The sequence below is a fragment of the Lutra lutra genome, chromosome 7, assembly GCF_902655055.1.
Source record: "Lutra lutra chromosome 7, mLutLut1.2, whole genome shotgun sequence".
In the NCBI taxonomy this organism is placed as follows: Eukaryota; Metazoa; Chordata; class Mammalia; order Carnivora; family Mustelidae; genus Lutra; species Lutra lutra.
The window spans coordinates 115,299,247-115,403,250 of record NC_062284.1 but is presented as its reverse complement, the minus strand read 5'-3'; the positions used below and the strand labels follow the sequence as shown (position 1 = coordinate 115,403,250).

Here is a 104,004-nt window from a genome sequence, read left to right as displayed (position 1 = left end):
TTTACTGAATGGCTGTAGGAAGGGAGAACTGAACGGGGGGGCGGTGGGGTGGGATGCGGGGAATATTAAAACATTTACTTGGTAGGGGAGGGACGGGTGCACTCACAAAACCCCTAAGCGGCCTTACCCCGTGTCCAGCCCTAACTCCAGGTTCCCTTTCCTTGGACTGGGCTCGGGGGGAGTGGGGGAGGATGAGACGAACCCCGGGCGGTCCTCCACCCCTCCGCCACCCCCGGGCTGCATTCTCCCCACCGAAAAAAAGAGGAGCGGGGAGCCGACCTCGCCCCGACGCCAGGCCCGCGGGTGGGGAAGGAGCGCCGGCGGCCGGGGGAGGAAGGCGAGCCCGCAGCCCGGCTACCGCTCTGATTGTTACGCGCCCTCAACTTCACAGAGTGCGGCACTCAGGGGGCGCAGCGCTGGGAGGAGCTGCGGCGGGAAAGCCGCGCCGCCGCCCGCGGTCTCCAGGCCAGCCGCCCGCGTTCTTCCGGCCAGCAGCCCGCGGCGGGGGAGGGGCAGCCGCCGCCCGCGTTCCCCGGCACCGGCGGCCGGCGGAAGGGCCGCGCGTCGCGGAAGCGCGGCCGCAGCTGAAGATCAGCTGCTGGAGGAGGCGGAGGAGAGGGAGGAGCCTAAGGGGGGAAAGGGAGGGGTGGGACCCTCAGGAAGCCGCGAACGCCACCGAGTGTCTGCACACCTCGCTCCGTCTGCCATGGCTGGTTAAAGAACCATCCGGATCGCAGCGCGGGGGGAGGGTTGGGTGGGGGGAGAGCGGCGGCCGCGCGTGAGGCCAAGGGAGGGGCGGCGGCGCGAGCGGCGGCGGCGGCGGTTCCAGCATGAAGAGGAGAGCTGGCCTGGGGGGCAGCATGAGGTCAGTGGTGGGCTTCTTGTCCCAGCGGGGCTTGCATGGGGACCCCCTGCTCACTCAGGACTTTCAGAGGAGACGCCTGCGAGGCTGCAGAAACCTCTACAAGAAGGACCTCCTCGGCCACTTCGGCTGTGTCAATGCCATTGAATTCTCCAACAATGGAGGCCAGTGGCTGGTCTCAGGTAAATCAACCCCCTTCCCCGCCCCGCGCCTCCCGGCCCCCTTCCAACCTCCCCTTTCGCTCTCCCTCGCCACCCTCCTTCTCCCCTCTGCCCCCACCCCCTCCCTCCTCAACCCCTCTTCTGCGGTGGGAAGGTTTGGTGTCAAATTCAAACCCTTGCAGGGGAGGGAGGGGAAGGAGAGGATGTCTTCTGTTTAAAAAAAAAAAAAAAAAAAGACCTAAAATGGTTGACAGGTCCTTAATTCGCTTTATCCCAAGTGCAAAGTGATCTCTCCTGATGACTGCCCTGGAAGTGTGGGTCGGGGATGGGGGGGGGGGGGGGGCGAGATTACCGCCTGACAAAGTTTGATGGGAAACTCTTGCTCGGTGTACTTTAAAAGGTGCGGGGGGCATTTTGGGGATTCGGAGGGGGAGGAGGCCGAGGCGCGCCGGAGGCCAGGGGGAGCTCGAGTCCCTGGCGCCGGCGTCCGGGAGAAGGGGCCTTGGGGCTGGGGGCCGGGCGGTGACAGGGCTGGCCGCCGAGGGGTCGGGGGCCGCGACTCGGGGGGCTGGCTGGGTGAGCGAGGAGAGGAGCCGGGCGGGTAGCTGTTGGCCGCCCCCCGGTCGGCGCCCTGAGGGGCCCGGCTCCATCTCCCCTTTGCTGTAGTGGCCTCTTCCGCGTCGTGTTTTTCTTACGGTGTGGGCAGTGCTGGGGGCTCTGGAGGCCACGGGACACCGGCCAGAACTTGAACGCGTAACTTGTGAGGCGGGGGGTGGTGGGTGGGCGACCCCCAGAGACTTGTTGGCTGCAGCCCCCCGCCCGCACCCCCCTTGCCGGCCGCTGCCGTTGCAGGTGGTCTCCGCGCCTCCTCCCTCCCGCCCAGCTGGGCTCGGCTGCCCCCGGGCTCCCCCTCTGGTGTGGGGAAAGTGGCGAAATCGAGGCCGGGGCTCCGGCCCGGCGGTGTAGGCCTCGCTCTCCCGGGGCTCCTAGCGACAGGCAGCTGAATCGATAGCCTATTGCGCCCGGGGAGGCCCGGGCCGGGCGGGCCGCGGCGACAGCTGCCCCGGGGGAGGTGCGCCTGCTGCCCGCGGGGGCGCTCGCCGCCGCCGCCCTCCTCCCGGGGGGTCTCGGGCCCCAGGTGGGCGACTGGGGATGGGGTCCGCCGGGCGACTCCCCGAAAGCGGTTGAAGGGGAGGAGGGCGAAGACGGCTCGCCTTCTACCCTGCTCTGTCCCTTCTCCTGCGTTGAGAGGGAGGAAGCGGGAGCCCAGCGCTGGACGTGGCGCTTCGCTTCACCCAGGCCAGTCCCCGAATGGTTTTCTAATTTACGTCAGTGGGCAGCTGGCCAGAAACTTCTGCGATCATGGCAAAGCATCCGTCTTCATCGCCAGTAACAGTCGGAAGTGGCACGGGCGTACAGTCCAATTTAGGGGTAGCAGAGATAAGACTTGTGTGATCTTTTCACGATAAACCTTCTGGGGTTTCTCCAGAACTCACTTGACTTTTCCACCCTAGATCGTTTTCTCTTTGACTAGGTAGATGTTGGCCCTAGATCATCCGCTGAAGAAACCTGATATTCTACTTCAAGGCATACCCCAAACAAAAGCTTCCTTCCCCAACACTGCCAAAAATTCCGAGGGCAGAAATGGGGAAGATCTCTTTAGAGAGCTCACCGTTTTTTGTTTTTTTTTTTTCCTTCTGTATTTATTATACTCTAGTCTCCTTAACAGACTGATGTTTTCCAACAGAGATGTCCCCAGACACAAGGAAATTCTTCTACTTGGTGAGGGAATTTGGGGGGTACTCTTACAGGCTGAACTAATTACGGTACAGTCATACGTTTCCCGGCTTAACACTTTTTAAAAATAACAGATTTATTAAGATATAATTTACATGCCTTCCAACTCACCCAGTTTAACTTAACACTTTTGAAGAAACACTGAAATGTTGTCTCTATTCTCAATAAGTTAACCCTTTTTCAGGACCTTCCCCTGTGTCTCAAATGAACCCCTTTTTCTCTAGTCTTGCCCAGTTAATTTATCTTAATTGTAGTCCTATAGAAGAGGAGAGTCCTTTCCACAGGGCAGGCTCTGGCAAACCTCCTGATTTCAGGCATTTATTTCCTTATTTTTCTAGGCCTGAGTTGCCCATCTCCATCATTACTTTCTGGGTTTCAGTTTTCTTCGCTCCTTCCTTACTCCTCCTCCTTCCCCTCCACACTTCCTCTAGCTCAGTCCTTCCTGTTTCCTTTTTATCTACTTCTGTGCTTGTTCCTAGTCCCTGGAACAGGACCCTGAGCCCCCCCCCCCCCCCCCCCAGCTCCGATACTTAGCTTTTCTTTCTTATTTCCTGAACAAAAACTTTTGGTTAAAAGCCTTTAGCTATTCATCTTCCATTATCAGTACAACTTATGCTAACAAAAATTTCCTCCTGTTTGCTTCAGATAAGGAAGCCCCCTCTGGGATTCATAAATACACCTTAACTTGTTAAAGCTAATTGAATATTGTTCTGGGAAGTCCTTCAATAATCTTCCCCAATTTAAAACTATTTAAAGTGTCAGGTTTACATATTCTCTTATCTGTCATTGTCCTTTAGCGGTTAACACCAGGGGAGAGGCTCTTAGGATTTTGAGGCTAATGCTCTGTATCCCTTATATTTTACAATAATGTGGTGGGAGGCCAGACTCTACGATGGTAATGAAATTACCTTTATGCATTTTGTTGTCCTTGTATCTTGTCTGGATTGGTTAAAGACTTTAGAAAGCTGTGAGTAAAATGATAGTATGTTCATAGTTTGTTCACTGTTTTTATTTCCTAAATGTTTGGGCAGGCTCACATTTCTTGTAACTGACACATAACTATTTGGCAGAATTAACTTCTACCTAGGGCAAAAATATTTGCATGGTTCCTGTGGCCTTGTAAAATGTGGTTTGTTAAGGATACATCATTGCTGTTTTGTTCTAACAGCTGGCCCCTTTGCCAGGGCACAATGAGGCCAGCAGATACTAAGAGTAAGCCAGAGAAAATCAGGAAGGAGAAAAGGTGTTCTGCTGGGCAGTGAGACTGTGACAGCAACAAGTGGGAGGATTTTTTTTTTTTTTAAACATTAAAATACTTTTAACTTAAAAAGTGTTTTTCTTTATTGTTGTTCAGAAAAGGGCATTACTTTGCTATCCTGTAAGGCAGTGGGGGGTATAGCATATACATGGTTGAAATCACTGTTGTGTCATTTAATGTGTGACCTTGTAGTCAAGTTGCTAAGCCTCTCTGGGTCTGCTTCCTGATGTACCAGCACTTACCTGAAGGGCTCTTGTGAGAATTACATTAGGTAAAGTTTAGGTTTGTGAGCTAAAACAGTGTGACCTGTCTCTCAGAGAAAATGCTGAGCTTGTTTTCCTTCCCTTTGGTACTTTTAACCTGTGATGTTATTAGCTGACACTTGTTCTTAACAGTATTGGTAACAGACCTGTGCAAATGGGGCAGACAGAATAGTTTTGTGACTTTTTGATGTGTAATGAAAAGGCACAAGGTACGTTGAAGTACTACTCATAAGAGATCCTACCAACATCAAGGAATTTATGCCAGAACACGTATTTGTGGGATATCCTGGGTTTACCCTTTAAGTCTTTGGTTGCATCTAATAATACTATTTTCCCTGAAATTGATATTTAAGACTAATTGATAATGAGAACCTGTAGAACTAGCAGATTAATAACCCATTAGTATGAAGTTTTAAGTTTCAGTGAGAGATTATGATCTCTTTCTTGATGCTTATGACTAAATGTAGGAAAAGCACCTTCAGAAGTTTTTCCAATAGCATCTGTACCTGTACTGTTTCAGCGTTAGTTAATAGGAGTTGTGCATGGGGAGAAACATTTAACTATATCTACTTGGTCATAATATTTATAAGTGATAAGTTTATAAGTTTAGTTCTATTTCTGTTTCATGTAGGTCTCTGACTTTATTATCATAAGTTAGGTAGCGATTAATAGCATGAATTCTGGAGTCAGGCCACCTGGGGGTGAATATCAGCTATTTGCTAACTGGGTTACCTTTGTTAAGTCACTCACTCTCCGATTCCTCAGCTATATATTAAGAGCAGTAATACCCCACAGGGTTGTGGTGAGGACTGTAGAAATAACACTTGTTAAGTTCTTAGCACCAGAGCCTAGCCCCTGCTTTTGCTCTGGTTGCTGTTGCTGCAAAGCTTTGTATGGTTATTTAGCTTGACCCTCACCAAAAGCTTTTAGGAGATTGACACTTTCAATATCTAACATTTATTTGCGTGTAGGACTTTCAATATCTAACATTTATTTGTGCATAGGACCGTACAATGTGAAAAATTGAGAAAGCTCTCAATGAGATGAACTGTTAAAAATGCTTTATAAGGGGTGCCTGGGTGGCTCAGTGGGTTAAAGCCTCTGCCTTCAGCTCAGGTCATGATCCCAGTGTCCTGGGATTGAATCCCGAATTGGGCTCTCTGCTCAGCGGGGAGCCTGCTTCCCCTCCTCTCTCTGCCTGCCTACTTGTGATCTCTGTCAAGTAAATAAAATCTTAAAAAAAAAAAAATGCTTTGTAAATAAGCTTAACCCCAGTATTCTCATCAAAGCGTATTTTTAAACATCAAATAATAGCTGTGGTAATAACCGTATGCTCGATTTGAACCTATCAATTAATGATCATTCCTGTTTCCCAATCGCTAATTCTGTCAATTTTATGGAATCAGTTTTTTTGTCAGTTCATCTAAGAGCATGTTATCTACAGGTAAAGTGTTTGGCTTTAGCCAGTGGAATAAAGTTTTAGCCTTATTAGAACTTCTCATGTGTTTAGTTGGAATGAATTTGTTGGTCTAGTGGTTAGTTTATCAGGAAAAATATGGCTAGTGGTAGGGCAGATTTGTGACTTGAAAAAGCTTTCATAGTACATACATTTCAATAAGGGGATTAGGGAATCAATTATTGGATTTTCTTCTGGGCCTTTCTATTTACCCATAATCCATTGCTGTGAAGGTGTTAAATTTTATCTTTTGGTCTATCAATTAATTCAACAAATAGTTTTTGAGTGCATAGTTTATAAAGCAGAAGCAATTAGAACAGAAATGATCAATCAGGTATAAACCATGCTCTTAACCTTGCATTTTAGGAACATTTACTTACCATCTGTAAGAGTCCATGGCCCTTTAAAAAATGTTTCCCCTCTGCTTTATGATACTTTAGAGGATACCTGATTTTTCTCTGGTTTGCTGGACTTATTATAGCAAATAATCCTCTTGTTTATGAGTTTTAGCGGGAAAGGAAGGGCTCGTTAGAGATGGCCTTGGAAGACATTGCTATGATGAATTACAGAGATCGTGTCATAAGGATAAGGTAACATGGATATTTATAGATGCACATTATTTTTCCCACTTGTTCTTCAGTCAGCTAATTGATATCTATCAGAGATTGGCAGATTTAGAATTATGCCTAGGTTTGTCACTTCTATTTTAAAATAAGCTAGTGAGGGGGCGCCTGGATGGCTCAGTCATTAAGGGTCTGTCTTTGGCTCAGGTCATGATCCCGGGGCCTTGGATGGAGCCCTGAGCCCTGTATCAGGCTCCCCGCTCAGCGGGAGACCTGCTTCTCCCTCTCCCACTCCTCCTGCTTGTGTTCCTCTCTTGCTGTCTCTCTCTCTGTGTCAAATAAATAAATAAAATCTAAAATAAAATAAGCCAGTGAGGTTGAACTGATGACCCACCAGTTTTATTACACATTATTAGTACAGCAAAAAGTTGTCTTTGTGTTCTGTATTGTTCAAAGGATCATCACTGACTTAACTTAATGCCAGTGTGTTTTTTATTTTACTAAGAGTTTCTAAGAGGAGCAATAGCCCTCAGTTATGTATCCTGGGGACGACACAAGTGCTCATTCACCGATTATTGTTAGATTTGGTTGTAAAGTGCAGTTGGAATCCTTTAGATCAGGGAAGCTTTACTGACCAGTAGAACTTGAAACACAGATAGATGCTGCCTTCTGAATTGTGAGTTAAGAAGTAGTTTCATTTATCTTATGCATTGAGCCAAGTGAAGGTCACTTCTATTTGTTAATAAACAGCACTTAATTTTAATTTTTTTCTTTTTTATGGTTTCAAGAAAGAAATAATTGCTTTTCTTATTGTTTTAGTCTGAATTTAGATACTCAAGGGTAGTATTAAAGCCTTTTAAAATTAAAGGAACTAAAACCCTAATTCAAATGAAGATTGTGTAGCTTAAGAGGGAATCAGTTCTATTTTCAATTTTTGGTAACCCACATAAGTATTGTCTCTTAACAGTTAAAGAACTGAATATTTATCTGTTAAGATTAACCTCAGATTATTGTGAGAATGTGAAATTACATTTCTTTTCTACTTGATTCTCTGTTGTGTTTAAAATTTTGATTTTAAGTTATAAGGGTTAGGTTACTATTTGCCTGTGGATATGTAAGCTGATTTTAAGTGATCTTTGAATAAATAAATGGAAAAGTTAAACAGCATATATAAAATATTTTTAATGAATTTATTGCTTAAGGTGAGGTTAAAATTTTTAAAAGTCAATGTAAAGAAAAATAATGGTGAATGTGTTACATGGATATGGCAGAAATCAAAAGTTGATTGAGATTGACTGAAGCTCGGGAAGTACTGCATTAGGTAGTCTTTTTTGTATCTTCTTTCTTCCTCATTGAATCAGAGAGAAGGAAAGATCTTCATATTATGGAAAGGGGAATGGAAAAGTAGAAAGATGACTTGCCCGGAGCTGCCTTGTTAGTATTTGGCAGTCCGCAGGTCAAGTAGGGCCCATTGCTCTGAGGCATGTGCTGTTTCTGAGTTGCCTTTTTATATTTTTCTTTCCCTTTTCTTATAGGGTAATTTACCTTTTCTGAATCTTTTAAAAATTGAAAACTGAAAAATGAGCAATTTCTGAGCGCATGTGCAACTCTAGTTGCTCCTCTTAGATGATTAATTATATTTCTGTGTTTTGCTGTAAATAAAGTTAACTTGTTCCACACAGGTATCTTATGTTTATGTTTATTTGTTCATTAAAAATATTTAATGGGAATATACTGTGTGTGCCTCTTTAATCTTAATTAGTTTATAATGTATGCCAGGCTCTCTGCTAAGCACTAAATATGTTTTATTTGCCGCTTGGAGAATAGCCAGTATTATCTATGGCCTAGTCATTTGCAGGTTTTGTATTCATTGTCATAGCTAGGTGCTAAAAAAATCAAGACAGGACACCGATCAATGAGTGCTGAGGGTTCTGTAATGCAGAGAACAGGTAGGGCATTGGTGGAAGAATAGATATCGGAATTCATTGTTTCTGGTTAAAATGAAGTGAAATCTAATTCTAGGGATGAAAAAAGGTTATTACCTTGGCCTGTTACCTTGGTCTTTGTAGGAAATTTGGTTCCAGTAGCTGCTTCCGAAGTTTTTGTTTTTTTTCAGCTTTAATACTTATTAGTCACTGCTGCCAACATAAGCCTCCCAGAACTTAACTGTCATGATCACACATCTGCTGCTGATCCCTCAAAAAAATCTACAGTGCTCCCCAGAGTATACCAAATTAAATAGGAATGCCTTACCTGATGTTCATCTGAGACATTGCTGTTCACAAAGATAAATGTTAAACAAAAAATAGCTAATTTTTGATCATGTCGTTCATTTATCACATATTATTTGGGGGTGTTTCCTATGTCAGGCACATTTATGTATGTGACCACATTTAATACTTAACCTTACCAACGGTAGGGTTAGTGCTGTTATCCTTATTTTACATATGAAGAAACTGAGGCACAGGGAAGTTAAGTGACTTCCAAGGCTCATGTAGTTTGTGGTAGAGCTGGATTTGCAGCCGGAGTCTGCTGGAGCAGCTGAGATATGCTGACTATGAAATTTTTAGACTGTTCTGTAGGCTCTGACTTTTCCCCAACATTCTCTTCTCTTGCTATCACACTTTGCTAGCTGCTTTTCCCTCTGCTTTTGTGTAAATGAAGAAAGGGGTATAGCTGTGGGGATAGATCAGTGGGCTTCAAGCCAGTAAGCATAGTTCTAGTCATAGCTACCATATACACCCCTCCATCAGAACTCTCTTAGTGCTAGAAATCACTTCACCTAGACATTGGTCTTGACAGTCATCTAAAGTCTCCTTCTTCCTTATGCTTTGTGTGTTTACACTTGCTTACATAAACCATGTAACTTCACACTGGGTTAAACTTTACCTGCTTTAGCGAAGTGTAATTAGGAGTGGGTTTTTTCTGGTTACCAGTTTGGTTCCTCTTCTCCATTAGCCCAACCAAAAATACAAACAACATACATGACTCATACTGTTTACTGAGCCTGTAATTTGAGTTTGATATCTCCTGAAAGCATACTGGTTGAGTACATTTGCCTGATTTTATCCAAAAGAAATAGGTGTCTCCTCATAAGGACATAGATGAGTAACGATAAAGTGCTTTTTGGAAGAAGTTTAAACAGTGTAATATGGGATAATTTGCCCAGAGAATACTAGTAAGTCATTTGGAAGTACATTGGCACAGACACAATACCAACAAAGGAAGGTATGACTCTTAGACCAAATGATAAGCCTGTTTAATCCTTAGTGAGCTTAACTAGAATGTTTTGCAAATAAAATTTACTTCTGTCACCAGCAACTACACTTTGCTTCTGTGAAAAAGAAGGCATTTCCTTTCCAAGGTTATTCACAGATTACGTTAACAAGGAGGGTTAGAATCCACTTGCTCTTCACATCAGTTATCCTAAGTCAGGAATTCAGGGAAAGACTTGACAACAGCAGTTTGTCACTTTCGTTATCTGCTCTCCCCATACCTTTACAGTCACACTTTCCTTGATACCTTACTCACTCATTGCACTTTGCAGTGTTGATACCCAAGATTCTATCACACACCTCTCAGGATGTAGAATTGACATGCATTGGAGGTCAAGTCCCTGTGCCCTGAGAATTTTTTTCTTATTCTGGCCAATTTTAAAATGGAAGTTACATTCTGGAGGATTGGGGCATGTAAGAATCAATGAGAAAATGGCACCTGAGGAAATTGATAGGTTTATAACAGATCCTAGTAGTGGAGATGTTGGTGGAAAGACTGATTCCCATCTTCCCTTTTGCTTCTGCTTGGCTCCTACCCCTTGATACAGCAAGGTAAAATTACCTTATATAGTTGATAAGGTAACTCTGTAGGTCCCCCGCCTACCTTGCTGTGGTCTGGTCACCTGATAACAAGGTGATCATATATTCTGGTTTACTTGGGACTATCCCAATTTCCCCATTGTGCCAGTACAATTATTAACACTCCTTTCATTCTTAAAAAAAAGTCCTAATTTCAATGGTAAGTTATATTGCTACTAATAATCACCTGAGCTGCCTGGTACTCAAGTAAAACCGAAGCCGTACCCTCTTAGCTCTTCCTGTTCACCATCGAATGCCTCTGTGAGAAAGCCTGCAAGCCTCCATTCTGTTGTCAGGTCTTTCAGCTGCCACTTTTAAGGTATTGTGTTGAGCCTGAGAGGCTGAGTGGTTGGTTAGTCATTTGTTCCTACCTTTCTTATTAGAAAGCAGTAGAGACAGCTAAAACTGTTAAGAAAATGCTACATCCAGAGCCTAGAAGTTACCCCTTCCTTTGTATATATCTCCTCTTAGAGTTATTGTTCTGATGTTCACTTGTACTTCTTCCTTCCCCCCTTTAAAAAAGTCTTCCTGTGAGTTTTTTCTTTTGCAGTTCATTTTAAGGAAAGGTGTTTTGGGGAATGATTCCCTGCTGAGTGGGATTTTTTTTTCTCCTGAGGTGTTTTTATCCAAAATGTTGCGTGATGTTGATGTTAAAACTACGTTAAGGGTGCCTGGGTGGCTCAGTTGGTTAAGCGACTGCCTTCAGGTCAGGTTGTGATCTCGGAATTCCAGGATCGAGTTCCATATCGGGTTCCCAGCTCCATGGGGAGTCTGCTTCTCTCTCTGACCTTCTCAGCTCTCATGCTCTCTCTCTCACTCTCTTTCTCTCTCTCAAATGAATAAATAAAATCTTAAAGAAAAAAAAAGCTATGTTGTTAAAACTCCATGTTATGGAGTATCTGCCCAGCACCAGAATACATTTGGAGTAAAAGTTGGCCCCTCAAATGTATAGATTGGCCCTGGGAAGGATTTTCAGGAATTGTAGCTTTTCAGGTATGTGGCCAGTTGGCTCTAGACTATCTTTCATGTTGTGAAATGACATCTGTAAAGAAGTTTAGGGGCGCCTGGTGGCTTGGTTGTTAAGCGTCTGCCTTCGGCTCAGGTCATGATCCCAGATCCTGGCATGGAGCCCCACATCGGGGTCCCTGCTCAGGAGAAAGCCTGGTTCTCCCTTCTCCCACTCCCTCTGCTTGTGTTCCCTCTCTCGCTCTCTCTGTCTCTCTGTGTCAAATAAATAAATAAATAAAATCTTTAAAAAAGGGTTTAAGAGATCTGGTTTAGAGGCCTAATTTCACCATTGTCACTGTGCTCTTTTACTACTAATGTTCTGTCTCTGTAGAACCATAGAATTTTATTGCTGGAAAAGATGAATGGTCATCTAATTGAAGCTTTTAATTTTACTTATAGGGACACAGAAGAGCAAAGAAGTGATTTGCCCAGTAGTTTGCAACTAGTTAAATAGTACAATCAAGATTAAAAACTGGTCTCTCGGTAGGGAAAGTCACGAGGTTCTGTGTTTCTAAAGGGCTTTACTCAGGTAAAGTGTTAAACTCTTTTGTTGGCTTCCTCTGCCATTACATTCTTTCCTTATTTATTTTTTAAAAAGATTTTATTTATTTATTTATTTGACAGAGAGAGAGAGAGAGATCACAAGTAGGCAGAGAGGCAGGCAGAGAGAGAAGGGGAAGCAGGCTCCCTGCTGAGCAGAGAGCCCGATGTGGGGCTTGATCCCAGGACTCTGAGATCATGACCTGAGCTGAAGGCAGAGGCTTAACCCACTGAGTCACCCAGGCGCCCCACATTCTTTCCTTATTTATTTTTTTAGATTTATTTATTTTAGAGTGTGCATGTGTGAACAGTGGTGGGGGGCAGGAGCAGAGGGAGACGGGGAGAGAGAATCCTTAAGCAGACTCTCTGCTGAGTGCAGAGCCCAACACAGGGCTTAATCCCAGGACCCTGAGATCATGACCGGAACTGAAATCAAGAGTCTGACACCAACCAACTGTGCCACCCCAGTGCCCCACTGCTACTACATTTTATGTGCAGTTTCATTGTCCCCGAACATGGTTGTTTTGAGTAAGTTGACAGTGCCCGTTATTTTAGAGATAAGTCAGTAGAGATTTTCCAGGTTGGAGGCACACTGTCACTGGCTGAGTCTCGAGTTTTAATTTTTTGTCAGCCTATACTTCCCTACTTTGGAAAGTCTGTTTCCTTCCAAGAACATTACTCAGGAGGAGGAATTTTCTGTAAACCTAGGTGCCTGTCAAAATCTTGTTATACAGCTTCTCTCATTCTGAATTTCCATTCAAGTCTTGTATCTAATTTCAGTTGTATCTTTTGTGTTACTACTTAAGGCCAAGTGACTAATTGGAACCTCTGAGGATTGTTTTGTTTTCTTTTTTAGTGGTGTCTTGACCAAGTTTGATGGTTTATACAGATACCACTCACTCTCTGCGATAGATGACTGAAGCATGTGTTTTTGCCTTCCACATACTGGCAAGAAACAATTGAGATTTGTATGTTTGGCAACCAGCTTCAAGCAGCCCTTGACTCTCAGGGTTGACATCTCTGTTTATACCTGCTTGTGGGTGGGTATCGTGTGCCTTCCTCAAAGGACTAAAAAGCATTGGGCTTGCATTGGCTCAACTTTTTTAGAATTGCTCAAGCAGAGAAAAGAAAGCTTTATTATGTTGTTAATGTTGCTTATGCAAGGAATTTTGCAAAAGTTAGGCAGTGTTTTTATTTTTAAAAAGGAAAAAATCAGAAACTATTCAGAATAAATGAAGAGAGTGTCTGTGATATAATCAGGAGACATATTGTCCAGGTTAGTTCTGTATGGAAGAAGAAGTGAGACTGGACATGATCTGTGGTCTGGGAGTACCTTATAGTGCATCATACTATCTTAATAACTTCCTTGTGATTCCTTACTGTTATTGAGACACAAGAATCTGTTTTTAGTGTTCCCCTACCTCTATTTGAGGAGCTTTTGTTCTTTGACATCTCGTTAATTCCTTCCTTTACTATTGAGAATTTCCTGTTGAATCATGCAAGTCAGTAGAATAGGGTACTTAGAAGACAGGCTTCCCATTTATTCATAAGTTTTTAAAAAGATCTATATTAACTGTAGGAAATTCAGAAAATAAAGAGATAAAGGAAGTACATCCACCTACTCAGGATGACCATTTTTGACACAGGTGACATATTTTAGCCTTTTTTGTATGCATATGTACATGTTTTTAAAAATAAAATTGGGGAGCGCCTGGGTGGCTCCATCGGTTAAGTGGACTCTTGATTTCAGCTCAGATCATGATCTCAGGCTCCTGGGATGGAACCCCAGGTTGGGCTCTGTGCTCATCTGGGAGTTTGCTTGAGATCCTCTCTCTCCCTCTTCCTCAGCCCCTCCTTCTGCTTGCGTTCTCATGCTCTCTCCCTCTCTCTCTCAAATAAATAAATCTTTTAAAATTTTTTTTAAAAATTAGAATTAGGGTGTGCCTGGGTGGCTCAGTCAATTAAGCGGCTGTCTTCAGCTCAGGTCATGATCCCGGGGTCCTGGGATCGAGCCCCACATCGGGCTTTCTGCTCAGTGGAGAGCCTGCTTCTCCCTCTCCCTCTGCCTGCTGCTCTGCCTGCCTGTGCTCTCTATCTCTCTAATAAATAAATAAAATCTTAAAAAAAATTAGAATTAGGTCATCTCTGCTGCCTTGTAACTGTTTTCTTAATATTAACATTTTTTGGGTAGGTCATTGAATATTTCTCAAAAGCAGGGTTTCTCAGCCTCAACGGTATTGACATTGGGCTGGGTAATTCTTTGTTATGGGGGGCTGTCCTGTGTGCTGTAGCATGTTTAGCAGCATCCGTGGCCTCTGACCAGTATATGCCAACAGCACCTCCCCTGTTGGGATGACAAAAATGTCTTCAGACGTTGCCAAATGGTTCAGGCGCGAGATCACTCTGGGTGAGAACCACTTTCGAAATAAAAAATTCTTAAACTCTTTGGTCTCAGGACCTCTGAAAAGTCATTGAAGACCTCAAAGAACTTTATGTGGGTCATCTTTATCAGTTTTTACTGTATTAGAATTTAAAGCTGGTAAAGCTTAAAAATTCATTTAAGACAGGAAATAATAAACCTTATATTAACATAATAATATAATAACGAAAAGTAACTATTTTCCAAAATAATAAATAGTGAGAGAAGTAACATTGTCACCTCTTTCCACCTTTTTAATGTCAGACATTATGAAGGCATTTACATTTAATCTGTTGTGGAATATTGGTTTAGCTGACATATGAAGAAAATTCAGCCTTACACAGGTATGTAATTAGAAAAGGGAAGAGTATTTTAATGCCTTATCAGATGACTATGCATATTCTTTGAGATTATATCAAAACTCAACAAGTGGAAGTTTCTTAGATCAGTTGCATTGTAGAATCCGAAACCATACTAGAGAGATTTTCGGTCTGTTATATTAAAATCCTTCAGTCTGTGGGAGCGCCTGGGTGGCTCAACTGGTTAAGTAGCTGGCTCTTGGTTTAGGCTCAGGTCATGATCTCTCAGGGTCATGAGTAGGGCAGTCTTCTTGAGACTCTCCCTTTGACCCTTTGCCCCTCCTCACCCCTGTGTGCACATGCTTTCTAAATAAATAAATAAGCAAATACATACATAAATAGAATCTTTAAGAAAAAAGCCTTCTCCTTAGGTTGCTGGCTTTTCTTGAAAAATTCAAAGATCAGGCAATCTTGAGGCTGCATTCCTCTATGGCTACAACTGGCTGGAGCTCAGTAGCAGCTTGTTCTTTAAAAGGGTTATATGTTCTCCAGTCCGCCCTTCACTCTGACAGGTTTCCCTCATTTGCTTTGTCCTGGCCCCTGTTGTATTTGAGAGGCTGAATTGTATCCTGTAAGGAGTATAGTCTCTGGAGCCAGAGTACCTGGCTGGGATTCAGATCCTCGATCCCACTCTTGATTGCTGTGTACCTTCAGGATAGTTTTTCTGTAGTTTTATCTGGATAATAAGGATAACAACAATACCTCTTTGATAAGATAGTTAAAAGGATTAGATGAGCCACTAAATGTAAAATCTTAGGATAGCCCCTGGCCCAGAGTAAATTTAGCTATGTTAGCTATTGTTGGAGTTCAAATGGCATACAATTGGCTAACATTTCTGTAGCTCACACTGTGTATCAGGCAATGGGCCAAGCCCTCCACACAGATCTATCTCATTAATCCTAACATAACACTATAAAACAGGTGGGGTTATTTTCTCAGTTTTGCAGAGGAGAGGATACAAGTGAGAGAGGTTAAGTTACCTGCCTGAAGGCACTCAGCTAGTAAGTGGTAGTGACATCGAGAGTTGAACCTTTGCACTTGTATGCCAAGCCTGTGGTTTTGAATGCTGTGCTGCCTCATGCTACATCTGCCTCTAAAATAGGTCTAATTACAGAAGTGGCAGGCTTGGGTAAATGGAGATTAGGGCTCTTAATGTTTTTGTAAGTGATTTGAGGAGAGTATGCATATGATTTGAGGAGAGTATGCATATAAATATCTCAGATTTATGTATGACATCATTTCCTTCCAGTAGTGAAGCACCAATGAGGATAAACTGCAGGCAACTTTTTTTGTCCGGATGAAGTGAGAGAGCAGAAGAGTGACTACTCTCTTTTTCTTTCTTTTTTTTCTTTTCTTTTTTTTTGGAAAGCAAGAGCTTGTGAGGGTGGAGACAGAGAGAATCTTAAGTAGGCTCTACACCCAGCAGAGCCAAACCAGGGTTTAGTCTCATGACCCCTGAGCATAACCTGAGCTGAAACCAAGAGTTGGAGCTTAACCGACCAAGCCGTCTAGGTGCCCCTGATTACTACTGACTTTCAGAGTAGGTAAATATAAAATAAAACAATGAAGAAAAATAACAGACTGCATGAGGTGCTTCAAAATATTCAGTAAGGACTTGAGAGTTGTTTTGGTGTATTATTTGAAGGTCAAAAAGGCCAGCAAACATTTCAAACCCATTAGGATAACTGTTACTTAAAAACAACACAAGACCATGGACTCTGGGCAGCCAGGGTCAGTGAAGGATCTCAAGATGGCTGGGCAAAAACTTGCTCTAAAAACTATTGACTGGGTAGCTTTTGGGGAGATCATACCCCAAAACCGGAGGGCCATTGCTAACTCCCTGAAATCTTGGAATGAGACACTTACCTCCAAGTTGGCCACTGTCCCTGAGAAACCCCCTACTATCGACTGGGCTTACTAAAAGGCCAATGTGGCGAAGGCTGGCTTGGTAGATGACTTTGAGAAGAAGTTCAATGCCCTGAAGATTCCTGTGCCAGAGGATAAATACACTGTTCAGGTGGATGCTGAAGAAAAAGATGATGTGAAAAGTTGTGCCAAGTTTTTGTCTCAAAGGCCAAGATTGTGGAATACAAGACACAGCTGGAGAAGCTAAGGAACATAGTTCCCTTTGATCAGATGACCATTGAGGACCTGAATGAAGCCTTCCCAGAAACCAAATTAGACAAGAAGTATCCCTATTGGCCTCACAAGCCAATAAAAAATGTATAAACTTGAGGTGGGGAGAGAGCTCTGGCCCTCGTATTAGGAACGCTGGACATTTAAAAAAAAAATACAAGACCAAAACAAAACAAAATAATAGGTGTTGGTGAGGATGTGGAGAAATTGGAAGTCTAGTGCAGTGTTGGTTGGTGGGAATGTAGGATGGCACAGCCACTGTGGAAAACAATACTCAGAAATAGTTTTCAGTTCCTCAGAAAAGTAAACAGAATTACTATATTAGCCAGGAATTTCATTTTTGGGTATAAACCCCAAAGAATTGAAAGCAGGGAGTTGAGCAGGTAATTTGTACACTCATGTTCATAATAGCATTATTCACTAAGCCAAAGATTGGGAGCATGAATGGACAAAACAAAATGTGGTATATACATAAAATAGAATATTATTCAGCCTTAAAAAGGAAATTCTGACACATGCCACAAAATATGTATTGAACCATGAAGACATTATGATGAAATAAGCTAATCATAAAAGGACAAATATTGTATGAGTCCATTTATATGAGGTACTTAGAGTAGTTGAACTCCTGGAGACAGAAATAGGGTCTCTAGAGTTAGAATCATGGTTGCCAAGGGCAGGGGAGAGGCAGGAATGGAGATTTATTATTTTGTACAGAATTTCAGATTGGGAGGATGAAAAAGTTTTCGAGATGGGTGGTGGTGATACTTGCATAACAATGTGAAAATGTGAATGTATTTAATGCCACAGAACTCTACACTTGAAAATGATTTAAAATGCCAGGCATCTCTAGGAGAAAAATAATGGAGACAAAGTGGAAAATGCTTTTCTTTCCTGTGTAATGTGGTAGGGCAGACTCGCTTAAAATTCACAGTAGTATTTTGGCCTCCCCACTTTGGGGTAAGAGGGACACAAGTTGGTTTTAGGCTCCAGGCCTAGCTCCTTGGATCATTAGCAGGTCATTATGTCTCTCTGATCCTCATCTGGAAAAAGGGTTTATTTAATTTTTACCTCACAAGCAGAGACGTATGTGAATGAATTTCTGTACTGAGAATAATGCTAATTATTTTCATCTTTGGGAAAATAGCAAAACAGACTTCATTTCCCATTCACTGAAGTGGCTGGCTGTGTGGCCCACAGGCTGAGCCTCTGTATTTCCATGCCTGCTCTTAAAACTCAGGAGAGGTATGGGCCACACAAAAAGTTTGGCTTCACAAAGTGGCAATATACACACTACAAAGAAGGAGTAAATAGGCTAAAAAGATGTAAGGCGTGCTGAATAATTTTCCTTTTGTCCCTGTAAGTTAAAAAAAAAACAAACAGCTACAGCAATATAAAAGGGATTTTTTAAAAAAGACTTTATTTATGTGAGAGAGAGTAGGAGCAGGGGGTGTGGCAGAGGTGGGAGGGAGAAGCAGCCTCTCCGCTGAGCAGAGGCTCCAACCCAGGACCCTGGGATCAGGACCCAAGCTGAAGTCAGATACTTAACTGACTGATCCACCCAGATGTCCCTACAATATAAAGGGTTATTAACTAAAATTGCTGTTTCCAAGAGATAACCTCTGTTAAACATTTTGATTCTGCTCTTCCATATACAAATTTGTGTGTGTGTGTGTGTACATACATATATGTTTTATTAAAATGTATCAGGGTGCTGATTGAATCAGTAGAGCATGTGACTCTTGATCTCAGGCTTGTGAGTTCAAGCCCCACACTGGGTGTGGAGATTACTTAAAAATAAAATCTTTTAAAAAATGTATCATGCTCTTCATACTCTTGTGCTACCTAAAACAAGAGTTAGAAACATTAGGACAAATTCATGAATGATATGTACAAGAAACTAGAACATTCTGAGGGTTATGTATACCTAATATATGACACACTGGGTAAGTGTTTTTACATATTTATATCTATACAGACAACGACCCTGTGAGATATTTGGTATTTTCTTCATTTTAGAATCATAAAACTGAGGTTAGAGAAGTAGAGTAACTCACCCAGGGACATATGGATGGTGCATCTAGGCACTTTTCTTCCAGAACTTGTACTTCATGTGCCCTTCTATAGTACCACCTTTTTATTTTTTTTTTAATTTTTTTTTTAAGATTTTTATTTATTTATTTGACAGAGAGAAATCACAAGTAGGCAGAGAGGCAGGCAGAGAGAGAAGGAAGCAGGCTCCCTGCTGAGCAGAAAGCCCGATGTGGGGCTCGAACCCAGGACCTGGGATCATGACCTGAGCCGAAGGCAGCGGCTTAACCCACTGAGCCACCCAGGCGCCCCTATAGTACCACCTTTATTTACTAGGACTGCAAATCCTGGATCTAATCCCATTCTGCCATTTTTAAAAAGAAAATATTGTTTTGAATAGTTAGTACAGTCACAAACACTTTTTGGTCGTAGTGATTATTCCATGTCAGTACAGACAGAAGTGCCTCATGCCTCCCCCCATCATAATACATGGTATATACATGAACAATAAACCTTCTTGTATTTTTATTGTGGTAAAATATACATAACACAAAATTTACCATTTTTACTATTTTTAACTATTCCGTTCAGTTGTATAAAGTACATTTGCATTGTTATCGTTATACAACCATCATCACCATTCATTTCCGGTAATTTTTCATCTTGCAAAGCTGAAACTCTGTTTCCATTAAACAACATCCCCGCCCTCTCTACAGCCACCATCTACTTAATGTCACTATGAATTTGACTACTATAGATGCCTCATATAAGTGGAATTGGACAGTATTTGTCCTTTTGTGTTTGGTATATTTCACTGAACAGTAATTTTAACCCGACTTCTAATGATGGACTTTTAAATGGTTTAGTCTCTTGCTCTTCAGACAATGTGCTGCAGGAGTATTTGAAGGATCAAGTTTTAGAATGCTCTCTTAGTCCTGTCCTCTGCTTGCCTGAATTTCTGAGGAAGCCCAAAACAAATTCTTTTCCTTCTGGGCCTCAGTTTTTCTGGGCTATAAAATAAGAATTTAAATAACTACTTTTGTTACAGTATGCCATGAGGGCTTGTATAGTTTTTGCTTCTATTATACCTCAGAACCCTTTCAAAAGAGTATTTATTTATTTATTTATTTATTTATTTATTTATTTTTAAAGTAAGCTCATGGAGCCCAATTCGGGGCTCGAACTCATGACCCTGAGATCAAGACCTGAGCTGAAATAGAGTAAGATGCTTAAACTGACTGAGCCACCCAGGCACCCTGAAAGAATACTCTTTTTTTTTTTTTTAAAGATTTTATTTATTTATTTGACAGATCACAAGTAGTCAGACAGGCAGGCAGAGAGAGACTGGGGGTAAGCGGGCTCCCCACCGAGCAGAGAGCCCGATGTGGGGCTCCATCCCAGGACCCTGAGACCATGACCTGAGCCGAAGGCAGCGGCTTAACCCACTGAGCCACCCAGGCGCCCCGCCAAGAGTACTCTTTTAAATATAAAGTTTTTTTGTAACTTCAAAACTGTTGCCGTAGTGTGATTATAGTACATTGGGATGAATTGGTGAGTTTAGTGCAGAATTAAATCAACCCCAAATGACCAGCAACAGAGTAGCTTATGTTCCTTCAGAGTTCTCAGGTGAATTAAAGCTAAGCAGTCGTTCATGAGTAAACCAGGCTTAGAAGCCCTGGTCTCTGCTTGTTGCTTGCCTGGTCCTGGTGCCAAGCAGAAAGGCCTTGCCTTCCTATGAGGTCCCTGTGCTCCCCTCTGCCCCCAGAAGCCCTAGAGAGACTGGGGACAACCAACCCTGCAGAAGTACTGAACTGGCCGGCGCTCAGAGCTGGCTTTATGGATTCTGCTCTCCACTTGATTATATGCAGGTCCAACAGTCTCTCTGCGTGGAAGCACACAATACATCTCCGCTCCTTTGAATTTTTCTAGATGATTCACAGAGAGAGGAGAACTACCCAGTTTTTTTCAGGTTCTGAACTGATTTATCCTTGTTCCACTAGCCCTCCTTTGCTTTGTGGGGTCAGAGGTTTGGCCACAGCTGTTATGCTCCCTCTACTGGCTCTAAAGCAGCTCCGCAATTTCAGGTGATGACCTAGTTTGCACCCACTGTGGTTTTTGCCAACACATGGTTGAAAAGTGTTGTCTTTGCACAGAATTCTTAATACCTTGCCTAAGGAAATGTGTGTGTGTGTGGGGGGGGGTGCACCTTATATCTTCTGACACTAAGCTCAAGGGCAAAGTGGAAGAAGCAGGCCCTGCCATAGCCATAATTTCTGACTCAGTGATTCCAATCTCCTATGGACTTGGGCTGTCATCATTGTGTTAGATACTAAGGACACATCATTTTTCTCGAGGCATTCTACAAATAACCACATATTTTAAATTGCTAAGCATTATTTGGCAAAACTAAATCATTTGAATGTCTAGAATGAACACTAACGATAATGCCAGAGAATGGTTATGTCTTTAAGTGCATAGGTGTAGATATTATTTTCTTTTTTATTAAACTTCTTTTTTTTAGCTGCTCCAATTCAGGAGAGGTTGTGCTACCTGGCATTGGTCTGATTGAATAAGTAGAAGTGCCATCAGTTCTATATTTCTTTGCCATGAGTAAACCAGCCCATCCTGGGGAGTCTTGTTTTCATTTTTCTATCATGAACATTTTCTAAAATTTTTATTTAAGTAATCTCTACATCCAATGTGGGGCTCAGACTCACAACCCCAAGATCAAGAGTCACATGCTCTTCTGACTGAGCCAGCCAGCCGCCCCTCTATTGTGAACATTTTAAAAATCCAAAATGTTTTATTTTATGGAAATGTTCAAGCATTCACAACATTATAGTATACCCATCTGTAATAATTACCAACATTTTATTGATCACCTATTCCCCCCTACCTTTTTTTTTCCTCGAATATTTTAAAGGAAATTCCAGGCATATTAGTTCACCTATTTCACTATGCATCCCTAATTGATGAGCACTTTTTATCTCTCTTTAACGGCACTGCAATGCCATTATTATACTTAAGAAACATAACAGTACTAGGGCGCCTGGCTGGTGCAGCTGATAGAGCATGTGATTCTTGATTTTAGGGTTGTGAATTCAAGTCCCAACTTGGGCATGGAGCCTACTTAAAATAAGAGATATGACATAACAGATGAATGGATAAAGAAGATGTAGTATAGACATACAATGGAATACTATGCAGCCATCAAAAGGAAATGAAATCTTGCCATTTGCAACGACGTGGATGGTACTCTTGGAGGGTATTATGCTTAGTGAAATAAGTCAATCAGAGAAAGATAATTATCATATGATCTCTCTGATACGAGGAAATTGAAAGGCAACATAGGGGGTTTGGGGGGTAGGAAAGGAATAAATGAAACAAGATGAGATCAGGAGGGAGACAAACCATAAGAGACACTTAATCTCACAAAACAAACTGAGGGTTTTAGAAGGGGGGGTAGGGAGAGGGTGGTGGGGTTATGGACATTGGGGAGGGTATGTGCTATGGTGAGTGCTATGAAATGTGTAAGTCTGACAATTCACAGACCTGTACCCCTGGGGCAAATAGTCCATTATATGTTAATAAAAAAATTAAAAACTATATTAAAAAATAAGAGATGTAACAATGCTTCCTTAATAACATAAAACAAAAGTAGAGAGATGAGCACTGAGTAATGTATAGAATTGTTGAATTGCTATATTGTACACCTGCAACTAATATAATACTGTATGTTAAATATACTGAAATTTATAAAAATTAAAGAGGCAAAAAAAGTAATTGGGTTTGACAGAATGTTGACAGTTTATTAAATTTGCTTGTAGCCTTTTTTTTTCTTAAGAAACAAAACTTCACAGATACAGTTGAAGTCCCCTTTTACTAGATGTGTTTATCTACAATTTATGGTATTTGTATATTTAAAAATATAAACTTAATGTTATCTTTTACATATCCTTCTGAAACTTTATTACTTACCATTAGGTTTTCAAGATTTACTCATGTTGTTACACATATTTCTAGTTCATTTTAACTGCTGCATGGTGTTCTATTTGGTTTGATTTAATTTGTGTTTGTGTTCTAGTGGAACTTACTAATTTATATATTAGTGAATACTTAGGTTGTCCACAGGTTTGTTTGCTTTTTGCTACTATAAACAGGGATGCAGTGAACATTCTTGTGCATTTCCTTGTGCCACTTTTGTAAGAATGTATTTAAATTATAATATGCATTCCCCTGATTATTTTTTAAAAGATTTTATTTATTTATTTGACAGAGGTCACAAGTAGGCAGAGAGGCAGACAGAGAGAGAGGAGGAAGTAGGCTCCCCACTGAGCAGGGAGCCCAATGTGGGGCTCTATCCCAGGACCCTGGGATCATGACCTGAGCCGAATGCAGACGCTTAACCCACTGAGCCACCCAGGCGCCCCTCCCCTGATCACTTTAGAGGTTGAGATGCTCTGTTACATTTTTTGGCTATATGGATTTTCTCTTCTGTGAATTGTCATATTTGCCTCTTTTCCTAATGGTTTTAAGAATTGATTCGTAGTAATTCTTTGAATAATTTGGCTCCTAAGCCATTGTCAGTTTTGTGTATTGTTAGAATCTTTCAACTCAGGCTGTCTTCTCCTGGTCCCTCCCTGTTCCTGGCCCCTTAGTTTACTCCAGTTTAGTCAGCTTCTATTTTTATTCCTATGCTCCCTTGTTCTATTCTAACCTACACATTTTTGAGTTATGTTACCAAGATGGGGGATCCCTTTAGTTGTCCATTAGATGAACCGCTTTCTCATTTATGGTTTATTTTTGGTTCTGTAAGGTAGGCAACCCAGAATAGTGGTTAAGAATGGAGGCTTTAGGGGTGCCTGGGTGTCTCAGTCAGTTAAGCGTCTGCCTTTGGCTCAGGTCATGATCCCAGGGTCCTGGGATTGATCCCAGCATCACATCGGGCTCCCTGCTCAGCAGAGAGTCTGCTCCTCCTCTCTCTGTGTGCCTCTCTGCCTACTTGTGTTCTCTCTGTCAAATAAATGAGTAAAATCTTAAAAAAGAATGGTGACTGTAGAGTCTTAACTGTTTGCTTTTGAATCTTAGCTCAACCACATTACTTAATGTGTGTGACCATGGTAAGTTACTTAACCCTCTTGTATACTTGGCTTTATAATCTATAAAACCCTTAAGGGTAGAGCTGTTATGATCCCCATTTTATATTTGATGAAACTCAGGCTCAGAGAGATTAGATTAGAAACATGAGTAAGTAGAAGAAACATGTGGGCCTTTTTATCTTTTAATTTTACACTTTTGGTAGAGACATGGGTACAGAGAAATAATTCTGCAATATAGGATACATAGTAGCAAAAGCCATGCCTCAGTGTTGGGGGAAAATAGTAAGAGTAGAACTATGGAGAACTAAAGTGCCCACTGCCTGTTAAGAATCTATTAATAGTTTAAAAAATTCCTTTGTGTCATTATTCATTAAAATAAAACAAAAACACACACTTTTATTTTTATGACTTTAACTTAAAAGAGATATAGAATTTTTCTTAAGTTTTTTTTTTTTTTAAAGTAATCTCTGCACCCAACGTGGGGCTTGAACTCACAACCCTGAAATCAAGAATCGCGTTCTCCACTGACTAAACCAACCAGGCACCTCAAGATACAGAATTTTTAGAAACATCCCAGGCCAGAGAACTCATGGTTGAAACAGGCAAATCATAAATACAGGAACTGAGCCACACTAAAGGGTTCAGTTTGGTAGACAATGAAGGGGGAGGGGGACATAGAACTTGATTTTGACAAAGAAGGAACCGAAGGAGCAAAGGCAACTTCTTTCTAGGGGAGGGAGAATAACTTTGACTTAGCTACTGTATCGTCTTTTTATTATTATTATTATTATTATAAAAGGAAATATGTTTATGACAAAAAGTCAAGTACTACAAGAAGGTATAAAGTAAAAATTAAAATATAAAAGTTTCCCAAAAGAATTAAAAGAATCCCCAAAGAATTAAAAGCAGGGACTTGAATAGATACTTGTATATCCGTGTTGTTAGCAACATTATTCAGAATAGCCGAAAGGTGGAAACAACCCAGATGTCCATCAGCTGATAAATGGATAAACAAAATATGGTGTGTGTAAGTGTGTATAACAGAATATTATTTAGTCTCAAAAAAGAGTGGAATTCTGATACATGCTACAATATGGATGATCTTTGAAGATATTATGCAAAATGAATAAAAAAGACAACTACTGTATGATTCCACTTAAATGAGTTACCTAGAACAGTTAAATTCATAGAGGCAGAAAGGAGAATGGTGGTTACTGGGGATGGGAGAAGTTACTGTTTATTGGGTACAGAGTTTCATTTTGGGATGATGTGAAGATTCTGGGGATGGACAGTGGTGATGGTTGCACAATAGTGCAGATACACTGAATTGTATAATTAAAAATGGTTAGAATGGTAAATTTCACATTATATGTAAATTTTCCACATTAAAAAAGTTTCCCAACTCTAGCCTGGAGGTGGTGTCCATTATAAACAATTTTTATAATAGCCAGATAAGTAGGAGAATATAAGCATATATGTGCAAATATGAACATGTTAGTTCAAAGTCTGCTCTTTGGGGGCACTCAGGTTTAGGGGACTCCACAGTGTACAAAAGTGACAAAGTTCCTTCAGTCACGGAGCTTTTAAAAATTTTGTTTTACACAAAATGGAGTTTGATACACATATTGTTTTATACCTTACATTTCCCCTTAATAAAGACGGACACATTTCCAAGTTAGTTCTTACAGATTTACTGATTTCATGGCTGCACGGTATGCCCTTATATGGATGTGCTATAATTTGTGGCTGTCGGATGGAATGGAGGAGGGAAAGAAGAGGTACAGGGAGCTGTGGTTTGCTGCTCGTGTTTGCCCTTTTTGTAACTTAAATTTTTATTGGGAGAATAGTATAGGCTTGTTGTAAAAAGTCAGTGCCAAATATATCAAATAAAAGGAAAAACCCTCCAATCGGTTTTTTCCCCTCTTTTAATCCTGTTCCCTGAAAATAGTTACCACTGTTAATCATTGTTAACACTTGAAAGTTACTCATCTTTCAGACATTTTTAATGCATCTGCAAATATAAAAAATACATAGAATATACATATTCTCATTCTTTAGAAGCTGGCTCATGCAGTATAATACTGCTCATTTAATTCAGATGATTGTGAGTTATGCAGAGGGAAGAGCTGACCTGGGCTTCATGAGAGCTAGGCTCTGTCTAGATGGTGCTGGGGCCGGCAGTTCCTTAGTTGTCACTTGCATGCTGTCCTGTAGTCAATGAGGTCACATCAAGGAGAGAAAACTAGTATGCTAGAAGTATTACTGTGGAGTTCTTTGGTTGTAAGCATTAGAAACCAGCTCAGCTTCTGTTAGATAAAAAATGGTGGTGGGGGGGTTTGCCTGGGTGGCTCAGTCAGTTAAGCAGCTGCCTTGGGCTCAGGTCATCATCTCAGGTCCTGGGATAGAGTCCCAGGTCAGGCTCTCTGCTCTCCCTCTCCTTCTGCCTGCCACTCTGCCTACTTGTGTTCTCTCTCTCTGTGTCAAATAAATAAATAAAATATATATATTTTTAAAATGGGGGGCATTATAGAAGGATTTTTAGGTAGCAAGTAAAGAAATATTTATTTAAAAAAATTTTAAAGGTGTTATTTATTTATTAGAGAGAAAGAGCACGAGCATGGGGAGCAGCAGAGGGAGAGGGAGAAGCAGGTTTTCCATTGAGCAGGGAGCCCGATGCAGGGCTCTATCCCAGGACCCTGGGATCATGACCTGAGCCAAAGGCAGATGCTTAACCAACTGAGCCACCCAGGTGCCCCAAGTGAAGAAATATTTAAATAACTGAGTCTCTGGAAAGTCAGGAATAGGGTGGCTCTGAGGGTTTCAATATCAGTGTTTATCCCTTTCCATTTCTATATGTCAAGTTTTTCTGGGGAAAAGTGAGTAGCTTAGAGATTGTGTGTCTACTGATGGTTAAGGGGGTAGAGTCCTGGGTTTATGTGCCCCATGAGAATCTTACAGAATTGGGGAGTTGCAGTTTTAGAAAGGATGGGATTCAGGGCTGGCAAAACTGAGTGTCAGCCTTAAGTGTCAGCCATTTTAACCCTAGATTCTTAACTCCCCTCTCAAGGAGGAGATGACCGCCGGGTTCTGCTATGGCACATGGAACAAGCTATCCACTCCAGAGTCAAGCCCATACAGCTGAAAGGAGAGCACCATTCCAACATTTTTTGCCTGGCTTTCAACAGTGGGAACACCAAAGTATTCTCTGGAGGTGAGGAGAAGGGAGATTTCTACTTTGGGCAATTCACCGTGGCTGGGATTTTAGATAAAGGAGTGCTAAAATAACCCCTTATTTTTCTTTATTTCACTGAGCTGTAGAATTACTGGTTTCCCATAGCTTGTCTTTTCTGCATTAACAGCAGTTTAGACAGGTCTATGAGCGCAGTTCCTCCCTCCCTTCCTTCCTCCCCTCCTTCCTTCCTTCCTTCCCTCCTTCCTTCCTTCCTTCTGTTCTTTTGATTCTTCACTGTCATTTTATGTTTTTGGTAGAAAACTTCCTACATTGCAGTCTGGCATGCAGAAACACACACACATATTTAAAATAGTACTTAACCTTACTATGTGTGGTACTTTTTGATTTTTTTAAAAATGCTACTTTATTCTTAAAGAACTTAAAGTTTGTGACTCAAATTGATGTCCTGATCCATGGATGGCTCCTGTTCGAAAAACGTTGTGTTAGGGTACAATTAGAATGGCTTGGGCTCAAGCCAGCCTCTCGGTGGTCCTGTATCAACCACACTCCTTTCTGACCACAACATTTCTAGTTCTGACCTCTCTTCTGCACTGCAGATTTTGCCATGGAATATCTAGCTGTGTTCTAAAAGCAATTTAAGTGCAGCAGATCTAAAGCCAAGAGTATTAGTCTTCCTCCTGTACAAATATTTCCTCTTGTTCCCTGGATTCCTTTTCTCAGTTACCATCAGCATTCACTTAATGATTTAAGCTATTAAATTTAACTTTCAGAAATTGCTAATATTGAAGCACTTTTAACTATAAAAATGACACTTCCACATAGTTCAGCTTAACAGAAATCTTGAAGTCATCCTCAAACCTTCCTTTCTTTCATTTACGTATCTTGTCACTCGCCAACTAGACTTGAAAGCTTCTCATATTCATCCTTTAGTTTCTGTTCTCTTTTTGTACCTACTGCCCTGGTTCAGGTCCTTATCTTTGATCCGGACTGTTGCAGTGGCCTTTGTGATTTCTGCAACCTGTCTGTAACTCTCCTTATTTATTACAAGTTTTCTTTTAAAAATAAAGTTTAACCGTGTCAGCCTCTGACCCTACAGTGTCCTCAGGATGAAGTGTAAACTTCTACTTCTCGAGCCTCATTTCCCTCCCCAGCATCTTGTACTCTAGCCCACTAAACCACTAGCCATCGTAGGTGCCCTTGTGTCATTTGCCCTTGCTCTTCCTTCCCTCATGGATCATGATTAATTATCCAGTCCCCACTAATTCCCCTAAGTCTTCCACTGGTAAGAGTTTTGAGTTATTGGAGTTTCTGTTCAGATATCTTCCCCATAAAAATGTTCTCCTTTTCTGCCATGTACTTTCAAACCCACTCCTGAAGGAAATATTATTTCCTTTTTCTGTGTCCCCATTATAGAGCATATCACTACAACATGATAACTCATTTTGTCATTATTAGTTGTTGCATAGATGGACTGGAAGTTCCTTGAGGGCCGGGCAGAATCTTCCTCTTCCTCTTCTCGTATCCCCAACACCTCAGCTGTGCCTGTTACCTGGGAGGCATTAGTCTGGGTTTGATTTCTTGGTATGCACCCACAATAGAGTTTATAGCCAGAGATCTAGGACGTCCCGGGCCACATCTCTGCTGCTACTGTTACTTTCTATTGAAGTGACTGTTGGTTGTGCTTTCAGTGTAGAATGGGAATTTTTTTACTTTTGTCTTTTCATATTCAGGTTTTTATGTTTGGTTATATAAGCCCTTTGAAGGCAGGACTATACATATTGTGAATGTAGTATTTTTAGATTCCTTGATGGAATAAAGAAAAATGCAATAGAAAGAAGTTGTGGATAAAAATTTTCCCATCACTTATAATCACACAATCATCGTATTTTAATGTTGTGAGATGATAAGGATATGAATAGCAGGAGATATTTATTAGGCGCTTACTAAGTGCTCGGCCCTATTCTGAATGGTTTTGCGAATGTACTCTTACCTTCGCAATGACCCTATGAAGTAGGTACAATTATCCCTATTTTATAGATAAACAAACTGAGGCATAGGTTATCTGTATTCTAAGTCTCACAGTTGTTTTGCTTAAAAAAAAAACAAAAAAAAAACTAGCTTGGATGAATTAATTTGCCCATGATCATTTATTCTTTTATGTTTCTTAATGGCCACAGTTTTTTGTTTTTTTTTAATTTCATATATATATATATATATATATATACTATAATCCATTTAGTAATTCATTTTGGAAAGCACCTAGTTGCTACTAGGCTTTCAAAAATTCTTTTATATCCTTCTGAAATTATTTTTATAAAACTTTTTTTTCTAATGAATACTCCTAATTTATATTAACATTGACTTTGTTCATATGCTTTCTGAAAACTTGAAAATTTCATATTGTGATGTGGACAGGTAGCACTTTGCAGGAATTATCAAATGTCTACTTTTCTCCCTTACAGGAAATGATGAGCAAGTTATCCTCCATGATGTCGAAAGGTAAATAGATTGTTGGTATGTGAAGGTTACTGACTCCGGTTTTCACATGAAGAAAGGCAAATATCTCTTTAGACAGAAGTAGTTGTTTTTTGAAGGAAATAACATGAAGCCAGCTGTCCTTTTCTGAAACAGATTTCTGTAATAATTTTGAAATAAAATTCTGATTAAGGAAAGAATTTGTAAAGTTAGAATGAACTTAAACTATTTAGGTGAAAATTTAAAGGAAGAGGTTGGAAGAGAAGGAAACAACAGCATAATAATAACTAATCTTTATGTGGAGTACTATTCTAAGTGCTTTACATGTGTTCATCAGTTTCACCCTCACAGTGATTCTATAAAGCTGCACTATTCTAGTGTCATTGTGGTTGAGGAAACGGAGGTGTAGAAAATTAGGTAACTTAGGGTCAGGTGGTACTGGGATTTGAACTTGGGCTGCCTGGTCCCAGAGCCATGCTCTTGCTCACATACCAGACAGCCACATCAATCCTCTTCTTCCCCTGCTGATATCAGATCTGACTGCTTTGAAGTTCCCTTGTTTTTGAAAATCAAGCACCACCCCCCAGCTCTGTACAGAAGCAGATACATTCTGCAGGAAGTGAAAACACCAAACTGATCTATTGAATCACTTTTTCAACTGTGCTCATTTAGTGCAAAAAAACAAACCATGAAATCTATAAAAAGCTTTTCTAATGAATTTTTATTTTTTACGTGGAAGTTGGGTACCTACTTTGTAAGGAAATACAATATCCTTTGGGTTTCACTCTATTGACTTTTTACTGGAAATGAGGGAGAGCCCTACGTGAGGGACTTGAGGGCTGGGACTCTGCAGTCTTTGTGTGCATGTGTGTGCCTGTGTGCCTCTTTCTGCTCTCTGTTTCTCAGCAGCGAGACCTTGGATGTGTTTGCTCACGAAGATGCAGTATATGGCTTGTCAGTGAGTCCGGTGAATGACAACATTTTTGCCAGCTCCTCAGATGATGGCCGGGTTCTCATCTGGGACATCCGGGAGTCTCCCCATGGAGGTAGGGTCAAATGGCTGTTGGACTGTGTTGAAGAGTTTGATGTCAGGTTCATTGCAGAGGCAGTTTAATGACTTGAGTAACCTGCGTGGGAGAGTTGGAAAGGGAGAGGCAGCTCTTATGGTGGGGCATAGCTGTGTGTTTGTAGACGTCCCATCATGTGCATGAGCCAGAAGTGAGGCACCTTTCTTAGTCCTTCTCAGCTGCTTGTGAGCCTCCATAAACCCTTGGGCCTGTCGGAAACGCCACCGTATGTTGGTGTTCAGTGGCCTCAAGGAATAGAAGATGCAGGGCTTCCCTGTAGAGGGCAGCTACCAGGGGTCAGCTCCATATGGTGCTGACACACACAGTTCTTGGTTATTCACAGAGAACGGGGGTGTTCTGGTGTTTGCGTATAGAAATGGAAAACGATGGCAGATATACCCCGTTTAAGGGGGATTATCCAGGTGAGTTCCTCCTCTAGGTGTGCTCTTTGGGCTTCTGAAGTATAAAATGAAGAATTGTTTTGTTGAATTTCTCTGAAGTTTTTCAGGAAACGCATCTTTTCAGTTTGTTTCCTGAGAAAAGCGTTCACTCTGTAACTGCCTGTGTTCAAAGACTTTCCTCCAGCATCACCCTCGGTGTCCCCCCTGCCCCCACCTTCAGTGCAGCTTTGTCTTGGTCATACCTGTGTACACAGAATTACTCTCCTGCCTGTCTTGTCTGACAGGATCTGGATCTTTTTATTATTCTGTAGTCAGAGCATTTAACATGCGGGGCTGTGCCTCATCACAGAGACTCGGGCTATAGGAAAAGCTTGTTTCTGGGGTTAGGCAGATAAGGTAGCTGCAAGGAGCAGCTGGGGCTGAGTCACCATGTCCTAGGGAGGAAAGCCTCCTCTGTCTGGACTGCCCAGAGTCTCTGCTGTGTCCCATGTGGAAATCCTAGACTGGGCAGTGCTTTCTCTGTTGCTTCTAAACACTTGCCACACAAAAGTATGTCCTGGGTGGCAGAGTGATTCCTTCCTCGCCTGGAGCCCGCTAATACAGGCAGCGGCCTGCAGGGTTTCTGAGTGAAGTTGATTAGGAGCTGGCTGGATGTAAGAGTTCAGGTGTTAGGTTCCCTTTTTCCGTTCTTTTCTTCTCTTTACTTTTCTTCTTCTTCTTCTTCTTTTTTTTTTTTTGAAATATTCCAATACTGGGAATGAAATAATAGAATTCTAGACTGAGGCTCTTAGATTGTTTAGGGAGCAATTTAGAGAGAACACTGTGCTATTGTTTTTCCTCACCTTCAATTTTCTCATTGTTTTGCTTTGTCTTCATTAAATCTTTGTGTAGTTTTAAAAACTTTTATTTCTAAAACTAATAAATTTGGATTAAGGTACAATAATCCTATCAGTAATCGGTTGTGAGTTTTTTCAGTTCATGTGGAATTCAATCTTACTTACTGTAAAACAGCTTACCTTCCCAGTTCCTGTGACCGTTTCCATTTGTCACAGGATCTGAAAAGGTAGAATACTCAGTGTTTCTGAGTATTATAGCTTCTAGTTTGTTTATATATGATAGAGTTGCTGTTTTCAGACTTAGTGTGTGCAGAGAATGAGCAGGGATGACTGCTGGGGTGATGTACTGCTTTGGGGCTCCAGCTACTAGAATGGTTTCTACAGGGTCACATTCCTGCTTTGACTGCCTCTGGCCCAGAGGCACTGAATGAGCTCTGGGGCTGATTGTCATTTCTCTATTCACAGAGCCCTTCTGCCTGGCAAACTATCCATCAGCTTTTCACAGTGTCATGTTTAACCCTGTGGAGCCCAGGTTATTGGCCACAGCCAATTCAAAGGAAGGAGTGGGACTCTGGGATATTCGAAAACCTCAGAGGTGAGCCCCCTTTATTCATATGGTGTTAAAACTTGCCCCTGCCTCAACTTTCAGGTGATGTGATCAGCAGGGTCGTGAGAACCTGTTTGACCATTGATCTCAGTTGGCCATCTCCTGACATATACTGGTGCCTGTGAAGCCAAGGGAGCCCTGTCCCCAAGAGACAGGCAGTCTGAGAAATCCACACTCCTTGCTGAAGGAGTCATAAATTGTAATCTGACTCTAGACAAGTCAGTTCTAGGCAAATAAATGAGAGCCTCCCTTCAGTACTGCCTTCTGTCTTTAAGCCCAGGGTTCCCCAGATGCCTGGGAACTCTTGCAGTGGGGATGGAGGAGCTGGAGAAGGAGAATTTGTCAAACTCCTGGCTGCTGAACCAGGGATTCTTAGCTCCAGGCAGGAGGGGTTTTCTACATGGCTTTGAGAGAACTGTGAATCCGCCAAATTATGTGGAAATTATATTATGTACCCATCTAAGTGCATTTTTCTGTGAAGGGAGTTTATTTGTTTTTTGTTTTGTTTTATTTTTAGTGTCTCAAAGAAACCAGTGGCTAAGACAATAAAGGTTAAGAGCCACTGCACTATAGTGTTAGGGACCTAATGTGTTTTCCCTTCTGTTTGCATTATTAAATGAGTACACTTAAGACAATCTTCAACCGATGGTATACAAGTCACTAATGGGGAGAATTTTCAGGCATCACAAAGGGAAATGTGTAGGTGGGGGTGAGTAGGAGGCTTTTCCATGTTCCTAAAAGCCCATGGACAACTTTTTACGGCACCTGTACTTAAAGCTAGCTTTGCTTAATAAAAGACTTACATGCATTGTCCGCTCTTCTGGAAATTCTGCATGGAGGTAACTTCCTTCTTTGTAAAGCAGTATTGCAGAAGAATATGGAAAGTAAGCGAGGTTATGATTTATTTCATGGATCTCGATGAAAAAGGCAATTAAGTACAGAGGATTATCTTCCTTGGTGATTTTAAGTTCTAGCTCATTCTCTTCATGGGGCAGTCACAGGGATCTACAGCTATTGCCGCAGATTCGTATGGGCCAGAGACGTGCTGCTGTTGTTGAGCAGGGCTCCCTGAGGCTCTGTAGGGCAGCAGAGGTTTCTCCCGCCCTTTGGTACATACATACTCAGCCCTTGCTTTCCCCCCTACTGAAATGCATATAGGGCGGGACCCCTACTTTCTTCGCACTGTATGCTTGGGGACACTCATTCCCTGCCTGTGTTTCCCTGTGTTCAGCTGTGACAGTCTCTGCCACTTGAGATCTTTGAGACACAGCCAGAGAGGGAACACAAGCAGGGGAAGTGGGAGAGGGAGAAGCAGGGAGCCTGATCCAGAGCTCCATCCCAGGACCCCAGGATCATGACCTGAGCTGAAGGCAGACACCCAACAACTGAGCCACCCAAGCGCCTCAAGAACAGCTCTTCTGCCTTATCCACATTACAAAGGGCAGGAACTGGGTTAACTCTGCCAGCCTTCTCCCAGCTTGCTACCTCCCATACTTAACATTGTAACGAATAGCTGGCTGCTGGCGTGGGGCCCTGAGCTATTCATTTCTAGTGGAAAGCTTGAGCAGTGCATGCTGTAGCAGTGTCTTGAGAGTAGAGGAGAGGTTGAGTGTTTTAATCCTCCTATTACCCCACCCCCAGCAGTTTCCCACTGTGTTTTGTATTTGGGCTCTCCCCCCTTTCTACTTACCTCCTCACTAAACATGGCTTCTTAAAAAAAAAAAAAAAAAAAAGGTGAGATTATTGTTTTATTTTTTTAAATAACATGTATTAAATATAAGGTTTATATCTAGAGAAATATAATGAAAGAAAAAAAAAGAAAAAAATCTCATCTCCAGATTACCTCTCATATTTTCTACATGTTTATACATCAGTATGGTTCTTCTTGTTCTCTAGTCATATTCTCCAAAGATAACTGTAATGAACAGTTTCTTATGTATCAGAACATAATTTAATACATGTACTAGCATGTATATCTATCCTTTAAAAACTTTAGGCTAAAGGAACTATTTTCAACTTCTTTTTTCGATTAATAGTATGTATTGGAGCTTTATTCCTATCAGCACTTACAGATCTAACATGTTTTTTTTTTTTAATATTTCTTTTTTTTTTTTTTAAGATCTTATTCATTTATTTGAGACAGAGAGAGAGCACAAGCTGGGGGGAGCAGCAGGCAGAGGGAGAGGGAGAACACATAAGCACACACAATTTTCCATGCAGTGGGGCTCCATCCCAGGACTCTGGGATCAGGACCTGAGCTGAAAGCAGATGCTCAAACCATCTGAGCCACCCAGGTGCCCCTTAAGATTTCATTTTTAAGTAATCTCTCCACCCAACATGGGGCTCAAACTCTCAACCCTGAGATCAACAGTCCTATGCCCCACCGACTGAGCCAGTCAGGCACCCCCTCTAGCACATTCTTTTAATGGCTGCATGATGTTCCATTTATATGGTGTATCCAACAGCCAGGACTTCTTGTTTCCAGTTTGGGCATTATAAACAGTGCTGCCTTGAGCTTGATTGGCACAGCTATCTTGGCCTCCTTTGCAAAATTATCTATAGGAAATTGCTGTATCAAATGGTGTATGCTTTTATATTTTTTGATAAAAATGGTCACATTGTCTTGTCATCACAAAAGACTGTAGTGATTTACAAACCTACCAACTATGCATGACTACACATTTGTCCAGACCCTTGCCAACACTTACACTGTCTTATGGGGGGAAATATTCTCTTCTTGTTTTGCTTATGTCTTTAATTATGGGTGAGGTTATATGGTTCCCTTGGTAACTTGTAGTTTTCAAAGCCCTTATGGGAGAAAAGTCATCTAATAAGGCTAATTGATACTCTTAACTGATTCCTTTCTTGGAATAAAAAGAAGGAGCACAGTGGACTAGGATGTTTTTACCTGTTTCTTTCAACTCTTCTAAGGTTCTTTGGGGTTCTATGGGAGTGAGGCAGAAAAGGGGCATGAAATATTCTTGGGGTCCTGTTCTTCATCTGCTGGTATTTTGGGACTAAATTACAGATCTTTTCTGTTTGAATTTTCTCAGTATAAATTGGTGTTGGGAAGGAAAAGAGGGTGCTTTGTCATTTCCATGCAGGATTGATTATGCTGAGTTGGCAGTAGATGATTTGTCTCCTGAACACGGCTGCCTAGAAACCTCAACCTAGATCGTGGGGCAATTCCGAATCCCCTGGGACGACAACCCTGGAACAAGGTAGATCTGTTCTAAGGGATACTTAAAGTCTACAGAAATATTTTAGGAAATTTGTGAACCCCTTAAAATTGCAAGTAAAATTGTGTGTGCTTGTGTATTCAACTGAGCACACATGTCCGTTTTTTCTAGGGATTGGGAAAGAGTTTCTACTAGGTTCTCCTAGAGACCTTTGACCCACAAGAAGAAAAAGTTGTTCAGCGTATTAATGGTTCTAGATTTATTTATTTACTTATTATTATAATTTTTTAAAGATTTTACTTATTTATTTGACAGAAAGAGACCCAGTGAGAGAGGGAACACAAGTAGGGAGAAGCAGGATTCCTGCGGAGCAGGGAGCCCAATGTGGGACTTGATCCCAGGACCCTGGGATCATGACCTGAGCCAAAGGCAGATGCTTAGCTGACTGAGCCACCCAGGGACCCCACAATTCTAGATTTAGAACTTACTGTGGTACCTTAGCAGGCTTATAAGCAATTTTCAGCCTATAATAGCTTGGGCATGTGAGTGAATTCTGGGCCTACTTGGGAGGTCTGCTGGTCCCCCAGAAACAAATATAATCTTTACAGATCAGTAAGGGGGCCTTACACGGAACACTTTTTTCTTCCTGGCTTAAGCTATGGATTGTTCCTTGCTGAAATGGCTTCTTGAGCTTACCCTAAGCCTAAGCTGTAGCCCTCTCCTTTAGGTTGGTAGTTTGTAGGAGTGCGAGCAGGGTCTTGTGTGCTCAGCTCCTGCCCTAAAATAAGTTGATTAGAGGGCTAGCTGGTAGAATAAAATGTCAGCTCTAGAGGGGACTTTAGTTATCATCTGATCTGACTTCCTTGTTGTACAACTGAAGAAACCATCCCAGCAAGGTCAGGGGAGGCAGAAGAGCAAGGTGGTTTAGAGCGCAGGATCTCAAGCTGTCATCCTGGCTGCACATCCAGGAAATATACCTTAATAGCCCTGTGACCTTGAGTACGTTACTTCTCCTCTCAGTGCCTCAAAATAATAAATAATAGCTAACATTTATTAAGCATTACTTATAAGAGATAATGATAATTACATGAACAGTTTTCTATTTAGTCCTTATGACAGCCCTATGAAGTAGGTTCTATTATTTGTATTTTAATGATAAGAATATCAGGGCACAGAGAGTTGAAATAGCTTGTGTGTGTATGAGTGTATCATGTCCACCCCCTCTTTTAAAGCAGATCAGGCCTCTATATATTCTAGTTTTCTTTCATCTGTGCCTCCTTGCAGTAGAACTTTGTCGGAATTCCTCTGATTTTTCCAGTACAGATATGTCCAACTCTGAGGTCTTGAGTCCTTTAGACATTCTGCTACTGAGAGTTAAACCCCTTTTCACTGTCTCCTGGCCCAGCCCCTGTCTACATGCTGGCTTTCCAGGTTATTTGCTCTTCTAATCCTGGAAACCTGCACATGGTATTTATTTTGCTGCAAAGCTTTAGAACACAGGTTATAAACTAGCTGCCCATAGGTCAAATTCAACCCACAGAGATATTTTGCTATATCATTAATAGTGTTTGGGAAATTACACAGAAAAAAATCATAATGTCTAGCATCTCTTGAGAAAAAAGCTCTGGTATCATTGGATCTTCTCATATGGCAGTAGTCAGCTAAAGCTATTGTGAGTTCCTCCTCAGATCTTCGAAATGTGTCCCACCACTCCTTGATGTCTTAATCAAGGGGTGCTTCCTTCATTTACATTACTTGCCTGACCCTATAGACATTTGAGTTTTAAAGGTCTGCTTTAGGGATTGGAGTGGTAATGAGTGGGCCATAGGGTGAACGGGGTAAGAGGAAAAACTTCGCATACACGGATAGATAATGCGTGTTTAGATAAGGTGCCTTTCCTTTCATGCAGGTTATTTCTGCTGATGTCTTTTTTTTTTTTTTTTTTTTTTAAGATTTTATTTATTTACTTGACAGAGATCACAAGTAGACAGAGAGGCAGGCCGGCGAGGGGCGTGGGTGGGAAGCAGGCTCCCTGTTGTGCAGAGAGCCCACTGTGGAGCTCGATCCCAAGACCTTGAGATCATGACCTGAGTGGAAGGCAGAGGCCCAACCCACTGAGCCACCCAGGTGCCCCTCTGCTGATGTCTTTTTGCAGCCATCCTGTTCTTTGTCACTGCCAAGATCCCAGTTATGTTTTGCTTGGACTGGTGCAGTGGCTTCTGAATAGGTTTCAGATCTGCCGTCTTCTAACACTGAGGGAGTTCAGAAAAAGTAAAGATTCCCCTGCTGTTACTCAGCTTGTCTCATCCTTTTCATTCCCTGTTTCAGCTGACTGCTCACTCACCACTGCTCTCCCTTCTCATATCTTTAATTTCTGTCACTTGCTGTCAGAAACTGTTAGTTCTGTGACAGGTAATAGTGTCTTGCTTTGACAAGGATAATAAGGAGAGTGATTTTTTCCCACTCAATAATAAAACTAGGGCAAGCCAGGAATTCCTATAAAGACTTACCTTATAAGATAGTGCTTTCACGTGGTGTGTAAATGACATATATGAAATTGGGCAATGAGTGCAAATTCCTACTATTAAAAAAGAAATTGCTCTCAGGACCTCATCTGGCTTTGGGAGACCTCTAGGTTAGATGTCTGTTTTGCAGGGCCTCTGTCAATTCTGCTGCTGTAGAGACCAAATTAAATGTAACTCCTTGCCTTCTGAACAAACCAGACCATCTCTGCCGCATTGCATTTTGAGGGTTGCTTATGCTATAACGGGGCTCAGGGTACAGCTTCAGAGACTGGAGAAGGTGCTCATGCTCTGGTGTTTGTTGAAACTTTAAAGAATGAGCCTGTCCAGACCAGAATGCAAGGCCATTAGGGTAGACAAAGATTTCTTAAACATGACCCAAAAAGCACGCTACATGAAAGAAAAAAAAATGTTAAATTGGATTGCATTCAAATTAAGAACTTCGGTTTGTCAAAGACACTCAAGTGAAAAGATGAGCCAAAAGACAAGCCATGATCTGGGAAAAAAATATTCATCATACATGTATTGAACAAGAATTCCTATCTACAGAATCTATTCTAATAGAACTACAGATCAGCAATAGAACTACAAATCAGTAAAAGAAAATGAAACTTTTAAAATGAGCAGGACTGTTGGATAGGTGCTTCACAAAAGAAGGTAGACCAAATAGCCAATAAACATTTGAAAGGCATTCAGCTTCACTACTCCTGAGGGCAGTGCAAGTTAAAACCACAGTAAGGTATCACTGTACATCCTGGATGGTTCAAATTAGAGAGACTGATAGTACCAAGTGTTGATAAGAGTGTGGAGCAACTGAAAATCTCATACATTTTAGGGGAGGGTAATTTGGTACAACCACTTGGGAAAACTCTTTTTCAATGTCTGCTAAAACTCCACATGTGATTCTATGACCAGCAATCTCACCCTTAGGTATATCTAAGAGAAATGAATACGGACTTCCATCAAAGATGTGTATAATAATATTCACAGATGCTTTATTCATAACAACCGAAAGCTGGGAACAACACAAATGTCCATCGAAGGAGAATGGATAAGTAAACTGCAGAATAGCCATACAGTGGAATACCACATAGACATAAGAATGAACTGTAGGTACCCACTTTGACGTGGGTGAATTTTGAATGAAAGCAGCCAGATAGATACAGAAGTGTATATGGCCTTCAAGAACAGGCAGGTTGTAGAAGTCAGAATAGTGGTGACGTTTGGGAAGGGTATTGACTTAGGGAGGCATGAGGGAAGCTTCCAGGGTTTAATATCTGGGTGGTAGTTTCATGGGTATATACTTCAGTAAAAAAATTACTGAGCTATATACTTAGTATACTTTACTAAAGTATATTTAATGTATTTATTTAAATTATTTTTTTAAATTTACTTGTCAGAGAGCATGAGTAAGGACACACAAGCTGGTGTTTGGCGGGGAGAAGCAGGCTCACCACTGAGCAAGGAGACCAAAGCCGAAGTGGGACTCTATCCCAGGAATCTGGAATCATGACCTGAGCTGATGGCAGATGCTTAACCAACTGAGCCACCCAGACACCCTACTTAATGTATTTAAAGTACATTTAATTCTCATTCTCTCTCTCTCTCTCAAATAAATAAACAAACAAGTCTTTTTGAAAAAGGGGCACCTGGGTGGCTCAGTTGGTTGGGAGACTGCCTTCGACTCAGGTCATGATCCTGGAGTCCCTGGATCAAGTCCCACATCAGGCTCCCTGCTCAGCGGGGAGTCTGCTTTTCCCTCTGACCTCTCGCTCTCATTCTCTCTCTCTCAAATAAATAAATAAAATCTTAAAGTACATTTAAAAAAATCCAATATCACTATTATCTTCACCTGGTTACTTGCCTTCCCTGTGATGCCAGTGGTTATAGCAATATCACCAGCTCTTTAGGAAATGGTTTGAAGGAACAAAAGAGGGAGAGAGGACAGTCAGGAGGACCCAGCAGTTTGGATGGTGTTGTAGAAAACTGCAAGAGAAAAGCTGGGGACCATTGGCGTTTAGTTGTCAGAATGATTAGCTCTAACTGGGGACATGCCTTCTGGTTAGCCACTCCTTTTTTTCTTTCTTTCCCCACTCACCCATCTTTACATATCTATACAATACTCAGGCAGGTGTTCCATCCACCAAAACCTATAATACACACTTGTTTTCTCTCTAGAACTGTTTTCCTTTCTTGTTTCTTTTTATCAATGTCACATCACTCCCCAATCATCCTGGCCCAAAGCCCAGAGTCCTATTTTCCTTTTCTATCTCTCTGTCCCTCTGCCATACCCAGCCTTGCTATGTATTAGTGCCTGGCCACTATTTTCAGGTCTGAAAGCCCTAGCTCCATCTCAGGCCCATAGCACTATTTCCAGAAGGGACTGACTACTGGCTTCTTAACTTGCCTCTTGCTTCTGCCATGTAGTACACTTCCTTAAACATCACTCTTGCCATTCCCTACCCAGGAGTTTTAATGGATTCTTGATATCTTTGTTCATGGCCGTATCCCCAGAACCTATGTGTGGGATGCTCTAAGAAAATGTTTTTTGGAATGAATGTATGACCTGCTTTACTGGATAAAATAAAAACTCCTTCAGTAAGCAGTCTGCTTCTTCTCTGGTGCCATTGTCCTTTCTCTCTCTCCTTGTACTCTCTTCCATATACAAACACACCTAGAGGAGTATGTCTCTGGTTTTTTTGCGCTTTTCTTTGGCCAAATTTTAGTTACTTGTCAGGGTTCACAGTCAAATGGTAACTCATCAGGAAAAGCACCCTCGCTCCTTGTTGCATACTTTTTTTTTTAAGATTTTATTTATTTGAGAGAGAGTGTGAGAGAGAGAGAGCAAGGGAGGGGGTAGAAAGAGAGGGAGAAGCAGACTCCACACTGAGCAGGGAGCCCAACTTAGGGCTCAATCCCAGGACTTTGGGATCATGACCTGAGCCGAAGGCAGACACTTAACCGACTGAGCCACCCAGGTGCCCCCTGTTACATATTCTTAAGCACTGGGTGTTATATGCAACTAATAAATCATTGAATGCTACATCAAAAACTAATGCTGGCTAACTGAACATAATAATACATACATATGTACATGGTACTCTGAAAAGAAAATAAAACGCTTCTTTTACTCACTGTGTCCCCAACACCTAGCACAGTTTGGGTACAGAATATGTGCCAGTGCATGAAGCTTTTTCTTCTGCAGTAAGGGATCTCTATTCAGAGCCTCTGTAAAGTACTTACAGTATGTGGCATGCATGTTGCTTGGCTTAGTGGCTCTGTTGCTGCTTTTGCCATCATTAGTGATCTTTTGATAGGAGTGTTTATCTCCAGCTAGACTAAGAGTATATTTTTTATTTCCTTCCCAGTACCCAGTACCCTTCCCATTGCTTCTCAGAAATGAAGTGCTTGTCCTGAGCTGTACTATTACCTGTCATGTTTTCCTTTATTTTATTTATTTATTTATTTATTTATTTATTTATTTATTTATTTGAGAGAGAGAGAGAGAGACAGACAGAGATAGCGAGAGAGAGCAACAGTGGGGAGGAGAGGGAGAAGCAGACAGACTCCCTGCTGAGCAGGGAACCTGATGTGGGTCTCAATCCAAGGACCCTGGGATCATGACTTGAGCCAAAGGCAGACGCTTCACCGATTGAGCCACCCAGGCGCCTCTGTCACGTTTTCCTATGGATTTTTAAGGACAGGGCCATGTTTCATTTATCTCTGATCATTAGAGCCTAGAACAACACTTAGACTATTGTGTTAAGTAAATACCAAATGAATGCAGTTTTATACTTATACCCAAATAGTCTACATTTTCAGAGTAAGCTTTCTGTAATGTTTTCTGGACCTTTTAATTCCTTCAGTGTAATGGCATGGATCAAAATTTTGTCTCTAAGGAATAAATCCCTAAAGGAGGTTATAAGGGTTCTTAATGGGTTTTGACTGCCTGTCAGAGTTCTGTGGGGAAGCCAGAATTCTGGTGAAGTTGCTGTCTAGTTTTTAGGCCACGAGGTGGAGCTCTAGAATCAGCTTTGTCCATTGGAAGGCACCCGGGCCCCTGGTATTCTCAGACTTTAGAGGGCATCAGAATCACCTGGGAATCTAGTTAAAATGCTCCTTCCTGGAGCACAGATCCAGAGATTGAATTGTTAAGACCTGAGGCAGGACCTGTGAATCTGCCATTTGCAACGACTATTCCAGATGATTAAGCAACTTCTCATTTCCTGCAAGATGGGAGCTATGGTTATTAAAAGGTCCATGTTGAATTTATTTCTGTGTTCATTCTGATCCAGGGTCTTTGGACTTTAGGCCAGAGCTTCCCCATTCCCATTCCTTTGCACAAACACAAATGTGCCTTTTATAAAAGAGACCTCAGAACATCTGGGGAATGGATGGGAGTTCTGGAAGCATGTACCAGTCCATATCCTTCCTTTAATATTCCCGAATATTGCTATTCGGAAGGAGGTGATGTCAAATCCTTAAATCAAGTGGACTTTCTTGTTGTAAAATCAAATCTTTTCTCTTTAAAAAAATTTTTATGGTAAAAAAATTTTTAGATACAAATATTAGTAAAAGGAATACTAATGTACCTATTGCTCGGCTTCAGTAATTAACCCATGGACAGTCTTGCTTCATTTATTCCTCATCTGTGACCTCCCTTCAAAATTATTTTGAATCGATTTCCCTGTAATATGATCTCATTTCTTTGTAAATAATTTACTACGTATCTCTGAAAGTTAATTCTTTTCCTTTTTATTTTTTAAAGATTTTATTTATTTATTTGACAGAGTGGGAGAGCATAGGCAGGGGGAGTGACAGAGGGAGAAGGAGACTCAGGCTGAACAGGGAACCCAGTGTGGGGCTCCATCCCAGGGCCCTGGGATCCTGACCTGAGCATAAGGCAGATGCTTAACCACTGAGCCACCCAGATGCCCCAGGATAATTCTTTTTTAAATTGAGATAAATTCAGGAGCACTTGGGTGGCTCAGTCATTAAGCGTCTGCCTTTAGCTCAGGTCATGGTCCCAGGGTCGTGGGATCAAGCCCCACATCGGGCTCCCTGCTTTTCAGGAAGACTGCTTCTCGATCTTCCACCCCCCTGCTTTGGTTCCCTCTCACTCTGTGTCTCTCTTTGTCAAATAAATAAATAAAATCTTTAAAAATAAATAAATAAATAAATTGAGGTAAAATTCACATAACATAAAATTAACCATTTTAAAGTGAAAAGGTCAATAGCATGTAGCATGTTCACAGTGTTTTATAACCACCACCTCTATCTAGTTCCAAAACATTTTCATTCTCCTAAATTAAAACTCATACCCTTTATGCAGTGACTCCCCAGAATACTTTTCTCTTGGTAGCTTCTGGCTACCATCTATCTGCTTTCTGTTTCTTTGGATTTACCTGTTCCAGCTGTTTCGTACATTATGTGACCTTTGGTCTGGCTACTTATACTTATCATCATGTTTTCAAGACTCATCCACGTGGTAGCATATATCAGTACTTCATTCCTTTTTATGGCTGGATAATATTCTATTGTATGGATATACCACATGTTGTTAATCACCCTTTGATAGGTATTTGAGTTGTTTACACTTCTTGGTACTATGAACGGTGCTACTGTTAACATTCATGAAGAAGTATTTGTTTTGAGTTCTTTCAGGTATATACCTAGCAGTAGAATTACTGGGTCGTATGGTAACCCTATGTTAAAACTTCTTGAGGAACTGCCAAATTACTTTCCATAAAAGATAATTCTTTTAAAAACCATAATCCCAGTATTATCATGCCTAAGAAATAACAATAACTTCTTAATATCATTGCATCTATTTAATTAGTGTTTAAATTTCCTTAATTGTTGGGGCACCTGGCTGGTTCATTTGGTAGAGCATGTAACTCTTGATCTCGGGATTATGAATTCAAGCCCCGCGTTGGGTATGGAGATTACTTAAAATCTTAAAAAAAGAAAATTTCCTTAATTGTCTCATGAATGCTACAAATGATTCAGGATTTAGATAGGGTTCATACAAAGCAATTATTTAATATGGCCTCTGAGTTTCTTAATCTATAACTATTCCCGCCTCTCACATTTTTCCCTTGCAAATCTATTTGTTAAAATAACTGTTATTTATCTTACGGAATTTCTCACATTTTAGATTATAGTGATTGCATTTTACACTGTCGTTTAGCATGTTTCTTCTGACCCATTTTTTCCTGTAAACTGTTTTTAGATTAAGGGGCTTGAAGTGATTCAGGGTTTTGTGGGTGGTTTTATTTTTGGGGGGTTTTTTTGGTTGTTCTTACAAAAATATTTCATAGGTGGCTTTAGATATATCCATAAGGAAGCTAAAAATGTCTAGTTTTGTCTCTACTTTTGTTTTAAAATACATTGACCGACTTCTAATTTGGCTTTTTGAAATACAAGTGGTGCTGCTGAAGTTGTGGAGAAACTGGATTGCTCCTGCATTGCTGGTGGGAATGTACCATCGTATAGCCACTCTGAAACATAGTTTGGTAGTTCCTTTATAGATTAAAAACGAACTTCCCAGGCTCAAAAGATACATACTGCATGATTCCATGTAAACATTCACAAACTAATATATTTGAACAGATGGAGAACCGATAAGTGGTTGCCAGATGTTAGCAATGGGGATAGAGTGGGGATGAATGTGGCCATACAAGGAAGGGTAGCATGAGGGAGTCTTGTGATGATGGTAACATAAGTGTCTTTTTTTTTTTTTTTTTAATATGGAATGCTTCACGAATTTGCGAGTCATCCTTGCGCAGGGGCGATGCTAATCTCTGTATCAGTCTAGTTTTAGTATAGCTGAAGCGAGCACCACAGGTGTTTTAATTGTAGTGGTTACGTGAAGCTGTGCATGTGATCTAATTGCATAGAGCTACAAAGACACACACACACACACACACACACACACACACGAGTGCACGTGTAATCGACAAAATCTGAATAAGTTCTATAGATTGTATCAATGTAAATTTCCTGGTTTTGATATTTTACTATTGTTATGTAGGATGGTAACACAGGGAGAGGGTGGCTAAAGGGTACAAAGGACCTTCTCGTACATGTCTCTGCAACTTCCTCTGAATCTGTACTTGCTTCAGAATTAGAAGTTAAAAAAATATGAATTCTGTCTTAGTAATGTTCTCCTTCTAAAACTTTGAATAAAGCTGAAGTCCATTCTGACTACTACTTCTTCCAGTCCTGGTCCCCTGTCCCCTCCCCTGAGGGTAATGAGTGTTAGGAATTTGTAGTATATGCCTCAGAACTTTTTTTTTTTTTTTTACTTTTATATGCTAACATATGTACCCATAGAAAACATACAGAGTTGTCTCTGTATCCATGTATGTTTTTCACTCATCAGTATGTGTTGGAAATTTACCCATACATTAATATACCTGGATTTATCTCATTTCTTTTGCCAGTTAAGAATTTGAGTCAATTCTCTGACCCTTCCTGTTGAGTCAGCTGAGATTTTTCTTCTAGAAGTCTATTGTAAGCACTCCCACCCCTGTGTCCCCAGTGGAGGGTAGATACTCTTCCTATGTTTCTCACTACACATGTTCCCCTTACTACAACACTATTTGTGTTATAGATAGAAACTTTTGGTTTCCTTATCCCTTATTGGTTCTTGAGGTTGTCTCCTTCATCTTTTTTTTTTTTTCTTTCTTAAGATTTTATTTATTGGGGTGCTTGGGTGGTTCAGTTGTTAAGTGTCTGCCTTCGGCTCAGATCATGATCCCAGGGTCCTGGAATCAAGCCCCGAATCGGGCTCCCTGCTCAGCGGAAGCGTGCTTCTCCCTTTCCCACTCCCTTTGCTTGTGTTCCATCTCTTGCTGTGTATGTGTCTCTCTCTCTCTCAAATAAATAAAATCTTTTTTTTTTTTTAAGTTTTTTGTTTTTTTTGTTTTGTTTTGTTTTTAGATTTTATTTATTTGTCAGAGAGAGAGGAGAGCAAGCGAGCACAGGCAGACAGAATGGCAGGCAGAGGCAGAGGGAGAAGCAGGCTCCCCGCCAAGCAAGGAGCCCGATGCGGGACTCGATCCCAGGACGCTGGGATCATGACCTGAGCCGAAGGCAGCTGCTTAACCAACTGAGCCACCCAGGCGTCCCTAAATAAAATCTTTAAAAAAAAAAAGATTTTATTTATGTATTTGACAGAGACAGTGAGAGAGGGAACACAAGCAGGGGGATAGGGAGAGGGAGAGAAGCAGGTTCCCCGCTGAGTAGGGAGCCTGAGAGGGGCTCCAGTCCCAGGACCTTGGGATCATGACCTGAGCTGAAGGCAGGTGCTTAACAACTGAGCCCACCCAGGTGCCCCATCTCCTTCATCTTATTTCATACTTGAAACTATGGGCCTAGTACAGTATGTAAAATAGTTAGCAGGTATTCAGTAAATGTTTATTCAGTAAATGCATGCATGAACACGTGAGTTAATGAATGACAGGACAGGGTGTGAAGTGAATTACTTAGATAAATCCTCTGGCCCTGATGTCTCCTCATCTGATACTATTTTCTTGGTTAGAATAATCCATCTCCACCATGTATTCTGTGAAATCTTGTTTTTTTGTTTTGCAGTTTATTTGTCTTTGAGAATTATTTATTTGAGAGAGAGGTGGGAGGGACAGAGGGAGAGAGAAACTCAAGCAGACTCCACGCTGAGCATGGAGCCCCACGTGGGGTTCGATCTCACCATCTGGAATCATGACCTGAGGCAAAACCAAGAGTCCAGCGCTTAACCAGCTGTGCTACCAAGGCGCCCCTCTGTGAAATCCTGTTGGGCCAAGAAGCAGAAAAAATTTGCTGGTCCTACGTCTGCTGCTTATCTGTTGTGTGCTCAGGACCAAATCATGTTACTGCTCAGGACCTTGGTTTCCACCAGTGTGAAATGAGAATCCTAGGATCATGGCCTGAGCTGAAGGCAGATGCTTAACTGACTGAGCCACCCAGGTGCCCTGCCTCTTGCAGTTTTTCCAATTTTCTGCTGCTTTGTGGCTTGCCTCTCAGATTGGGTTTCATGTGTAGATAAATGTCAGGACCCATGTGAACTTCAGTGGATCCCATTTTCCTTTTTAATGTACAAAGTCAGAGTTTTTCAAACTGCTGCTCATGATCCATTAAATCATTCATTCAGCAGCTCTTAATTGAATGACGATTATGTGTCTGGCATATATCTCAAGCACTTGAGATATATGGGGAAAACAAACAAAGGCTCACAGTCTAGTGGGAAAAGACAAATAAGAAACAAAATAAATACATAAAAATATATGGTGTATAAGATGGTGATTCATGTACTGCAGAACAATAAAGCAGGCAAGGGAGACAGGGAGTACTGGGGAGCTTGTATTTTTGCACAGGGTGTCAGAAAGGGCCTAGTTGAGGAGGATACTTGAAGAAAGAGGTGAGTGAATGAATCATGGACATCCCTGGAGAGAAGCATTCTGGACTTCAGGATCTGCAAATGCAGACCCTGAAGCAGAAGCATGTTTGACTTGTTCTAGGGTCAGCAAGGAAGCATAATGTGGTTGAAGTAGAGTAAGGTAAGAAGAGTGCTAGAAGGTGGGGTCAGAGATACAGGGATCAGGGAGGTGGTTGTCTAGGGTTTTACTGGTGTCGTAAGGAATTGGTTTTTACTCTGGTGTAAATGGGGAGCCACTGGATGATCTTTAGCAAAGTAATGATGTGTTCTGACTCATGGTTCATCATCCCTCTGGCTGTGTTATTCAAGATAAATGAAGCATGGGCCAAGAGTGGAAGCAAGGAGTCTAAGGTAGGAAGCTCTTTCAATAATTCTGTGGGCCACGACATCAATTTAGATGATCACAAGTATTTATTAAATAAAAAAAAATATAGAATAGAAAATCAGTGCATAGCATTATAGTAGGTGGTAAGTATTGTTTAATGAAGTTATGCTAAAAGATGTGGGTGTACTGGGATGCGGTATAAAATGTACTTTACAGAAGGTTGCTAGAAAAAAGTTTCAAAGCCATTATTCTAAGACAGTTCTGTGACTGCCAGCTAGAAGGGACTTCGGTGTTTGGATACGTTCCCAGTGAGCGGCTCCTGTGAGAAACAGGCTGGCTTCCTGTTTCTTCTCCCGTCACTCAGCACTTTGGCCTGGCCTTCCCTCCCTTTCTTTTGCATCCCTCGCATCTCTTATTTTCAATTGTTTGTGTAGGAGTTCTTCCTAGAAGGTAAGAAATGGAGATTTTGTTTTCAGACCCTCTTCTGCTTAGGATTTTTTCCAGACTTTGCCTCTTTCCTCTTTAACATTCCTCCAGCTTTGTGATCTTGTACCCTAACAGTCATGTACCCACCCCAGTTTCCCCTCCTGCCATCACGGATTGCCTGTTCACCTGCATGTATTCCCACCCCTCCTGCAGCACTGTTACCGTTGATATAGGAGCTGCCATCCCAGTCTCCCTCTTCCCCTGGCTTTTTCCTGCCTCTTGCCACCCACTGTTCATTAAACTCTCCCTTTCCAGTTTTATGTACTGTGAGGTCGGGGCTGATGCTAATGTAAAAATCTGTCAGAAGGTAGGACCAGGAGTAGTTAGTTGTAAGTGAAGATTAAATGGCTGCTTACGAAATCCCTCTCTGTTTTCTGTAGCTTGGGATGAAGGGGGATTCTGAGTAAGCCAGGCCATCTGATGAACTGAGATGACTAAATGTTGAGTCCTTTGTTCTGTGGGAAATTCATGAGTGTCCTAGAACAAATCTTTTGGTTATGGCAGTGCCTCTTACTTTATTTTGAGATCTTGTTTGGTTCTGTGTGGTTTTTGGGATCTCTGGGCCAAATGCAAAAATTTAGGTTCCAGATCACTTCAACTTTGGGTATGTCCCTTTTCTGGAAGATGGTGTGATTAGAAACACTGCAAGCCTGCCATCCACGTTTGCTTCATGGAGGGACTAGAATTGTCATTTGATCATTTAAAGATGTGTCTCTCTTTTTTAAAAGATTTTATTTTTAAGTAATCTCTGTACCCACACCATGGGGCTCAAACCCACAACCATGAGATCAAGAGTTGCATGCTCTATTGACTAAGCTAGCCAGGCGCCCCTATCCAAAGATCTCTTTATCAGAAATTTACCAGGCCCTTCTGCCAACTTCAGTCAAACTCAAATTTCTGGGTATTCAAGAAGGGAAGGAAATCTTATCAGGTACGCTGAACCTGTATCTATATTTCAAGCAGGGGGGGTTGGCAGTGAATCATGCTCTGGGGAAAGTGAGTTTGTTTAGACACAGATCACAGCGTTATCTTTCTCATACTAGTTGTCTAATAGTTCCAGCTTCCTCTAGGGAAGTCTCAATCTTGGAATTGAGGATTGTGTTAGAAAAAACAAAAGAGAAACCCCAGGTTCTCCTGCCAACTCACATAAAATAAATGGCTGAGGGATTATTATGACCCTGAGCATACTTAAATAAGATTGGTGTGGGCTGTGACTCCCTGAACTTGTTTGCTTTCTACTTCTAGTGTTCTCTAGGATTTGTCATATTCTGTGGGTTGTGCGAGTACAAAATGTACTTTACTCCTTGTAGGTTATCCCATCCTAAAGCAGAAACTGGAGGGGAGGAAGGGATTTCCCCCACCTATATAGGATCTTGATTTTGCCACTCTGGTTGTACAATACCAGGTCTGATGTCTGTGATTTGGAATAACAGTGCATTTCATGGGTGTTATTGAAGCTTTCACTTGGAAACTGTAAGGAATTTCATGCTGGTGGGCATTGGTAAATCATGTTGGTACCGGCAGATGAATTAGTTAGTCATGGTTTTATGGAAATCTAGGTCCATAGAATCTAATCTTGGAAAAGTTAGCAGTGCCCTGTCTTGCGTTGAACATGATCACAACGTATCTTTCTCCCAGTTCCTTTCCTTGGAAACAGCCTTAGCCTGTTTCTCTTCTATTCCAAGGCCTTATCCTTGGCCAAGTACTTTTAAAAACGTTCTTTTTACTCCGTAAGAACAATAAAAAAGTCCATTTGAATGCTGGAGGTGGGAGGGAGCAAAAAAGGAAAAATTCAGGAGACCATACTAGTGAGAAATATTTTCCTGTTGTTCTGTGGTTCTCTTGCTTTTCGTCCTGGATCTTTTACATGCTGACCCTTGGATTACCTCCTACCCCATTCTTGTTGCATTTTATGACAAATCATTGGTTGAAGATAGGTTGGGAATAGATTTTTTGCTTTTCTTTTTCTTTTTTTTTTTTTTAAAGATTTTATTTATTTATTTATTTATTTGTCAGAGAGAGAGAGGGAGAGAGAGCAAGCACAGGCAGACAGAATGGCAGGCAGAGGCAGAGGGAGAAGCAGGCTCCCTGATGAGCAAGGAGCCCCATGTGGGACTCGATCCCAGGACGCTGGGATCATGACCTGAGCCGAAGGCAGCTGCTTAACCAACTGAGCCACCCAGGAGTCCCATGCTTTTCTTTTTCTAAATAAGGATATTTTGAGTTGAATACATTTTAATCTGTTGCTTGCCTTTCAAGATACTGCTCCTCTTGTCCGGGTGCATATTGGTGGCCATTTTTCTGAAGAGCGGGGGTAGTGCCATCTCCCTTATCAAGATCAAGAGTTGAGAAAGCAAGTAAAGATTGAGGCAGTCTTCCCTCAGTTCTCCAAGAGGAAATGAGAAACTTCTCCGCTGGGGAATGTATTGATGACAGGAAAAAGACATTTCAGGCACTCTTGGTAGAGAGGAACTCTGGTTTTCAAAAGGAATTAGAGTCCTTTCTGCTAATGGACATGGGGCTGTAAAAAGTGCCATATTGTATAGTTGGGTTTTTTTTGAACCTCTGGTAATCTACCTTCTCTCCACCTTGTTTTCCTTCTGACCCCATTCTCTCTTCTCTTCCTGCTTTCTTTCCACCCAAATGCCAAAAATGAAACCAACCATGTTTCTCAAGGTGGTTTGAAAGTCACATGCATCAGAATTAATTGGGGTTGTTAAATTCAGATTCCTGGGCCCACTTCCCAGATTGAATTAGAATATCTGGGGGTGGATCCAGAGAATCCACATTTTTAAAGAGTCCTAGATGATTTCTCAGGCACTTTACACTTGGAACCTTAAACTACAGATCTTTGACATAATCTTTGTATCTTGACTGTGAGGGCAGACTGCTTCTAAGCTTTTTCTTCCTAATGAACTAGATCATCCTTACCATTCTCACCAGGAAGAGCCAGCTGTAGAGCCCCTGCTGAGAAATCATGGTTAGCATCGTTCACTCTCTGGATTTCAGGTATCATTCTGCCCTCTGGAAGGAGTTGAATTTTGTGCCCAAACACGAAGTATTCTGTTTTAGCAACTGATGCTTTTTAGACAGCACCCGCAGACGCTCTAGGAACGAGTTCTACACCCTTCCCTCTGTGTGAGAGAAAGGAGTTCCCTGCCCAGAAGCACAGGTGAGAGAAGTTAGTGACTCTCCTAGAGCCCACAAACAGACCTCTGTAGGGTGGCTAGAATGCAAAAATCAGTCAAGGAGCTCCGGTGGGGGTGGGGTGGGCCTGATGCCTGTCCTGGGCAGACTTCAACAGGTCTGACTAGAATCAGCAGAGGAAATTCCTGTTAACCGATGCAAAGGGCATTTGCCAGAGTCCCCAGCTTTCCTGTCAGAGGTGCCCAAGCCGATGCAAACTCCTGCTGCTGTTGCTGGTGTGGGGCTGGCCACGTTTCTTGCCGTGGAGTCTTGTTTCCACCCCCAGCTCCTCTTCACTCCTACAGATGGTGGTTTATTTGTACACTCTGTGCTGCTGTGGGATTGAAAGCCTCTCATTGTTTTTGAGCTCAGTGTTTAGATAACACCGCATGCCTGTGGCAGCTAGGGCACCCTGTGAAGGAAATGCCTGGACTCTAACAGCCCCGTCATTCATTCTCTGTACGTGAGTGAGTGTGGCCTCTGTTGAGGACCATTATGAGAACATTTCTCTGCAGAGATTATTACTTGGGACCTGCAGGGCTACCAGCCTTCTTCTTGATGTTGGGAGTGCCAGGCTCTGTTTCCTAAGTCTTCTTTCTCTTTCCAATCCTACAAGGATTAAAGCCTGTTTTGCCCAAGCCTTGTTTCCGCATGGAGCTGCAGTACCAGAGCTTGCCTCCCTCTGGTGAGAAGACTGCTCTGGAAGACAGGGCTGACCCACGCTCGTGTGGGTGTAGATGGTTTGACGACTAGGCCAGGTTGCCAGCTGCCTTTGCACGTGGTTCCAAGGGCTCCTTTTCCTATGGGATATCTCTTTTCCTGTCCCCTTAATCTTACCCTTCACGCTCACAGCAAAAAAAGAAAATGTGTTGTCTTCATTCAATATTAAATCTCTTCTGGTAGTTTATAGCTCTTTAAGTTTTCACTTGGTTAAATGCTATTAAAACTTCTTCCTTAAAAATGTTCAGATAAATCTGCCAGGCTCTAATTTAGGTCTCTCAAGGCCGTTTCCAGCTCTGTGATTCCCTAGAATTTATAAGCTGTTTTTTTCCTAAAACTACTAGGACTCTTTTCTTTCCAGGACAACAACATCTGTGTGAGGCAAAATGAGTTCGTAGTTTTGATGTCACATAAATTTCTGCGTCACTCCCGGTGTATATACTTAACCTCACTTTCCTGCCAGTAATTCAGCGCCCCAAGAATTGAACGCAGAGTACAAAAGAAGTTGGTTATGATATGGTCAGTGAGTAGTTCATCCCTTTGTAATGAAATAGAGTCTGGTTAATCAAGGGCACTAATTACCGGAAGATAAACACACAGATACACACCCTTTGCTATTTAGTATTGTATAATTGTTAATGTTCATGGCCAATCTGGTTCACTGTAAAACTGAAAGTATCTTCTGAGTCATCAAAAGAAATTATTTGGAACCAGACTGTGTGAGTTTGTTTTAATGTTAGGAATATTATGAGACTCCAGAAGAATAGTAGGCGAACCAGAGTGTTTCAGTCTCCCTAGTGAAGCTAGAAAAATATATTAGCCAAAGTACATATAGACTTGTTGGGAATTGTACAGGAAAACAAGTCATCCTGCTTCTCTAATTGTTACAGTACTTACCCTGCATTAAAATTGAAATTTTTTGTTTAATATTTACTCTTTAGTTATGCCATCTAGAACATAAAGTTTCTGTGAACAGATTAAAAATTCAAAAATAAATGCTTAAGTAATAAAATGATTTTTTAGAAGAGTTTTTTATTCATTTTTTATTCATTTATTCACCCCGGGAGCACAGGGGTGGCGGGGGAGAGGGACAAGCAGATGTGCCACCGAGCATGGAGCCTGACAAGGGCTCCACCCTAGGACCCCAGGATCATGACCTGAGCTGACTTAACAGATTGAGCCACCCAGGCGCCCCAGTAATAAAATGATCATTGTTAAAAAAAATATCCAGGAGCACCTGGGTGGCTCAGTTGTTTAAGCAACTTCCTTCAGCTCAGGTCATGATCCTGGAGTCCCCGGATCAAGTCCCACATTAGGCTCCCTGCTCAGCGGGGAGTCTGCTTCTCCCTCTGACCCTCCCTCTTGTCAGGCTCTCTCTCTCATTCTCTCTTTCAAATAAATAAATAAAATCTTTAAGAAATATATCCAAATTAAACAATAAAGTATCTGTTTTTCTTGCTGATGTGCTTTGTATCTCTAATACAAGGATAAATATGTCCGTTAAATGTCATCCATGATTAGCCAGTTAGAATGGACACAACTTATCTCGCAGGGACTTGATGAGTATCTACTTGATTATGTAGTTAGCTCAGGAAAATGAAGTAACTAATCATTTTAATATGTCTTTTCTTTCATGATGCTTTTGTTCTTTATTTCCTTTAAATTAACTGGTAATTCACCTTTTGGAGATTGAAAAGAGGAACTGATAGGTTAAATAACTTGCTCTAATGAAATCAAGGAGCCATTCTTATCCCATTGTTATCGTCTAGCCTACCTCATAGAAATAATTCCAGATGTACAAACCTGGCAGGAGATTCTGGACACATTTTGGGAAGAAGTAAATGTGGTCATTTTGTAGACTCTTGTCCATCCTGCCTCATGCCCAATCCCTCTGCTTCCTGCCTTCCAGTTCTCTCCTGCGCTATGGTGGCAATCTATCCCTCCAGAGTGCCATGAGCGTGCGATTCAACAGCAACGGCACCCAGCTCCTGGCCCTGAGGCGTCGCCTGCCCCCTGTGCTCTATGACATCCACTCCCGCCTGCCTGTGTTCCAGTTTGACAATCAGGGTTACTTCAACTCTTGCACCATGAAAAGTTGCTGCTTTGCAGGGGATCGCGATCAGGTAGGTGCCCTCTGTCCCTGCATCCTCCATTCGTGCTTTCCTCTCAGATTGCTCCTTCTGTGCTGGTCTGTTTCTCTTTAGCATCATATCAGAAACTACTGAGGCACACTGTGTCTCTGGAATTCTAGCATAATATTGAGTTTCTTTATCAGAGCTGCCTCTGAGTAATGCGAGGCACACACCATGAACCAAGGCTGGCCACAGTATAGTTCTGAGCAACCAAGCTTTGCCAGGTTTGTGAACAGACTTTAAGGTTTTAAGAATGTGTCATTTCAAAAGGAAGGAGGGAGTCCCTGGAAAATTAGCCTCCTGAAAAAAGAGAGACTCTGTGTGTGTGTGTGTGTGTGTGTGTGTGTGTGTGTGTGTGTGTGTGTCTATCAGTAAAACACAATGATGAATGAAACACCCTAAGTACCATCCAAGAGACACACATCCTGAATGGCCCCTTGGGATAGCATCTTTTTCGTGGATGAGATGGGCTGAGCGGCTTTGTTTGAGAGAAAGCCAGATGCTGACTCTTACTTTTTATTGCCAGCCTCACAACTGGGAAGGAGAACCCAATCTGCATTTCCAGCCTTTTCAGAGTCTCGCTGGGAATTGAAATACTGATGTTGACTTAGAACTGGCAGTTTAAAAACATGCTTGGCATTCATGCACCTGTCTTGGCCATAGACGTTCTGCAGTGAGTGTCAGTGTGTGGACCAGTTAGACTGGTCTCAGTAATCAAGCTGAGTAAAGACAAATATAAAGAAGCATTGATCAAATAAACAAATTGGGTTTTTTTCCCCCCTTCTCAAGCAGAACAAATCTCATGCTATTTCACATCTAGATTGGAAAGAGAGAGACCTTAGTTTCGTGCTAATGCTTGGTGTTTTCTTTGGGCTCATCATCATCTTTAACATATAATTCTCATATGCTCTACTTGCCTCTTTAGAGTTATTTGCGGGCAAGGGACATAAAAGAAACAGTTCTTGGGGAACCTGTGAAGACCCTGCTCTTTGAAAGCAGAACCTTGTGTTTTTCTTCCCAGACTGAAATTGCTACATGCTCCCCAACATTAGAGTTTAAAGACTAGTATATGCAGTAGGGGCACATGTTGAATTGTGTTAAATGTAGAGAAACTGAAAATGTCTTTTAAGTTGTCTAGACTAGGGACGTCCCTTTTGTAAATAGAGAATATGTATCTAAATTCAGAACTATGTTGAAGTCAAGGGGCCTAGGGCCTACTTAGCTGTGATCCACACTGGAAACCACTAGGTGGCCTCAGTCATATAAGCGATGTCTCCTTGAAGAAGCCAAAATGCCTGAATGACTTAGTTTTTACAGGCTGTGTGTTCCTGGGGGTGGGAATAAGCATTGTTTCTAGACAAGATCAGACTCACAACAGAACAGATCATTATCCACTCTTTCGATTGGTTGATTTCGTTTCACTTAGATGTGGAAATGACAACCAAACCTCTCCCTCCCTTTCTCCCTTCCTTTCTTCCTTCTTGCCTTTCTTGCTTTTAAGTTTATTTTCCATCTTCTGTCACTCTCTTGTGATTCTTATTTCAATGACCAATAAAAAGCAGACACTAAATGTAATGGTTTATTGGGTTTTATTACTAGAAACAGAGGGGCTGAGGGAAAGATGAAAGATACGAAGGAGAATAGATGTTGATTTTCTTTCAGTTCCTATATTAGCAGCCAGAACCTGTCTGCGTGGAGCCCTTAAAAGACCCAGCCAAGGGACGCCTGGGTGGCTCAGTTGGTTAAGCAGCTGCCTTCAGCTCAGGTCATGATCCCAGAGTCCTGGGATCGAGTCCCACATCGGGCTACTTGCTCGCCAGGGAGCCTGCTTCTCCCTCTGCCTCTGCCTGCCATTCTGTCTGCCTGTGCTCGCTCTCTCTCCCTCTCTCTCTCTGACAGATAAATAAATAAAATCTTAAAAAAAAAAAAAAAAGACCCAGCCAATATGAGTCTAGCCAATTATTACTCTAGCCAATTATGTAGAACACCCCGACCACGCTTTCTTAACCTCTGCCATACCAACTTTTTGGTTGAATAATTCTTTGTTTTGTGGGCTTCTCTTGTGCACTTCAGGATAGTTAGTAGCACCCCTGGCCTGTCCCCACTAGATGCCAGTGATGTCTTCCTAGTCATCCCCCAGACAACCAGAAATGTCCCTAGACTTTGCCAAATGTCCCCTGGGGGAAAATTGCCCCAATGGAGAAACTCTGACCTAGATTATAATAACCATTTTGCCCAAATACACTGGGACAGGTATTTCCACAGGCAGAACCAGAGTAAGTGTCGTGATTGTCCTGGTTACATACATTGGCAAGATGTAGTTCTTTTTGACTTTAAGGTTATACATAATGATAAAAACATTGAATAGCTTTTGATTTTTTTCTTTCAGATTTGACCAATTTATTATGTGTGTTTTTAAAAAGAATATTTAATTTCTACACCCCACGTGGGGCTTAAAGTCATGACCTTGAGATCAAGAGTCATATGGTCTTCCAACTGAAGCATTCAGGCACTCCTTATGTGTGATTTTTTTATCCTATGGAAAAAGTCTATGGGTACTGTATCCTCTCTAACACACTAGACTGTTTTTTGGTTGGGATATGTGGTTTTCTGTGAAGGAGGATGCAAAGTCATTGAATCTACCTTTGGAGCCATTTCAGAGGTAGAGTCTTTCAAGTTTGTTCATAGTCCCTGTAGAGATGATCAGAAGTATATAACGTAGGGAATAGGAAGTACAGAGATTTATGTTAGGCTATTTTGTTCACTCTTTGGGGACTAAGAAATGAAGTGTGGCTAATTCATCATTGTCTTGTCTCTAATACCTGGCACACAGTGAAAGCACAATAAATATTTGTTGAAGCAAATCTTTTTTTTTTTTTTTAAAGATTTTTTTTTTATTTATTTGACAGAGATTACAAGTATGTAGAGAGGCAGGCAAAGAAAGAGAGAGGAAGGGAAGCAGGCTCCCCGCTGAGCAGAGAGCCCGATTCGGGGCTTGATCCCAGGACCCTGAGATCATGACCTGAGCCGAAGGCAGAGGCTTTAAACCACTGAGCCACCCAGGCGCCCCTGTTGAAGCAAATCTTGAATACTTTGGTTAACGTGTGGTTTTTAGCTTTTTAGGCCTAAGGCTTCTCTGACTATAAATCAGAATTGATAAGTACCATTTTTTCCTGCTCAACTTCCAGGGGCTTTATGAGGATGAATTAATAGATTTTCAGTCAGACTAATCTACTGAGCTTATACTTTCTAAGTGTTGTGCAGGAGGCCAAACTTACTCTCTCATTGCTAGAACATGTCTCTCAGAGGGGATTTATAGCCTCTGACTTTCCACACTCAGAGCTAAAGCAGCAGCTGTCACGGTTACAGTATGATCTGCAGGACTGGCATTATAGTCTCTGACTAGTCCAGACAGGACTTTTTCTGCTGCTTTCAAATTCCAATGCCTACTCTTTCCTTATATTGGTCTTTATATTTGCTCTTGTTTTTGTATACTTCAAGAACGCCCACAGCTGGAGGCTCTGTGCTCTGGAACTCTTCATTTAGTCATAGGCTGGGTAACCATCCCAGAGAGGAATCTGAGAATTTCCATAATAGGAATGAACGTGGTCAAGAAAGACACTAAGTGATCTGTCTATCTAAGACAGCCTTCTGGCTTTTAATTACAGTGAGATTAGTCTTTCCACACAAATGGACCCAGATATTGTGCCAGAGAGCCTAGCCTTCCTTTCAGACTAACCTAGGTTCACTAGGTATTTCTTCAGTCTCAAAATGAAATTAACATTTCAAGAAATTGGACTCCGGGAATAGAGTGTGAAATAGGCTGAGCCTACTTTGTGTCTCGCCTATGTTCAGCGCTACCATTGTAGATGAATTCTAATTATAGAGCTATTAGAGATCATTTTGTATAATGCTCCTTTTATAGATGAGAAAGAAAATTGAGTCTCAGAGATGTTGGGGACATAAGTTAAGACAAAATACATGTTTGTAGCTGAGCCAGGACTAGAACCCAGATTTTTGAGATCTCAGTAGAGCCCCTTTCTTTTTAAGATTTTATTTTTAGGGGTGCCTGGGTGGCTCAGTTGGTTCGGCAACTGCCTTTCGCTCAGGTCATGATCCTGGAGTCCCGGGATCGGGTCCCGCATCGGGCTCTCCGCTTGGCAGGGAGTCCGCTTCTCCGGCTGACCTCTCTCCTTTCATGCTCTCTCTCTCTCTCAAATAAATAGAATAAAATCTTTAAAATAAAAAATAAAATAAATAAGATTTTATTTGTAAGTAGTCTCTATACCCAACGGGGTGTGGGGCAGGGGCGGGGGGCGCTCAAACTCAACAACCCTGAGGTCAAGAGTCACATTATAGCCCTTTTCACTCTACACCTTGATGCCAGCAGAAGCAAGGCAAGCAGCAAAAATGAGTGATTTGGGTTAGAGGTCATGGGTGGAGGTGGTGGTGACTGTGGCCAATATAGAGATCCCGCCCCATCTAAATATAAATGACTCCCATCTAAATGAAGCTTTGACTCCTCCGTCAGCCCATTGTTGCCATGAGGGTGTCTGGGTTTTTTCAAGGGAAGCCGGAGATCAAGACCTTAGTGTAAAAATCTCCCGATTTTTAAAATATCACAACAAATTAAAACCTTACTGTATGAATAATTTAATCTGTACATCATACCTGTTCTACATTAGGAGCCACCAGTTTGAAACCTCTGGCCTCCAGCAGGATTTTTTTCTCTCATGTTTAGTTTCTTGGTCTGTCCCTAATTCACAGGTGAGTGGAGACAAGTTTCCTTTTCCTGTCTCCTACTGGACCCTTACTTCCTGCCTCCCTCTCCTCCCATCTTTTAAAATAAGAAAGCAGATACTTACTGAGCATCTACTGTATGCCAGAGGCTGTGGTACACACATGACTGCCACTCCCTCCTCTGTGGGGAGTCTTCTTCCCCTCTCTCTCTCCCTCTCCCCCCTGCTCATGCTCTGTCTCTCTCTCTCTCTCTCAAATAAATAAAATCTTAAAAACAAACAAACAAAAACACACGACAGCCCAATAACAACCTCTTTCAAATTTTTTTCTTGTTGTTGTTGTTTTTTTTTAAACTTTATTTAAAGTAATCTCTATACCCAATGTGGGGTTTAAACTCCTGACCCTGATATCAGGAGTTACATGTTCTGACTAGGACAGCCAGGGGCCTCATGATTTTCATTGAAAGCCCTATATACAATCTGTCTTCCCAGCTCTTGGCCAAAAATACATAGTTTGTTTATTTCTCATACAATCTTTTTAATTATTCAGGTTTATAACTTCTGTCATCAGATAAGCTGGTATAAGTGACATCAGATTGGCTGAACATCAACAGAAACAATTAACCCAAATATGGCCTTGGACTTTTTTTTTTTTTTAAACCAGCCCAACTTCTAGTCTTTTTTTAGTTTTTTTTTTTTTTTTTTTAAAGATTTTATTTATTTGTCAGAGAGAGAGAGGGAGAGAGAGCGATCACAGGCAGACAGAATGGCAGGCAGAGGCAGAGGGAGAACCAGGCTCCCCGACGAGCAAGGAGCCCGATGTGGGACTCGATCCCAGGACCCTGGGATCATGACCTGAGCCGAAGGCAGCTGCTCAACCAACTGAGCCACCCAGGTGTCCCCCAACTTCTAGTCTTAAAATATGGTGAGGAATCTTGCAGTTGGGGCACCTTGGTGGCTCAGTTAAGCATCTGTCTTCTGCTCAGGTCATGTTCCAGGGCCCTGGGATCAAGCCCCACATTGGGCTCCCTGCTCTGCGGGGAGTCTGCTTCTCCCTTTCCCTCCGCCTTCCCCCGGCTTGTGCTCTCTTTCTCTGAAATAAATACAATCTTAAAAAAAATAAAAAAGAAAAGAAAAATCTTTCAGTAAAATAGCACTCCTTCCTCTGGAGGCTGCCTAAATCCAAGGGCTCTCCTCCTTGCTATCACCATCGTACTCGGATTTTTTGTTTTTTCTTTTCTCCCTGAATCCTGACTGGGTACATTCTGTCTCCCAAGCTTCACACTCCCCTCTGCATACTCAGTGAGCCACTCTCTTAACAGGGTTAAAAAGAAGGCCAATTTTCCACCTGCTAGCTCTTCTGGCACACATACTTGTAAGGCAGCATTCTGCTTTTGTTCCCTTTCCTTCACAATTCCTTAAATGGTTCTTGCCCTAGATTGTGAAAGTCCACCAGAGCTCAGGCTTCTGGGAAGTCAGTCTTTCAGGCTAATAGGTATATATGTAGTCTGGAAATGGACAGCGTGGTTATTTTTTAAAATTTTTTTAGATTTTATTTATTTCTCAGAGGGAACGCAATAAATAGTGAATGCATAAGCAGGGGGAATGGCAGAGGGAGAGGGAGAAGCAGACTCCCCGCTGAGCAGGGAGCCCAATGTGGGGCTCCATCCCAGGACCTTGGGATCATGACCTGAGCTGAAGGCAGGTTCTTTTTTTTTTTTTTTTTTTTTTTTTTCTTTTTAAAGATTTTATTTATTTATTTGACAGAGAGAGATCACAAGCAGGCAGAGAGGCAGGCAGAGAGAGAGGAGGAAGCAGGCTCCCTGCTGAGCAGAGAGCCCGATGCGGGGCTCGATCCCAGGACTCTCATATCACGACCCGAGCCGAAGGCAGCGGCTTAACCCACTGAGCCACCCAGGCGCCCCTGAAGGCAGGTTCTTAACCCACTGAGCCACCCAGGCGTCCTTGCTTTGGTAATTTTTTCTTTTTAAAGATTTTATTTATTTATTTGACAGACAGAGATCACAAGTAGGCAGAGAGGCAGGCAGAAAGAGAGGGGGAAGCAGGCTCCCCACTGAGCAGAGAGCCCGATGCAGGGCTCGATCCCAGAACCCTGGGATCATGACCTGAGCCGAAGGCAGAGACTTAACCCACTGAGCCAACCAGGCACCCCGCTGTGGTAATTTTTAAATCTTCTTTTGCTTTGGTTTTAACCTAAAGCCTGGACTTACAGTTCTACCTCTTGCTGAATATGGGATGGGGAAGGAAAGGGAAAGTATGATAACATTTTCTTGAAAGGGCTGAACTTTGGAGTTTCTGAGCACTGGAATCACTTACCCAGGGCTTTCTTTTAAACTTGATAGATGGCGGGGCCCCCAAAATCATGAGAATGAAATCATCCTAACTCATCCCCTGGAGAGAAGAGCTGACTTGTTCCCTGTTAGTCCAACAAAATGGCCTTGAATACGTGGCCTGGCCTCAGACATTACATCATCACTCAGCCTTTCTATGTTGACACTATGTGGGTATAGCAGAGGTGCAGGCATTCACCAGTGAGTGTGCTCCAGGCCAGTGAAGCACATAAAGTTTAACTTGATTCTTTCTATAACTCCATGTAGCCCTGATTAATCTTGCTGGGGGTGTGGCATGCCATATGTTCTCCTTTATCTGAAATAAAGGCACCCTCTTGGGGTCTGTCCTTTGACTTGCTTTGTGACTTGAGGCTATTATTTTCTTCTCATCTTCCTTTTCTATCTTGTATATTTTTAGCCCTTTAGCTTCTGAGGCACTTTTCATTTCACGTTGAATCCTCCCAGTGACAGATTTCACCCCAATGCAAAGCTGAGGCCTAGAGTGTTTGAAACAGCAGATGTCATCGGTCACAAGAGGAGGACTGGACTCAGTCTCTTGCTTGCGATCATGCTCTCTACTTTTCCTCATAGACGAGCTGCTACTTGGGTTCTACAGAGGAAGTGTTGGTAACACCTTCCGTGGGCTAAGAGAAATTCCTTGTTGTATATATTATTTAGGTGAATTATTTTAGAGGCTTTTGTAGAGAGAAGGTAGCATGAAAATAATATCAGCCGTGTGTAACTCTTTTTTAATCCTGAACCTTTTCAAAAATCTAAAAGCTACGAACACTTATTCAGGAAAATGTACATATGCACATCATTTTGCATATAAAATTAAAGAGTTCATGAAATTCCGGAAACCTAGCCGTTTCAGGTATTAGCCATCCTGAATTAAGATTTTACCCATGGACTAGATCCCTTAGTTCATTTACTGATGCAGTTTTAGAGCTTTGAATGCTTCAGAGGTTCTGGAGTATAGCAGCCTGTTAGATAATGGTCTGGTTTATAAGTGTTTAGTGGAGAAGGAACACAGGTGAGCTTGATTTCTTCTTAGGAACAAAAGGAATTGATAGGATCTGGTGATACAACATGATAGTTCTCCCTCAATGTATAGTTCTGGCTCGGAGGCTGGACTCTACTAGGAAATTGCTGGTAGATACTCATGAAGGGAACAGAATATTACCTTTCCTACTCTACCTGCCCCATCTCCTGTAGAGATTTGCCTTTCTTTCGGGTGTCTTCAGACTTTGGAGAAAAAGGAAAGTAACGTTTCTTCCTCTGAGTGGTTGGAGACCCTGGCTTGAACAATGAGTATAAATACTCCTATGCAGACCGAAATGAGTGATGCTGTCTCTCCACTGCCCAGGCCCCACATCCAGCAACTGAGGCCCACAGAGGAGAGATTGGTGTCAAAGGCCATTGGGTTGATTGCCCTTCCTCTTGCCCAGCTTTCCAAAAGAGTTTTGCCAAATAAAAATTCATATTTAAGTAATGCAGCCTACTTTGTTACAAGCAGCTATTGGAGACTTAGAGCATTTTTATATTTCTTCCCTACTGATTATTTGACTACTATTGGCTGTCTTTATGGAACATTTCTTTATTAATAGAATTTTCCTACTTGGTTATTTTAATAAACCAAAGAATTCCAGGAACCTAATGGAGTTGAAATGGCAAGTGGAAGCAAGAGTCATGTAACTTGGGCGCCTGGGTGGCTCAGTGGGTTAAGCCTCTGCCTTTGGCTCAGGTCATGATCTCAGGGTCCTGGGATCGAGTCCCACATCGGGCTCTCTGCTCAGCAGGGAGCCTGCTTCCTCCTCTCTCTCTCTACCTGCCTCTCTGCCTACTGTGATCTCTATCTGTCAAATAAATAAATAAAATCTTAAAAAAAAAAAAAGAGTCATGTAACTTTACCTGAGCAAAAAATAGTGGTAGTCTTATGGGTATACACATTTTTATTCTTTTGTTGGGAGCCAAGGGAATTCTGTTTCTCCTACCACAAATAAGATAAAAGGCTTTGGGCATTTCCAAAGCAAAATTGCACTGATTGCTTTAGATGGCATTTGTGGCAGGTACTGGGTGTAAATGATATGAATATTATATACCAGTTGCAAACTTTTTTCTGGAAATAGTCTTTGAAAGAGCACATCGCGAAATTGTTCAATCACATTTTTTTCCCTTTCTGACAAAAGGTCAGAAGTAAGATTTAAATAGCATTCTCTCTGCTGTTACTAATCTAGGCTAGAATAGCCATCTGTTTTTTCTATCCTAGTCAATACAGTTAATTAGGCAGGCATGCCATTTACTAGAGACTAATTAATCAGTTACTATGGAAGGAGCCTTGGAGAAAACTGTGTAAGTTGATCAGTACTCAATGAATGGAAACTGATTGATATGTTCCTTTCTTTATCAGCAGATGTTTGGGAATATCACATGCTGTGCAAACACGCATACATATACATACACTTAGAAATGGAGCAGAAAGATACTTCTCTGTTAGCAAAAGGCCTGTTAAGACATTAACGGGTTATTCTTGGAGCATATCAGGTGATGGCCTATCCCTCCTGCTGTCTAGAACATTTTCCTCTCTTTAATGTGGATTTTGGGTGGGAAGAAGGGGGCAGTTTTTGCTTCTATAATGTTTCTAAACCTAGTGAGGCCTTAGAATATTGTTGGTAAGGTTATCTGTAACACCTTTAAATAAAGGTGTTAAGGAAAGAAAAATAATTTCTTTGCTAGACGATGGCTAATACATTTGGGGTTTTTCTGTTTGTTTGTTTGTTTGTTTCCATTTTCTTCTAAGAAGCTTCTATTTAGTAGGCAGTTTTGCTGTGGCAGGCCAGGCTGTGCTTAGATCCCTCTTTGACCCCTTTTGTGACTTGGGTGACTCTATAAAGGTGGTCTCTGTTTTTAGAGGCGTGGACTTCTCTGGGTATTCAGCTAACAAAATGCCTTTGCAAATAGACAGAGGTCTTTCTCAGAACTTGTGTAATTGGAGAATGCTAAGAGATGAAAGGAGCAGGAGTTCCTGGAGGGGATACTGGATATTACAGCGGCCTACCAGAGAGTCAGAAGTGTTAGGTGAATGGCTGTTTTCTATAAAGGTTAATGGATTGACACGGATATGTGGGCAAATGAGACAGCGACAGAGTGCTAATACAGTCATCTTTTTTTCATGCTGATGGTAGTGGTTCTTTCTTAAAATCTGTTGAGAAGAACAGCTGTTGTGTCCCTCTGCTTGGCCAAGTTAATATTCCATACTGATAGTGGATTAGATAAAAGGATTAGATAAAATGCCCTGGCCTCGTGTTAACTCAAAAGCAACTGAGATGCATGGAGGTAAATAAACGGACTGTCTTCTTGGGACTGTAGAATGAATGAACAGTGAGGTGGGTCAGAGTGTGGTCAGCCTTTAACCTTGGTGGTCAGCTAGCTGGGGAGGATTGTGGATGACATGGATCCACACAACTTAATGCTTGTGTTTGCGTTGGTGTCACCCATTTTACCCACAAAGCCCAACTAAAATGAAGTATGTCTCCCACTCTCTGATCTGAACTAGTCTGTGGGTCTCCCACCTCCCCCCGTAATCTAGAGCATTTTGGGAAATGGGGCTTTAATTGCCTAGATACTGGACTACAAAATATTTTTCTCCTCCTTTGGAGCCTTGCCCTGTTCATCTTAGTTAGGATATAAAATAAAAGATTTGTATGAAGTGAGTTTTTAATTTGTCATTTACCTCCCACACTGTTTAGAATAAAGTCAAAGAAAAGACCTAAGAGAAGGTGATTCTTTACATTCATGTCCTACTTGGCGATAAATTTAATATCACCTTGTTTAGTTTTTGCTTTTCTAAAACGAAACAGCAATCTTTAAGTTTTTTCATGGTAGTGTTTTGTTTTGTTTTGTTTTAATTTTATTTATTTATTATGACAGAGATCACAAGTAGGCAGAGAGGCAGGCAGAGAGAGAAGGGGAAGCAGGCTCCCCATTGAGCAGAGAGCCCGATGTGGGGCCCGATCCCAGGACCCTGAGATCATGACCTGAGCTGAAGGCAGAGGCTTTAACCCACTGAGCCACCCAGGCGCCCCTGTTTTTTTTTTTTTTTTTAAAGATTTTATTTATTTATTTGAGAGAGAGAGAGAGCATGAGAGGAGAGGTCAGCGGGAGAAGCAGACTCCCTGCCAAGCAGGGAGCCCGATGTGGGACTCGATCCCGGGACTCCAAGATCATGACCTGAGCCGAAGGCAGTCGATTAACCAACTGAGCCACCCAGGTGCCTCTTGGTAGTGTTTTAAATGTGAATTTTGCTTGTGAAGTCCTCCATCATAAAAGGTAGTAAAAATATTAAGTGTGGGAATTTGGGGCAAGCATTTTTTCTGTTATATTTCTGTAGCTTACCCATTTTCAAAGGGTTATCTGCTGCTGAACCATTCTGTTATCTAGGCCAGAAGACTTTACTCCAGGTCAGCCTCAGATTCAACACCAGATTCCCTGGGTAAAAATATGCAGAGACTATTTGAAATTAGATATCAACATAAAAAGGAAAAGAAAGAAACCTGTACCTTCAGTTTCACCACTTGAGGTGAAGTTCAATTTTCTGGTTAATTCAAATAATTACCATGTTACTAAATTTGGATATAATTACGCAGTTTGGGTAGTGATTTCTTTTGGTGGTGATTGGTGTTGGCACTATTTGGTCTTTGTTCTCTTGCTCATTTTTCCTTGTATCCCACAGCAAGTACTTAACTGTGAGAAGGCGGGTCAAGACTAGCAGTGCCCCAGCTGTCCTCTTGAGCACTGTCTGTTAGCAGGGCCTCAGTAGGCTCTAGCCTGACCCTGGGAGGAGATGGCCCCTTCCAGTACACCCTTAGAAGAGGGACCATTTCCAGCTGCTCTGATGATGTTAAACATATCTCTGCAGTTAGCCTGCTTGAAATAATCTGTGTTTCTGCAAAGCTTAAAAAAAAAAAAGACAAAAGAATTTTTTTGGCTATCTTCTATATATATATATATTTTTTTTTTTAAAGATTTTATTTATTTGACAGAGAGATCACAAGCAGAGAGGCAGAGATCACAGAGAGGCAGGCAGAGAGAGAGGAGGAAGCAGGCTCCCTGCTGAGCGGAGAGCCCGATGCGGGGCTCGATCCCAGGACTCCGAGATCATGACCTGAGCCGAAGGCAGCGGCCCAACCCACTGAGCCACCCAGGCGCCCCTATCTTATATTTTAAATTAGCCCAGAACTCTGTGCCCTCTCCTGGAGGACTCTTTTCCCAGATATTCATACAGCTTGTTCCTCATGTGAGCTCTGCTCAAAATTTCTTGTTGTCAGAGAGGCCTTATGTGATCAGTCTATGTAAAACAGAAATAGCCAACCCCAGCACCCCATATATGTCCTAATATCCTGTTCAATTTTTTTTTTATAACACTTACACCATCAGACACACACATATATTCTTAACTTTTTTTCCTCTACCACTGTTCTCTCACATTGTATGTGCATGTAATTTTTTCTCTCCCCACCCAGTAAAATATAAGAAGCTTCATGAGGGCAGGGATAGCATCTTTTTTTTTTTTTTTTAATCAATTCTGTATTTCTTTCCTTGGCACAGTGCCCAACACATAGTAGACATTGGATAAATATTTGTTTAATGAATAAAGGATGAACTCATTTTTATTTCAGTCTCCCACAGTCAGCAGTATCCCAGGCAGCCAACTTTTAATGCTGGAAGGGGCCCAGCAGACAACCATGAAATGCCATAAATGAATTCCAGGGCAGTTTTGTGATTCCAGTGTGTGAACACTTAAACGGTCTGACTAGATGGCTGTGGGTCAAGACCCCCGCCTTGGAAATCATCCCAAGCTGTTCCCTTGTGATGGTTCCAAGAGGAAGAGAGGGTCAGGAATTGCCCTTACTCCTGAGGTGAAGCCTGTACATTGTATGCATTTTCTACATATTTTAGGAGCTGTCATATTAAATCTCAGAGGCCTTTACTCTGTGGGAGTTTTCTTCCTTCTAAGGCAGTCTTCTGAGTCAGCATTCTGTCTGGGAGTCCCCTTTTACCTTTTCATGACTTTCCCTGCTGAATAGCTGAGCAAATAGGAAAGCACTGATCCTTCACTATGAAATACTAAACCTGTTTGATAAGCCCAGCCTGTCTCACTTTTTCCCCCCACTTTTTTTTTTAAGATTTTTATTTATTTATTTGATAGACAGAGATCACAAGTAGGCAGAGAGGTAGGCAGAGAGAGAGGAAGGGAAGCAGGCTCCCCACTGAGCAGAGAGCCAGATGTGGGGCTCGATTCCAGGACCCTGGGATCATGACCTGAGCCAAAGGCAGAGGCCTTAACCCACTGAGCCACCCAGGCACCCCTCCCCCACTTTTTTTTTAATATTTATTTTTTGTTTGTCTAGTTTGAGAAAGTTATAGGGGCGGGGACAGAGTAGCAGAAATTCTGTATGAAGTTTTGTAGCCCCTTTTAAACACAGAGCATGAAATGAGATGTTGAATAATAAGTAAAGTATATACTATGTATACAAATAACGAGCAGATAGTTCTCTTAGGCTCCCTCTCCCCATGTGTCTTATTTTGGGTTCAATTCTCAGATGCGCATGGTTAATTTAGAAATGCAAGAAATGCTAGAGCAGTGGGGGAGTACGCTAAGGAAAGGAAGGGTGACTTAGTGAGCCAGCAACAGCTGTGGGCAGTGGGGCTTGATCCTGAGAGGAAGGGAGTGCTGAGCACGCACTTCAGAGTTACTCCCCCGCCCGAGCGAGGAAGCTGGAATATTGATACGCCCACTTCCGCCAGTCATCGGTTCGTTCACCAGTGTTCGTTCACCAGAGCAGCCTGCTGTCTCCTAGGCTTTGATTTTGATACTGGCAGTTGGCAATGAGGTAGAGCGTATGAAGCAGCAAGGCCTGAGGGGTGTAAGCAGGGTATCATTGAGGGTTGAGCTATGCCTTGCTTCCTGTTTCTCCTGAAACAACACCCATTGCTTTCCCTTTGCCCCCTTCCTTTCACCTTTTTCACATCTTTACCCAAGGTCAACTCTGTGCTCAAATCTATCTTGGTTTGCCGCTTACGACTCACCACACATCTTATTTATCATAATGGCACCTAGTGATCTCTACTTCCCGGCATGGTAGTTGTGTCTGTGAATACACACATGTATATTTTCTACCGTAAGCTCCTTGGAACCCAGGTATTACCTTACATGTCTTCATAAGTCCCAGAGTACCTGGCACATAAGTGCCTGGTTATTATGTAATCAGTTAATCTTTCCCCCTAACTAGTAGGTGGTTTTGTAAAAAGGTTTGAGAGGAAAACCCCTGGGTTCCTGAATTCCAGCTTCCTAACTTCCTGTAAGGAAAGTATCAGAAACTTTAGGGAGTTACTGGATGAATCCTAAAGTCAGGGCAATGAGGATTCACTTTTTCTTTTTTTTTCTTGTTTTAAAGAAACTTTTTAAAAAAGTGTATACTTCAGGGGCGCCTAGGTGGCTCAGGGGGTTAAGCCTCTGCCTTCGGCTTAGGTCATGATCTCAGGGTCCTAGGATCGAGCCCCACATCAGACTCTCTGCTAAGCAGGGAGCTTGCTTCCCCCTCTCTCTCGGCCTGCCTCTCTGCTTAATTGTGATCTCTGTCAAATAAATAAATAAAATCTTTAAAAAAATTTTTTTTTAAAAAGAGAAAATAAAATTAAAAAGTATATACTTTAATAGTATTAAGTATATTCACATCATAATGTAACCATTTCCACCATCCATCTCCAGAAGTTTTCATCTTCCCATACTGAAACTCCATACCCATTAAACAGCATCTCCCCATTCCTCCCTTCCATCCCCGTCCTGGGCAACTACCATTCTACTTTCTGTCTCTATGAATGTGATTACTCTAGGTACCTCATAAATGGAATCGTACAGTATTTGTCTTTTGTGATTGGGCTTATTTTACTTAGCATGTTCAAGATTCATCCATGTTGTAGCACAAGTCAGAATTCCTTTTTTTTTTTTTAAATATTTATTTATTTAATTGACAGAGAGAGATCACAAGTAGACAGAGAGGCAGGCAGAGAGAGAGAGAGAGAGAGAGAGAGAGAGGGAAGCAGGCTCCCTGCTGAGCAGAGAGCCTGATGCGGGACTCGATCCCAGGACCCTGAGATCATGACCTGAGCCGAAGGCAGCGGCTTAACCCACTGAGCCACCCAGGCGCCCCAGAATTCCCTTTTTAAGGCTGTATAATGTTCTGTTGTATATGTTCTGTCTGTACCACATTTTTTTTAATACATTCATCTGTTGATAGACACTTGGATTGCTCCTACCTCTTGGCTAGTGTGATAATGCTGCTATGAACACAGGTGTACAAATATCTCTTAGGGATCCTCTTTTCAATTCTTTTGGATATTTACCTAGAAGTGGAATTGCTGGATCATGTGATAATTTTATTTTTAATTTTTTGAGGAATTTTTTTTGGGGTTTTTTTGATATGAGCCATTCTAATGAGTGTGAGATAGATTCTTACTGTGGTTTTGATATGTATTTCCCTAATTATTAGTGATGTTGAGCATCTTTTCATGTGTTTATTGGCCATTTTGTGTATGACCATTACATATTTTTTTCTTTGGAGAAATGCCTTTTCAAGTCCTTTGCCCATTTTTAAACTCAAGTTGTTTTTAAATGTGTCTAAGGAAACTTTTTAATTGAAGTCTTGTGGGATTAGTCTTTGGGTTTCCTTATCTCAAGCATATTTATGAAGTGATTTGTCAAGTAACCATGACCCAGCAGCTTAGAGACTTCTAGTTCTAATCAGATTTCCATCACTCCCTCACAGAGAAAGCATAGAATCTTAAATTAAATGAGCTTTAGAGAGTGTCTGTTATGACTGCTCTAACAAAATAGTGCAGACTGGGTGTCTTATAAATTACAGTTTCTTTCTCACAGTTCTGGAAGCTGAAAGTCCAAGATGAGGGTACCAACATGGCTGGGTTCTGGTGAAGGCTGTCTTCAGGGTTGCAGAACATGAACTTCTCTCTGTATCCTCACATAGCGGAAGGCACCTGGGACCTCTGTTGGGTCTCTTATTTATTTTTTTTTTTTAAGATTTCTTTTTTACGAGTCCTTTTTTTTTTTAAAGATTTATTTATTTATTTGACAAATCACAAGTAGGCAGAGAGGCAGGCAGAGAGAGAGAGGAAGGGAAGCAGGCTCCCCGCTGAGCAGAGAGCCCGATGCAGGGCTCGATCCCAGGAACCTGGGATCACAACCCAAGCAGAAGGCAGAGGCTTTAACCCACTGAGCCACCCAGGCGCCCCTATTATGAGACTTTTTAACAAAGATTTTATTTATTTGAGAGAGAGAATAAGCGAGAGCACAAGCAGGGGGAGGAGCAGAGGGAGAGGGAGAAGCAGACTCCCCACCAAGCAGGGAGCCCAGCTCAGGGCTCGATCCCAGGACCCTAGGATCATGACCTGAGTCAAAGGCAGACGCTTAACTGACCAAGCAACCCAGGCGCCCTTGTTGGGTCTCTTAATTAAGACTGCTAATTCTGTTCATGAAGGCTCTACCCTATTCCCTAATCACCTCCCAAAGGCCGCGCCTCCTAATACCATCACATGGGGCATTAGGATTCCAAAATGTATATTTGGTGGGGAACACAAACATTCAGACAATAATAGAGAGCTACCAAGTGAGGAAATTGGGCCCATTTCTTTTTCCACTGTGCCCTGAGCTAAATCACCTAACCCCTGTGGATAACATTTTTTTTATCTTTAAACATGCCTTTCTCCGCCTCCTTTCTCACTTTCTTACAAGTATTTTGAAGACTGGTGAATTGATTTTTTAATTATTGTAAAGTATGTACATAAGGCATAAAGTTGTGTGTAAGTTGAACTTAACAGTTTTTGGAATTGTTCAGTGTCATTTTTAAGTCAAGTTTTCTGTAGAAAACTGTAGGCCCTGGTGGCCTGGATGGCTCAGTCAGTTAAGTGTTCAACTCTTGATTTCAGCTCAAGTCACAATCTCAGTGTTGTGAGATCGAGCCCCCACATTAGGCTCTGTGCTGGGCTTGCAACCTGCTTAAGATTCTATCTCTCTCCCCCTTTGCCCCTCCCCTCAGTGCCTCTTTTTAAAAAACAAGAAGAAGAAAACAAAACTATAGGGCTTTCTTTTTCTAGGAAATAAGGGGATGGCACCAAAAGGCAGGAAGTAGTGCTGACTTCAGCTTAAAGCAGTATACTTTTGTTAATCTTTGCAAATAAATGAGCTGTCAGGGTTGCTGACTTGTTGCTGTTAGATAATGTTAGACAATGCTTTTATAAGTCCTAATTAAAATCAGTCTGGCTCAGTGTCCTATCTGAGATCAAGTAGTTTGAAACTGCCACATAGATAGGGATTGCTTATGATCCTAGCACTAACTCATGGCTGGGTGGTGATGGCTTCCTGTTCAAAGATGTCAGTTGACAGCAGGGACGTTCAGGATGCTTACACTTGGAAAAAGATCTCTGGGAAGCTCCTAATTTTTTGTTCTGCATTAGAAGTGTTTTTGAAAAATTGTGATAAAATATACATAACATAGCAATCACTGTGTAGACTGTATGGAGGCGCCTGGAAAAATTAAAAATAGAACTACCATATGATGCAGTAATTCCACTACTGGGTATTTGTCCAAAGAAAATGAAAATACTAATTTGAAAAGATACATTCACTCCTGTGTTTTTTGCAGCATTATTTATGGTAGCCAAGCTATGGAAGCAACCCAAGTGTGCATCAATAGATGAATGGATTAAGAAGGTGTGTGTGTGTGTACACATACATGAGTGAATACATGAGAGTATACAAGTGTATACATACACACATATATATATATGAAATACTAGCCATAAAAAAGAATGAGATCTTGCCATTTGCAACAATGTGCATGGACCTAGAGTGTATTATATTAAGTGATATCAGTCAGACAGAGAAAGACAAATCCTAGAGAAAGACAAACTGGTGGTTGCCAGAGGGAAGGGGGGGTTAGGGAGATGTGGAATAGGTGAAGGGGATTAAAAGGCACACACTTCCGGTTATAAGTAAGTCACGGATTTGCAAAGTATAGCATAGGGATAATATAGTCAATAATAATGTGATAGTGTGTGGTGACAGATGGTAACTACACTTATCATGGTGAACATTGAATAATATGTAGAAATGTCAAGACGTTATGTTGTACACGGGAAAGTAGTATAGCATTGTAGGTCAACTATGCTTCAATAATACAAAACTTAAATATATGTATATACACAACAAAACTTTCCATTATAATCATTTTTAAGTGTGCTGTTCTGTGGCATTAGCTGAATTTAGATTATTGTATAGCCATCACCACCATCCATTTCCAGAACTTTTTCATCCTCCTAAACTGAAACTCCATACCCATTAAGCAGCAACTCTCCTGTCCTTCCTCCCCCTAGTCCTTGGCAACTACCATTCTACTTTCTATCTCTATGAATTTGAGTACCCTAGGCACCTCATATAAGTTGAACCATACAATATTTGTCTTTTTGTATCTGGCTTATTTCACTTAGCATAATGCATTTAGGATTCCACATTTGGCTGTTGTAAGCATTCTTTTATGAACATTGGTGTACAAATAGCTCAAGTCCCTGCTTTGAGTTCTTTAACATATACCTAGGAGTGGAATTTCTGGGTCATATGGTAGTTCTGTGTCTAACTTTTTTTTTTTTTTTAAGATTTTATTTATTTATTTGACATAGACAGAGATCACAAGCAGGAAGAGTTGCAGGCAGAGGGGCCGGGGTGGGGGAAAGCAGGCTGCCTGCTGAGCAGAGAGCCTGATGTGGGGCTTGATCCCAGGACCCCAAGATCATAACGTGAGCTGAAGGCAGAGGCTTTAACCCACTGAGCCACCTAGGTGCCCCTATGTTTAACTTTTTGAGGTACCTCTGTACTGTATTCCATAGTGTTTGCACCATTAAATATTCCTACCAACAATGCGCAGGGATTTAATTTCACCACATCCTTGCCAACACTTGTTTTCTGTTTTCTGTTTTGTTTTGTTTTGTTTTGTTTTGTTACTTTTTGTGTGGGGTTTTTTGTTTTTTTGTTTTTTTGGTTTTTTTTTTTTTTTGGTATTAGCCATCCCAATGACTAGGAAATGGTATCTCATTGTGATTTTGGTTTTCATTTCCCTAATGATTAGTGATGCTGAGCATCTCCACATGTACTTATTAGGCATTTATATATTTTCTTTGGAGAAATAGCTGTTCAAGTCCTTTACCCATTTTGGAATTAGGTTGTTTGGTTTTAATTGCTGAGTTTTAGCCAGTGAACCTTTTAATTGGCAAATACGTTAAAGAGGGTATTTGCTGTGTGATGCCTTATGAATATTTGCCCATTTGTCTCATTTATTTTTTAAAAAATCTTTCTCTATATAGATAGGTAGATAGATGTAGATATTTTATCAGTCAAGATATAAATAATAAATATATATATATATATATTTTTTTTATCCCAACAGTATATCCTTTCAGGCTCTGATGACTTCAACTTGTACATGTGGAGAATTCCTGCAGATCCAGAAGCAGGTAAGTATATTCCTAGCATGAACCTACTGCTAATGTTGGCTCTGTTGATTGACCTTTGGCATATGTTGTGCCCTGAAAGGAGTGATCTGTAGAAATAGGATGATATTTCTCTTTTAATATAGTAAGTTTATCAAGAAAGTGACCAAGGGAAATTTAAACATAAAAAATAGAAGCCAGATTTCACTATAACCTCATACAGACAAACCCTTATTGAGTTAGTGATGCTCAGATTTCTTCCCAAGAACTTTCTTTAGACTTCATAGATCTCCATTATGTCCATTTTCCTTGCTCCTATTTCACCCCTGGAATATTTTTATCTTGCTTTCCCTTTTTATCCACCTGCATATTCTTGTTTATTTCTCTAGGGTCTTTTCCTTTCCTTTGGCCTCCCTGATGATGGTAACTAAAGGGTAAAGTTCTTTGTTGATGGACAAGTTCAGTCCCTGGGGTTTGGCTGATCCCAGATATCAAAGAAATTTAGAAAGAAATAGTTTTGCATTTTCTCTAGATGTGTTCTGAAAAATGCCTGCAGCTTTCCATGAATTTGGATCTAGGCCATCTGAGCTTTCAAACATCATGGATCATTCTTCATTCTTGATAATGGTGTCTTCACGTACTCAGTTCAGTCTTCCACTGGTTGCTTCCTACTGGTAGAAAAATGTCTGTTTTTTATCCTCGGGACAGCTCAATATAGCCATCTGCTCCAGGTGATACATGGCATCAAACTGGAAAATGGCCATTAGGAAAGTAATAGAGGACTATGCCAAGTTTATTACGTAATATTTGTCTAGTCCTCAGTGTTTAGGGAAGTTGTTGGTTTGCCTGTTGCTGAATTAACAATATTGTTACCAAACGTCTGCCTTTCAAAACTTGTTGAAGCACACTTTTGATTTAACCATCCTATTACTGTGGTCTGGTTACTAAACAGTTTGCAGAAGACCTTTTTTCCCTTCTGGAATTTAGAAGGCATGAGTGAAGCAGCTTACCTGTGAAGCACAACCAGATGGGACCGCAGCGGTCTAGCTGAACAAAAGTGATATTCGAGCACTAGACTATTAGGTCTCCACCCCCTGGTCTTATAGATTGATTATCTGAGAATTAATCTTTGGGCTTAATTATATCTTTTACCTGATCTTAAAAAGCTTTTAATTATTAAGTCAGTGTGATTTTTAAAAAAAAAAGATTTTATTTATTTATTTGGCAGAGAGAGATCACAAGTAGGCAGAGAGGCAGCCGGGGGGGTGGGGGGCGGGGCGGGAAGCAGGCTCCCCACTGAACAGGGAACCCGATGTGGGGCTCGATCCCAGGACCCTGAGATCATGACTTGAGCCAAAGGCAGAGGCTTGACCCACTGAGCCACCCAGGCGCCCAAGTCAATGTGATTTTTTAAAATAGAAAGTGGATAACCCCCTTCCCCTGAGCTGTTCTCTGGAATCTTTTTCATGCTTGTATAAAGAGAGAATAGGGAAGAATTAACAATAGTATTACAGATTTTTTTCCTCTTTAAGTCCCAGCTTATTTTTGTACTGATTTAAGGTATGGGCCACAGTGGGCTGACTTTTTAAGTATAGATGATTATGCAGTCTTCAGGTCGGCAGGGATCTGATAGCTGACTTAGGATTCCAATAAAAAAACTGGGAAATGGATACCCAGATTTTCCAAGGGTTTTCTAGGCACAGCTGCTTTAAAGGTATTCCAGTTCTAGATTCTCAAATTCTATATGTATTCTTTCATAAAATCAGTATTCCTAGGAAAGTACCCATTCTCCTTTCCCACTTCCCCTTTCCTCTTCTTTCACGTTAGAAAACAAAAACAAAAACAAAACCCAGAAAACCAAAAGTACTCCATAAATTTCCAACCATTTGCTATAAGAGGTAAAAACCTCCAAAGTACAAAAATATATTAGGCTGAAATGTCTGGGGGTGGGGACGGGAATAGGTAATGTAGAAATACTATTTCAGGAAGGAAAAATGAATGATGTAAAATTTCTATTAAAAAAGTACTTGTAGGGGCGCCTAGGTGGCTTAATGGGTTAAAGCCTCTGCCTTCGGCTCAGGTCATGATCTCAGGGTCCTGGGATCACGCCCCACATTGGGCTCTCTGCTCCTCAGGGAACCTGCCTCCCCACCTCTCTGCCCTCCTATCTGCCTACTTGTGATCTCTCTCTCTCTCTCTGCCAAATAAATAAATCTCTCTCTCTCTGAAGTCTTTGTCTTCAGCTCAGGTCATGATCTGAGGGTCTTGGGATCGAGGCCCACCTCAGGCTCTCTGCTCGGCGGGGAGCCTGCTTCCCCCCTCTCTCTGCCTCTCTGCCTACTTTTGATCACTCTCTGTGTCAAATAAATAAAATCTTTAAAAAAAATTTTTTTTTAATTTTAAAAAAATTTTAGGGCTGTAGGGCTTCAGATCCCACAGAGTATGCAGTGGTGGCTCCCACCGCACAGTAACTACAACAGTCACAAAAGCCATAAAGGTGTCTGTGGCAACAAAGTATGCTAGAAACATTCAAGTTCTGAAGAAGGCAGAGCCCTTCTAGCCCACCCACAGGTGCTGACCCTCGTCTGTCCTGGGGCGTGTGCACAGAGTCTACAGATTGGGCCACCACAGATGATATCAGAATTTGCACTGGTCACGTGGGTTGATATGACAGAATCTAGAGGTGCTCCAATCCCATAGCCAATCTTCCCTGTAGGACACTTGCTGAGTGCTAGGGTTGTCCTGGGAACTATGGGACTGGCCCGGAGAGGCGGAACGCAGGTGGGTCCCACCTTAACACAGTGTTCTGGAGACAAAGCACTGCCCACCCCCCCACCCCACCTTGGGAGGGGTCTGCTCTATGGAGCTTTTGCCAGAGTGTGCGGGGGGGGGGAAAGGAGGATAAAGAGCTAAGCTTAAAATCTCTAAGGGACAGAACATTCAGAGCAGAGGACAACAGAGACTTGCCAGACTCTCCGTTAAAAGCCCAAGAGGTGGGACGCCTGGCTGGCTCAGTCTGTAGAGCTGCAGCTCTTGATCTTAGGGTTGTGAGTTCAAGCCCCATATTGGACATAGAGATTAATTAAAAAAAAAGAAGAAGAAGCCCAAAAGGCTTATACTCAAGGATGGGCTAGACCAGGAAGGATGAGTGAACTATCCTGTAATCTCCTGGTGCTTAGGACACGACCCCAGTTAGAGAAAGGCACCTGCAACAAGAACACTCTAGGTCTTGACTTGAGATATCTGAAGCCAGAAGTAGATGTATTCTTCCTAAAGAAACAACCCAGCACTGAACTAGTTCCTCCCGATTAGATTGAGGATGATCAAGCCCTTACTTTATTTTCTCAAGAGTAGAATGGGGAATGCCATAAGGAGGAAATCAGCTTTGGTCTGTGTTAGTTTGTTAGGACTGCGATAACAAAATCCCACAAAATGGGCGACTTAAACCACAAAAATATATCTTTTCACAGTTCTGGAGCTTAGAAGTTCAAGAGAAAGGTGCTGGCAGGTTTGATTTCTCCTGAGGCCTTTCTCCTTGGCTTACAAATGACCACCTTCTCACTGTGTGCTCACATGACCTTTTCTCTGTGCACACACATCACTGGTGTCCCTTCTTCTTAGGAGGATACCAGTCTCATTGGATTATAACTTCATTTAACCTTAATTACTTCCTTAAAGGCCCTGTCTCCAAATACAGTCACATTAGGATTTAGGGCCTCAGCATATGTTTTGGGGAAGATAATTTAGTCCATAGCAGTCTCTATGGTTTTTTTATACTCCATGTCTAGCATATGATAACAAATAATGAGGCATGAAAATGTGTCTAGTAATCAAGAGTGAAAAAATAATCAATAGGAACCATCCACAATATTATCCATATATTGACATTAATAAGTAAGGACTTCAAATGTTATAAACAAACAAAATAGAAAAAAAGATGGAGAATTTCAGCGGAGAATTGTAATCTATTTAGAAAATCACATAGACATTATAAAACTGAAAACTGTATCTAAAACTAAGACTTTATTGGGCGGGTTTAACCTATAGTGAGTGGACAGGCTTGGTGAATAAAAGGCAGGTTAATAAAAGCTATCAAAGGACAATGGGAACAGAGACCAGAAAGAGCACAGTGTAAGAGACAAGAGGAGCACAGATGATTCAGCATAGATGAAATTGAAGTCCCAGGAGGATAAGAGAGAGAAAACGAAACAGAAACAATATGTGAAGAGACAATAGCTAGAAGAATTTTCTAAAACAAATGAAATAGACTAATTCTCAGATTCAAGAAACTCAGTAACCACAAACAGGATAAATACAATACACTTAGCCACATCATACGTCAGACTATTAGAGACAAAAGATAATGAGAAAAAGCCCAAAAGCAGCCTGAGAAAATATACAGATTACCTGTAAATGAGCAACAGTAAGAGTGATGGCCAAATTATGGAAGCCAGAATATAATAGAATGATATCTCTCAGGTGCTTAGAGAATTAAAACCTGCCAACCTAAAATTCTGTATCCAGGGAAAATATCTACCAAAAATGTAGGTTTAATAAATACACTTTTTAAAAAGAAATTACAGAATTTTAATGCAATTGCTTCACAGCCCTCAGTGAATTAATGCATCTAAATACCGAGGAGTGACAGGTGTGCAACATCTTAATAAGAAAGGCAATTAGACATTATGTGCCTTCTGATAAAAAGAACACAATACTACTGATAGGCTTGCCAAATAAAACAACTCTGAATAAAACCTCAGGATCCAGCTTTCAGTTTGCAGGAAGCACAGAGGACAGAGGAACATATTGTACTACATTGTGAGCTTACAGTCCACACAATCCAGAGTTCAGAAACGTTAGGTCAAAGGGCCCATTTTCTCTAATAAATACATCCTACTGAAAAAAGGAAAGGATGGACAGAAGGAAGCCTATTGTATAAGAAACGTAAATGACATATTAAAACAAAAACCAGATAAAACTATTTAGAAATGCACACTTGGATGAATAAAATTATTAAAAATGCAGAGAGGTTGGGCGCCTGGGTCGCTCAGTTGGTTAAGCGACTGCCTTCGGCTCAGGTCATGATCCTGGAGTCCCAGGATCGAGTCCCGCATCAGGCTCCCAGCTCCACGGGGAGTCTGCTTCTCCCTCTGACCTTCTCCTCGCTCATGCTCTCTCTCACTGTCTCTCTCTCTCTCAAATAAATAAATAAAATGTTTAAAAAAATTAAAAAAAATGCAGAGAGGTGATTAATATAAAGATCAGGTAATATCTGATTTCATGGGAGGAAAAGGGTTGTAACTGAAATGAGGCACATGAGGCATGAAAATGGCCAGAAAAAATGCCATTTTTTGACTTGGATGTCAGTTATAATAGTGTTCACCTTAAAAAACTTTATTAAGCTCTACTTCTTGTGCTATTTTCTGTATCTTTTTAATTTCTCAATGATGGAAAAAATTGGAAATAAGTGTGGGTCAAAGAATAAATCACAATAAAAATACCATTTTCTCAACTAAACATGAAAACAAGTCATCCTGGCATTCATCTCAGGGGTACTACAGGGGTATTTGACTATAAAATTTTCTGTTTGCATACCCACCCCGACAATAATTTTTTTCTTGAGTTACAACTTACAAGTGTAAAGTACGCTTTTATTGAGGAGTGACTTAAATCTATGCCAGGATGTCCACCATAATAAAGTGCTTGTTGCTCCAGGGTAACTCCAGCGATTAGAAAGTTCTTCATAAGTCTTACTCTGTTTCCTGGGAGTTGAGTGCTATCTTACTGAGAATGGCCTCTCTTCCTCTTCGTAGCCTTTTGCTCATTTGAAGGTAGCTCTCATGTCCTCTTCTAGATCTCTCCAGAGATAGCATCCTCCACCCACCCCTGCCCCGATGTTCAGTTTTGCATTTCCTCAAAGAAATGATTTTTTAAAAATATTTTATTTATTCATTTGACAGACAGAGATCACAAATAGGCAGAGAGGAGGGGGGGAAGCAGGCTCCCTGCTGAGCAGAGAGCCCGATGCGGGGCTCTATCCCAGGACCCTGAGATCATGACCTGAGCTGAAGACAGAGGCTTAACCCACTGAGCCACCCACATGCCCCAAGAAATGATTTTATAATGTTTCTTTACCGTACTGATTTCTCTCCTCCGGATTTGTTCTACCTTTGTTTAAGGATTAACTAAATAAGCTCAGCAGATGTAGCCTGGCTAGATCAGAGGAAAATCTTGGCTCCTTGATATTAAGTGTGCTGCAGGGTGTTTCAGGAAGTACACTCAATATCACATAAACTGTTTTTGGAGGTCACAGAACCCATGATCTGCTCATACTTAGAGTTGGCTAGGGGCCCCCATGGTGTCTACGTGGGCTGTTGTTGGTCCTGGATCCCCATTCTTTATTTGATGCTTGGATTTCTTTGTACACAAGACAAAGAACAGGACCTTATGATTGCTTGTCTTTCTTGTTGGATTCACTAACTTGTAATTGAGGGGTTTGTTTTCTCTTTATTACCATTCAACATTACATCATCAGGTTATCACAGTAAGTCTGTCTCTTTGGTCGTCATCTTGTTGTGCATGTAACTAAGCACCTTTTGTGATTATTTTTCATAAACCTTGGCTCATTTGGGGAATTCAACCTTCCTGCCACTCTTCGGATGACCCACCCACATTCTTTTCCTTTGTTAGTATAGCTTTCCTTTTTCTTTCTGTTCTTTTTATCTTTTTCTATAACTTTCACTGTTTTTATAATTAAATACTTCTTGTTATCAAAATAATACAGGTACATAATTTTACATCAAATTAAGATATTACAAAACTTACTTTTTAAAAATGCAACAGTTCCTTTCTCTTCCTGTAATTCATGCTATCTTTGAATTTTCAGTTTTGGACATTCTCTGTTGCCTTTCTACTCTTGAAATCAGCTACCTTTCCAGAGGGGAATCTTTGATCTAGGATCTGCAGGATATTTGCCTGGCATTTGAGCCATGACTCTAAGAGCCAAATAAGGGAATAGAGCTGTGAATCTCATAGGTCTATGCACAGATTTTTGCTTAATCCCACCCTCCACTGCACCTGGTGTCTTCAGTCCAAAACCTCTTTAGGTCAGCTTCAGCTTGCAACCCCTAGGTCTCTGCCTGTGTGGGGAATGGGGAGCTTCCTGGCCATATGTGCTCAGAGGAGGAGTATAATGATGTAACTGCTCTTTATACAGACTTTTAATTCCTCCTGGTTCTGGCCCTACCCTTAACTTAAGCCTGGCTTCAGGGATACTTAGCACCTCTCATTTTTTTTTTTAAAGATTTTATTTATTTTATTTGACAGACAGAGATTATAAGTAGGCAGAGAGGCAGGCAGAGAGAGAGGAGGAAGCAGGCTCCCTGCCAAGCAGAGAGCCCGATGCGGGGCTCAATCCCAGGACCCTGGGATCATGACCTGAGCCAAAAGCAGAGGCTTTAACCCACTGAGCCACCCAGGCGCCCCAGCACCTCTCATTTTTATATGTAATGTCTCTATATTTTAAATGTTGACAATTCATAATTTTAAAAATACTCAGCAATGTTTGGCAAGCCAGACATATGAGGACTAGATGTGGCCCTTGGGTTCTAGCTTTGAATGCTTAGATGACAAAAAGTCTGTGGGGAAATCCCTACTCTAATCTATCTCCTCTTTGATTTAATCAAAATATGGGACGAGGCTGAGTTCGCTCTCTCGGTGCATGCCTGCATGCTAGTTGAACAGAAGATACTAAGGCAAGCTAATATGGGGAAGCAGCCTTGCTATTCTATGCCTTAAGTCCGACGGGCCATCAGCATTTATTGCAGACCGGCAGTGTGCTTCACAGTGCATACCAGATGCTAAGAAAACTAGATGGAGAGCAGTCCTGAGTATTAGCCAAAAGCAAGGACATTCTTTTTTTCTCTACTCTCCTGTTCAGAAAGACAGAAAGTCACTGGGGAGTTGCAGTTCCAAACTCCAAAGAGATGAAATGTATTTATTATATAAACAGTATAAACTTAACAAATCTCTTTAAGTAATTGCATAGGGCTTCAGAGTAGGCTAAGGAAATCATTTTTTTAAAGATTTTATTTATTTGACAGAGGGAGATCACAAGTAGGCAGAGAGGCAGGCAGAGAGGGTGGGGCGGGAGCAGGCTCCCCGATGAGCAGAGAGCCGATGCAGGGCTCTATCCTAGGACCCTGAGGTCATGACCCAAGCCCAAGGCAGAGGCTTAACCTACTGAGCCACCCAGGCGCCCCAGAAAATCATTTTGAGATGTGAGACCTAATAACCACCATAAAACTTCCTACCTGGCAAGGTTAGGCTCAGTTTTTCAGTTGATGTCAAATAATAACTCATTTTCTAAAAACCTCTCCAAAAATTAAAGGACTAGAACTGGGAATTTGGCCGTGGCAAAGAAAAAGCCCATCGGAATGTTTTACACCTCTCAAGTATGTAGGAAGAGCATCTGTTTTAATGTGGTGATTCTGAAGATAAAATAAACAGACCGGCAATTATGTATAGAGCCAGTGTGGTATATTGGAAAGAGCATTAGGCTCAAAATCTTACCTGGATTCCAGTCCAATGCTGCCACTAACTAGCTGATGGAGTGATTCTAGGCAAGTTATGTAACAGCAATTGTCTGAGCTTTAGTTTCTGCTGTAAAAACTCTTCCCCTCTCAAGGCCTCATATCACGAAATGATTTAACAGTCTCGGGAGCTTTCTGAAAAATGTGTGTTTTCAAATGTAAGACGTTGTTACTGCCATGTAGAGTAGGATCATCGTCCACAGATCCGTAATTTACAAAGCATTTGCTCCCTAGTAACTTAGGTATGGAAGTAATGAATTTGGCAACATGTGGAGGAGGTGGGTGTCTCTGGAAAATCTTCATATTATCTTCTCCTTCCCTTTCCCCTAATTCTTGTTGGAAAGGGCTTTAGGGTTTTTATGGATAAGACTTTTTTCCCTTGAGATCTGCTTCTATGTGAAGACCTTCCTATTTATGGAAAGAAACATAATGTAATAGAGTTGGTAGGCCTGCATTTAAATTCCTGATCCATTCGTCTAGTTTCTGCTTTGGAAAAATTATTTAATCTTGCCAAACTTATTTCTTCATCTGTAAGACAAGAACATTAGCGCTATCAACAGTACAGCCAGAGTAATAACATCCACCTCCTGAGGTTGCTGGTGAGGGTGTTTAGCAGCTGCTCTGCCATGACTGTTACTCCTCCAGAAGAAAGCTTTCTCCCTTGTACTCTTCTCTGAAAAACTCCTTAGAGTCCAAGTCATTGTCTTTCTCTCCCTCAGGAATGGCTGGTTGAGTTGTTGCATCAAGGCTGCTCTTGATTCATCGGTAGTTGAAGAGGGGGAAGGTTCTGTGACAGATTTTTCCCCGAACAGAGGGGAAAACGTGCAGTTTCACTGCCCAGTCACTGCAGCCACCCCCACTGCCAGCAGGCCAATGGAAACAGCTGTAAATGCATTTTCACGGGCCTGCACATGTGTGTGTGCTCTGTCTCACCTCCTTTTTCTAGACCTGTCTTCACTCTCCGTGGGTCAGGCCTGGGCATTTGCCTTTTTCCCCCCTCCCTTATGCCTGGAAGAACAACTGTTTTTAATTGGTCACAAGTAGTTGGTTGTAAACACATGTGATATACAGATGATCAAAGAAGAACTAGTATAATTGACTTTTTGTGCACTTTTTTAAGCACTGCTGTCTGTGGAGCTCTTTGAGCTTTAACTGAGCATTGGCTGTCCCCATCTGACTTTTTTTTTTCTCTTTAAGTCTTAGGTAGTTATGTGATTCCCTAGGAGGCAGCTACCACTCTCTGTATTGTCACTACCCTGATTTAATTCTTTTTTTTTTTTTAAACACTTTTATTTCTTTATTTGACACAGAGAAAGAGACTATAAGTAGGTGGAGTGGCAGAGGGAGAGGGAGAAGCAAGCTCCCCCCTGAGCAGAAAGCCTGATATGGGGACTTGATCCCCTGAGCCAAAGGTAGACACTTAACTGACTGAGCCACCCAAGCGCCCCTCCCTACTCTGATTTAATTCTTGTGGTTTGAAACTTAGAGACACAAGGGATGTTCACTCAGGCCTTTCGGAATTACTCAGGTTATTTGGACAACTCTTTTAGACATAGCAAGGTAAAGAAGTAGTCCCTTGCCCCTCAGAACAGGAACCTCTTAATTCTACCAGTGGTATCAGGAATGAAATAGATTAATTGCCTCAAAAGGTACCTGCCAAACCTCAGTTTGGTAGATAATAGCTTTAGCCTTCTCTTTCAAGCCTTGCTCCAGAGAAAATGATAAGGGGACTTACTTCAGTCTGTTCACTTACTGAGTATCCTAACATAAGACAATATGCAAAACCCGATGTGCCTGGGTGGCTCAGTGGGTTAAGCCTCTGCCTGTGGCTCAGGTCATGATCTCAGGGTCCTGGGATCGAGCCCTGCATTGGGCTCTCTGCTCAATGGGGAGTCTGCTTCCCCCCCCGCCCTGCCTGCCTCTCTGCCTACTTACGATCTCTGTCAAATAAATAAATAAAATCTTTAAAAAAAAAAAAGACATTATGCAAAACCCTATGGGTGACTGAAAGAATAAATACTTTCTTGCCCTCAAAGAACTTCTAGTCTAAGAAAGATGAGAAAAGGGGATGTGTGTGTGCACATGATGAATTTAAAAGTGGGTTCCAGGGCCCATAGAAAAAGATAATGAAGGGAGGCTTGAAGAGATTTTGGGGATCAGTAAAGTTTTCATGGAAACAGCATTCCAGAGGACCATGATGGATAGGTAGGATTTTAGCCCCTTTATTTCTCTGCTCTTACTATAGTAAAAATGCCATAAAAGAAATATCCAAATTTGACAGAAGGAAGATGGAGAAACACTTGGATACCTCACACATTGGATGATGGGGACACTAATGGAGATTGAGTTTTATGCGGTATACCTATATTCTGCAGTCAAATACACTCATATCTTTTCATTCACTTGTCAAACATTTATTGAAAACCTAGTCCATGCTAGGCACTGTTCAAGGCTTGATTGTATAGCAGAAGACCCCTGCCATCATCGAGCTTATGTTCTACCAAGAGAAGCTTACAATAAACAATAAACACAATAAATTATATTATGTTTAACAGGTTAGAAATGCTAAGGAAAAGGATAACATAGAGTGGAATAAGGGGGTATGGAAGTGGTATTGGGGGGTCAGGGAAATGCAGCTTTTTAGGTAGGATGTTCAGTATAGACCTCTTTGAGAAGATCACATTTGAGCAAAACCTCAAAGTGGTGAGGGAGTTAGCCATGCAGAAATCTGGGGGAAGAACATTTTAGGTCAAACCAGTGCAAAGTTCTGAAGTGAGAATGTGCCTCATGTGTTTGAGAAATAACATGGAAAACGGTGTGTTTTGAGGTAGAGTAAGAGAGAGGGGAATAGTAGGGTTAAGTAGGGCATAAAGGGGTGTCCCATTAGGCTGTTACTGTGGGTGAAACAGAAGACCCATTAGAGAATTCTGAGCAGAGGAGTGACATGATCTAACTTATTTTAACAGTATCACTCTGGCTGTGGAGTTGAGGATAGATGGTGGGCGTGGGGCTGCCAAGGATAGGAATGAGGAGAACTAGTAGGAGTCCCCCATGATACAGGTGAGTGATGGTGGTGGTGGCTTAAATAAAGGTAATAGAGGTTTCAGTCTAGATGGTTTTTGAAGGTAAATCCTGATCATGATTTCCTGATAGATTGGACTGGGGGAGAGGAGGAGCAGGTAGAGTTTGAGATGTCTCTTAAACATCCAGGTGGAGATGGATGTTGAACAGTTTGGATAATAGAGGTATGAAATTCGAGAGTTCAAGAGAAGTTCTGAACTAGAGATAAAAATTTGAGTTTTGTTTGCATATAAGTAGTGTTTAAAGGCACAAGACTGGATGACATCAGCAAACAAGTAAGTATAGCTAGTCAAGAGAAGGGAAGCAATGACTGAGCTCTAAGGCATTCCTGTGTTACGGAGTCAGGGAGAGCAGCCAAAAAGGGAAGCAAGAAGGAGTGACCAATTACATAAGAGAAAAACCATGAGAAGGTGGTCCTAGGAAGGCAGTGAAGAAAGGGGAGGCAACTATATCAGATATTGCTGATAGATCACATAAGTAGAATGAGGACTGAATTAAACCATTAGATTCTTTGGTATCACCGAGGTTAGGGAAGGACTGTGTAATTAGAGAGATTTGATTTCCATTTTATTATTTGAGTAACCACTGCCACCTTTTTCAACTTCTCTGCACCCCTCCCCCTATAAAGTGGTACCACTCTTTTATGTATTTGCTCATTATCTTGCCCTATTAATACATTCTGCTTAATTTTGTTTGATATTCCAACCTAGAGCCCACCAGATAGGATTCGCCCATGAAATGCTAAAAGCATTTCCTTTACCATAATCTGTCATTTTTATCTGAGTATTGAGGGTTTCTTTTCTTTTCTTTTTTAAAATTTTATTTCTTTATTTGAGAGAGAGAGATGGAGAGAGCATGAGCTGGGAGGAGAGGGAGAAGCAAGCTCCCCACTGAGCAGGGAACCTAACTGGGGCTAAATCCCAGGACCCTGAGATCATGACCTGAGCCACCCAGGAGTGTAAGGGTTGTTTGTTTGTTTGTTTGTTTGTTTTTTATTTTTTTTTATTTTTTTTTAAATTCTTTTTTTTTTTTTTTTTTTTGAAGATTTTATTTATTTATTTGTCAGAGAGAGACAGCATACAAGCAGGTAGAGTGGCAGGGAGAGGCAGAGAGAGAAGCAGGCTCCCCGCTGAGCAAGGAGCCCGATGTGGGACTTGATCCTAGGACCCTGAGATCATGACCTGAGCCGAAGGCAGTGGCTTAACCCGCTGAGCCACCCAGGCGCCCCTTGTTTGTTTTTTAAATATTACCATTAACAGTGTTCTAGATCCCAGGTTCATGAGTTTGAGCCGCATGTAGAGATTACTAAAAAAAAAGTTAAAACTTAAAAAAACAAACAAACAGAAATCTAAGAGCAACTTATCAATCTTACTGGGAAGAGGTCCTCAATGGCAGTTGGGGCTATAGAACAGGACATGTTAAGTATTTTGTTATAAAATAAATCCCAAATCAGTCCCAAATCAATCAACTGGATAAAATACCAGTATTAATTTTGCTGTCAGAGTTTTTGGGGTTTTTTTCCCCCCCTTCCATTAATTAATGGGTAGGACAAACACCCCTCTGAGAATGGGATGGGGAAATGGTGGATAACACTGAGATTAGGGAGGGTGAAGTGTGAAAGTGGTAGTAAGGGACCCGGAACAGGGACCAGATGATTGGAAGGGGCTGATGGAAGACAAGAAATTAAGATGGCAGGAGATAAATTTGCATTCCTGAGTAACAGAGTACTGGCCTTAGACTAAAGCATCAAGAAATCTTGACCTGGCTGCTTATACTTCTTGAGCTGAAAACATCATCATTCTTAGAGGATTTTGTTAAAGCAAATAAAATTGGCAAAGAACAGAAGTAACAGAAGTTGTCAAGAAATGGGAGTGGTGTCCTGACCCTTGAAAGTCCTGAGGGGACAAATCTCTGGCTGAATGTTGTAGAAAGGGGACCATAGGTAAAGGGAAGGGAAATGAGGACTATACACTTAGCCCCTTGTCTTCTCTGGAGGGACACTTGGCTTTGGTGTTTTAGAATGGTGTTTATTGGGGTTCTGAGTAAGGTGTTTTCTCTGAGTCCCTTGTGTTTCCTGGGATCCCCCTGTGGTAGTGAGTCAGTCACTGATACCAGAATCTTGTAAGATGGTCCACTGCTTTTCTAAGACCTTGCAGGAAAATAGGTAAGGGGATTTATAGCCTTCACCTCCCTAGCACCCCATCTGAACCACAGGAAAGATGGAGATGTAGAATTTTGGCTTTGTAAAAAAAAAAAGAGAGAGAGAGAGAAAGAGTGATGCCAGTGTGTTTGGTGGGCCAGTCAGAACAGATGACTGAGAGAAATGACCGTTGGATTGTACAGAAGTGGATAAACAAATGACAGCTGAAGAATGAATGAGGTGGTTTTCCCCGAGTATGTGCTGTTTCAGTCATTGTGTCCATTATTAGTGATGAGGTCTTGACTCAGTTCAGTAACCATGGGCTGAAGTTGATCTGCATCAAGCCCCTAACCGCCATCTGAGAGATGATCCTGAAGGGACTTTTCTTTTAAATTAACATATAATGCATTATTTGCCTGAGGGTTACAGGTCTGTGAATCATCAGCTGAAGGGACATTTTGTAGCTTACATAGTTCTAAGCAAAGAATATTTCCTGCCTGACTCTTGCCAACTTGATCCTCCTGTTGATGGGTACAGTCTAGCTAAGTAATGGAGAGAGGAGACCCTAAGTTCTCATATATGCTGTTATTTTTGATAACATTATTGTTATTTTGATATTTTACTGATACTGGCATCTTTAGCTATTTCAGATAGAAGAAATCTGGTTTATACAAATCTCTAGGACTGATAAAAATCTATTCTCTAATAATCATTGTATCTAAACTGTACAGTAGCAGCTGTATTCAGTCATTTGAAACCCAGAAACCAGGAGAGAGACTCTCGAGCCTCCCTGAAGCCCATTCACTGTTCGGATTCTGTGTACACAGCCTTGGATCACTTAAACAAATGGCAGTAATAATTCTTCCTATACCTGTTGTCACCATCAGTGTCTTGGCTCTGTGGATTTCCTAGTTACCATTTTGGGCAGGAAGAAGGAGGAAAGACCTATATTAAAATCGCTGCCATGGGCAGAATTGGAACTTCTGGCGTTGGTGTGTTGTGTTTCTCCAGTATTATCTCAACAAGCAGGGAGCCTGGGTCTATATGCTGAAGAAGCCTGACCCTGTGGGACAGCAGACCTGCTCGGCTCATCCTGCTCGGTTCTCCCCAGATGACTAATACTCTCAACACTGAATCACCGTCAAGAAACGCTTCGAGGTGCTCATGACCCAGTAACCGCGCCCTCTGAGGGTCCCTGACATTTCATGTCTCTTTTGCTACCGCTCAGAGACTTTGTGAAACTAAGCTCTTCAAACTGAGCCTTGAAGCCTTCTTACCACCCTTGCTCTTGGGAATCTGGTCTCATCACTGCCTTTGATCGTGCTTGTGTGAAGCAGTCATGGTAGCATCCCTCTTAAGGGAACAGGTTTGAATCCTCCTTCCACAGTTTGAATCATTGCAAACTTATTAAAATGATTTGAAAGAGAAAGTAAATAAATATATAAACTTGCTGCCATGAAGAGAAACCAGATGAGGTCACATTATATGGGAGAATAGAAAGTTTTCCCATGGTCTGAGTTCACAGATGTTGAGACCCTTCAGTTATTCTTCAGGCCCAGAAGTTACTGAAGTTGTATTCCAAATCAGCTTTGGTGGAAAGGTCAATCTGGTTGATAAGCTTTAGGTTCATGGTAGTTGATTCTTTAAGACATGAGACCCTCCATCTGTCCTCCTATGGGTAGTACTTACTCTACAGTTGCCCTCTCCCGGGACACCTGGGTGGCTCAGTCGATCAGGTGTCTGCCTTCGGCTCAGGTCATGACTCAGGGTCCTGGGATCGAGTCCTGCATAGGGCTCCCTGCTCAGTGGGGATCCTGCTTCTCCCTCTGCCTGCCACTCCCCCTCTTGAGCTCTTTCTCTGGCAAATAAATAAGTAAAAATCCTGAAAAGAAAAAAAGAATCGCCCTCTCCTGAAACACTGGCCATTCAACAAGTACTTACTGAGCACCTGCTTTAGTCCAGCCACTGCACCCCCCGTTCTAGGTGTGAAAGCTCTCATGAACTATTCAGTGTTGGCAATGTGATGAAATGTTCTGGGGGATACAATGGAGCTTGTGCTCTGGATACCACTGGATAAAATCTGCCCCTTCCCATTTTTAAGTTGAGGGCTTAAAAAGAAAACTGACTCATATGGTAACTGCCAGAAAGATTTCCAGATATTTTATGAGCTTCAGACTCCATCCCTGTACAAATCCTTTCATCTCTTAAAGGCCGCTGTTACAGTGGAAAGGATATTGGGGGCATTATGGGCAAACAGACTGGTTCAAATCTTGACTCTGCCATTTACTTGACTAAGAGGAAGTCAATCAAATTCTCTGAGTTACTTAAATTACTTCTATTGAAGGCAGTAAGATTAAATAAGAGATTGTACTAGGTTTAACCCGAAGTTTCTTTGCTAGTGACTACCCCAGCGCAGGTATGGGTAGGAGTAGGATATGGGAAACACGGAATTCAGAAGGGACCCATGAGTGGGAATGCGACTTTTTTTCCTTTTTAAAGATTTTATTTATTTATTTGAGAGAGAGAGAGAATGAGAGAGAGAGCATGAGAAGGGGGAGGGTCAGAGGGAGAAGCAGACTCCCCACCGAGCAGGGAGCCCAATACAGGACTCAATCCCAGGACTCCAGGATCATGACATGAGCTGAAGGTAGTCGCTCAACCGACTGAGCCACTCAGGTGCCCCATGAATGCTACTTTTTGAATCAACCTTACATAGGAAACAACAGCAACAAGGGAACTCCTTGGAGGAGGGTAAGATCCCTATATGGGAATAGCTGTTTTAGATTCCCATGGATCTCTTTTCCTTATTTTCTCATTTATTTTTATTTTGACTAAGCTCAGGTTACCTTCCCTTCCTTCCACTCCACTCTGGGAACCCAGTACACTGAGGCTATCTAGGGTTTCCCATCACGGCAGCCTGCTTTGGTGCTTAACCTTTCCTTTTATTTTTATTTGTTTGTTTATTTTTGGTGAGAGAGCACAGGCGGGGGAGGAGGAGAGGCAGAAGCAGAGGGAGAAGAAGAGAGAGACTCCTAAGGAGTCTCCATGCGCAGTGCAGAGACCCAACGCAGGACTTGATTTCACAACTCTGAGATCATGACCTGACCTGAAATCAAGAGTCTGGAAGCTTAACCGACTGAACCACCTAGGCACCCCTAACCTTTCCTGATCCATGAAAAACATGCCCTATGTTTATGTCTCCATAAGGAGAATGCCCTAGTCATTCTCCTTCATGGTTTATTAGCAGACTTGATGATGTTGGGTTGGGATATGGATAGCTTTATGGATAATTCAAATATTAATAATGTCAGGGGCTCCTGGAGTGGCTCATTCAGTTTAAGCTTCCAGCTCTTGATTTCAGCTCAGGTCATGATCTCTGAGTCATGGGATCAAGCCCCCCATCAGGCTCTGTGCTCACCATGGAGTCTGCTTGTCCTTCTCCCTCTGCTTCTCCCCCCCCGCCATGACACTCTCTCTTACTCTCACAAACAAACAAACATTTTTAAAAATAACAGCAAATATGGTGGAAAATTTAGGCAAAGAACATTTTTGTCACTGACCAAATAGAGTAAGCACCCAGTGCTAATTAAGTTGGCAGATCTGAAAGCTCCTATTGTCATAAAAGAGATGTTTATGTACACGGCAGTCAAGAGGAGTATCTTCCATGAGTCAAAAGGGGAGTTGTGTCAGGAGGCCAAAAGCAGAAGACCCCTTCTCCAGAACCAGATTATTTTTAGAGAAGGGATATTGTGTAGTCATTGTCCCTCTAGACAGTGAGATGAGAAATGTCTGGAATGAAGGTTTAAACAAGCTGGAGTTGGGAGTGAAGTAGAGGCATGTGGAGCGGAAACTGCCTACTGATACTTTGTTCCCTAATGGTGCCATACTCCTGGGGTGGGGGGGCTAAGATGGTATTCAGGGCTTAGATAAATGAACATTTAACTTGTTTGTGTCTGAATGCATCATATTTTGCCAATTGGCTGGGGACACAGGTTGGCCTATGTGTACTGAGCTGTTGAGGGTTACCCAGAAGCGACCTTGTTTAGAACACGGGTGCATGTGTTCTGTGTGTGATCCATTGAAGGCGAACCTTAGAGATTATTCCAGGTTTATAAATGATGACATCTTCATTTGTGTTATAAATTCCAAGCATCTAGTGCTTTTCCCAGTCACTGAAGAAGAAAGCCTATAGGATGGCCCTTAAAATGTAACTTTTTATCAGAGGCCTCTTGATTTTAATCCATACATTCTGTCTTCTAGCCCCTTATTCTAATTCAGATTCTTAGTACTTGGGCTCTCCCTATCAGGAAAGTGGCCCAAATCTTTCTTTATCCCTAGCACTCCCTGCTATCAGTGTAACAGAAGGATTTTCTCCATTATTTTCCTAGTGGCTTTTGTATGTTTGTTTGTTTACAGCCTTCATCATAGCAATTAAGGGCAAATGGATCCGAGATTTTTTTGTGCATTTAGGTAATTGTATGCTTCTGGTTCTGCATGTCCCTTGGCTCAGATGCCTAACTGTTCCCAAGTAGTTCAGTCTCATTCTGTTCATGACTGGCCTTTTCTAAGGTAACACTTGGGTTCTATCTTGGGGATCAAAAACTTGAGAAATGTTTTAAGTGGCTGTGGCTTCATTGACAATGGAATTGCAGTGGGTGGGCGTGGGCAATGCTTAAAGGCTAAATAAAGGCTCTTGGTAAGAGCACATATGCTGAGAGAATATTTCATCTTCCCTCTTTCCATAGCAACTTTATCTGTAAGATTAAGCATTCTGCTGGTGGCATAGTTAATAAAACATCTTGGCTCCACTTCAGAGCTGTTTGTGTGCCATTACTGGAACCTATTACTTTTATCCATTTCATCATTTGATTTTTGTTTCCTTCTGTCTTCCCAGGTGGCATTGGTAGGGTGGTCAACGGAGCCTTCATGGTGCTGAAAGGGCATCGGTCTATTGTTAACCAGGTCCGATTTAACCCTCACACCTACATGATCTGCTCTTCTGGTGTAGAAAAGATTATCAAGGTGAGGCACCTTCCCCTTCTGTTCATTAGACAAATTATTACAATTCATAATTGGAAGAAACTAGAACAGTATGTATATAGGACCTCATACCTAAACATACTAAAGGTCTATCAAAATTCTCAATTATTTTGGGGCACCTGGCTGGCTCAGTCAGTAGAGCATGCGACTCTTGATCTTAAGGTCGTGAGTTTAAGTCCCATGTTGGGGATCAAGATTACTTAAAATTTTTTTCAATTATTTTAACATTATAAAATATTTTTTAAATGATATTAAAAAGTGGTTTAAAACCCTCTTTTCAGGACCACTTTTAAAAATAGTCACTAGGCTTTGAAACTAGACACCACTTGTATACCACTGCATTTCCAGTGGCCTTTGATCTTGAATCTGATGCGTTCTGCTTTCCAAACCTCATCTGGAAGCCACCATCCCCTCAGTTACTCGGTGTGTAGTTTGCATTAATTGCTGTACTAATATGGCACAGACATCACTAAGTGACTGCCAGAACCATAGCTAAATTGTCTCAGAACATATCAAAACCCACTGCATGTGGTTGTGATCGAGGCTAAGCATTTGCATTAATTGCATAGCGACTGAATGAACTTAACCCAGCCAAGGAATTTGTCTAGAGCCTGCAGCTAAGAGACCCAGCCTGGCCTGTATCCACAGGAGGGTGGCCTACTACCTGTCCCTCACTTTGCAGTTGCTAGTGACCCTTTTCCACATCTGTGAAAATGAAGGTTTTGGGGGCAAATGATGAATCCTTTAGGACTCTCTGATAACTTGATTTTTAAGTAAGGATAGATGATAACCCCCCCTAAAAGTTAAAACCCCTAATTTTTTTTTTCCTAAAATAATATTGAAAACCTGAGGGAAGGTATCAGGGAAGAAGTAAAAATTGGTTTGCGATGAAATATTTGGTGGTTTTCATTTCCTCCCTCCTTCCCTCCCTCCGTATAGAATTAAGCCAAGTTGTACCTGAAGCAAGCGAAGCTATCAGAAATATAATGTTGGAGGATGGGTCAATATTTTTATTTGTTCTCATTCCAGATTCCTTTATGTAAAGTTTTGTTGGTCCTGTGGATCAATGCTGACTTTCATGATTGCGCATGTTTTCCCACAGCACTGGAGCAAGACTTCTAGATCATTTTTACTGACTTTTTCTTTTCAGAGATGATGAGATTTCAATTGTAAACTACCCAGCTGGGGTTAATTACACAGCCAGTTAGTAGTAAAGTCAGGATAGAGCCCTGTTCTTTGTTCTTCCCAGTGGCCTGTTACCTTCCCCATGCTGGAGGGAAGGCAACAGGGAGCCAGAGGCCTCTGCTGGAGGTGGTCACCTCGGTCGTCCTTCACTGGACAGTCATGGAATTGGCCCTGTCCCTTGAATTGCCTTCTCTTCTCCTTTGGCCTATGACTAATGGGCTGGCACAGTAGCATGTCCTTGCTAGGCCTGTTGACATCATTCTGTTTCTCAGAGCTCTGCTTGGGCATCTCCTTTAGAAGAGAGATTCCTGCTTGGCCATGCACTCTGGGATGCTTCTGTACTTAGTCTCCCCAATTATTGTTTAGTCAACTGGAGTCTTTACCCTAAAGGTCATAGTTTGGAAACCAGCCAAGTTCTCAGAGGAGTAAGAGAAGAAAGGGCTTTTTCTCTGGGAGGTTATCCAGGCTGAACTATGGAGCTTACTGCTTCCAGGTTCCAGTGGGGTCTGAATCCTTCCCCACCAGGAGGCACATTTAGCCATTCGAAACCTTAAGTCAGTACAGCTGGTACCCCTGGACAGTTCTTTGAGCCTGTCCCCATTTGTCAAGTGAGGATATTTATGGTGACTTGCCATCCAGGAGTTCCTTGTGAATTATCTGTGCCTGATAATTTCTGACTATTTTAATAAGTGTCACTTTCCTGCTTGCCATTTCTGAGAGGATCAATGGCTTAAAGAGCATAATATCTAGCCCAGCCGGGGACGTTTTTTCTCTCTACTTTACTCCACCTTCTCCCTTGTCCTTTACTGCTGCTGTCCTAGCCCAGAAGAGAAGAATCCCAGTTGTTGGGACCAGCTTCTTCTTCAGTCCCCTGAAGAAGAATGTCTTGTTTAGCAAAAGAGGGGTTTGTTTTATAGTTAAGCATGGAGGGGCAAGACAGAGCAAATGCTGACATTTTTTCCTCAAAAGACCAATATTCATTTGTTTACCTATGATATTTGTGATATGTATGATATACCTACATGTGCCCTTTGTGCTAGACTTTGTGGGGAACATAAAGGCGAAAAAAGGCGAAAAAAGGTCACCCCATAAGAGAGACAAGAAGTAAATACAATGAAAAGTGCAGTAGCTACACAAGAGATGGAAACAGAAATGCTCTGGGGGAGGGAGAGATTTTTTTGTCTCATCTGTGATAACCTTGGGCAGGTAGGATTTGAGCTAGAATTTGGAGAATAAAGACTGCAAAAGGAAGGAGTAAGATATGAGGAACATTCTAAGTAGAGGCAATGGATAGTTAATTATTTTGTTGAATTAATAAATAGTTATTGATCACCTACTGTGTTCTAGCAGTATACTTAAGAATAATTGCTCAGAAGCAGTGAAGCATAGGACCTGTTCAGAAAATGACCATGTTTGGCCACAGGGAAGAGCACAAGAATGGAGGACTAAGGTATAAGGCAGGAAGGGGGGCAGGAGGTGGGCCCAGAAGGTTTTGGAAGCCATATTAGAGAGAGTGGAGAACCCTTAAATAGCAATTAGTTCCCTTTCAGTGTAGATTTTCTTGGTAAATGGCCAGATTTCCTAATTTAATATAATAGTACAAAGAGGAGAGGGCTTAGAGCTGCTATGTCAGGCATATCCTGCGCACCTGTGTAGATCAGAACACTTGCTACTTAATTGCTTTCCATTTTGACAATGTCTGAGTAAGAGTTGAAGGGCACCTTTCCCCCTCAGCAATCTCTCGAGCTTGGAGAGAAGCTCAGAAAAGCTTGGAGAGAAATCTGCTCATCCCTCTCCTCCTTTTCTTATGAAACGTGCCCCAGGAGGAGGCTTGTCTATCCACATTTAACATGTCGGGGCAGAAGGTTGTGTTTTTGGTGCTTTACTTCTGAGTTGCTGACTTTCGGTGTAAAGAAATAAATACTTTCGGGGCACCTGGGTGGCTCAGTGGGTTAAAGCCTCTGCCTTCGGCTCAGGTCATGATCTCAGGGTCCTGAGATCGAGCCCCGCATCGGGCTCTCTGCTCAGTGGAGAGCCTGCTTCCCTCTCTCTCTCTCTCTGCCTGCCTCTCTGCCTACTTGTGATCTCTCTGTCAAATAAATAAATAAAATCTTAAAAAAAAAAAAAAAAAAGAAATACTTTCACAAATATTTCAAAATATTTTTAGGATGAGGACTAAGATAATTGGGATGGTCCATACTTCTGATGTTCAAAAGTCTCTTTGAGGATGGGTCTAAAGCTTTCTGGGTGAGGAATTCAGCTGCCAAGTGAAAGAGAAAGCACCACATTTTTTTTGTGCTTTGGTATAGGTTATGTCATTTCATCATTGTCATTTCTACAGATGAGAAAAGATGTGCTCGAGAGTGAAGTCATTTTGCCCAGGGCCCTGTGGGGCTGGGGTTCCTACCTGTTCTGCCTGTCCCTGCAGCTCGGTGCCACAAGTCCCTGGAGGACTGCAGACTGGCTGTCTGGGATAATGGTTTTGTTTCGCTCTGAATCTTAGGGTTGGATGAGACCCATCTAATTCACTGTTTAGATCAGGGAGCTAAGCTTTATCTGAGGTCAGCCCAAGCTGAGTAGGAACCCACACTCACGTCTCTTGCCTCCTGATGCACGGTTTTGTTCCATTACTCCAGGCTTCAGGAATGAAAGTCTACCTCAGCTTAATACATTCCAGGGCCCAAATAAAAGCTGCTTTCAGTGTTAATGATTTTCATTCCTGAAGTGAAGACGCAGGGACTGGATGGTTGATTAGAACCTAGAAACTGCCTTGTTGCATACTTGGACCACCCTTAATATTTGTACTTCTGTTAACAAATTTTGTGTTTCTGTGAAGCACGTAGAGATTTATATTTATATTAGACAGCATGGTTAGTAAAATTTTACCATTTTTAAACTGGGAGAGTAAGAGATCTGGCCTTGGAATATAGGATAAGACCCTCCCATCCCACCCCAAAGTCCTAAGGGACCCCTCAGTTTCCTTTCTAAGCTACTGAACTTTAATTCTCTTGGACATTTGTTTACAGAAATAGTTATGTGTAGCTTGAGCCTGTTGTTGAGGGCCCTGTCTAAATGGCTCAAAACATAGGGTCTCACAAAGAATTTGAGAATCTCTTCAGGCAAATCCTTTATTTTCTGCTACTTATTTTCTAACTGTATTCTAGTGTTTCTTAAGAAGTTAGTCTTCCCCTTGTTAAAACTGCAGAGCCCTGGTACCTGCTGATGACTTCATGAATCAGAATCTCTTAAGGGTGGGGCTCAGGAGTGAACACCATTAAGATTCTGTAGGTGACTCCTGTGCACTCCTGAGTGTGAGAACCACTGCCTTAAACCTCCCCCAGGTCAGGTGGTGAAGATGGAGAGAGGAGAACAGCCCAGGAGGTGTAGGCTGTGAATAGTTGAAGGAGAAAGGAATCTGACTTGGGAGTTGATGAAGAGAGCCAACCTAGGTTTTTCCAGCCCCTTTTGAACTGGAGATCCTCCAAAAAGGTGCTACCTCTCAGAAGTTGCAAATAAAGCATGGGAAGGATGGGGCCTCAAGAAAGTACTCAAAAAGAGGTGAATTTGTCCTTGGATAGCTTTGGGGAAGCAAAGCCATTGTCTTGATAGAGGATAGAGAATGAAGAGCTCTGTTTTCTGGGTTGGGTGCCATCTAAAGATAGACACCAGCCTGTCAGGCAAGAGAATCGCCTGGAATTTCATCTGAGTTGCCATGGCTACCGGCTGATGTAACTGAGCTTCTGTGTGCTGCTCTGTGGACCAGTCTGGTAGTCAGGTGAAGCTAATTGTTCTCATCTGCAGTGACAGCTTAATTACCTTGAACTTGATTTTTGCATAACTTATTCTGCTTGTAAAGTTGGGTCTTTGCAGTCAGGCAGACCTGAGTTTGAGTCCTAGCTGTGCGTAATTCTTTTGGCTACCAGCCCATGTGTTTGATGATAGCATGGAGGAGTGTTAAGGTGAGGTGATGGTCTTTTGGAAGGGTGTCCTGCCTATTCCTGCAGCTAACAGGAGAGCTGGGGAGCAGGTCAGCAGCAACCTGGTTAAGAGAACCCAGTTTCCTGGGTAACTAATGCCTGCATGTCCAGGAGGGAAATGCAGTGTAGGCAGTTGGCTATTCTTATCAAGCACCAGTAAGCAATTCCCATTAGTTAAAAATAGAAATGTTGCAGTTGGGGAGAAGTGGAGTTATAGGCTGAAATATTAACTACCACAGAGGACTGACTGCTGGGTCTGTTTTCACTTTGGAAAAGTGGTACCTCTCTGTGCACAGCTTCAGTCTTCTGAGAGTTTTGAACACATTGGCCAATCTTCAAGTCATCCCCTATCCTTTGCAATTATGAAGGGGGTTATTGTAATTTCCAAGCTACTCCCAGAGGAAGCTAAAGGGGAGGGGGCTGGTAGGGGAGATGGTTGTGACTATCCTGGGTCAAGAGACAAGATTTAGGTCTCCTGACCCTAGGCTAATGCTACGTCCTAGACGATGCTTTTTCCAACACCTGACTCTAGAAGCCTCTGTTTTCCTATGTGGCCCACATAATCCAGTCTGGTAAAGAGTGTATTTTTAAAGCTGGTTAGCAAGGCCTGGCTAAGTGACAGGAAGGGCCTGGAGAAGCTCTGCCTCAGTGTTCTTTATCACCACCAGCTTTGGAGTACTTTCAATCAGGCCTCCTTGGTTTTGTTTTTGCCTTCTGTGCAGATCTGGAGCCCATACAAGCAGCCGGGGTGTACGGGAGACCTAGACGGTCGGATTGAGGATGATTCCCGCTGCCTCTATACCCACGAAGAGTACATCAGCCTGGTGCTGAACAGTGGGAGTGGCCTGTCGCATGACTACGCCAACCAGTCCGTGCAGGAAGACCCCCGGATGATGGCCTTCTTTGACTCCCTGGTGCGCCGCGAGATCGAGGGCTGGAGCTCTGACTCCGACAGCGACCTCAGCGAAAGCACCATCCTCCAGCTGCACGCGGGGGTCAGCGAGCGCTCGGGCTACACCGACTCCGAGTCCTCGGCCTCGCTGCCCCGCTCCCCTCCACCCACAGTAGACGAGAATGCCGACAGCGCCTTCCACCTGGGGCCCCTGCGGGTCCCTGCCGCCAACTCAGTGGCGTCCCCTCCGCCACCGCCCACGTGTGAGGACGCGGCATCTCGCCAGCAGCGCCTGTCGGCTCTGCGGCGCTACCAGGACAAACGCCTCCTGGCCCTCTCCAACGAGTCCGACTCCGAAGAGAACGCCTGTGAGGTGGAGCTGGACACAGACCTCTTCCCGCGGCCGCGGTCTCCCAGCCCTGAGGACGAGTCCAGCAGCTCCAGCAGCTCCAGCAGCTCCGACGACGAGGAGGAGCTCAACGAGCGCAGAACAGCCACGCGGCAGCGCAATACCCTGCGGCGCCGACAGAAGGCGGCCCGAGAGGAGAGGGCCGCGCCCCCCAGCAAGCCCGCCAGCGCCTACATCGGAGAGGACAACTGTGACTACCCCCAGATCAAGGTGGACGACCTCTCCTCCTCCCCGCCCTCCTCCCCTGAGCGGAGCACTTCCACGCTGGAGATTCAGCCCAGCCGGGCCTCGCCAACTTCTGACATGGAGTCGGTCGAACGGAAGATTTATAAAGCGTACAAGTGGCTCCGCTATTCCTATATTTCCTACTCCAGTAACAAAGACGGAGAGAGCTCCCTTGTGTCTGGGGAGGCAGATGAAGGGAGGGCGGGAACCAGCCACAAGGACAACCCAGCCCCTTCTTCCAGTAAGGAAGCCTGTCTCAGCACCACCGCAGGCCAGAGGAACCAGGACCTGCCCCCTGAAGGTCGCAGCAAGGATGCTTTTAAAGAAGGGACTTCTGCTAGAAATCCCAGCAGCGGCCCAGGCCAGGAGCACAGCAGCCACCCTTGGGCAGAGGCACCAGAAGACCCCTCCCAGGATGCTAACAATGGTGGCTCTGTAGAACACTCTTTTGAAACCAAGAAGCTCAATGGGAAGGCCCTGAGCAAAGCCCTAAGCAGCCGGGCTGAGGAGCCGCCCTCTCCTCCTGTCCCCAAGGCATCTGGCTCCACTCTCAGCAGTGGGTCTGGCAGCTGTCCCAGGACCCAGTCTGATGACAGTGAGGAGAGGAGCCTCGAAACCATCTGTGCCAACCACAACAATGGACGCTTACACCCCCGCCCCCCTCATCCACACAACAATGGGCAGAACTTTGGAGACCTGGAGGCAGTGGCATGCTCTTCCCCGGGACATTCAGACACTGACCATGATAACTTGTCCCTGACAGGGCCACTCCTACACAAAGATTGTTGTGGGTCTGAAATGGCCTGTGAGACCCCCAGTGCTGGAATGAGAGAGGACCCCACTGACCCCCCAGACACAGACAGCAGCAGGGCTGTTCATGGCCATAGTGGCCTCAAAAGGCACCGAGTCGAATTGGAAGATACAGATTCAGAGAATTCCTCTTCAGAGAAGAAATTAAAAACATGATAAATACAAAGGGAAAACAAAAAGCTATGAAAAGTAGCTTTACAAAAAAATTTTTAATCCTGTTTAGTGAACACAGAGGAAAGGAAAAAAAGTATTAAAGGCACATAAAACCAGGGCCTGAAATTTTGTGTCTGATGCTGCTCCCTTCTATTCAGTAATGGGTCTGAATGTCTAGCTGGCCGTTGGCTTGTGCTGTGTGAGGAAAGGAAAAAATCCAAGTGACTCCTTTCTAGTAAGACTCGAGCATCGCGTACTTGTGCGTTTTGTTAAAGTAAATCCTTGTTGAGACGTTTGACTTGTTCTTGTGTGTGTTCACCGGCCGTGTGAGCTCATTGTCTCAGAGGCTTTTCTTTCCCTTCTCCATGAGAAAGGATCTATGGATCTGTATCTTTTGCCATCTCACCTTGTTTACATGCTGTAGGTGTTCTGGTCTTAACGGTGAGCGCCTGCTGGATCCAGCTGTGCTGCCCGTGAGTCACGGACTAATGGGACTAATGCTGAAAGAACGAAGGGGAGATTGGAAACAGGCCCTCAGCCCATTGGCTGGCTGGAATGGAAAGCATGGGTCCATCCTTAGAGAAATCTTCCATGTTTTCTCTCAGTAGCACTTCTTCTCTGAGCATTTAATGTGGATGTACTAAAAGCGAAGCATTTTTAATGCTAATGAGAGGTTAGCACTTAAGATCAGATTCCAGAGAACACAGATCCCTGATACATTTCACCCGTGGCAGGTTGAGCAGTGCGGCCCCACACTGTACGGAGACCAGAAAACATGACTAATTGCGGGTGACACTTTAACCAGTTAGGTGCTAGCTCCTAAGAGACACTCTTAAGGGCCAGCGGGCACTCCCAGGGCCCCATGTGAGGAGAGGAGAGGGTAGAGACCGCTCTCAAGAGCTTTGTGCTCAGACTATTTAAGCGGACGTTCTAGGTATGTTAATGAAAAAGTGTCGTGAAGAGCAGAGTGTGGTACTATATTCGTTTAATTCAACCCAAAATGATTTGATCAGAATGGAAGGAACTGGCATCTTCCCGCAGGCTCGCAAGTAGCAGAGGCTGTAGTGTCCTGACCAGATCTTGCAGAGCAGTGGGCATCTCGAAGAAACAGAGTCCTGTTGAGTTGGTATGTTAGGAGGCAGAGAGGAGTCTCTGGTTTAAGACTCCTGGCTCCTAGAAGAGACTCCATTTCACTGAGAGGGGGAAAAACCCAAGACATTTTCAGCATCACAGTAGTTTTGCAGTCACTTGCTTATCAGTGAAGGGTTGCACAAGACAGGAAGATCTAGGAAGGACCATATATCTCATCGTCACAGATGTCATGAAAAGGCAGAATAGTGGCAAGAAACGAGGAGGAGAGAGAGAAAGAAGCACACTCTTAACTTTCTTGGGTGCAGAGGTGCTAGACCACTTGGGGTGCAGCCAGCATTGGCATAGAAAGGACCGGATGTGTGACTGGTGTGGCCTCTCTGATCCAGCATTCCTTTTAGAGGAGGACTTGTCCTACTGGGACTGGGACCATGTGGAGGATGAAGACTTGGATGAATTTAGGCACTGGGGGAAGAGGGATTATTTATAAAAGGAAGGTTGTTGATCTAAGCCAAAAGGAGACATCATCTGGCTAAGCTTTGTGAAAGGGAAGACGTGCCTGGTATGTGTGATGTGACTTGGGTGTGAAAACACTGTCTAAGGAGGAGATGAAGGAGTATGAGTAGCAGTGGGGATGCTTACGATTGAACAACTGGAATCTCACGGGGAGGGGGAGTGGGAGAGTGATTCTGTAACCATTAGAACTACTTTGGATTTGTAATCAAAATGGTTCTATGATTTGTCTTTGACTATTCACAGATAATTGTAAATTCTGGTTTTATAAGCCCAAGTCATTTTACATTTGCTTTTCCAAAATTTATTAAATTGGAATTTTTTAATCCTTTATATACAAAAAAAAAAAAAGATATAATCACTCAGTGTGTGTTTCTCTTCCCCTTCCTAGCCAGCCTACCTAATCTTTTTGTTTTGTTTTATTTAATCTAATCGGTAGCTAGCCCCTTCTGATTTCTCTGAGGACAATCCACTTTTCCTAGAGAAAAAGAAGTTAAGTTCCCTTGGGAACTTGCCACTTGGTGGTTACAGTTTCCAAACGCAGAACTTGGGTCTTTTCAGGTTAAAAGCCTTAATCCCATTTGGGTACTCCAAAGAGAAGTCAAGTTCATTCTGGTTTAATTTTAGTGTTCAAGAAAGACTGTTCTTTTAGCAACGAGAGACTCTTCCCAGCACCCCAGGTTCAACTTGCCCGGAGATAAGCCCACAAGATAACTGGAGGAGGCAGAGAATTGCTAGTCTCTATAGCCACTCTACTCTCCTTTCCAGAAATCTCCTGTCTTGTGATCGTGGGCCTGAAAACCACTTCTAGAGTCCCTTCGCCAAAATCCTTGTTAATTGAGGCCCCAACTTTGGAGGCTCATTTGATCCCCAAATTCTTCCGTGCTGGTATTTTTACTAGCAGGACAGATGGCACTGATTAGATTAAGAACTATTCGAAAGTGCCTATTACGGTTTGTTTTCTGCATCCTGTACATAAATTTTTAAGTGGCTGGTCCAGATAGGTAAAACCGTTTCTTTCCACTTTATTTTCCATCTGGTTTTGTAAGTGATTCCAGTGTCTCTAGGACAGCAGTAAATGAGTTAAATGAGTAGTTGGCTTGGGGCAAAAGAAGGTTGCAACTGTGCTTGATTTACTAAGCCAGGAGTCCCTTGTTTGTCAAGCTGCCTTCCTCTGCTGAAGCCTTATCTCCTCATAAGCCCCTCCTCCTGTGACTCCCGGCAAAGCTAGCTCTTCTCTTGTGTATATGCAAATAAACCTATTATTCACTTCTCCCGCTTCCTCTTCTCTTCCGGGGAAGACTTGGTTGCTTAGACACCCCTGGTTCTTAATGTCTTTCCTGTTTCAATTCTTACCTAGTTGAAACTTGATTCAAAGCCACTCTGAGGACTAGAAGAAAAACTGGTATTCTATGTTCATGCCAGTGGTCATTGCCTCTCTAGGGATGGAACAAAGGTCACATCTAGACAACGAAATGTAGGGTGAAAGGAGATATCTACTTGGTCTCCTTTACCAGGCTTACACGGACTCAGGATCGTGAGATCCTGGAATTGACCTTCTATTAGTTGGAACTAAGGGAGTGATGCAGCAAAGGCACATTAAACAGCCCCAAAGCAAAGTTTTTGATGTTTCCAAATATCAAGTTGCTTTTTCTGCCCTGTTCCAAGCATGGTTTGCAGACGTTTTCCTTAAAAAGGAAAAAGACCTTGTATATCCTGCCTGTAAAGCTCCTCTTTCAATTAACTGAAAAGTTCTTGCCAACCAAGACTCTTGTGAGGAAGATAGATGCTTCCAAAGGAAGGCCGTCATCCACTCCTTCGGACCTACAAAAAGCAATGGGCCGGCGTTGAAGCCAGTAAGGTGAAGTAAGGCCCAG

At 42.2% G+C, this 104,004-nt stretch overlaps 1 protein-coding gene, 1 non-coding gene and 2 pseudogenes across 4 annotated transcripts; 3 read left to right on the top strand and 1 right to left on the bottom strand.

The window, feature by feature from the left end:
• The first annotated feature begins 439 nt into the window (after positions 1 to 439).
• On the top strand, positions 440 to 103,402 carry DCAF5 (DDB1 and CUL4 associated factor 5). Of its 3 annotated transcripts, none has more exons than XM_047735819.1 (9): positions 440 to 1,044; positions 26,874 to 27,017; positions 29,462 to 29,498; positions 30,384 to 30,520; positions 32,244 to 32,373; positions 54,152 to 54,365; positions 73,980 to 74,046; positions 92,729 to 92,856; positions 98,759 to 103,402. In XM_047735819.1, the coding sequence occupies exons 1-9, from the start codon at positions 831 to 833 to the stop codon at positions 100,526 to 100,528; spliced, it is 2,841 nt and encodes a 946-aa protein (XP_047591775.1). In that variant the 5' UTR covers positions 440 to 830; the 3' UTR covers positions 100,529 to 103,402. The 3 variants fall into 3 exon arrangements, with proteins under 3 accessions (XP_047591775.1, XP_047591774.1, XP_047591776.1); XM_047735818.1 differs by having other exon boundaries at positions 442 to 1,044; positions 30,381 to 30,520; XM_047735820.1 differs by having other exon boundaries at positions 443 to 865; positions 30,381 to 30,520.
• LOC125103874 (ATP synthase subunit d, mitochondrial-like) lies at positions 16,001 to 16,792 on the top strand (annotated as a pseudogene).
• LOC125105780 (U6 spliceosomal RNA) lies at positions 44,830 to 44,932 on the bottom strand. The gene has a single exon (XR_007129043.1). It is a non-coding gene; the product is annotated as a U6 spliceosomal RNA (small nuclear RNA).
• Positions 88,789 to 90,348, top strand: LOC125103760 (H/ACA ribonucleoprotein complex subunit 3-like; annotated as a pseudogene).
• Positions 103,403 to 104,004: the final 602 nt, after the last annotated feature.

Coding starts and splice junctions, on each gene's coding strand:
- DCAF5 (XM_047735818.1), top strand. CDS start 831: ATGAAGAGGAGAGCTGGCCTGGGGGGCAGCATGAGGTCAGTGGTGGGC. Junction 1,045..26,873: donor AGGCCAGTGGCTGGTCTCAG/GTAAATCAACCC, acceptor TCCCCTCTCAAG/GAGGAGATGACCGCCGGGTT. Junction 29,499..30,380: donor ATCCTCCATGATGTCGAAAG/GTAAATAGATTG, acceptor TCTGTTTCTCAG/CAGCGAGACCTTGGATGTGT.